This window comes from Leptidea sinapis, chromosome 44, assembly GCF_905404315.1.
Source record: "Leptidea sinapis chromosome 44, ilLepSina1.1, whole genome shotgun sequence".
Lineage (NCBI taxonomy): Eukaryota > Metazoa > Arthropoda > Insecta > Lepidoptera > Pieridae > Leptidea > Leptidea sinapis.
In genome coordinates, this window is record NC_066308.1 from 2048891 (window position 1) to 2193069 (window position 144179).

Genomic DNA, 144179 nt, shown 5'->3' on the forward strand with positions numbered 1-144179 from the left:
TATTACAATATATCGCTCTTTCTATTTGTAATGAAGTTACCGACGCTACTTCTGTGGTGTCAATATTCTAAGGAGCCTTAAAATTAATATAATATTCTATTTTATGAAGTGCCATTTATATTTTGGCCACATCCGTGGTCGGTCTAGTCAGTAATCTCTTAGTAGTCTGTGGAGTAAATATATTCCTTGGTTCATTCACCCAGTGACACTTCAAGTTCAGTAATAGTGTTCTGTGGTTCGCACTTCGCACTCAAGAAGAGTCAAGCTCCAAGTCTTAACTCAAATTTTTGTGTGCCGGCTTTGCACGTGAACGTGTTGGAAAAATCTCAATTTATATAATAAATCACTATGTCGGACGAATATTTCTATGGTGAGTTACCATATTCAAAGTGTACGGTTTGTAATGGTTGTATTATTTTGTTGTGGGGTATTATACTTCTCAGGTAATGTATAAGTGCATTTCGTAATAAATTGACACCCGGCAATTCGCCATTTTTTGTGCAAAAAAAAGTTTAAATGTTTGTTCTTCTGTGATACGTTCTTCTATGAGGCGGTTAGAATGCATAATGCAGATTTAGTTGAGATTATGATAAGTTTTGCTTTTCAGGTTTTTTAATTGCCGCCATTTTTATATAGCGCTGCCCTGAACAGACTACCATAAACTTACCGTTGGTAACTGATTAGCAAAGCATGAGGATTAAATTAACAATTTTTTGGTAAATTAATATGATGAAACGGCATAAATTTCGTTGTACAGAATAAGGGCGCGTAATTCAAAAATTCAATGGCGCCCACGCCATTAGCGTCTCGACCATTCTTTTTACTCTAAATGTTATAGTTTGTTAGAACACTACTTATACACTCTGTTTTGTGAACCTATATTCGGGGCTACAACTATAAATTTGGAGCCTTTTGACTGAATTACTCTATACTTTGCAGGAGTCACACTCTCATCATCTCACCAGTCAGAGACATGGGACCCCGAGGCGAAAGCGGAGTACCCAAGAAGCAACAAGCTTCTCATCCGCACAGCTCTACTAGGACCAGACGCAAAGCCTGATGAACTCAATGTTGTGCAGGTGAATAATGTGTATCTCATATTTGAGGTTATTACTGTTAATTAAGTTAAATACTTTATTAGCTCATATTGTGTTTTGTACTTATTTCAGGTTGAAACAATGTGCTTACAAGACTCAATTAAGATACCAGTGACGATCTTAAAGGTTGGAGAGACCAGACAAGCGCGGCTTGATATTGAGTTCCCTGATGCACCAGTTACATTCACACTAACTCAGGTATTCACTTGATTGTTTTTTTTTTCTATAACAGACCCATTTATTTTAAATGATGATATAAATAACCATTGGTTTACATTGATGGAATGTGTGGCATCGTTTTGATGCTACATATTTCTTTTATGATTTCTTGAGGCATTTGTCTGATATTCAAATTTCATTCAACATTACAGATTTTCGTTTGTCCTATGTAACTCATTCTTAATATTGTGCAGGGATCAGGACCTGTGCATTTAATTGGTCAACATCTACTAGGTGCACTGGTTGAGGAGTTTGAAGATATGGAAGAAATGGAAGAAGAGATGCTAGATGAGGAAGAGGGTGATGACTCCCAGTTCAAGGTTAGTGTGATGTCTTTTCTTATCATGTATTTTTAATGTTGGATAGCCATGAGCCAACTACTAGATAGTCTAATCTAGAAATGTCTGTTAATGAAAAGATAAACAATCAAGCAACTGATACAACATAAATTTGCAGGAAGATGAGAATAAAAGGAAATCCTCGGCGGGAAAACGCAAGACGAATGAGGTACTGAAAACCTTCAACTAATAGTAAATATGAATATATAGCAAACAGAGGGAAAAGGGCCAAAGGCCCAACTCTTGCTGTGTGAAAGTCATTCCCACCTGTCACACTGGTATTATTTGATATTTTTGCTCTCGGTGAATTAATTATATAACTATCAGTTTGGATATTTCATGATTAATTAACAATGTAAATTATATTGTTGGCAAATCATTTTATTTCATGGAGAGTAGGCACTCTATACCATAGGCAGTAACTATCCCATGGCATAATAAATTTCTATGGGCTCATACATCAAAAGTTGCATTAAATAATTATTGGCTGTCGGTTTTCTGTACTCATTCTTTGATCCCTTATCCTTCTGATGGCTTATTTTTTATTTATAATATTTCAGTGTTATTTTGCACTTGATATGTGTAATTTGGAAGGAAAATGTGCTGAATCTTATTTAGAATTTTTATTTTATAGGATGAGGATGACGATGAAGGGGAGCCAAAGGGCAAGAAGTCAAAAGTGTCAAACAATGCCAAAGGAAAGGCTCCATCACCGAAGAAAAATGCCAAGAAGTAAACCGCCTCCTACTGTTTATATTGACTTCACCACACTGTCTACTGCCAGTTACATGCAATATGCTGAGTTTCTTATCTGTTTTGCATGGCTGGTTTGACATTTCTCAATTTATATGTCTATAACTGGTTGTGAAGACGTTGTATAATTAAATGATACTTGACATAACTTTTCATATATGTATATGACATAATGTTTGTGTATCCAACATTAATCAGTGATTCACTTTGGCATGTATATCTATTCATAGACTGATGATAATTTACTAAAGTATTACCGGTATGTTAACTAGAATCTAGTTCGTATTTGCAGATGCATAATGGGGCTAGACTGGTAGTGCACAGTGTGTGCCAAGTAGAGAATAGATGTAACAACATAGTTTGGTAATTGTTTAGGGTATAAACACTGTATGAGAAATGACGAGAGTGCTTGAGTGAGTGTTGTGATGTTGCTGGCTTCGAGATTTTCATTTCACAGAGTTCACAGAAGCTGGCACATGTTCATATAGTGTTAGTAGTAAATCTAATTTAACTGTCTTTGTGGAATGGAAGTCTATATTTTGATACCAGTGACCTTGTGTGACGTTTTGTGAAACTTAATTATTTCATTCCTTACTGTGGTATAAGTGATTTTAGTCAAAATTCATACAGATGTATTTGATATAAGTTAATGTAAGCATAATCAGTGTATGGACGAAGTGTATTGGAATTGCTAACAATTTTCTGAATTCAGAAAGAAAACTGATCTATAATAGTTTGTTTGTACATATACATTTTACTTAAGAATGGTAATAAAATAAACCTTAACTGCATATAATTCTTAACTTTTTTGCTCCCCTATCCTAATCTTTCTCCTAAGACTGGTAAACAGAGTTCTGCAAATAATTATATTATTTAAGCAGAGGTACAGGCATTTTAAAAGAAGCTGTCAGCACAGCAGTTATAGGAATAAATTGTTTCCTGATTTCGATTGTTTTTATATTTTATTTGCGTTAATTAATAATCCTGCTCGGCGATAGACACAGCTTAGGTTTGCTCGTTGACACATCCATCGCTTAAAGGAGCGTGCTGTTTGTTAGCATGTAGTCTTAATGGAAGCAATGGGCGCAGAAAAGTACCTATATCAAAAAAATAAGAGTGGTTTGCACAGGCCAAGTTATACTCTGATGTACTGCATTCAAGAACTAGTGGTATTTCTTTAAAAGCAATACCACTTGTTTATGTCCATGCATCATCTGGTCGTTGACTGCCTCACAATGTACCTATGAGATACTGGAATAGTATGGCACTAGCTCGCTAGAAAGATCTATATAATAAAAATGAATAAATTTTATGTCCTTTATAGAATTGTAAACTATGCATTTGATCTCGTGATGATCTTCAGCAGTGTTGTACATGACCCCACTCCGGTCGAGTTGATACGTCCAATCTTCGACAGATGGTGCCACTATCATTCGAATGAATTTCATATTATACCTATTATCATTTATTTTAGTTAGTGGCGTAGCAGCCATGCTACGGTAGGTATTAGGTATAAAAGAATATTCATTTTTTCACTGAATCTAACGCCATCTGTATGCCGTTATAGAAAGGGGAGTTTGAAAATTTGACAAACTTTTAAAAAACAATATTTTATTAATTGCAAATGGCGTCTGCTTGAGAACAGCTACTGCTTTCCAATGATATAGTATTTTAAGAGGTAGATATGTCACTAGTGTGCCGATAGTGCATCACCAAATGGTAAATGGAGACAATTGGTCCCTTTGGTCGTAGTCGCTCTCTCGATACGAAAACGGTACACACGCGTTTGTTGACAGAATTGCTTACAATTTGATATAGGTACAACCATAGAATAATAACGCTTAGAACGTGAGTAGGCCCCAGCGAAATACCTTCTTATAATAAAAATTTAAAACACATTTCACACCTAAGTACTATTTCACAACTTTTAATTTAAGCTAAAACGTTCGTCAAAACAGCAAAATATTTTCTAAACAAAACAGACTTCATTAAAAAATATGTTGCTAGCTTTGAAAGTACTATTTAACCCCAGTTCCTCCGCTGGGATAGCTTTTTGTGTTTATTGGTAGATATTGAAAGGAGGCTATAATGTACGACGCCACATGATGTTATAAGTATTCAAAGTCAAATAATCTTAATTCAATTAGGCTTAAACTAAGCGCTTTGAATAGACACTATAAATATTTATTTTAAATTACTGAATTCACCATACGTTCGGAAAAAGTAGAGCTCGTGAGAACGTACATTACCGGCCACTCTTTTTAACCGACTTAAAAAAAGGAGGAGGTTCTCAATACGTCGGCATGTTTTTAAAGTGAAACTTCTTTATTGACGTATGAGAGAAATTTTATAGCAAATCGTCATGATTTTCGGTTTCGCGCCATTTTCTTTTTTTTTAATCCAAGGTGGCCGCCGCACAAACGACGATGATTACGATACAATGAAACGATGACGATATGATTTCAACAATATTGATATCGAATCCGCGGTTCGCGAGGGTGCAGAGAACGAATTTGGCATCATTTTTGAAATCCAAGATGGCCGCCGCGCGAATTTACGATTTCAACGATTTTAGTTCCACGAGTAGTGTGGCACAACAATTTCTGAAAGATGCCTATAATGGAAAGGGTTATCATTATAACCACCACGCATACGTATAGCCCCAAAAATAATTTTTCACCGCAGCCATCTTGGATTGAAAAGTTCAAACAGTTCTTTGTTTTTACTTTGCCAAGGTACGTTACGCCATTGATGGTTTAATAATAATAAATTATCTCGGTACGAACAATAGACTATTGTCTGTGTTATGGAAATAAAATTTAATAAGAGTATATAATTTATTTACAGTAAACTGCCTAATAATACCTGGACTTACGGTAAAAATCATAAATTCGTTATTTGCCTACATTACTAACTACCTACACTTATAATCTACTTTGATTCTTAGATCACTGATACATATATACAATATTTTTTCTGCTATTATTAGTGTCTTTTTTAATCCGAGAATCCATCCGTACCCGAAAACATCTTCTCATGTCTCCATGCCTCAAGGATCACCAACGAGGTCACCCGGAGTTCGTACTAATAACTAGACTCCATAGTTTGTTTTCGGGCTGTGTCTCATAAAAGCGACTTAACTGGTAGATAGTCTCGGTACTTCACCGACCAAAGACATTGTCATCCACCTTATAAATTATAATTATAGTCCTCTTTTAATACTATAATATCATTGGTTAGTAAAGCAAAAAAATACGCATTTAAACTGCTTTTGTTTGAAAGTCTGTAAAAACAATTCATTGACTCTCCTTATCATTAATGTTAATCCTTACTTTTTTGACTAGCAGAAGGTATATTTTTACTGTTTCAATTATCGAAAATTCGGAAACGGCTCCAACGATTTTCATAAAATTTACTTCGAAATCGATCTAGCTAGATTTCAATGTAAAACATGTAGTTTTATCCGTGTGGTATTAAGAAACAGCTACAATAACATTACAATACAAAGGTAAATTTCGCCACTATATACAAGATAGTAATAGCTCAGAACATTGGGTGATGTGGAAAGTAGAAGACCGGGGTCTTCTGCTTTTCGATTATACCTATTACTTTTTTTTTGTACATGTTTTGTACATTCTTAAAAATCCGAGCAAGGCTCGGTCGTCTGGATATTATTTATCTAAGAGGCACCTGATGCACTGTGAAAAACAGCGAACATGCCAGTAGTCATTGAGGCGAGAGGCACCAATTCCACTCCGCGTGTTCTTGCGGTCAGACTTCCGAGTACTGCGAGCGGTCCGGACTCCGGGTTAGTTTGGAGTTCAGTTTCAGTATGCAATCTTTGTCACTAGTTAGGTGAAGCGACTCATGCTTTTTTTAAAATTAAAATGTTATTCTCAATACTAGTACACCATTTTTCGTTAGACGGCGGAATTGATAAGTTCAGTAAGGCTATGTGGTCAGAGATACCAATTATTTCGCCGATGTTGTATTTAAGCTACTTCGATATTAAAAAGCCAACGCAATAGTGTCCAGCTTTTTCAACTTTATAGTACCTAGTTACCTAAAAAATGAAATATCCTAGTTCTAATAGTCTATAACCTTCTATTTTTCTTCGAAACAGCGCACTCCTGCCAGGCTGATTATATACTACTACTAGCTATTTTTCATGTCTAGTAAAAGTTCGTCTAGGCTTTCATCCCTTTTCAAGGACAGTGCATTGAATGTTGCGATTGATATTATGTCGTTGTTTATGTTTATCTATGGTATTTGTCTTATTTTTTTCTGTTGGAGGGTTATTGGTCATTATAATTTATAATCCTCGGTATCTCGCTTGGAGAGGTAAAGCATTTCGTCATCATCATTTCAGCCGGATGACGTCCACTGCTGGACAAAGGTCTCCTCCAAAGATCGCTATGACGATCGGTCCTGCGCTGCCCTCATCCAACCTATTCCGGCGATCTTGACCAGATTAGGGAAAAATATTACGATTATTGGACCACGTAAAGCATTTAAGGGATATTAATTATTACGCTTTTCATTATGTTCTTTGTCGTTTAATTTAACCAATCTACTAAATTATATCGTCATGCTACCTCCATGTGCAAAAAACTAACAAAATTTAGCTAGCTGTTATTATTATGACCAAGTAGGTATGGAATCCTGTTTTGAACTAGGGTCTGCTTGGCTTACATGTTTTCCGACAGTAATAAGAGCCCTCACCACATGGCAATAAAAATTTATAATCACATCGCAAACGAAATTAAAAATAAAGAGAAGCCTGCTCTATTTAAAAGAAATCTTAAAAATTTCTTAGCTTCAAAATGCTTCTACGATTTACCCGATTTTTTTAATTACACTAAGTCTGAGAATTAGTTATCATATAGAAATAGTTATACTAAAAATAATAGTGGTATTGTCTGTATTTTAAATATATTAAGAATGTATAAAATGTGTAAGACTTTTTTATTTCATGTAAAACATTGCTGTGCCCTTGCAGGGCGTCACATATTGTCTACGCATTTAATGTACCTCCCTATTGTAAAATGTGACTTGCAATAAAATATTTTGATTTGATCCAAATATTGGATAGTTTTAAACATGGCCTGTTGTTATGAAGAAAACAAAAGCCAGTAATAATATTATGATAAACCTTGAAAATACGAACTAACAAGTTTGGTTATATCAACCCATATGTTTACAACCCATATATTTGTGTATATCAACCCATTCTATTACATACCTACTTATTATATTATTTTTGGATATTGGCTAGTCCTCAAAAGGGGTCATACTATCTTCACTTGGGACATGAAATACCACACAAATTACTATAATTAGGCATTTAAACAAATTTTATTTCTTAATAGTAAATAGGTACATGTCTTTTTAGGGGTCCGTAGCGGGTAGCCAAATGGCAAAAATCGGAACCCTTATGGCACATCATGTCTGTCTGTCCGTCCGTATGCCACAGCCACTTTTTTCCGAAATTATATTTTTAAATCAAAACCATACATACATGGATAGGTCTTCAAAAATGTTTTTTTTCTAAAGTGAATAGTTTGCGCAAGAGACACTTCCAAATTAGAATGTGTGTCCATAAGAGAATGATGAAAATATATGACGTACATTACCATGCAAATTTCCACCGAAAATTAGTTTGAATGAGATCTAACAAGTAATATTTTTTAATACACTATTATTAAAACATCGATCAAAGTTAGAATGAACTACAAGAACTTTTATTTTATGTTATTTGCTGCTACGGAACCTATCTTCTAGGTAATACCATCAAATAAGAGATGTATGTATCACCCATTGACATACTATAAAGAACTAGAATAAAAAAATGTCTGAAGCAAGTCTAATCCAGTGAAATGTGTGTTTTTTTTAATGAAAATGAGGGATGAGACAAGCAGGACATTCGGCTGATGGAAATTGATACGGCTTGCCCATTACAATGCAGTGCCACTCAGGATTCTTGAAAATCCGAAAAAATTCTGAGTGGCACTACAACTGAACCGTGAAGAGCGCTTCACATTGAGGCATAAGATGTTAAGTCTCATTTGCCCAGCAATTTCTATGGTGCCCTTCAGACCAAAACACAGTAATGTTCACACATTACTGCTGCACGTCAGAAATATGCGCCGTTGTGGTACTCATAATCTAGCTGGCATCCTGTGCAAAGAAGAGTCCTACTGGTAAAGGTAAAAGGACGGACACCTCTTTCACAATTTTTTTTGGATAAGTTAATGTATATGTGTATACAATGCTGCTCTGACATATTTGACAACCTTTTAATAGGCGATTGGGAGTCTAGTTATTCATAGTTTGTCAATGCATGGTCAATGGTATCACCTATATAAAGGTATAATAATAATAAAGCCTTTTTATTCAACAATAAAAATTACAATTTCTTCCATCTATATAAAATCGAGGTAGTCTTCTGCAGATTGTAGATAGATATATAGATAAGCCTCCTCCAACCTTTGCACTCACTTCTATCTTTGGTGACTCTGCTCCAGGTAGCTCCTGTAAATTTGGCCAGGTCGTCCTCCAATCATTGATGGGTCTTCCCCTGATTCTTATGCCATTTCTGGGGTACCATTCTGTGACCTTTATGTTATACTTTTCCCTTCCTCTACCCATAGACCCAGCCCATTTCCATTTTAAATTCATGATATTTGTTCCTAAGTACCTTTGCGCTTTTTTTCTTTATCCCAAAGTGAGATATAAAGGTACCTATTTTAAAATGTCAGGACTATTATAACAATCAAATGACTCATTAGTAGGATATATAACCCTCATCTATCCAGTAGAGCTTGTAATATTTTATTCCGTTCCCTTTGTATGTTGTTAGATTCCTCTATGGCCTTTACCAGCCTATTAAATTTATCTTGCTCTTTAATTTCATGAGCTTCACGTATAATACTTCTGATACCTTCAACATTCATATCAATATTACAGCTGTTTATGTGAGCGTGTTCTTTTTTAGGTATATGTTCCCCATAAATTTGTTCGAAATAAGGATAATATGGCCAACTGTTAGGCTTGTCACCTGTTTGTTGTTTCTTAACCAGCCTCATATAAGTTTGCTTCATGTTTCTGAATTTTTTATCACATTCTACTGGAGTCAAACCAACTTTTGCACCTATTATTCTCCAGAGGTTCTTTTTCTTAACAAGTGGATCATTAAACTTATCTTTATTTTCAATATAAAAATTGAGCAACTGCATAATATAATCTTGTTCCTGATTTTTATAAACAACATCAATGTCATCAATTAGAAGAGAATATGATTTATTCTCATATATGGATAGAAAGTCTTTATAATACCTCCATTTAGTTATTGATTTCCCGGCATCTTCTCTCATCTTCAATCTAACAAAGGTTTGTTTCAAGTTCCTAAATTTTCTGTCGCAGTGGCTGGGACTCTCGCCAACTTTTCTAGATATTTCTCTCCACAATTCTTTTTTCTGGTATTTTGGGTCTCTGAACTTATGGGCTATCTCAGCATAAGATTTTATAAGTTGTAGAATCTTGTGTTTGTCCCAAGGCCCCATGTCAGGTGTATAGTTGTAGTATATTCTCTCAAAGTAATTATGATATCTCCATTTTATTATCTTTCCAGTATCTCGACTTTTTTCTAAACAGTTAAAATAAGTTCTTTTCAAGTTTTTAAATTTGTGATAGCAATTATGTTCACTTGTGTTTAGTTGAGCTGCAATCTCTCTCCAAGTGTCCTTTTGTGAATAATTTGTGTCTCTAAATTTACAAATATTTTCTAGGTAAAGTGTCAAAAGTCTCCTAACCTTAGCATCTTCCCAAGGTTCTATAGATTCAACTGTGGTATCCAAGTCTTTGAAGATTTTTTCACATAAGTTATAATGTATCCATTTGATTTCTTTTCCCATTTGTTTCTTCTTCATTAATCTAATATATGTTCGTCTGAGGTTTCTAAACTTTTGTTCACATAATTCTGGAGTTGTTCCCACTAGCAGTGCAACCTCATCCCATATCATGGTTGAGTTTTCAGACATATACCTGTTATCTAAGCATAAGTTAAGAAGTATTTTTATTTTATTTCTGTCCCAAAACTTAACATCTTCTTTTGACTCTACAGCCGCACAAGTATCTTTATTTGGTTCTTCAGGAATTGTCTGAAGGCCACACACTTGAAGATACTGTCGATTTTCAGAAGTATCGACGATAAATCTTGTTTCTTGGGCTGCAACTAATAAAATTAATTAAACCATTATGAGAGGATTACAATCACCAGAATCTATAGCACGAAAATAGTCTTACTCGGTGGGTTTTGAATAGTAAAGTTGTTACTGCTAAATATAACATTGCTTTGGTCTTCTCGAACTACAAACCAGTAACTCTGATTTTGATGTGTGTTTAAATCCATATTGAAATGTTTATATAAATTATAATAAAAAAGAATTATTCATAGTCGTCGTGAATCTAATGGTTTGATTTATTGATCGGAAAATATAAGTTATGAATACAACTGTTCGTATCAGAAAATATATTTAGCACCTATTTACTTCAACTAGGCTCTACATCGAAATTCAAAAAAATATATTTACTACTGTTCAAATCGCATTTCAATACTATTATTTTGATTTTCAATTTCTTGTTTCTACTTATTATTAATATTTTTTTTTGATTTTATGAACGGGTACCTCAAAGAGTATAATAATATTATATACTATTCTATTCTATTCTTCCTACTATGGCTCCTGTGGAAGGTATACCACAAGTTTGCCAATGTCACGTTAAGGTAGACCACCAAGCTTGGAGTATTCTTTTACTAATTTTAATGGTAGTGATCGGTGCTTAAGATTGAAACAAGTTTTATTTTCTTATACCTGAAACAAATATACATGCTGTTAGGACTATAAGGGACATACACAAATATAATTACTTAAATTATTTGATATACGTACTTAGTGCTATTTACAACTTAATCTTATTTATTTTAATATATTTACACAAAATATACACAAAAGGAGTGAAAACTAGGGATAGGAGACATTTAAAGGAAGTTGGGCGGGGAATTTCAGGAGGTATAAAATTGTATAAAGAAGGTTGCGTTAAAGGGCAATTGAAGAATAAATGATCCACGTTTCCCTCATCTAGACTACATTCACACAAGGAATCGTCCCTAATTCTTATTTTAGCCAAAAATACTGGGGTACAAGCATGATTAAAACGTAAACGACAAATAGTTGAAATCACTGACTTGTTGGGAATTTTAAATTTGGAGAACCAAGGTTTCTGAGGAATTACGGGTTGTAGATCTCCATAAAATTTGCCTTTAGAGATTTTGGAAACTTGCCTTGGTTTCAGGATGGTGCGCAAGTCATGGGAGAAAATTTTTGAATATTGGAGGGAACCTGTTGCAATAGCTGTCTTCGCACAGGCATCTGCACTTTCGTTACCAAGAATGCCTGAATGACCTGGAATCCATGCTAAAACGATGTTAATATTGAGGTCATAGCATTCTTTCAAAGATTCCCTTATTTTAAATATAATTGGAAAATTACTTTTAGACCTAAATGGATTTGACAGTATTGATTGAAGGCAACTTTTGGAGCCTGAAAGAATAATAGAATTGTTCATGCCATGAGACTTAACAAATAAAATTGCTTCAAGAATGGCAATTGATTCCCCCGTGAAAACACAAGTGATAGATGGGCAGCTGTAACTGAGTATAATTCTTGTTGAAGGAATCCATGCTGCAGCACCAACAGGGCTCATGTCTGTTTTTGAAGCATCAGTGTAGATTTTATGCCAATTTTGAAAATCAGAGTACATTATCTGAGAAAAAGTTTTATTGGCTTCTATGGAAAACTTATCTATACCTCAGTTTAAAATTACAGATGGTTGGAAAGTGAATGCACTAAAAGGCAAAGTAAATAGAGGCAATTTAGAATATTGGAAGAGGGTGAGAGAATAATAAGCAACTGTGGAGAATGCAGGGTCTTTTGTCTTCAGGAATATTATTATTTGTGTATAAAGCAAATAGTTGGTCTAATTTTGGAAGCAAGGGATGTCCACAATAATATTATATAGGGAACCTCAATAGAGTAAAAGTGTTCTGTGGTCATCTGTGACGGATACACACTACTCACTATTACAAAGAATAAGGAATTACACAGAACACAATGGTAATTTTCCTATTACTCTACTAAAGCTTTGAATTATCAATACAGGGGTGAAATCTCCTAAGGGGGTGAAAGAGGGGGTCCAAGTTTGTATGAAAGTTCTATGTTTTTTAAGTTAGAGACGAAAATCGACATTTAGGTTATTAGCTTTAAATAATATACATCTGTAAAAGTCATTTTGGAAAATCCTCCTTTAAGGGTGGTAAAATAGGAGGAAGAAGTTTGTATAAAAAAGCTTTAATTATAGTTATTTCATCTTGAAATTTGAAATGTAGATTTTTTCCAAGGGGCAAATGTAAGAAGAAAGGATCCTATGAAAATCTTCTACCCCAAACGGAGTGAAATGAGGGTTAGAAGGTTATAGGAAAGTCCAATGTTTTTTAAGTTAGTGACGTAAAAATCATAATTTCGTTTACTCGCTATAAGTAATGAAAATTTGTACCTATACGCTATTTTGGTAAATCTTCCCTTAAGGGTAGTTACATAGGGGATAAAATTTTGTATGGGAAAGTTTTAATTATTGTTAAATTGTAGTTTGGTACTTAGGTCTTTTTAGGGAGTAGTTATCAGCTAAGAAAAGATTTTACGAAAACTCACCTAAGGGGGTGAAATTGGGTTTGAAATGTTGGATGAAAGTCTTATGAAGTTCGGCCGTAGTGGTAAATTTTGTACAGGTACCTATTTAATTAAAATACCTTTGACACCTACGCCTATGATAAAATTATTAAATAAAAAAATTGCTATACTTAATCATTTAGGAGAGGGAGAAATATTGTCATTGCTGTTGCCTCCTAAGGCATTGCAGTTACCTTGCTTGATGGAGGCAAAATGGCTCATTCGGCTTTCAATTTAACTTTGAACCTGAATTATTCTGAAACTACACTGTGTAATAGACCGAAATAGAGTGACACGGCACAAGTGTTTCGAGAAGCCAAAATTATTTTATGGAATGGGTATACTAAGGCTCCTTAAGAAAGACATTGAAGCTCTTAATAGGATTCTCCAAGATATAAGGAATTGTAACCGACTTATGGGCGGAGTCACGGTACTATTGGCTGTTAACTTCAGATAGACGTTGCCTGTCTCACGAGGGACACGTGCAGAAGAAGTGACGCTTGCCTTCAGTCATCAGTTCTATGGCATAAAGTTAATACTTAGTCCTTAAAAGTATATTTTTTATCTTCAACATGCTTCAAAGGAGGAGGAGTTCTCCAATTTGTTGCTAGACATCGGTCATGGAAAAATTTTAGAGGAGGAAGCTAAAATAAACATTTCCAGTAATCTTGGTGATGTTGTCAGAGATCTGACTAGCGTATCAGACAGAATCTATCCCAATATTGTCCAATCTGGAGATGGCTGAGAGAAAGAGCTATTCTTTCCTCCAAGAAGCGACTCAGCCAACAGAATCTATTATCGAAACAGAATTATCGTGTAGAGTTTCTTCATACTCTTGAGCCAATTGGAATGCCACACATAATATACCTCTAAGTTGGTGCTCCAATTATTTTAATGCGCAATTTTAACCCTCCAAAACTTTGCTCTGATTCCATTAACCAGACTTCAGGTTGCATAAACATGTGATCTAAACGTCTGCAATTTCCGGTTAAACTATGCTACTCGATGACAATTAATTAAGCACAGCGCCAAACTTTGAAAGTAGCCGATATAGTTCTCAGAAATGATTGTTTCTCGTATGGCCAGTCGTATGTGGCGTGCTCCAGAGTCAGTTCACCAGATTGTTTAGCTATTCTTCAACCCGAAAGAAGAACTAGAAATGTTCTTAATATAAAGCCAGAATCAAACTTTGAAAATAGCCGGTATATCTCAGAAATTGTTTCTTTCACGACCAGTTGTACCTACGTAGAATGTATGGTATGGCTTTTATTGGTTCGTGTTGAAAATTGAGCGAAAATAAAATCTTATTGTTTAAGTGTATATCGCAGTTTGGAGCTATTTCCACGTTATTTTCACCATCATCCGTATCATTTTTGTTGTACACTTTGGTTTTACTTTTAAATAAAATATCTATGCCCGACGCAGTGTCTCGTTCCTGCCATATTCTTCTTTCGAGATCATTACGATTAACTTGTCCTAATACTTTAAGTCAATAAATAAATAATAAAAACTAATCTAGAGAGTATTAATGTGATCCACGTCCCGAGCATTAAAGAATTTCGTATTGATATGAGTATATAACTACTTCCTCTGATCACAATATAATTCCTGTAACAGACTCGTCAGACGAAAGAGATGACCACTATGGTGCTTTTGCGTTTCAAAGATTTTACTTTATGTTCAACTTTGGAGCGTCGTTCTTTTTTCTTCTTCAAAACCTTGGATTGCTTCTTCTCCAGACGTAAACATCGTAGGCCTTCTGTATTTCTTTTTTTTCAGGGGGGTCCGTAAGGACGTTCCTTTTCTTTCCGCCTCTGGTTTAGTGGCGAAAGTTTTTCCCAGATGATTGATAATTTTGAGCTACATATAGCTTCTGAATGAAGAGTCCATTAACCACTATATCCAATGTTTGCATCCGGTGGGTGCAATGTGGAGGAAACGTTACCACAAGCATTCCAATTTCACGGCAATAGTTAATTGCTTCTAGAGTACAGTGCTTGCATGATTGTCCATGAAAATTAAAAAAGGGTCCTCTTTGGAGAATATGAGTCACTTTTATTATGTTCAAGAACCTTTATGAATAACGGTTCAGTCACCCAACCACTAGTGGGATTGTTGGCATATCCGACTGAGCCAGGTGGGCCTTATGATTCTAAGCATAGAATCGTGAAACCGCGCTCTCGGAAATGTAAAACCGCTGGATGTGAATTCCCAATGGCATTCCTATACCACACATGGTAATTAGCTGCCCTCGTTCAGCTGACACACTTTAATCAACTCGCTACATTCCTGTTTGATCTATAAAATTCACCGCCTGTATGTGTACAGTAGTGACAGCACTATGTTGGTCTCATCAAGGTTGATAATTCGATCAGGTGTATAGTTATATTTTCTTAAAACTTTCTCATAGTTGTCGTAGAATGCCATAACATTGTGTTTGAGCTTGTTTAACGTGACAACCTTGTATTTTCAGGTCTTCGAAGTGACAAGTCTTTGTTGCACTCTAAGCCATTCTATACCCGACTCACGATTTGATATCACGATATGATACGATTTGACTCTCTATTTATATATAAAATATGAATATCTTATATTCTCACTATAAAAAAGAATAGCTATAAATTTCTAATTTGTTAACACGTATTATAATTTTTATAAAAAATATAATACTAGTGGGTAATTTTAAATCACCATCGCAACAAAAACATACCGACGCGGGACGGTGGACGGCAACAGTTGACGCGAGCCACGGTTACTACTCACTACACAAGATTACATACATTCATAGATAACGAGCATATAGATTTAACAACAGAAAATATTATTTTTGATAAAACACTTAACAATTAATTTCAAGAGTTCTATTTATGTTCAAGTTTTATAGCTAAAACAGCCCTTTGAGAGTTTTTTAAAAATGTATATACTTTTGCACTCTTTAATATTTTTAGGAAGTTTGTTATAACCATTCAGCACTTTTAAAAGTTATATTTCGTTGACCATAATTAGTTCTTGGTGGGCGTAAGATTATATTGTTGGCACTTCTTAATCGTTGTAATTGAGGATATTTATTTTTTATTGTAAAGGTTCTGTTTGAATGTATTTCTTCACTGCATGGTATAAAACAGCTCAGCTGTCTCTGTCCGTATATCCCTATGTATGCTTAAAACTACGCAGGGGATATTGATGCGGTTTTTTTAATAGATAGAGTGATTGAAGAGGAAAGTTTATATGTATAAAAACATCCATAAATAGTGGAGAAATACTGTTATTTTTGAGGTTTCTAATGTTACAAATTAATTACATTTTTTCCGCTTACATTGCAAACGCAGGCTGAACCCTACGAAATTGATCAAAATAATGTACTAAGTTTTGTACACATTAAAAAGGTCTACAGAAAACTCCGCTATGGTATATACCTCTTATAGATATCCCACAATAACATTTTCTTTCTTTCATTTACTTTTTACGACAAATAATGGCTTATTTTCGAAGCAATTTTAACTAATACAGCATTAATCCTTATCTAATTAAATAGCTTAAATACATTGTTGATTTAATATAGATCTATATGGCGCTTTACAGCATATGATTTCAATGAATATTTTCGAAGATATTACAGATTTAAAAATTGCGGGACGTAGCGTTTGCGGCGGTTCCGGACGGCTGGTGCGGCGGGAGCGTGCCTATAAATAGCGCGTTGGAGGCCGCGGTTCTCCCTCTCCTTCCAATATCGAGTAGAGGGCACCCTATCCTCACCCAGACCCATCAGGTCTGGTGTGCCACAGGGTTCAGTCCTCTCCCCCACTCTATTCTCCCTCTTCACGAGCTACATTCCCAAGTTTCCGAGTGTCCAGCTTGCTTAGTAAGCTGACGATACGGCACTCTACTTTGGCTCCAACCGCTCAACCTTGAGCAAGAACATCGAAGTGCTTCAAGCCGCCGTCGATGAAGTAGGCAACTGGTTCAGAAAATGGCGGATTGAAGTGAATCCCACCAAGAGTGCAGCGGTACTCTTCGGTAACGCGAATAGCATCCGCGCTAAAAAACAACCGACCGACATTATTAAATTGTATGAAACACCCAACCCGTGGGTGAAGGATTACAAATACTTAGGAATCACGTTCAACAGCAATATGAACTTGAAGAAACATATCGATACGGTATGCAATAGAGCCCGATTTGTCCTCAGTCGCCTTTATCCACTTGTGTGTGGGCGAAGCAAACTTCCGCTAAAACACAAAGTGACACTGTACAAAATCTTCGTACGTCAAATCTTCTTCCTATGCTGTCATACGCAGGCGTCGTATTTGCACATACCCGACCCAGCTACTTACACCTTTTGCAAGTAGTTATAAAGCAAAATAATTTCACGCGCACGATAACCAGAGCCCCGTGGATCCGAAACGTGGACCTTCACCGCAATCTTGAGCGTCCGACGATAGCTCAACACTTTATAGAGATCTCGCGACGCTTCTTTGACAAGGCGCCTAACCATCCCAACATCTTGATTAGGAAGGCATGTGGGTACACCACTCAACCCACTAAGACGTCCCCGGCACGTTACGGTAGACCCTGATGGCGACATCACCATCGCGAACGCGACACACACACAAACACCGACACAGACGCGCACACGCCGCCTTCGCAGGCGTAGGTGCGGTCATCCGCCGCAAACCACTGGCACTCGTCACTCCGACGATGGCCAGCGTCCCACAACCTAGATACACTACACAATCTTTTGATACCCGAAGAGACGTTAGTACTCGTCCTGTAATCGTTTCACTCCACTCACACTCACACACGGACTGACTGACGGACTAACATACACCAGCTACACAATCACAAACACACATGCATACAAACATTTACTCTACTTACATACATACTTACATACATTCATAAACACATTCATACATTACACAAAAGATCACCACACTCGCCGGCGAGTGTGTTCTTTTTTCATCTTCATTTTCATTCTCTCTCCTTCCCACAAGCACACAGCCGGTCCGAGGTTCGAGTCTCCTTAGGAGACACCCCGCGACTGTTGTTGCGTAGTCTTTGCGGCCTCCACGGCCCGCGTCCTATGTCGCTGTAAAAGCCTTCAGGGCTAACAGCATAGAGGAGGTTTTTAGTCGGTATGGGGTGTCCGCTTGCGCGCACACTCGAGTCCGACTTATTGGGCCCCGGAAAATAACAATACGTAATAAAAAGGTGCTGATATTCCAAAGATAGCAGAAAATCTACATGGTTTAGGGAAAGAAGAATTGTTTTACTCTAAAATTAACGCGTGCGGGCCACGGGCAGTAGGAATGAATAAATCAAAACTACTGGATCGATTTTAATCATTTTTACAGTGAATGACATAGGCTTTTTTACTTTATACCCGTGCGAAGCCGGAGCGAGCCGCTAGTTTCATAATGTTAGCGACACAGTCGCTGTGTTAAGCGGCCGAATTAAGATGGTCGCGCGGACAGACCGGTTTTGGATACGATACGGTCGCGTAGCAGAGAGCCTCGCGAGTCGCGACCGTCACTTTTGCTACGAATGGAGTGTCGTGTTAACGTAACCTTATATTATCTTGGGTCAATTGTATTTCACGAATTAAATTAATATATTACGGTCTTCTTTTTAATTGGACGCCAAGATTTCCCTTTAATCAAGACCAGGGCACTGAGCGCCTCCACAGATAATAATTATCGGATTAAGATACAAGTGCAATATTTATAGATATTAGTTATATTACTTAATTTCGTTTCTTTATATTTTTTTTTCTATTACTGATTATTTTATTTTAATATTTTTAATGTGTGGTTTCCATGTCAGCTTATTATCTAAAGTTAGTCGATACATGGTCGAGCAGGGTTTTTTTTGTGCTGTTTCACGAGTAGAGTTCAGTATTGATATTGTTGATAATTTTGAAACCATTTAACCTTATAATCTTCTACTAAGTTTTCGGGGGCCAATAAAACAAAATTAAAGTCACCAAATACTACTGCTCTTTTATTGCTACTTGTTCCATTGAGAGAGTGTCTAGAAAGTTTTTGACGTTTGTTCGACCAGGTTTATATATAGCGCTAATATCCACGGATAGTTTTTCCAAATGTATCCATTAGTTATGGTTATCATCGTGCGAATGTTCTTCAATTAGATTATATTTCGATTCGTTGTTAGCAAAAACCAACTTTTATAATTTTCATAATTTTTATAATTTTCATCACTTTGTCTTTTTCTGTCGGTCTCTAAAGTCAATGGTTTGTGATTCCAGTATGCCAGTTATTATAAATTTTTTTTATCAGGGTCTGATATTTGATAGTTATTTCTGCTAATATGGATATATTAATAAATATTGCTAATATATATGTATGGAGATCCATGTGAATCTTCAGGAGGCGAATACATTTCATTCGGTTATATTTTTAATTTCTGCCAATCACACTCCAATGAGACTATTTTCGTTTTTTGTAAGGGTAACACTATTAATATTTTCCATATCAACATTAATTTTTTCGTGTTCTGTCGCTTTAGTTAATTATTTCTGCTCTGTCTTGCCTTACATTTGATTTCTGACATCTTTCATATTTGCCATATCATTCGCTAATTTACAGGAGCTTTCCTTTTGTGTGCTTATAGATGATGTCAATAATGCCATCATCTTAACCTTTTGTTTTTGTATATCTGTTAACTGATCAAGACAATGTTTTCGCTTATTGCGGATTATATTGATAGACAAATCCGAAAAGGGCATACCTTGAATGACTATGTTTGAGAAATTCGGTGGAGAACGACTACGCTCAATGTTTTTTCCACTTCCAGTAGGTAAGTGCTCTTGAGCCATGTCTTAGACAGCTAATCTTTGCGTGTGCTTGCGTTTATATTATAACCATGCGTGGGTGCGGGACAAAAAATCAGAGCATGTCTCCTTTCCCCGCTGGGGTGAGGTAAGCTAGCTAGTGCGCCAACTCATCAGTCATCACACGTAGAACATAAGCGTAACTGACACAGCACTGTACATTTGCGTTTATGATTATGGCATTTGTTATTAGGATGAAATTAGAATGACACTATTAAAAAAATAAAAAGTTGTTTTCAGGACAAAAGCAATCGAATCCCGATTTTATAAGGTGAAATATCGATTCACTGGATAGATTCATATAATAATTATGTTGGGTTAGACCGTTAGGGTAAGTTAGTTGTTAGAGTAATAGTGTTCTGTGTCGATCACGGTCTTTAGTCTTTACTCTTTGATTGAGGCGCGCGCGGGCTTGCGGCCATTTGCAATTTAAACAAACGCCAAGATTCAAGAATCAAGATTGATCGTAATTGTGAATGTTTTGTTGTTCCTATTTTTCTAAATTGTTTTGGCAGAGTTTATGATTGTGTAAATGACTTTTGTGATGTGAAATTTTATTTGAATATATATTTTTGTATCCGTCCATGACGTATACCATGTTATTGAATGCAGTGATGGATTGTACACGCCATCCCACCGGCATTGATTACTGACGCAATTATTTTTAGCAAATACATATTAAGAATAATCCATAAAACATTCTACTTGATAGGTAAGTTATTGTAAAAGTTTTGATGAGGAATAGCTGTAGTTACTTTTCTATAAACTTTCGTTGATAGTTGTTTGTTTTGTCAACACCAAGTTATAGTATTCTTATTTAGGTAAATGGCGGGAAAACATTACTTGTGTTTAAAATCATAGTAATAATTATAAATATAAATAATTTTTGCTGTTTCATTCTTACAAAATTTTAAGAACCTACTTGTTTTTAAGATAACAGATAACTATGTTGTCAATTTGTCAATCCAGTATCTCTGCATTCATCTAAGTTTATTTAATTATTAGGGCAACTAACAAATTACACTCTTTACATCCTCAAACATAAATATAGATAGTAATAATATGGATAAGAGTTACTCACTCATAAGCTACCACACCATTCATAATTTCTACTACGTTTTTTTGACAGTAATTTTAACAATTTAAAAACTAAAATATTTTTATGTTAAAAATTTGAAAACAAGGTTTCTAAATCACTTGTGTAAATTTAGTATTTTCGAAGTTCAATAAAATGTGGCTATCTATCTAAAATAGAGCATTGAAATGTTTATTGAAGTTTATCCAGTGAATACTGTCCTAACCATCATAATTTTTTGTGCAACAGAACATTATACATAAAGGTTTGAATGTAGATTATGGGAATATGAAAGGATTTATGTCTTCAGGATTGTGGTACTAGAATGTCGGGCGCCGGTGGGCGTCTGGTTGTTCTGGACAGAGGTGGCAGGGCTGTGAAGTCATATTCACTGCCAGAAGGAAATGCTATCCTTGGCAATGATGAAGGGGCCCATGTCCGGTTGCTTATGGCAGGTGTTGATCCTCATCATGCTACTGTTATCATACATGCTAATCAGGTGAATGTCTTTGCTTTGTAAATACCAGCTTTATACTGTCTTTGGACACCATTATTTTATAATTACTGTAAAACTGGTTTATTCATTACCATTACTCAACACATTTTGGAGAATGAACTATAGAAATAGACTATCCCACAAATAAAGCAAATCATTCATCAATTTATTTTAATTCACAATATCATTATTATTGTGCTAGTTCATTGTCTCACATTACTCATTGTAATTAAACTAGAGTGAATCTTTAAAGAAATTAATGTATTAAGTCATTTTAAAAGTATATACTCTATTTATGTATATCTTGCACAATCCATAATTTTATTTTATATTAATAACACCTTACATTAAATATGTTATGTGTGCAAAATACATTATCATTCTTGTGGTTTAATAATGCAAAAAAAACACTTGTTTTCATCATACAATTTATATGAAAATTTTCAAAACAATCCTAATGCCTCAAAAAACAGTAGAACAAATTGGTTGTGGTTCAGTACATTATTAGGTGTTATGTTTTAATTTACAGGCGGTAATACGCAGTGTATCTACAGGGGAAACATTTGTAAATGGTCAGCCTATAAGTGTAGCAGCTTTGAGGCACAATGACATTATATCAGTTGGAGGTAGGAACATCCGTTGGGAATACTTCAACTCTAGTAAGGGATCACATGCACCAGAACCAAGTAAGTATGCTTTATATACAGGTGTCCCAAAGTTATGGGACATGAAGGCAAAGTACCTTAAAACTTACTTACTGAAAGAAGACTTTATGTTATTTTTAAAGGTTATTATATCTGCATTCAAAGATTTTCTAAAAATAACTTGCCTCGTCTGGGAATCGAACCGACTTAAATGTAAAAAAAACACCCCTACTCTTATGATGCCAATCGAAAGAATGGCCAAAAACTAATAACTCTTCTTAAGTAACATAGTATTTTAAAAGAAAGTAGTCAATTAAGTGGGTATTTTTTTGTAAATTAATTAAATGCTCAAAATGTGATCCCTCTTGTCTTACGCAAATCACCAATCTTTTAATGAGTCCGCTGCCTGTTGATTTTCTTATCATTGTATGATGAATACTCGATATGATATGGCACAATTCTGTTTGTAACTCGCCCACATTGTCGTATCGCTTTTTGTAGAGCATATCTTTCACATATCCCCAAAAGAAGAAATGTAATGGTGTAAGGTCTGGGGATCTGGCCGGCCATCTAATCGGTCCATTCGTACCAATTCAAGTAGGAAATATTCATTTTATGTTGTTCCTTTCTTTTAAATTACTTTGTTACTTTAGAAGAGTTATTAGTTTTTGGCCATTCTTTCATTGGGCATCATAAAAGTAGGGGTATTTTTTTTACATTTAAGTTGGTTCGATTCCCCGATGAGGCAAGTAATTTTTAGAAAATTATTGAATGCAGAAGTACTAACTTTTAAAAATAACATAAAGTCTTCTTTCAGTAAAACAGCCTATCTTCGATATTTAAGGTACTTTCCCTTCATGTCCCATAACTTTGGGACACCCTGTATATATAGATATAAACTTTTAAATAAAAGTTTTTGTTGTCACGCTTCATCACACTGTTGCTGGAGCCATGGCACCTCTGCCGCATTCTTTGGCATCTTTCAATGCGCTCTTGGACAAGAATGCTCAATGGGATCCATTCAATTATGGGTGGACTTCCTAGTTTCTGAAATACGATACATGGAGAGCATTGAAATAATTAATTCAATTATTCTTTAATATTCCTTTTTTCTTGGTAATTCTTCCTATTAGTGTTTCATCTAATTAGTGTAAGTAGCACTGCCAATCTAATTAGACACTAAATAAATATATATTTGTTGTTCTATTTGATTGAAAATATTATATACTATATGTAGTATGTAATGTACTAGCAAACTCGTACTAATCTGTAGTTCAGATTTTATGCTAACATCGACGTGCAGCGAAACACATACTCAATATTATATTTCTAACATTCAGTAGTTGCAATACCGCACTCCGCACGATCTATCATGCAGTTAGTTGCTGCACATCAAATTGTAAATCTTCTTCTTAGTTAATTGTACATATTTATTATATCAGTTTATCATTTAACTATCATACAAAACCGTACAAATTTGTTCAATACATAGTAACTTGAAACAAAAGAGACATTTTTTTTAGAGTTTATGGCCTGGTATCTAGACCTTTCGGCGAAGTCAAAAGAAACTCAATATTTTTATACAGTTTATTATAATTTCCCAAACGTATTTTTGATGAATTTATATATATATATATATATATATATATATATATATATATGTAAGAGGATCTATTTTTCAACATATCACTCAAGTGGACACAAGAGGCATTGCTACATGAGAGTTACCAGCTATTTGGTGCCATCTCTGTTACCAATAGAAAAATAACTACTGGGATCTAGACCCGATTATTTAGATAGATATTAATTTATTTATATTTACAGCTTTAGTGTGCAAGCGACGTGGAGCTTCAGCTAGCAAACTTAGGCGAAGGACTGTGCCTGCAAAGCAGTTGGTATTGACCAATACCCACACCAATAGAGCTTCAATGCCAGGTACCACTACTTAAATGATTAAATATTGTTATATTTACAACTTAATCCTATTATTTTTAACATATTATTACACAAAATATTTACAAAAGATAAATAAGACATTACATATTGGCTATCACATGGTGTTGTGAGAGATATCACTTAATTGTGTGTTTTCTACCACATTTATCATGGGGAGTGTTCCAAATGACACACAACAAAGAGTATCATCCCCACCATCTGGATGTGTAGCATTCCTCCACAGTGCAGTTTTTAAGGAACTTTCTTCAACATACAACAAAGCTGTGGAATGAGCTTCCTTGTGTGGTGTTTCCAGAATGATATGACATGGGTACCTTCAAAAAAGCTCTATTAGGATCTGAATAGCATATCTTTAAAAGCTTTTTGATACAAACTTTAACATTTTAAAATCTTTCCATCATAGACAGAAATTGTTTCATCATGTGCGCGCAATCCAAAATAATTCTGCTCCGAAGCTTATTTCACATACTTTTGCGAAAACATATCTTATTAAATGTATGTATTCATTCAACTGCGCTATTATGTTTTAAAAATTTGCTTTCATAGGATCTGGTATATTGCTACCGGATCTAAGGAAATGTTTAATGATGCCGGGTCCGGCGTGTTATCTATATATATATATTAATATCTAATGTTATATTGCAGCGTCTACTAGTATAAAGCAAGTGGCCATTGTTCAGCCACAGAGAAGAGATACAGTGACTACAAATGGTGAGATATGAAACTAGTTATTTCTAATTTATTAAAAAAGATAATTTAGATATATATATATACATACATATATATTATACTAATATAAAAATATACTTTATTGAATCTATGATAAAGTCTATGGTTTAATAAAGCACTGTTTATCGTACTATTATGTCGCCAAAAAAGCACTGTTGTTTTGGTGCCACAGACAACTAAATCTAGGTTAGGTATGGTAGGTGCATAGAAATTAGTTCATACATAGTACATACTATAATATAACAAACGTAATAAGATTTACATGTTTATCCATTTCCATAGTTAGAGCAAACATTTTAATGTCAACTTAGAAAAAACTTTTTTAATATAATTTGCGAAAAGTTTGGTAGGTTTAAATTTAAGTAGGTAGTAATTTCGTAGGTTTTATTTACAATTAAATTTTCTGTCATTTTCACATTTCCCTTTTTTGCTGTATGGGTGTACCTTTGGCATTCAATGAAGCAATTAAAACCACTCACCATTGATAAATATTTTATATACAATACATTTCTCGTACATTTAAGTGGCAACTAGAAGACTTGTGGTATTGTTTATTGTTTTATTTAAAATAACCAAGGCGTAGAAAAAATATTGTATGCGAGATGTTGTATATCTAGGTCAAGAAACGGTCGTGAAACGCAATCCACCCTTATACAACTGTTGCAATAAAATACTAATTTGATAGATGAACATATCAATTCACAGATAATAGGCATTTAAAATGGCCATCGTTAACCTTTTTTCTCAATGAAACGAGCATGATGTTCTTCTGAATGTGTCTAATTGAAACGGCCTGCACATTATAGTGAAGTTTTTCAGGATTCTAGATAATTATTCATCCAAAGCTGTACCACCGTTCCCTTATTGGACACCTTAATTAATTAGACTTAAGTCTTAGTAGGCCAGAAAATCCTATACCCTACCAATAATAAGTCTCACTGAGCAACAAATTCAAGAAATATATTAAAGCTTCTTTGACAAAGAAGGCTTACTGTAGTATAGTTGATTATATGAGGATAATGATGCATGGTTCTTGTCTGGTTCTACGCAGGCCTCCTAGAATTGTATAAAAGTACTAGCTGACCCAGCAAACGTTGTATTGCCGATATTAAAATCGCGATACAAAAGTAACTGTTGATCGTAGATGAGTTTGTTCTATGTATTTTTTAATGCTGACTCATAATCAAACAAATTTAAAAAAAAATGTCAAATAATTAAAAAAAAAAAACGTGTGGACCACCCGTGACATTTAGGGGGATGAAAAATAGATGTTGTCCGATTCTCAGATATACGCAATATGCACTCAAAATTTCATAAGAATCGTTCAAGCTGTTTCGGAGGAGTTCAATGTTTAATACCATGACACGAGAATTTTATATATTAGATATTAAGTAGGCTAAGTTATTATATGTTTTAAAAGATGACTTGTAGTTTCTTATCAGTTCTTCTCTCCATGTCAAAGCCCCTTTACGCACTGATTTAGCTTCATGACATTTACCAAGTGTTGTTGCAATATACTATGTTATTGTCACTCCCAATGGTTAATAAATATATTTCTATTTCTATTGGTGCCCTTCGAATTGCAGTACAAATATGTAGTACTGCTTGGTAACAATCGGTTGACACCTCTTTTAGCTGGCACAAATAACACAGCTGTTTGCATTCAAATTCAAATTAGCAATAGGATTGAAAGACAAAAACCCATTCGAAAAAGTATGCCTCAGACCTGAGAAAAACAGGTGCAAGAAACTCTGAGAGCTTCTTTTTTTTTATAAAAAATATAGTTACAATATAATATTGTACAATTAAACTTATTATTCAATAGCCTGAGGGTGGTCGCTCCATTTCCAATCTGTGGTATCATTAAGAAAGTCATTTATGTTATAGTAACCTTTACCACACAAACACTAACTCGACTTAGCTGTGTAGTAGGCATTATAAGTTTATGCTTGTTCCTTGTGTTAACATTATAACCGTTTGTAGCAAACTCGCTTATGGTCTTATCTTAACATTATCAAGAATATATTGAGAAGCAACAGTCAAGATGTTTAAATTTTTTAATTTTTCTCTCAATGATTCTTTAGGTTATAAATAGCGCGTATAGTCCTCTTCTGCAGCACAAATATTGTATTAATATCAACAGCATTCTGCTGAAAATTTATTGAAGTAGGCGTTACTTTGTGGAAATCCATAATTATCCAAATGTTTTGAGTTTTCTTTAGTGTTAATTCCGCCAATATTTGTTTTTAAACAATTCGAAACGTGTTTCGCCTCTACACGAGGCATCCTCAGGACATGTTGACTCGCCAAACTCAAACTTTTCAATCTCGTGCCAGAGTTTGGAGTTGGCGAGTTTTAACACGAAAGAAAACTCAAAATATTTGGAGCATTCTACTGGCAAACTGGTTTCCCATCAACTGAACGATTTTAATCAACACAATTTAACTTTGAATGCTTAGAGGAAGAGAGTGGAGCCAATCGCAGCCAGCAAGTGAGCTCACCGCGCCGATCGGGAGCCCCCGCGCATGTTAACCAAGATGTTAACATCAGTCACAGGTAATAATCTTGTAACAATAGAATAATCTTGGATAATTTATACGTCTAGATAGAGTCTCTTAATCTCGTTAGACAACCGATGAAAGCAGGCCAGGTTTATTACTTTGTATATCACTTCAAATCAAATCAAAATTGCCTTCTATTCTATTCTACCTCCTATGGCTCCTGTGGAAGGTATACCACAAGTTTACCAATGTCATGTTAAAGTAGACCACCAAGCTTAGAGTATTTTTGTATTCTAATTTTAATGGTAGTGGTCGTTGCTGTGTGTTCGTAAAGGGTCGAGCTAATGAGAAGAAGTAGCAAGAAACTTTGTGTTAGTGTGTGTGCATTGCTCAAAATGGAGATACTGTCAACTTCATTTTTTTTTGTCTCACTCCGCAAAATCAATTAAAGAACATAGGGACTTTTGCGGTCATACAATAAGGTGTAATAGGTGCACACTACTTGCACTATTATAACGTACATCTTTATTGACATAGAAGTTGCCTCTCTTTCTATCGCGTAAGTCCTACCTCTTCTGACGACGTTAGGGTTGACTTCTGTACCTACCAAGTGTAAGGCCCTCCCTTTAAAATAGCTCAGTTATTTTTATAATATAAATAGGTTTCTAATCGTTATTTTAAATCAATATTCTTTCGTTGTCAAACCTACTTAAGTTGCAGATAGTAATGTATGCGTTGAAAGATTACAATATATTCAAACCTACTTAGTATATACCAGTGGGTGGCTTCTTTGCACAGGATGCCGGCTAGATTATGGGTACCAGATCGGTGCCTATATCTGTCGTGAAGCACTAATGTGTAAACATTACTGTGTTTCGGTCAGAAGGGCGCCGTACCTAGTGAAATTACTGTGCAAATGAGACTTAACATCTTATGTCTCAAGGTGACGAGCGCAATTGTATTGCCGTTCAGAATTTTTGGGTATTTCAAGAACCCTGAGCGGCACTGCATTGTAATGGGCAGGGCGTATCAATTACCATCGTCCTGCTTGTCTCGACCCTTATTTTTGTAAAATAAAAATAGACATCCGATGAAACTAGGTTTATTACTTTAGTGTGCGTGACAAGCTACATCTTTCGCTCGCGATTTGTATGTCACTTTGTGTTAGGGTGTGTGCATTGCTCAAAATAGAGATCAACAGTCAACCTCAATTTTTTTCGACGTATACAGCTGTCGCAGGCTATCTAGACGTATAGATGATCTAAGAGAATAATACATATTAAATTCTAATAAACTTGATTCAATTAGGCTTAAGTAAGCGCTTTTGAATCGTCATTAAAAATGTTAGTAAAGCCGTTATTATAAATAACATAGTGGAAGTTTGCATTTGCCCTCCACGCAGTACTTTTGTAATATTGAATGATTGTAGACGGAAACCCCAATTTGTAAAACGTGTTCGGTCAATGTTAAGTCTGTGATATTGATCAGGAAATCGTACCGCAGCGCCCAGCCGACGACGAAGGCCGCGCAATGGATGGAGTCTCGTGCGAGGGCCCGGGGCTCCCAGCGCCGGGCCCCGCGCGACCTGCCGGCCAAGATACAGCCGCCGCTGGCGATAGGTGAGTAACAGGCAGTAGACCAAGAGCCCGTGAACCCCAGACCTACGTTTTTATAAAAGATGCATGGAGCGCATGCTCCCAACACACGTAAGAACGATGGACCATTATGGAGTTTGGGTTACAAGGGGCCTATCAAAAGAGCCTGGCTAATGAGGAAACATCATCTACTTATTACCCAAGTATTATATATAAAAATCAGCTTTTATACCATGACTGATGTGTATTTCAAACTTATGTCAAATCATGGCATGTTTCATACTAAACTAAATTTTTAATTTTTCTTACGCAGTCTCGCCTCTTATTACGTAGTATTTACATCCTTCTTTAAATCGCACCGCAGAATCGTTCTGTGAGATGCCATGCTGTGCGCAATAAGCCATTCTTTGGTTATTCAAAATACCTATATTCAAAAATAATCGTAAAAATAATTCCACTTACGTCTAAGAAAAAATGTTTTAAATAAATAGTCGCGTGAAAAATGGAGTCGCCCTGATTTTGACGTCTTAATAACATAAACAAAGAATCGTCGTATGTGCAGTGCAATCCAAATTATTTTTATAAATATAAAAATGACCATAGCCCGTATCGATGGTGAGTTGCTAAAAATATATTACTGTTTCTGCAATACTGACGTCACAGAAAGGTGGAAGGCATTTTCGGTCAAATGACATACAGATAATAAAACTATGATTTTAATTTTGCAAAATATAAATAATTAAATAAATTTTTATAACAAATTAGTATTGAATTCGTATCTGTTATGGTAAAAACTCTAATAAACTTTCATAATTTAATTTTGATAGATGAATCTGACATTTTGACGTGACACGAGTGGCAAGTTAAACGGACCAGACACGCGGCTTCACCTGACATATTCGCCTGTAAAAAAACCGGAGAGTGTATATTCGTCTTCACAAACACGAATAATCCGATCTTATTTTCAGATAAACGAGTTCGTTAAAAGTCTATTTCGAATAGAGTAATGCGTCACTACGAAGTAGGGCTGGTAATTCAAAATAGGACGTGACATTTAAAACTTATCAATCGAATGACATCACTGCTAGGCTCTACCACTAGAAAGCTCTTTGTGTAACTACTTCTCAGTTGCCAGAGTCATCCTGAACTAACTGACATGGATGCAGAGCAAAAAATGAGTTTTGCCTTTAGATACTTGTGTACACATTATATTAGCTTGACCTTCGGTAATATTCATAAAGTTGTACACGTATCAAGGACAAAAGTGACAGGGAAAAGCTTTTTTGGTATTAGTTTAATAGTATTAATTCCTACACTGGGACTTGTTTAAATCACATACAATCATCCAAATGTTTTATGTTTTCTTGAGTGCTAATTTCGCCAAAATTTGCCTTCAATCACTCCGACACATGTTCGGCTCTACGCCAGGCATCCTCAGGTGATGTTACTCCCGGAAGAGATACGCAACAATGGCGAAGAGACCATATTTGTTCATTCAACAATGTAAACATGTTATTTTTGTGTTTTATTATTTCTAATTATTGTTCTAACACATTTAAGCGGAATTCTTATTATTATGACGTATGTAAAATATTAAAATTATTATTGTTTCCGAGTGAGTGACCGGTGTCAATTAAATGTTTCGCGAAGTGTGTTTCGTCGAAAAGACGTGACGAATTGTTTGGAGACAAATATTGGCGGAATTAACACTCAAAAAACCTCAAGACATTTGGATGATTATGGATTTCCGCAAAATAACGCCTACTTCAATAAACATAAAGTCAAATCACAACCTCAAAGAACCTGGAAAGCAAATTTTTTTTTGTTGTTTTTAATATATTGGATTGCGGTCATTGACAGCCCTTGTTAGATTCAGCGAGTGAGCAGTATGGAGAACGTTATGCTATCGAGTTGAATGTCCTTCGTGTACGCTTGCAAATTGCAATCCATTAGGCCGGATCTACACGCGGTTTAGCTATATTAATATTTTTTAAGTCTTACTGTTTTATCGCTCATATTAATCTTGTATGTTTCTATAAATATTATTCAATGTATATTATAGGATATAATTTTATATTATTCACCTAACGCCATAGGTACGCGTGGATTACCTGATACAACCAGAACCAATGGCATCGTTTGTCATTATTAGTTTTAATAAGAAGGACAACTTGTCATTGGCCGCTTTTTAACAGTTATTTTTTAAATTTTTTATTTATGACCCGTTGTCTGTTCTCCTATTTCATAAAAAATCAATCGTGCAATAACGGCGCCATAAAATCAAATACGATGTAGAAGGCTTTGGAACTCAGTTCCTTTTTTCAAGGATTTTTTTTCGCGCAGGAACAATCTTTTGGCGATGTTTAAAATGGCCGCTTTAAGTATCCGATATCCATGTTTTAATTTTGATACACGTTCATATACCAATCTCATACCTACCAACAGTACGTCACCCATAGATTGAAAAAGAGATCACCAAAATTATATACATGGATTAAATTCAAGATTAAAATGTTTCAATTTAAAATATGATTTAAAAATGCTTATTTGACGACAAAAGCACTCATTCCAAAAAGTGTGACTCAGACCTAAAAAGAACCGGTGCAAAAAACTCAGTGGGCTTTTTTTTTTCATGTGCATTGCATGTTACATGTTGATCGATGTAGAAACTTGGGTTCGCTAACGTAATTGAAAAAAGCTACTGGATTCAAAAGACTTGTTAAAAACGTTTGTGTGGTAAAGGTTACTATAACATAAATGACTTTCTTAACGATAAGTACCACAGATTGGGAATGGAGTGACCGCCCTCAGGTTATTAAATATTAAGTTTAATTGTACAATATTACATTGTAAACATATTTTTTGGTCGAAGAAAAAAGCGCGCTGTTTTGGTTGCGCCAATTCTTCTCAGGTCTGAGGCATTCTTTTTGGAATGGGTGGTAGTTTTTGACTTTCAATAAGTGATGTCACATCCTATTTTGAATAAAAATATTTGAATTTGGATATGATATACCCCAGATCATAGCATAATCAAAACAAATAAAAAAAAGCGATATTCTGTAACAAGATACATTTTTGCTTCGTAGCGCGTATACCAACTTCGACTGTGCAAGGCAGGCCTTACTGTCGCTTCATGGCGTCATTATGCGATAACGTTAATATATTCACTAAAACAAAATTATACATTTAAAGAAAGTGATCAACAAAGCATGCCTGCTATCGAAACCGAACTCTAGTGGCTTCGTCGGCTTCCGGCTGGGAATCTATTTATTATATTTTATATACATCGACTCGATATAACATCGAGAAGCGAACGAGATTTGAAATAAATCATCGAATCGAAAATTATATATAATTAGTATAAGAAGGTTTTTAAGTATTAAATAAGATCATGTTTCGAAGAGCGTTTACAAAAATAAAGGATTACTTATTTTCCTCGATAGATCAAACAAAGCGAGCTGCCATTATGTTGATGACAAGACACACCAAATCAACATCGCCAGATATGAGGCACGGGCCAACTTTACTCGTAAAAAGGCCTAGCCCAGTCAAGAAGCAGAGTCCACAGAAAAGGGCCACACCTAAGAAGACGCCAAAGAAAATGGCGAGAAAAACGCCGAGTAAAACGCCGAAGAAGACCCCTAAAACCACTAATGTTCGGAACACACCCAAAAGAATCTCTATAAACACATCACAGCTGTCTGTTGGTGCGACCGAAGTAACTGATGTAAGTATTTTCGAGGTTATTTTATTTATACACAGAAATAATTAGTTAACATCTTTCTTACAAAACATTATTACACATAGGAATGGGAATACATTCTAAACCCTAATAACATATTTCCAAAATGTTTTGTTATATGGGGTTGATTGTAATGTGATAACTTTTTATCTACAAAATATATTACAATGTGTTTCTTATATTATGTACACTATAATAATTCAAGGCAATATGCGAGCATGATATATTAACTATCGTTTGTGCAACTTGTGGTCAACATCGATTCCGTTTTTCTAATTAGATAGCCTCATCTACTTGCAGTCTTAAACAATTTCCCTACCGTTCTGGCATGATATTCTGATTGAACTTGAACTACTCTGTTGTTAACACAACAGAGTAGTTCTTTATCAAATCAAAATCAAATCCTAAGGTAAGATGGGGGAGGGGCTAACCAGCGTCTTATGCTCTGGGGTTATGTATTTCATGTTATATTTATTTATACACTTATGGAATTATTACTAAGATAAATTTCACGTAGTAGGGTTCTGATGGTACGATCCTGATGACTTGGTTATAAAGACAGATGTCGTTCTCAGTGGGTTTTACATGTTTATGCGAGTTGCTGTCAGGATATTTTGCCCTTGGGGCCCAGAGCCATGGACATCTTACGAAGTACTATCCTAACAAAAGGTTAACCTAGGGTTGGTTATTTATGCCAGTGTTCTTCGTAAATTTGTAATAATTAAAATATATTATATTATATTTTGTCAGCTACGAGATGACTACGAGATGTATGCAACAATAAATTTAATAGTAAAATATTATTATTTCAGGTGCCAGAAGTGGAGATTAGTGAGGGTCGACTATCCGTTCGTAGAAGTAATCCACGTCGGTCGGGAAATTTGAACGTACTCAAGTCCCCCAAATTGGCAAGTCCAAAAAAATCGGCCCTTAAAGATCCCTCAAAACGGCTTGTTAGGAAAACTGAGTCAATTAAATTTGATCTTAGTAATCTAGATCAAACCGATAGACATGATGAAACCAATGAAACACTATCTGATGATGACCTTATTCTCAGGTATTCGGATAGTAGCGATTCTTCACAAATAATAACAATGCAATCGCGTGGCAGCCGAATTTTAGAGAAGTCTCTCGGATCTCCGATGAGTATCCTATCTCGTTCATCCGAAAAAGAAGAAAAGAGACAACTGCACGATGTTAAATCTCCAACAGCAAAATCACCGCGGTTCTCTAGAAGCTCTATCATAGTGGACCGCGCTCTCAAAAGAAGTTCGCGCAATTTAACATCATCACAGCTAGAATCCTACTCTATTGTGGACCTTGTCTCTGTTAATTCTACTTCATCTCCCTCGGTGTATGACTCTGTGCCGTCTTCTCCATACGGTACTCCTAACAACGCCAATAGAACGTCACGTTCGTTCCATACTTTGACCTCCAGCACTCCCTACAGGGCTAATATAACCTTGGTTGACCAATCTATGACAACACCGGAGAATTCTGAATTACCTCAGCCTGAAAGGGTGTCACGTTTAAGCAGGACCAGGTCTCGGCTTAATGAAAGCGAGCTAATGGATGATGATGATTCGCCAAAATCATCGAGGCGATGTCAAAGTGCGCCTAGTCCTGAACGAACTATTTCTAGCCCTCAGAGTCGAATTTCGCCTAGGTCTGCAAGTCAGATCCTGTATTTAAGTGCAAAGAAACCAAAAAATATTAGTCGCAACACTTTAAGAACCACTGGTCATGACTCACCTAGCACCTCCAAGCTAAATACGTCCAAAACAGTTGGGCTAAGCTTATCCAGACCAAGTCAAAGCCCGCGTAGTCCAATCAGGAAAAACTTATCTAGATCAACGAATTTGACGGCTACTAACCTGGACAACACAAATTCACTAACAAGAGATAATGAAAGTTCAGGAAGACGCAGCAGGCGAGAATCGCCAAACAAAACAAATAAGATTTTGTCCGAAACGACTGGCCTAAGCTTATCCATATCAAGTCATAGCCCGCGTAGTCCATCCAGGAAAAATATATCTGAAGTAATAAGCTTGACTGCTTCCACACTGGACAACACAGGTTCAATGATATCAGATACTGAAAGTTCGGCAATCCGCAGCAGGCGAAGGACACCAAAAAAAGCATATGAGAGCTTGTCTAAAACAGGTGGCCTAAGCCCGCGTAGTCCAATCAAGCAAAAATTATCTAGATCAATGAATTCGACTATTACTAATCTGGACAACACAGATTCATTAGTATTAAATTGTGAAAGTTTGCTAATCAGCAGCAGGCGACTATCACCTAGAAATGCAAATGATAGTTTGTCTAAAACAGTTGGCCTTAGATCAAGTCAGAGCCCGCGTAGTCCAAATAGGAAGACCTTATCTGGATCCATGAATTTGACAGCTACCAACCTGGAAAACACAAATTCACTAATAACAGATGGTAATAATTCAGCAATACGCAGCAGGCGAGAATCGCCAAACAAAACAAATAGGATTTTGCCTGAAGCAATTGGCCTTAGCTCATCCATATCTAGACAGAGCCCGCGTAGTCCATCCAAGAAAAAAATATCTGAAGTAATAAATTTGACTGCTTCAACGCTGGACAACACAGCTTCACTATCGGGTTATGAAACTTCGGCTATTCGCAGCACGCGAGGATCACCCACAAAAGCAAACGAGAGTTTGTCTAAGACAGTATGCCTAAGCTTATCCAGATCAAGTCAGAGCCCGCGTAGTCCCATGAGGAAGAAAGCATCTGGATCAATGAATTTGACAGCTACCAATCTGGATAAGACAGATTCAATGATATCAGAAAATGAAAGCTCGCTTACCCGCAGCAAGCGAGGTATATCCAAGAAAGCCAATGAGAGTTTGTCTGTATTAGTCACCGGGTCATCAAACAGAAAGAGTATTTCCAGATCGAATAAAAGAAAAACGCGTGGAACAGTCGACAGAGAGTCACTCAAAAAATTCAATCATAAGTCATCCATAACCAATGAAATCTTAAAAGGTCCCGATGATATTGACGATGGCACTACCACCCCCGACCAACAGCCAAATAACGAAGAAGTTACCACCCCAGTACTTAGTATCCAGAGTTTGCTGGATCAAAGTCATAGTTTTACACCTACTCAGAGTTTTTCATTTCAAAAGATCAAAAGAAGTTCGAAAAGAAAAACTTTAGGTTCAATTGGAAGAAGCAAGAGGGTTAAGTCCGATACGCTTCAAAACAGCGGTGACGTAACACCAACTAGTGCGGTCAAATTACAAGTACCAGGTGTGAAAAATAAACATTCCACGGCAAAAAAAACAACCTCGAAAAGAACGCTTATCGATGACCTGAACGAATCAGATCTCGTCAAGCAGCTTTTCAATAGTCCAGTCAAACGTAATTTATCACGTAGCATGGTGGAGTTTACAGCACGTGAAAACGATCAGCCCAGGAAGAGAACTCGTGCCACTATTGCGATGCACGAAACTCCAGATCATTCCGTTTCATTCCAAGATGAAGCATTTACACCTGAATTATTCGTCAGCCCACTATCCACGCCTCGCCATAGTCCGAACCTTGAAGGTGTTCAACGGTTACTGAGTGGCAATGAAAATGAATACGCCAAAGCTAGTTCTTCGCGAACCTCTTTAAGAAATACTAACAAAAAGGAAAACGTGTACAACATCAAAGGCTTATTCGCAAAGTCACCAAATCGGCTCAGTGATGTCAGAGTCAAAAAATTATTTGCAAAATCACCTCACAACGATCTTCGAAAAGTTACCGGAGTTAAATCTCTGTTCTTAAGGAACACGCGAAAATCACCCAGAAATAATTTAGAAGACGTGCGCGGCGTGAAAAGACTATTCGGGAGAAGTCCACGGGACGATTTACGTAATGTTTCGGGCGTAAAAAAAGTTTTTCGTCGGGGACCGAAAAATAACTTGAGTGATGTCAGAGGTGTGAAACGCTTGTCACAAAAGATTGGCCGAATTTCGCCTGAACTGAGCGGTGTAGAATTATTGTTTCAAGAGACTGATATGAACAGTACATTTGATCAACTAATGGATCGACCTGCAATACGAGCATATCCAGCTAGTGCTCGCAAACCTGTTGTCAAAAAGAATAAGGTACGCGAAACGAAATCTCTCCATGATTCCATAGACTCGATTACCAATAACGTCGAAGAATGGTTGGATTCAGAACTTAAACGACGCTTGAACAAACCTTCCATTGAAACAAATAAAACAAGAGAATTACAGAAACTCAGTACTAACACTGTAGAAGGCCAAACGCCTCTGATACTATCGAGAACTAGAAATAACACTGCAACTTATAGCGATAGCACCTTGCCGATCAAGAAGAGGTCGCTTGTAAACAAAAGCAACAAGAGCGACGAGAGTCGGGCGTTACTTCCGCTTAAAAAGCGGCTTGTAGTGCATTCAACTCCCATGAAAGGGCGATATGAAACAATGAACGCGTCTGAACTTGGTCGCGTTTCGCCTATCGCTGTGCAGGAGAAAACTGTTGTAGATAATATTGCGAGGTGAGTTTATTCTTAATATTTTATAATAATACTTGACAAGGGTTAATGCATCAACAAACAGCACAAAGAAGTTATAAGATAAGTTAATATTTTCATCCAACTGAATCAAGTGAAAAATTTCAACAACACTTGCGAAATTTACCGAAAATTGCCAAAGTGTTTAAATGATAAAAATATATAAATTCTTATTAAAAACTCTGTTTGTACACCAAAAATCATATAGATACCTAAAATTTAAAAGTTAATTTGCATCTTATAATAATGAACTAATTCAAACCTATTGAAATGAACTAAATAAAATAAATAAGATAATGTCCTTATCGATATGTATCTTATCATAAAGTACCTATTTAGTTTTGTAAAGTATACAGCAGGCGTGTTCAATATCTTTATTAGCTAGGTTTTTTTTATGGACATATAAAAGACAAAATTATGAGCGTTTTGTGATAAGATCCATGAATATCTTACATACAAAATATTAGGCAAACTTACGTTTGGTACAGGTGAAAGGGTTATATTATGATACGGCATATGATCAATCCCACAAAGCTCAATAAACATAATCAAATCAAACCAAAATCAGTTTAGTCGCGTAGGTCACGGAAATGACACTTATGAATGTCAAAAAAAAATAAAAATAATTTTCTTATTGAATCTACCGCTACTTCGTAAACGGTTGACCTAATGAGAAGAAGTAAGAAACTTACATTTACATCGATTTACAAACCATTTCAATTACAATATAATATGAAAAATGTAAAATGATGCAACAAACACACTCAAACGTCAAATAGTCAATGTCTTACACGAGTAAGTCAAAAAAATAAATGTAAATTAATACAAAAGTTATTGAGTAGAGTAGCTGCAGTATCGACATACACCATAAATAAATAAATCTATAAATAAAAAATTAACATCTATTTTATTTACAGGAATTTACAAGATAAAGAAGCTTCAACTTACGTTTTAAATAAAAATGGAAAGGACCAATCAACAGGGACGCAAACTAGCATTATTGACAAATTTCCGTCTCCAAAAAGGAAAAGTGTCGTTAGAGGCCGAAAGAGTGCTGCTACACAATATAGTCCAAAAGAAATTACAGAAAACAATAGTCCCAAGAAAGTCAGCAATCTGAAAACAAGTCCGAATACAACGAGTACGGTTAAACCGAAACCTCGAATTACAAGAAATACAAAAAGACTAAAAGCGTCTATTGCTATTTTGAAGAAGTCACCAGTCTTTCCTAAATCAACAACACGAAGAAAGAAAACGGAAATATCCAAATTAATATCCCCTAACGAAACATCAGACCCAAAACCAAAACGAGGACACAAAAGTTCAATTAAAGATATAGAGCAAGCTGTCCCAAATGAACCAATTCGAATGAATCGTAAGCAGCCTAGTAAAGTCATATCGCAGCCAACAACTAGCGATGATACAGCGGAAAGAAAATCAAAAAGGGGACGCGGAGGTCCAACTAAGGATATAGAGCAAGTTAAAGCAACTGAAGCAATTCGAATAAATCTCAAGCAGCCCAGTAAGGAAATTTCACAATCAACAACACATGATGATACAGAAGAACTTAAACCAAAAAGAGGACGCAAGGGGCAATCTAAAGATAAAGACCAATCTGCAACAAATGAACCAGTTCGAAACAAACGCAAGCAGCCTGCTAAGGAAATATCACAATCCACCACTAGCGTCCATACAGCAGAAGTTAAATCAAAAAGAGGTCGCAGAGGTCCAAATAAAGATGAAGAGCAAGCTGAAACAAATAAACCAATTCAAAACAATCGCAAGCAGTCTAGTAAAGAACAATCGCATCCAACCGCCACCAATACATCAGAAATTAAAGCAAAAAAAGGACGCAAAGGTCAAAATAAAGAAATTGAGCAAACTGAGACAAATGAAACAATTGAAACCGATCGCAAGCAGCCTAGTAAAGAAAAATCACAACCAATAACTAGTGATGATACTACAGAACTACAACCAAAAAGGGGACGCAAAGCTCCAAATAAAGATACAAAAGAAGCTGAAATGGATAAACCAATTCGTACCACTAGAAGGCAGCTAAATAAAGAAATACATGAACCAACTGCCAACGATGATACAGCGGCTTTAAAACCAAAACAAGGGCGCAGGGGTCCAACTAAAGTTATAGAGCAAGCTGAAATAAATGAACCAATAAGAGTAAATCGCAAGCAGCCTAGTAAAGAATTATTGCAGCCAACAGCTAGCGATGATACAACAGAACTTAAACCAAAGAAAGGACGCAAAGGTCTACCTAAAGATATAAACCAAGCTGAAGCAACGATAACCACTCGCAAGCAGCTTAGTAAGGAAATGTCTCAACCAACTGCCGACGATGCTACTGCCGAACTAAAACCAAAACGAGGACGTAATGCTCCGACTAAAGATATTCAGCAACCTGAACCACAAACTAAATCAACACGCAACAATCGCCGGCTTCAAAATATAGTTCAAGTCCCAGAACCAAATTCAGCGGACGAAACACTACCAACAGAAAAATCTATAATCGAAGCGAAGCCGAAACGTGGAAAACTAATTGGAATTGCAGAAGATCCTAAGCGCGGGGATAAACTAAAGGAAACGGAGGAAGCCGTTCCGAAAAATACCAAAAAACGAGGTGACACAGCAAAATCAACGCCAAGTCCAAAAGTGAAACGGTTACGCGCCAATGAAAATACCACTGTTGTAGTGGCACGTATGAATAAAAAACAATTGGCTGAAATTGCAGATGCAAAATTGGGGCAAAAAGCAGACACTAAAGCTGAACAGACTGGCATTAGTAGAACGCGCAAGCAAAATGAAAATACAGTTGCAATCAAGGTAATTTTTTTGTTTGAAATTTGAATAAATTTCGTATTTGAATCATTTCAAAAACAATAGTGAAACTATAAGCACTTAGTTTATTCCTTTACAGAGATAAGAAATACAATGCTACTTTGAGGATCATTTAGTGGAAAGTTTTCAACACCGATTTAAATAAATCCATCGCTTGAAATTACATTTAGAGCCGTTTCTGATCCCTCACAGGGAAAATGTTTTTTATATTAGTCCCCATGTGAATTAAACTTTCCTTATTAAAATACTCTTAATTAATATCTTAATATATATAAATCCAGTGTCCTGATGTTTGTTTCCAGCGACCTCTTAAACTAATGAACAGATGTTTATGTATATCTAGACTAGATTGTGATTATTTTATAGCGACTGTACAATATTGTATATTTTTATTGAAAAGAGCGCAGAAAAAAGAATGCTGGGAGATTTTCTTGCGCCGCTTCTTCTCTCTCAGAGCGCTATTTGTTTCCGAAGCGGTAGTAGTATCTAGTAGTATAAGAAATGACATCAAAAAGAATTCTAAAGGAATCAATTTTGAGAAAATAAATGCCTTTTATGGGGATTACTTCATGGAGTGCAGTTTAGTCCAACATGAGAGATAGGATAGTTTTTATTTCGATTTGGGACCCATAATTATTATTATTTCCAATATTTTTTTGTATGAACATAATATTCTCTGAGAGATAATTTATTGACGCATGGTTTGACAGTTCTGCTGTGAAACAATTTCATTATAACAACAGGGAGCATATTTTACGAAATAATTCTTGATGCTATGAAATATTATTGAAAAATTCATAAAAAAACAGTATTTTATTTTTTATGTACAGAACAACGTCAGCTGGTACTTAATATTTAATTCAATATTAAATTCTAGTTTTACATTGTTTTCGCTACTCTGGAAATCTATCGTTATTTTGTTCCTTTCATTATTTTATGTTTTTTAGGTGACGACTGCAGGAAGTCGTAAGCGCAAACCTGACACCGTTCCCGAACTAGATGACAACAATCGTAAGTATTACATCATAGTTACATCAAATTTGTGGGAGGCCACACAGGATACCAGTGGGAGGCTCCTTTGCACAGGAAGCCGGCTAGATTATGGGTACCAACGGCGCCTATTTATGCCGTGACGCAGTAATGTGTAAACATTACTGTGTTTCGGACTGAAGCGCGCCGTAGATAGTGAAATTACTGGCCAAATGAGAACATCTTATGACTCAAGGTGACGAGCGAACCTATAGTGCCCAGAATGTGCTCAGAATTTTTGGGTTTTTCAAGAATACTGAGCGGCACTGCATTGTAATGGGTAGGGCGTATCATATATATATTACCATCACCTGAACGTCCTGCTCGTTTCGTCCCTTTAGGTCTTCTCTAATTCAACGAAAAATTGAAGTTTCGGATGTTTCCTACTACGGTTCCATTCGTTCGAAGTTTCGTCCCGAACGTCATTGCTTGACATTTCGAATTTATAAACCCACTCTAATTCATTGACTAATATGAAGATGACAGCTGTTTGTTCGGAATTTTAACGTCAATTTGACGAAACCAAAGATGTTCTTCAAGAATGATTTTCGAATGATTGTGTGTATTTTGTTGCAAATTGGCTTGAAATGGTTTCAAGAAGAACATTAAGAACATAGTAGAAACCGACGCCGCTTATGCAATCAATTTAATATTAGTGAAATTCCCTACTTAAGAGTTAGTAGGAAATTACTGAATAAAATTAATGTTACATAAGTTAAGTATCAGGGGTGGTATTGATATTCCCGAGTTCACAGAGTAGGAACTCCAATGTGAAAGAAGCAGGCAGTTTCCCTATTAATCAGCTCCATCTTCACGTCAAGCTCTACAGGCAGGTCCACGGCCATGAACTACATTAGTACAACTGTTAGAAAGGATATAGGTGGAACTTTATCTTAGTTATTCCTTTCTAACAGAGTGGTATTCCTATCTTTAGTGATATTTTAAAATAAGTTTCATTTTTGTTATTAATAAAAGAACAAAATTTATTTTCTATTTTATTATAAAAGGAAAACTAACTTACTGCTAATTCAGAGTAGGTACTCAGGCATATAAATTAAAAGGTTCATCATTGTATGTCCACCCATTTGAAAAGAGTTATCTTTAAAAGGATGGCCTACTCAGACATATAAAATAAAAAGTATAGCTTCATCATCATATGTGCAGCAGCAAAAGATGTACCTATAAAAGGATGGGTAACATGTAGAGGGAAACAAATAAATATATAACTGATATTTACTTGAAACTTTCTGATAGAATGAGTACGTTTGATTGCGAGGTGTGATACCTCGCAATCGCGATACCTACTACTATCAAAGCACTATAAAAGATCATTTGTTAGCACCATAATTGAGAACTCTTTTTAGAAAACTTTTTAAAGAATTCTAACAAAAAAACATAATTAAGTACTAATTTGACATGTTTACATTGCGTCTGTAATACAGACATTTTTCGTTGTCTTATGTTACTACCCAAGTTGGCATGAAATAGAACTATTCAAATTAGTTGGATTAAAATAATGTTCATTCCAATCGTTCACCATTCGTTAACGAATATTGGCTATAGTTCCGAACTTCGTGGATGTGTCCGAACATAAAATAGAGTACTACCGAAGCTTCGTTTAAATTTCGTTCGTTTACGAAGTTTTCATTCGGACAAAGAGAGTAGACCCCCTTATACTCATAAAAAAAATTGTGTCCCGTCGCTAACTCTAACTCTATATTTAATGCAATACATTCGAATCAGCCATAGGTAGGAGAAAAACTTAAAATTTCTGATTTAATAAAGAACATTATTACATACACAACTTGAGCGAAGTGGCATTCCGCTGTCTATCCATGTATTATCCGCTAACTCTGTTTATTTATTTTACAAATTTCTATACGGTTTTTATCATCAATTAGATTTATATTTCTTGGAAGATATATAAATATGACTGAAAGGGATTTTTATAACAAATTTGAATACCAGATGGTACAGCCAAAAATTCACAAACAAGCTAACATCTACATAATTAACTGTAAAATTAAATGGAAAAATTTTACAATACTAAAATAAATCAATTTTGCTGAGCTTCTAAGAATAAATTACGAAAAATGACTAATTTACAAACTTCGAATTGATTGAAATTTTGCTATTAAAGTTTTATTGACACACATATTTGTAAAAGTAGATTTATTTTGATGATATCTTAAAATGCACCCCACGATTTTATGAATAAAATATTAAAAAAGATTAAACCCATATTTTCTGATAATGCTACTATATATATTACAAAAAGCATGCATGCATGTTGGAATCGCTATATTTTTTGATATAGAAGTTTAAGTTCACGCAGTAAGGAGTCGTGATAAATAAATAAGAAAACCCTGTCTTAGATGATAATCAATTTAATCGTATTATTGTACAGTCCGCGGCAACAAGAAACTGCGAACGACAAATACGCCCCCGGCCTCGCCTCAGACGAAGACAAGGGCGACAAGAGCGGCAACGGCGCTTACTAATACTACAGCAGCGACTACCGCCAGAGGAACAAGTGGGACTCGTCAGGCAAAAGCGACCAGGGGGACCCAACAGATTACAGTGCAAGGTATAAATAAGATTTTGTTAATTTAAATGCAATACTTTTTAGGGTTCCGTAGCCAAATGGCAAATAACGTAACTCTTATAGATTCGTCATGTGTGTCTGTCCATCCGTATGTCACAGCCACTTTTTTCCGAAACTATAAGAACTATTACTTTTGAAAAAAAGGCATCTACTTATAGTTCTAAATAATAATATTCGTTGTAATACTTTAAAAAGTTACCTAAGTTTATCAAAAAAAAAACTTACAAAAGTACTTTTCCATTTTCAACAAAAAAAACGGTAATCGATATTTTTTTTCTTTCGTATCGTAATCGTAAATATCAACCAGCATCTTTTGTGTCAATTCAACGCCACGCTTGTTACACCTGTGAGTGATTTCTAGATGTTGTCTAAATATAATTGTATTTTTTTTTAATTATGAGATAATAATGAGAGAGAGAGAGGTGAGACCAAATAAGCTTTCAAAGCTATAAAAAATAAAATATAAGACTATGAATATGGACAACAGCTTAAATAAAAGTCTATATTTATGTACTTACTTATGTATATTGTTCCGCTCATTATGGGCACCAACATCGGCGCCTATTTCTGCCGTGAAGCAGTAATGTGTAAACATTGTTGTGTTTCGGTCTGAAGGGCGCCGTAGCTAGTGAAATTAATCGGTATATAAGACTTAACATCTTATGTCTCGAGGTGGCGAGCGCAATTGTTGTGCCGCTCAGAATTTTTGGTTGGTGTTTCAAAAATCCTACATTGTAATGGGTAGTGCGTATCAATTAGCATCGTTAATTTATTAATATGAAGTCACAATACTTACAGAAACCCAGCTAAAGGGTCGCACGCGCAGGAGATGAAGTACACCAACGTCGGTTGCATTATGATTGATACACACGCAGTACAAACTAATCTTAGGTAAGACATATTTTGTTTGGTTTTAGGGAGAGATACCTATGTGGTAAACCGTAATGTTTAACAGCAATACGTAATTTAAAGAAATAAACAAGATAACTGTTGCTTCTCACTATATTCTTGATAATGTAATGTATGTACATGAGAACTTTGCTTGAAACTGTCATAGCCATAATGTTAAAAACTTGGAACAGACATAAACTTATAATGCCTACTACTCGGCTAAGTAACTAGCTAACTCGAGTTTGTCTTTTGTAAGGCGATGTATATGCTTTTACAACATGATCACAGAAAATGTTCAAAACAAATGTATTACGCAGTGCAAAAGAATTGTTAAAAAACTTTTGTGTGGTAAAGGTTACTATAACATAAATGACTATTAATGAAACCACAGATTGGGAATGGAGCGACCAGCCCCAGATTATAAAATAATAAATTTTGTTGTACAATATTACATTGTTAGTAGTATGAATTAGTTAAAAATTTCATAGCCACGGCCGTGTCACAGATAATCCTGAGTCGGTGACCCATTTCCTGCACTGCACAGGAACTCTCTAATTTTAAATCAATTACTATTTAATTACGTTCTTTTTTGGTTTCTTTTGTACTTTCATCTTTTTATATTAAGTATAACCTGTGAGTGTTTTGGGAAATAAAGGTTTTTCCTTCTTTCTTTCTTTCATATTTTGGTTAAAAATAAAATTTTTCTTTGATTAATCATTAAATAATTGTTTTTATTTACAGGTGCAACATAAGGACAATATTAACGTTAGTTTATTGTGCTAGTGAGGTTTTTAGATAAGTGTTTGTGTGTGCCTTTGAGAGGCCTTCTATCTATAGTATCATGTCTCGATTAATTAATGCTTAATCTTTGTTTTTCTCAATTATGTACAATAGTGACTTAATTTTGAAGTATTTGGGTGCTTTGTTGGTCATCTGTTAATAATAACGGTGATCTATCTTTAAATGGGTGCCTTGTTGATTATATTCAGTAGTCGAATAATAGTTATTTATGCAACTGTTGTGTAATAAGGGGTATTAAAACTCGAATGTGGGTGGTAATAGTTTCACATGGTGTTTTAATACCTAATTATCAACAGTTGCATACAAGACTTTATCTACATCCATAATATTAATCCTCTATAAAAGATTCTGAAACAATTAGCTTACTGCTAACATTAAAAAAGCCAGTCCCAGTAACCATAACATCATCCAAATGAGTGTTGTAATGTTGTACTGAATTTCATTACAACACTCGTTTGGATGATGTAATGGTTATTAGGACATTGGGTGTTTAAATGTTGGCAATAAGCTATCTGTTTTAGAACCTTTAATAGATGATATAAAGGATGGTTGTAGATAAAGTCATTTACAAAACGTGACTTAGTGTTTATTAACTTTGGGTGCCTTGTAATGATAAGTAACGGTTTTACAATATAGAGAGAGTCACCTATAAGATAACGGTTATTAAGTTATCTTACAGTTTATCAAATATTGAGAAGTATTTAAAATATAGATTAGCAATAATTTCCCTCTAGAAGACCATGTGTATCAAAAAATTATGTAAAACACGAATTTATATGGTAAATATTGCCCAAAATGATATTTAATAGATTTCAGATCAGATACTTTTTCAACCACCAATATACAATATTTATCGAACGGGTTTTATAGTATTTTCTGTGTTTAAGGCCTATTGTGATATATTGTGTCAAATGTGGTTGAATTTACTGGCTATTTCGTTTTTATACTAACAATTAATTATTAACTATATATATTATAGTATTTTCATTAATTAGCTGTGTCGAGCGCTTAGATTTTGATAAGTTTATTATATTGATAGTTTTAATGAAGAGTGGATCCAAAATGTAAATAGTCTACAGACAGTTTTAAAACAAATTTTCGCTCGGTGCTTACTTAAACTACTTATTAGCTTGGAATTTTCAAATTAACACAAAAAAGTCGGTGATGTTGAATGTTACACTATTAATTTCATAATAAAAATATTTTAAATTATTTCGTGTCAACCCGAGAGGTCGCGGGTTCGAGTCTCGAATCGTTCATAAATTTTAGTTACAACTTTAATATACCTACCTATTTTACACTGATATCTATTGTCCATTTGTTGAGACTTGCATAAATAACTGTGTTAAAATAAGACCTCCCCAGGATTATTCATCAGTTGGACTGTGAACGTATAAAATGTATACGATTGTCGATTTCTCATTGTCTAACCACTGCGATTACGACTTGAGAGACAAGCCGCGACCGGTCGCCATTTTGGATCCTATTCTTTATCGTATGTGAATTATTTTAGACATAGGCTTGCTTTAGTTTTAGTTTTGGTATTTTTTATATTATTTAGCATGTATCGAATTAATATTATCATACCTAGCATATCAAAGAAAATATGGTTTCTATTTTACTCTTGAACTAAAGGAGAACTTAACCAATTTGTACGGGGCATAGGTACAAACCTTACCTTTTTTTTAGTATACTAACTAGTTTTTATTTGACTTTGCTAGCTAGCGGGGTTCATGAGATATCCTGGTTTTTATATTTCATGAAAGCCGCTTTATTCACACTTGTAAAACTTTTACAATATAAGCTGTATTTTGTAATTAATTGGTTTGATTGATTTTGTAAGGTTAAGACCACATATCTAAAAGCGATGAAACCACAATATTCTTTGAATAAACATGTTGGAACAGTCTACCCCCCAGAGTAGAATTGATAACCATAAAAAAACCTTTATAAATAAAAAAAATACTAGAATATCGTTCATATGGATACATTATATTAAATATATTTATGTATTTATTTATTTTTGTAATGATTAAATCTATTTATCGATTAATAGTAACTCAGTTCTCTCTCAAACTATTTAATAACTTATAAAATATTTTTAACTTTCTCCCCTTAGGAGTAGACTCCCCCGTAGACTCCTGATTTTATCTCATTTTGCTCGTAATAAATCCTACAATAATCTATGTAATATTGATAAATGTACAAGCCAGTACCAATTTGGTGGTTCTCCTTTCGTGTCTTGTTATCAACTGAAGAAGTGATGCTATTTGGTTTTAACAAACTTACATTTTTAGTAATATGGTATTGAATCAATTAATACATTTTAATGTAATATAAACAAACATTGTTTAACTATGACAATTATTGATTTGGCCAAACACATTTACAAATATTGTAACGAACAATAATTGTTAATATTTGAACTATTTCGTTCTTTTTAATGTATTGCTGCGGTGACCTTATAAATACCAACATATCACGTTGCAAGTTACATTTACTTACGTGCACTGTTGCTCTTCAGTATAGATTTTGTCTGCATAATTCATAATTTCTTCAAATTTGCTGTTAAAAAAATAGTTTTTAGCCATTGTGTAGAAACTGGGATTGGTTTTCTACAATATGTATCTAATTTAATTTTATATAGCTTTGTTGACCTTTCAATGGCAACAAACGATTTGGCAATACATTCGTGTTTTTGGTCCGCACATTCATGTAATCAATCCTCTGTTAATTTACTGGACATAGTTAAGAATTGCCAGTCGATTTGATGGACTTTTAGGGCTAGATTTCACTGGGACACCACGGTAGCGCAACCAGTCGCCGCTACCAACTATATGTATCCATCTACCTATCAGTAAGCTCTATAGAGACTCACCTGCGGGCCATGGTAATGAACTGAATGTATTAATTTCTACGTAAAAAAATCTTCTTAAACCAACCATTTTAGGTTTCGAAACGCAACACATATGGTTCGAGTAAGAGTGACAGACTTATGCAACGACTGTATAGCGTCATCTCTTTCTAAAACCGCGGACCACAGACAAATTTCTTTCAATTATTCTTCCATAAGCGATTCAAACGCCATTCAGTTATAGCCACTTCATGGTAAGAATCTTAGCAGTTCAGTTTAGGTAGTACCTAAACTGCTACGGAATTGAATCGCTAATTATGATAAGCCTTCTGGTGTCTGTTTGGTTGCGCTACCAAATTGGTATCGCGACCAGCTCGGACGCGTCATGACTGGTGTCTAGCTTGGTAGCTTAAGGACACCATGTTGGATGCGTCACCATGATGGTGTCCCGGTGAAATCTAGCCCTTACTACAAAGAATAGGGACTGAACGTATGACACATCAAAAAACTATATTGCGATAGAACATTAATCAAGACTAATATAGTTGACTTGTAAATTTTACTGACCAAAAACACTTATTAATCTTATTATTTCTTGTTGACACTTTGTAGACCATTAGCACCGGCTCAATATTACTGGTTATATTAGTAAAGAGGACCAAGATTATGTAAATGAATAATTTTAAACAAATGTTTATATTTATAACGAATTGTGTAATTCAATTGTTAGAATTCGAATTTAATGATTTTAATAATATTTAATGATTGGAATTAATAATTTGAATAAATAAATCTTGTAAGTAATTTATATGTTTTTTAATTTATATAGTAATTAACAAAAGTTATGTACAATAATTCTTATATAATACAGATCATTCAATAATATTCTTATCTACGTGAAAATATATTGTGAATTTATAAGTAATTACGTGTCGAAATATAAAGATCAGTCGCAAATGTCAATAGCAAATGACCCTTTTAATAAATAAAAAATATTTTTGCATTGCGACCGCATTTAGGAAGTATAGTGACACAGTAACGAAAGTAGAATAAATTTCTGGTATATTCATCAATTTAAATAATTTAATAGTATGACTAGTTAAATTAAATTTTTCTTAAATCTGTTCTCTTATTTTTATGGAGACAAACAATTAAACATACGGGTCTCAGGATAATAATTATAGTGAACATTAAAATTATAAAAAATATTCCTGAGGCGCTAATGGTACGGGTGTTAATGAGAGAATCCTTGTCACTCTATGGAGACCCCCCTCCCTGTGACGTAATTTATGGATGGTCGAACATGAGCGAACTCTGCATATACACGGACACAATTCTACTGCGCAGTGGCAGAGATATAAATAGATAAGAATGAACTCATGCCATATGTATGCTGTAAAGCTGAATCTAGTATATATCTGATCAAAGATGTACACAAAGAAGATGAAGACAGCAAAGTACAACGTAGGAGGACTCCACCCCTTCCCTTGCATGCCAAATGCTCAGCATCATCACACCACCTTCACCAACTTGAGTGGGTGGCGTTGTCCAGAGTGCGGTCTTGAAGGAACTTTAAGTCACCAACGTGAAATTAGATCTTAAAGTGAGGTTGCTCAATTTTATAATTGATCAAATTACTTAGGCAGTTAGACGGCCCATTCTTCATTGTCTTTTTCCAGCAAACCAAAACCCCAACAATAATGCTCCTGGAGTTCCCAACTCCTTTAACAATTGTGTATTTGCACTATGACTTCTACTTCAGCTGCTTTTTTAGGTTAAGATATTGGGCTCCAATTTTCTGTATTAAGGTACTTTAACCCTCAATTTTATGTGAAAGTTTAGCTATATTACTTCCAACTCCAACTGAACGGGGTCATCAAAGCATTCGATATAGGGTTCCCAAAGAATACTGGGCTTATTCCGGTTTTTCCTCCTCATTTCAGCCGGAAGACGTCCACTGATGGACAAAGGTCTCCCCCCAAAGATCGCCATGTCGATCGGTCCTGCGCTGCCCTCATCCAACTCATTCCGGCGATCCCAAACAGATCTTTGGTCACTACCATCACTTGTGGTCGCCATTCGAAGATTTCTGCCCAACGGCCATTTGTCCGTCGCCTATTGTGCCTTGCACACTTCTACACCCCTGGTTTCTCTTCGTATTACTTTAATAGACATCATACAGACTTCTTTAGGAATCAGTTTTTACAAATAAATCCATTCATTTTATCCCAATGTGTTTTACCCTGATGGTTTCTACCAACTCTGCTCTGCTGTCAGCTGGCCATGTTCTGTGCGCGGTGCTATCAGTGGTGGCGCACGGGCGAGGCCAGCCGGAAGATGGAGGTGAGGAGCTGGCCGCTGGCCTGGAACAGCTGCGGCGCGGCAGCCGGCAGCAGCACGGTGAGAGTGCAGGTCGGTGCTATCAGTGGTGGCGCACGGGCGAGGCCAGCCGGAAGATGGAGGTGAGGAGCTGGCCGCTGGCCTGGAACAGCTGCGGCGCGGCAGCCGGCAGCAGCACGGTGAGAGTGCAGGTCGGTGCTATCAGTGGTGGCGCACGGGCGAGGCCAGCCGGAAGATGGAGGTGAGGAGCTGGCCGCTGGCCTGGAACAGCTGCGGCGCGGCAGCCGGCAGCAGCACGGTGAGAGTGCAGGTCGGTGCTATCAGTGGTGGCGCACGGGCGAGGCCAGCCGGAAGATGGAGGTGAGGAGCTGGCCGCTGGCCTGGAACAGCTGCGGCGCGGCAGCCGGCAGCAGCACGGTGAGAGTGCAGGTCGGTGCTATCAGTGGTGGCGCACGGGCGAGGCCAGCCGGAAGATGGAGGTGAGGAGCTGGCCGCTGGCCTGGAACAGCTGCGGCGCGGCAGCCGGCAGCAGCACGGTGAGAGTGCAGGTCGGTGCTATCAGTGGTGGCGCACGGGCGAGGCCAGCCGGAAGATGGAGGTGAGGAGCTGGCCGCTGGCCTGGAACAGCTGCGGCGCGGCAGCCGGCAGCAGCACGGTGAGAGTGCAGGTCGGTGCTATCAGTGGTGGCGCACGGGCGAGGCCAGCCGGAAGATGGAGGTGAGGAGCTGGCCGCTGGCCTGGAACAGCTGCGGCGCGGCAGCCGGCAGCAGCACGGTGAGAGTGCAGGTCGGTGCTATCAGTGGTGGCGCACGGGCGAGGCCAGCCGGAAGATGGAGGTGAGGAGCTGGCCGCTGGCCTGGAACAGCTGCGGCGCGGCAGCCGGCAGCAGCACGGTGAGAGTGCAGGTCGGTGCTATCAGTGGTGGCGCACGGGCGAGGCCAGCCGGAAGATGGAGGTGAGGAGCTGGCCGCTGGCCTGGAACAGCTGCGGCGCGGCAGCCGGCAGCAGCACGGTGAGAGTGCGCAGGTCGGTGCCGCCCGCCGCGCTGGTCTCCAACATGAACCCCTTCACACACTTGAGCACCAGCTCGGCGCGCCGCAGGCACCACGACATTGTCATCTCCTGGAAAAATGGCATTTGAACATTGTACATTAAATTTATAATATAAGTAGTATGCAAATAAAATTTAATGATGCTGTGCGGGATTCGAACCCGCGACCTTCACGTTCCGTCCGAGTGCTCTTCCAACTAACTGCCAACCACGGAACAGAAAAAACTAGTGGAAGTGGCTTGTGGGCGTTACTCTGTCGCCACTATTGTGTACAAATGTACCTACTCGAGGCTCAAGTGAGACCAGTCATTTGATGTCAAATGAAGCATAATTATCTTTAAAAAAAAATACAAATATGCCTTATTGTGCCATTTTGGACTGAGAAATCATAGCCGCCATAAAAATATGTCCAGCGAAAGGACTTGCTATCATCGGTAATCGTAGTTTTCCGATTTAAATTCAATTACTTTTATGTGTTGTGCAAAAAATACAACTAAAAATGAATATGAACATAAAATTACGACGTATGGTTAATTTACCTTTACGTATAGATATAACTTATGTTACTGACACGGGAGTTGGTCAGGGATTGGAAATAATACTCCGCTTATAAGAACGAGTCTTTATTTGGGTTCACTTTTTCTGAACATGCACTTCGCCGGTCTGCCGCTGTTCCTCTTGTGGGCGGCGGTACCTTCTTCTATCTTCTTCTTCATCTGGATCACTTTCCACTTTTCACTACTTCTTCTTTTCTTCTTCCTTTACATTTTCGAGTCGGAACTAAAACTGCCGTAGACCACGCTTAGAACGGCTTATATACCCCCGGATCTGTTCTATTTTCACAATGATGAGGATGATATCGCGTAGTTATGGTCTTATGGATTTCCAAGATCTTGCAAACTTCTTGAAATACTTGTAACTCGAAGTTCCGCCCTTGATCACTGTGCATCTCCATAGGCACACCGAATCTGCAGAAAACTTCATTCACCAGCTTCGTCGCAACGGTGACCGCTTCTCAATTCGGTAGAGCAAATGCTTCCGGCCACTTCGTGAAATAATCCATCACCACCATTTTGTAACGGTTTCCAGCTTTGGTGACTGGAAACGGTCAGGCTATATCCAGAGCTACTCTCTTGCTAGCTAGCGCCTTTGCTCTGGGTCTGAGGTCCTTTGACAGCTGCACAACTCTTGCATTTACGGCACCAGTCTTCCACATCATCACGGCAATGCAAACAGTAAAATCGTTCTTTAATTTTTGTGAGAGTTCTTCTTATTCCCAAATGTCTACCTAAAGAACCATCGCGATAAGCTCTCAGGATCTCGTTCACCTTCTACCTGGGAACGACCAGTTGCAGATGGCAATCCTTTCCTTCCGTCATGCATCACCAAACTGTTCCACTGTGCCCTGAGACTCTTGGTAGCCGTACTGTGTCTAGCCACTTCAGACTATTTTGGTTTAAGTGAACCACTTGCTAGCCAATGTAAAAGTGGTTGAAGATCTTTATCATTTTCCTGAGCTCTCCTCATTGCATCGTTGCTCCAATTCTCGTCGATCGACCGGATGATAAAATTTTCTTTCTCCTCCTCACGAATGCCGTGTTTGCATTCCGTCGGACAAGGTCTTCTATATAAAGTATCTGCGTTTCCATGACTTTTTTCTCCTCGATGCTCGATTTTAAAGTCATACTCTTGAAGTTGCTCAATCCATCTGGCCACTTGTCGTTCCGGATTCTTGAATTCTAGTAACCACTTCAAGGCGGCATGATCAGTCCTTACTAGGAATTTGCGAAACAAACAAGTACTTTTTGAAATGTTATAATGTCTTAACCACGGCCAGTAACTCCCTACGAGTTACTGGCCTACACAGTAGTTTATCTCCGGCTTCGATAGGGATTTGCTAAAGTTTGCAATTACAACTTCTTGATCTCCCCTCTTCTGAGATAGCACTCCACCAATTGCAGTGTTGCTAGCATCAGCATCCACTATGAATCTTCCCTCCGTGTCAGGATATCAAATCAAATCAAATCAAAATATCTTATTGCAAGTCACATTTTACAGTAGGATGGTTGGTACATTAATGGGTAGACAATATGTGACGCCCTGCAAGGGCACAGCAACGTTATACATAAAATAATATCCGAGGATAGGTGATTCACATAGTCGATTCTTCAACTCTAAGAAAGATTGTTCACATTCCTCATCCCAGGAAAAGGCTCTTTTTCTCCTCCGTCAGTCGATGTAACGGCTTAGCAACATCGGAAAACCCTTTCACAAAGCGTCGATAATAAGAGCATAGTCCTAGTAATGCTCTCACATGTGTCTTTTCCGTCGGCGTCGGCCAGTCCTTGACAGCATAAGTGCTTATAGTCCTTGACAGCACTTATGCTGTCAAGGACTGGCCGACGCTAAGATAAGTCTTCGCAGGATCCGTCGCAACGCCTTGCTCCGAGATAACGTGCCCCAAGTAATTCACCTGTCGTTGAAAGAACGAACATTTCTTTGGACTCAACTTCAAGTTCTCAGTTTTGTGAAGACCTTTTCTAGCTTCTTAAGATGATCTTCAAAACTTCGTCCCATAATGATTATGTCATCCAACTAGACAAGGCAGGTTTCTCCCAACATACCTGCCAGCAAATGCTCCATCAACCTTTCGAAAGTAGCTGGGGCGTTGCATAATCCGAAGAGCATTGTTTTGAACTGCCATAACCCTTTTCCGGTTGAAAAAGCCGTCTTCTCCTTGTCTTTAGGGTCCAGTTCGACTTGCCAGTAGCCACTTTTTAAATCCAGAGTAGAGAACCACGTCATGTCACAAAGTGAATCTAAGGTGTCATCGATTCTTGGCAGTGGATAACTGTCCTTCTTAGTTACATCGTTCGAACGCCGATAGTCCACAAAAAATCTAGTTGATCCATCCTTCTTCTTCACCAGAACCACTAGAGAACACCATGGTCTCGACGATGGTTCTATCACCCTATTTTCTTTCATATCCCGAATCATGTCTTCTACTTCTTGCTCGCGTGCAAACTGTATGCGTCTTGGTCTCTGCCGTATCGGAACGGTGTCTCCTGTGTCGATCATGTGTTTTCACCAAACCAGTTCTTCCGATGAATTCCGTCGTTCTTCGAGAACATCCCGGCGTAGCGTAGCAGGAAATCTCGCTTTTATTAACTGTACCTTGGTAAAATTGTCTTTACAGCCATCCAGAAGTTTCTGTATGTTCACATCCTGGCTTGCAGCTACGGTCTTCCTCCCTTCTTCACACTTTTTTAACCAACCCATCTCCCCACAAGCTCCGATCACTGTTACCTTCCTAACGATTTGCTTGTCTTTGAATTTGGGAGTTTCCCACAACAGTCCTGGCTGGGATCCATGTCGTGTCCGATGTTTCTCTTTCAATCATAGCGCATTTACAGGGTCTTCCTCTGTCATCCCTTGCCAGGACTACCGGGACTAAAGTCTGCGATCTAGGATTTAAGGTCGTGTCTCTCAAGCAAGTCGAGGCTCCCGTATCCAAAGTGAAACGGCAAGATTTTCCAATTATCATTCCTTCTATAACCAAAGTGTTTCCGTCACATGTTTGCTTCACGAAGATCCTTGGGGCTTTGCTTTTACCTTAATTAATTACCCAATTGCGTATTTATTTACAATCTAATTAATTAATCTAATTCTAATTACGATTATTGTTAATTTTTCAGTCGGTGTCAATCAGGACAGGTTTGTTGTACATACATTCAAAGTTATAGGTGAGATGTGCTTGAGTCGCACGTGAGATGTGAGGAGGCGAGAGATATATTTGACATTATTTAAACACCATTCATAATATATTGGATGCAGCATCTTACAAACAAATTTTTGTATTGTATTTGTTTGTATTAGTGTATAATTTGTTGGCGGATTTTTTTAAATAAATAAATAAAAAGACATCCGGGTACGGTGTGTCTGGCAGTGTTATCGTACCTCTGTGAAATCGTGTCGAAGAAGCAGCGGTATGGCGAGCGAGGTCACGTCGTTACAACTCGCGGACTTGAGAATGTTCCGCAGGCCGAGTATAGCCGGGTGGCGAGATGTTATATCACCTGTTAACATATACCTGGATTTTAATAATAATAATAATTTATAATTCATTTCATGATACATTGCAGCGTGTGTATGATGAATTCTTTCAGCATACATTTTTTATGTTACGTTTCTCAAATTCAATTATTTTTATTCAAAATAGGATGTGACATCACTTATTGAAAGTCAAAAACTACCACCCATTCACTAATGCCTCAGACCTGAGAAGAATGGGCGCAACAAACTCAGCGGGCTTTTTTTTCATAAAAAAAAATGTTTACAAAGTTTACTGTACATTTTTATAATGGTACAATATTACAATTAAACTTATTATTTAATAGCCTGATAGCGGTCGCTCCATTCCCAATTTGGGGTATCATTAAGAAAGTCTATGTTATAGTAACCTTTACCACACAAACGTTTTTTAACAATTGTCTTGAATTAATAACATTATCTGGGATCTTGTTGTAAAAGGATATACATCGCCCCACAAAAAAAGTTTGTTCCTAGTGTTAACATTAATATTGTTATGACAGTTTCTAGCAAATTCACTTATGTGCCTATGAACATACATTACATTATCAACAATATATTGAGACGCAACAGTCAAGATATTTTTTTCTTTGAATTTTGCTCTCAATGATAAATCTGTACGCACCATTAAGCTGAACAACTACAAATTTTTTAAGAACTCTGTTACACAAATAAATAATTTTCTTTCATTACTTTGAGCCTGTTTACCCGAGTTTATATTGTCATCATCGACCAGTAGATGGTAGACCACGTGGGCGTCCATCAGGTTGGAGTGGCGGCTGATGAACACGTCGCCAGGCTGAAGCGCTCGGGAGCGAGAACTACCGCGTGCCTTGTTCCGCGCCTCCGCCTTAAAAACATATATTATATATATTATCTTACTGACGTTCTTAGATCAAGGATTGGTCTCCGCTGCGCTCCAACTAGATACCGCAGGCGTAGTCGCAAATGGCGGCAACTAATACTACGCCCAAGTGGGCGTACTCGAGTTGTTACATGTTCTGTTAAACTTTGCTAATAGTTGAAACTAAAATACCGGATTGCGTAAAATACCTTTGAAAAAATAATACTACAAGATATAAGAAAGACACTGGTATCGCATATCATCAGTAAGTAAAATACTTACAGAACATGTGGCACATCAACGTCACAGATTGTTCGAGGCTGGCTGGAGTACGCCCACTTCGGCGTAGTATTAGTTGCCGCCCTTTGCGACTACGCCTGCGGTATCTAGTTGAAGCGCAGCGGAGACCAATCCTTGACCGAAGCTGACGTTAGTAGACTGGCAATGCGAGACCAAAATCTGATTGCTTGTGTTATGTGTGAAATGTCTATGAATGCATTATAAGTGTTGGGTAACAATTGCTAGAAATGTATCGACACCGATCAAAATAAACGACACATATTATAAATATCTTCATAAGTTTGTTCACTAAGTGACGTGAAGATATTTTAACTACTATTGATTTAATATACTATTGATGCAGACCAGCAATAAATGGAGAAGTCCAAAAATGAAAAACCTATGCGCATTTCTGGCGCAATGCCAAAGAGGATGTAAATACTACGTAATGAGAAGCGGGACTGCCTAAGTAAAAATTGAAATTTACTTTACTATGAAACGTGCAATGATTTGACAGAAGTTTGAAATAGTAGTAATTACACTATGGCGATTGACGACAAAGTATAATCCGGCTTAGTTTAAAGCGAACAGTTGTTTAAAACATAGTGGATTTCGCCTACCTCCGTTTTTTTACAATATTATAGCCGTCATATGTCAATCTATCAATGACTGCTCGTTTTATACAATCGAGTGAATCGCTTTTTTCTAAGAGAGTTTCGCTAGGCTGTGAAATTAATACCTTATAGATTGGAATTTACTGAATAATCGTTTACGGGAAGGGTTTCGTCAGTCTATCTCGCTCTAACACACTCTTATACTATATGCTGACTCTTTCGCATTGCCAATCTTTTACTTCAATATAATGCCGCTTCTTCACAATCGGTGATTAAAGGCCCAGCCCCTTAGCTAAAGCTCAGCCCCTCGATCAAGGGGTTGAGGAAGCTGTTTTCGGTCTGTGAGCATTTGGAAATGCGCACGGACTGAAATACAACGTTTCTAAAACTCAAATGATGGTGTTTAAGGCAAGACAGCCTCCGGAGAGAGTGCCGAGTGTGTTTTTGTAGGGCACGGTGGTTGGTGTAGTTAAGCAGTTCAGGTACCTAGGATATTTGTTGACGGAACGGTTCTATGACGATGATGACATTGAGCGCGAGCGGAGGGCCCTTGCAGTCAGAGGCAACATGCTCGCTCGACGATTTGCAAAATGCAGCAAGGATGTAAAAACCACATTATTCAAGGCATACTGTTTAGGCATGTACACCTGCCAGCTGTGGATAACGTTTTCTCAGAAAGTTATGAGCAGAATAAGAGTCCAGTACAATGATGCGTTCCTGGCTCTTATGCGGCTCCCGCGGTGCTGCAGCGCGTCGGCCATGTTCGCAGACGCTGGGGTCCCCGACTTTTTCGCCATAATCCGGTCTCGCGTTGCCTCTTTCTGGCGGAGACTGCAACGTTCCGACAACAAAATACTCATGGCTGTCTCTGACGACATCAGGAATCCAGTGTTTAAGCGCTGGATCTCTGTTCACATGGACAAGAACAAAAAATGACTGCACAAATTTGTGCAATATTTATATAGTTTTAGTTAGTCTAATTTTACTTTTTACTTGGCACCCCAGTGTCCAAAATTTTTTGTAACTATGGGTTTTATTATGCCTGAAATAAATACCTTTTATTTATTTTATTTTTATTAATTTTTAAAGGCGATTACACGCGAACACAATCGCGTGGAGGGTTTATTCGTTTCTAATCGCCGATCATCGTCTATAATGGTCATAATCGCGGCGATCGGTGACTCGTCGGTTTTTCCGCCACACATCAAATTTAATTCGCGTGTATTTGCGTGCGCGTGCCCACAAGTTCGCCGGTCATTCATTCACTGGAGGACACTTGGACAGTGAGCGATGCTTGTCATTAGTATGACATCATAAGTTAAATTTACTTATATAGTTTATTTACTTTGTTCTATTAAGATGAATGCTCAAACACCACCATCTTCTCTTCTTACATTTTTTTTCAAAACTTTTCGTTCAACTAAATTGACAGAATGATTGTATACTAAAATTAAATTACTGCTAGCAGCAGCTATAAACTCCACGTCCATCTTGAAGGACTGCCGCTCAGTAAATGATCACGGACGATCGTGTGGATGCTTACACGGTGATCAACGATTAACTTGCCGATGACCGACGATCATACAAGTAGCGATCATCGCCAATAGTGGAAATGAGGCTTAATACATCCATGATTGAAACGGATTGGGCGTCGCTTACCTGCGCTTCCCTTTCAACCCAACACGAGTAAAAGAGGTAGCAAGTGCGCAAAAACAATTAACGTAAGCTGCACCAAAGAATATGTAATAGTACGCTGCACCATGATTGTGATAATATTTACACCGGCAACACTTCAGTGATTCCTCTGGTTTTACAAGAGAATGTGGGCGGCGGTGATTACTAAACATCGGGGGGCCATTCGTTAGTCCTCGTTATATATAAAAAGGATGTCACTGTCGAAGCTACTAAAATTATATTACAACAATAAGAGACGAGACGAGCAGAATGTTCAGCTGGTGGTACGTAGATTCGCGCTACCCTAAATAGGCGCCGTTGTGGCACCCATAATCTAGCCGGCGTCCTGTGCAAAGGACTCTCCCACTGGTAAACAGTTTGTTATTTTTAAGTGGTATCCTTAACTTCTGGGATTAAATATACAAATTTGTATTACATATAACAAACTGTTTTGATTTGAAAGAGCGACATCTCAAGTCAGTTTCCTAATATTAAGTTATTGAGCAGGTTATCAACTGTAAAGTAGATACTGTAGATTGAGCCACGACCTGAGAGTTGAACGAGACAGACCATGATTTACGATCGATACGTCACTCGGACGGTTGGCTCGGTTAGTAAGCAGCTCTGACGGAACTGGCGTGGGTTCCAGTACCGTATGGTTCATAAATTTTGGTATAAATTAAATTTGTATAATCGAAACTACATAAAATACCATTATTCGTATGTCCTACTATTGTTTTATTATCCCCTTTGTGGTGGCCATAATTTAGACGACATCCTGTGCAATGGAGCCATCCACTGGTAAAATGTATGATTGATTAATATATTTTTTTTTATGGAATAGGAGGACAACCGAGCGTACGGGTCACCTGGTGCTAAGTGATCACCGCCGCCCACATTCTCTTGCAACACCAGAGGAATCACAAGATCGTTGCCGGCCTTTAAGGAAGGTACGCGCTTTTTTTGAAGGTATTCATGTCGTATCGTCCCGGAAACACCGCACAAGGAAGCTCATTCCACAGCTTTGTAGTACGAGGAAGAAAGCTCCTTGAAATTGTAGGTATCTTCGTACCGGCTCTTTAACTTTGTCAGCGATGTCTCTCAGCTGCAGGTGTACGTCGGGGAAGTGGTGTTCTGTGGCTCGGCGAGCACGCTCGGCGAGCGGCGAACGTTCGGGAGCATGCTCGGCGAGCAGCACCACGCCGCTCAGCTCGCTCGAGTACAAGGCCAGGGCCGGCTGGACTCTACTCCACGTCCCACTGCAAATATAAACAATCACTTTTAAACTGAAAACTTTATTATAATCGGCTTTACTTACGATACATAGGTATCTATCACAATAATTATAATAATTGTGCGGACAGGACAAGTGGAAAGGACAAGCGAGCATATATATATTTTTTTTTATGGAATAGGAGGACAAACGAGCGTACGGGTCACCTGTTGTTAAGTGATCACCGCCGCCCACACTCTCTTGTAACACCAGAGGAATCACAGGAGCGTTGCCGGCCTTTAAGGAAGGTGTACGCACTTTTTTTGAAGGGACCCATGTCGTATCGTCCCGGAAACACCGCACAAGGAAGTTCATTCCACAGCTTTGTAGTACGTGGAAGAAAGCTCCTTGTAAACCGCACTGTGGAATTCGGCGGCAGGAATTAGGTTAAACAGCTCTTCGGAACACTCCCCTATATATATATATACATACAGGTCAGCTTTATAAACGCACATACTAATTGTTCGCGCGCTAATAACCGGCTGTGGTCTCATCGCCTCACACCCCCCACCCGCGGCGGATCTAAGCGCATTCCGTTAATGACATCAGAGAGTGTCACATGTTGTCAATGCATTAACCTTATTATACTTTGTCGTTATTAAACTAGTGAATCAGTACAACCAAATCTTTAATTTTCAAAATCGGAACACCTTGCTTGTGAACCTTCCCTAACACTAATATTAAATCGAAAACACATTAGTACGTGGCGGGCAAGGACTGAACTAGGGTCATCAGAGGTGAGAGACAACGGTTCTGCGTATTGCGCAACAGACGCTTTTATATTCAACACCTTTTGAATTAAAGGAGCATTCTTCAAAACAACTTTATGAATGTTAAAAATACTAGTGTTCGCACCAATTAACTAATATTCCTATCCATGTATATTCCATTCCCCGCAAGCGCGCTATATATATATCGATTAATATCGAAGATAGAAGGTAGCGCGTATACATTTATCGAAGCGATATATGTTAACATTATTTATTATTTACGACATATATTAACTCTGCCGTGAAACAATTTTATTATAACAACAGGGAGCATATTTTATAAAATAATTCTTGATGTTATGAAATATTATTGCCAGTTCATAAAAAAATAACAGTATTTTATTTATTGTGTACAGAACAACGTCTGTCGAGTCAGCTAGTAAGATATAATAAGACACAATATTATATATATATTAATATGATATATATGGATTAATATCAAAGATCAAAGGTGGCGTGATCGCTACTAAGCCAGTTACCACCCGGCAGTCGTTAAAGACGCAATCATTCGCTGACCGCACCGTTGACCACTCGCTCGCCGAACCGCAAATTAACGATCGACAACCGCATGGTTATTTCGCTGCATCCCGCATTTACTAGTGATTTTATGAGTTTATAGTAGTAGTGATTCGACTAACATTAAAGCGGACAGGTCACTATAATCGGCCAAGAAAAAGTACGCCGCGTGGTGATCGATTAAAACAACTAAAACTGTATAAAACAAGTGAGGCCAAGAGACTGGTAGTGGAACTATGTGGCGGCAGCGACGGTATCTACACTATCGACACACATCGTAAAAAACAAGTAACTGACCGCATCTGCACATCTTTTAAATGCTTTCTAAATAACATTTAGCGGACTGTAAACTATGACACAAACAATAATTGATGTTAAGACGGCCAATTTTTAATATTTCCTACTTTCTACTAATAATAAAAACTATACACTAAATACCCGACGATCCCTTTCACCTGTACAGTAAGAGCCTTGGAACGTAACTATTACTGTATCCTGTACACATATAAAGGTAGTATTCTAAAGTGTAATGAAAGATCAGTTCCTGGACAAGATACGATTGAAGCTGCATCTGCGCACGAGCATACAATCTGCAACAACAGGTTAGTGCACTTGTTCCTGTAATCCTTTCTTTTGTTCACGCCTTAACTTAATACCGAAACTTACAGTACATTATAAATACCACAAATCATTAAACCAGGTTAACTACCTACTAGCTAGTAAGTTGGATAAATTCATTCACTTATATTACACTGAAGAAATTTTTATCGCAGACATATTAATACATACGTACATACATATAATCACGCCTCTTTCCCGTAGGGTTAGGCAGAGACCACTTCTTTCCACTTGCTACGATCCTTACTTGTTTCGCTTCGTCCACTTTCATTATTCCTTTCATACATGCTCTTCGGTTTAGGGTACTCTTGACCTGGCCTTTTTCCAAGACGTCCCTGATTTGATCTTGAAACGTCCGCCTAGGTCTTCTCCTTCTAACACTTTCACTCACACTGGCCTTATACACTTTCTTCGTCAATCGTTCTTCATTCATTCTCTCGACATGCCCAAACCATCTCAGCATGCCTTTCTCAATTTTTGTCACAACATCTTCTTTCAGACCACAACGTTTCCTTATCTCACTATTTCTTATCCTGTCACTCAGTTTAACTCCTATCATACTTCTCAACGCTCTCATCTCAACTGCATTTATTCTGCTTTCATGTTTCTTCTGCCATACCCAACTTTCACTTCCGTACATGAGTGTTGGAACCAACACCCCCTCATGGACTTATTAATATTGCAGTATTAACACAAACATTTTATTATACACACACATATAAAAGATTCATTCATTTGATACACAAGGACACACACACACACCTCTCACACCTTACTTATCACTAACACACACCCAAAGCACACATACGTACCTACAACTTATTTCTTAATACACATACTTCTTAGTAATGTTTATGATTGTCTGTAAATAATTTTATGAAGAGCGGAGTCTTCTAACACTTTAGTGGTTAAAAGGAGGCTCCAATCATGAATATTGTGTGTATTTCACATTTTGTATTATATAATTCTTCTGTACGTGTGTTGACAGTGAGGTCCTCCTAAACGGATGGACCGATTTGAATGTATTTTTTTGTGTGTTCCAGTGAATTTGAGAATGATTTAGATTATCAATTCAGTCTATATATAATTCTCCTGCCCATGTGTATGTTAGTGAAATACTCTTAACGGCTGGACCGATTTTTCAAATTTAATAAGTGTGTACTAGACGTCTGTCGGGTTCGTTAGTATTTTGTATATTTATGTACATACTTGGTAAAGAGAATAAACATTTTTGAATTTTGTATTGTTCAGCGTAGCATAAAATAATCTGTTACCTGTCGCCACGGTTGACGGAGCACAAATCCAATATGTCTGCCGCAAGCAGTCGAATGTTGTGCGTTTGTTTGAGTTGTGACCCCAGGTGGATGGTGAAACTCTCCTCCAGGCGAGGGGGCGCGGGGACGGCCGGGGGGAGTTCCGGGGGCAGCGTGCACAGGGGGGAGTTGCTGCGAAATACATCGACTTCAATAATACATAACAAGATTTACGAACCATACGTCACTCGAACGGTTGGATTAGTGGAAGAGCGCTCCAACTGAACCCGAGAGGTCGCGGGTTTGACTCACGCACGCATCGTTCGTAAATTTTTGTTACAAATTTAATATATATAAAATATAAATTTTAAAATTAAATTTGTGACCAAAAATGAACGATACGGAACTGAGAATTTACTTAAGATTAAGATTTACTAAATATTACGACCGATGCGTATTCGAACTGTTTGCTGAGTTGTTAAGAGCGCTCGGACGGAACCCGAGTGGTCGCGGGTACGAGTCACGCATCGTTCATAAATTTTGGTCACAAAATTTAATTGTACATTAACATATAGTAAGTCGGGTCATTGCCCCTTCTACTGCTTTTATCACGGAGAGTGTTCCTAAGAGCAATCTGAATACCGCCGAAATATATCCGTTCTATCTAATATAAAAATTCTCAAGTCGCGGTGCTTGCAGTTAAACTCCTTCGAAACGGCTTGACCGATTCTCATGAAATTTTTAGTGCATATTTGGTACGTCTGAGAATCGGACAACATCTATTTTTCATCCCCCTAAATGTTAAGGACGTGGACCACCCACGCCAATGTTTTTTTAATTTTTTTGTTTTTTTTTTTAAATATGTTTGATTATGAGACAGCATTAAAAAATACATACAACTTCAAATTTTCACCCATCTACGATCAACAAGCAATACAATTTGCTGGGTCAGCTAGTATTTAATATGTATAACCTACATGTGAAATCTTTACATCTCTAAACTTTCTTTGACACAATAAATAAACATTTAGTATATGTATTAGTATTAAATATCACTTAAAAATAACAAACTGTACGAGTGGGAGGCTCCTTTGTACAGGATGCCGGCCAGATTATGGGTACCACAACGGCGCCTATTTCTGCCGTGAAGCAGTAATGTGTACGCATTTTTGTATTTCGGTCAGAACGGCGCCGTAACTAGTAAAATTACTGGGCAAATATGACATAGCATCTTATGTCTCAAGGTGACGAGCGCCATTGAAAAGCAAAGAATGTTTAGGTTTTTCAAGAATCAAAAAGAATGAGAAGGGCGTATCAATTACCATCAGCTGAACGTCCTGCTCGTCTCGTCCTTATTGTAATCAAAAAAATAAAATGTATGGATTTGTTTAATAAGTCTTACCTAGGTGTAGCGTTTTCGTTAAGCTGGTAATCATCAATGGCGGACATGATCCAGGCTCTATGCTCCGCTCTTTGGGCATGCCGCAGGGCATCGAGTTGGGACTCCCATCGGCCTGAAGTCACACTCTGTTCCTCAAAATGTTTCGCCGCTAGAGCATTTATGTCGTCTTCCGTGGTAGACGTGTTTAGGAGACGCATTTTCTCCTCCATTTCTTCGGTTTGTCTGCGAAATTATCCCTTTAAGTGAAGGAAGTTTAAGATTTTTTTTATGGAAAAGGAGGAAAAACGAGCATTCTGTTGCAACACCAGAGGAATCACAGGAGGGTTGCCGGCCTTTATGGATGGTGTACACGTTTTTTTTGAAGGTGGGTACCTTTAGATAGTAGATTTTCCTATATATTAAATTGTAAATTATAGTATTACTAGCTGCCTCGACAGACGTTGTTCTGTAGATAATAAAAAAAATACTGTTTTATAGGAATTTGCCAATAATATTTCAAAACATCAAGAATTATTTCGTAAAAAATGCTCCCGGTTGTTATAATGAAATTGTTTCACAGCGGAACTGTCAAACCGTGCGTCACTAAATTCTCTCATAGAAAATATATCCATATAAAACAAATATTGAAAATAAAAAATAATTATGGGTCCCAAAACGAAATTAAAACTATCCTATCTCTCAAGTTGGACCAAACTGCACTCGATGAAGTAATCCCCATTAAAATCTGTTCATTAGTTTAGGAGTCCATCGTGGACAAACAACGTGTCACGTAATTTATAAATATTAAGATAATATGGGACTAGGCTTGTTTGCACAAACGTACGCGTAGAATAAATGTGTACAAGCACTGCTTTTGTTACATTCTTTTTATTCCGTTTTTTGCGGAAGGGCCACCACGATTTAGCCTATGTCAGGCCGTGGTGTGCCACCAAGTATAGACTATGTAAAAGGTGATGATGTATTTCATGTTTCTGCAATTATCGAGATACTAGACTACTAACACATAAAAAGGCATAAAAGTCATTTATTTTCTTAAAATAGATTCCTTTAGAATTCTTTTTGATGTCATTTTTAACGAAGCGGCGCAAGAAACTCTCCCAGCATTCATGTCTTGCGCTCCTTTTAATAAAATATACGATATTGTACTGTCATTGTTATTGATATAAAAAAAACATTTAAATTTATTTATAGATAATGCCTAAACAGTGGCTGGGACTTATTATAAAAGTGTATACATTTACCCTTAAAGCTATTATGTGTCTTATGAAGCCTACTTGCATTAGTTACAAGCAATATTTGTAGTGTTATAATAATGAAAATCACTATTTAGAGCAAAAAGATGACATTTGTTGTAAACGTATATTAAATTTTCATAAATGTACTGACAATGAACAGTCATAATATATCTTTGAGTGACTGTCTATAACCAAGCTGATATATAACACGATCAGCTCTCTTCAATAACACTATACCAATGTCAGCATCATGACCCCACAGTCAAATACCGTACGTCATGATACTGTGAAAATAACTGAAGTACACTAATTTAGCGTTCGCAACATTCGTGTACTCTCTAATCTTTCTAACGGCGTGTGCCGCAGAGCTGAGTCTATCTACTAGTTAGCCGATATGTTAACCCCACTGAAGCTTTTTATCTACCGTGATGCCCACGAAGACCTTTGGTCATTAATAAGTACGTTTTTTCGTCCGTTATGTTTGGTGTAATGAACAGTAAACACTTTGCTTTTTTACTGTTTGAGTGCAGATTATTCTTTTTTTTTATGGAATAGGAGGACAAACGAGCGTACGGGTCACCTGTTGTTAAGTGATCACCGCCGCCCACAATCTCTTGCAACACCAGAGGAATCACAGGAGCGTTGCCGGCCTTTAAGGAAGGTGTACGCGCTTTTTTTGAAGGTACCCATGTCATATCGTCCCGGAAACACCGCACAAGGAAGCTCATTCCACAGCTTTGTAGTACGTGGAAGAAAGCTCCTTGAAAACCGCACTGTGGAGGACCGCCACACATCCAGATGGTGAGGATGATATCCTTACTTGTGGCGTGTCGTGCGAAGGTGGAATTCGGCGGCAGGAATCAGGTTAAACAGCTCTTCGGAACACTCCCCGTGATAAATGCGGTAGAAGACACACAATGAAGCGACGTCTCTACGCAACGCCAAGTGATCCAGCCGTTCACAGATTTCACACACAGTTCACAGATATTCGTATCAAGCCCTATCTTTGAGAGTGCATTGGTTACCTCGTCATCAATATCAGCACGTCGCTTCACTTTAAAAATAAGTGAAGTAATATCAGCAAACAATTCAATATCATGGCTACCATCTGCCACCAAAGCTAAATCGTTAATATATATAAGAAACAAGAAAGAACCGTGAATAGAACCCTGCGGAACACCTATTCCTATAGGTTTAAACGAAGACCATTTGCCGTTTACGTCAACTATCTGAACTGTTTCGCTTAAATGTGATTTTAACAGATTTAGGGATGTATTTTTCATTTTATATTACTCCATAATGCTTTAATTTTCGGAGTAAAGTTTCATGGTGGATGCAATCAAATGCTTTGGAAAAATCACAAAAAACGCCAATTGCATACTATGACTCTTCCCAGGCATCAAAGACGTGTTCAATGAGCAGCCTAATACCTGCATTAATTATTGACAAGCCCTACAAGCCTGTGATTCCAATTGGGTAAGGGTTTTAAATAATCCTTAGCAGCTGCTAAGGATTATTGACATTATAGTATGACCTGCGCACACAGCTGTGTGCGCAGGTCATACGTATCCAGTTATCCACAAACTGGTATTTTATAACTTTAGTTTAATTTGTAGCATTAACTCAGTTCGATTAAATTTTCCCACCTAAGTTATGCTATTTATAGTATGTTTCAGCATTGACATATTATAATAGACCAATAAATATTACATTGTCACAGGACAGACTTGTTTCTATGAAAGTTTCCGACTTTTGCAAGTATTTACTTGCGAGGCATTTTGCTGTGCTTTTAAGGTTTTAATCAATATCATTGTTCAGCCGAACCTATCTGATGACAGAAAGATTACGGATGTCATCAATTCTATCAACTTTTCAAATTAGTTTTCAATTGTGCTTGCAATCATCATTTTGTCGCTTGTAGTTTCGTTGTTATATTACGCATGAAATCAATGAAATACAATGATTTCATAGGGTTGATGGTCATAAGTAGCAACCATGACAATAGCGAACGCTTTCGCGCTAATAAATCTTAGTATATTGATTAAAATACTCAACTACCAAAGAAACATTTTTGTTATAATGTTTTTTTTCGCAACGAGTAGACGATGAATCCAAAATCTATTTACTCATAACATGCACCAAAAGCAGGCCTGTCTCACTCCCCGTGTATGTATCGAAATCGTAAATACGCGCGGCGGTCCCTACACCGTGGGCCAGCCAGTAAGGACTCAACAACTTTTAAAAATGGAGAAACATAAAAAAAGCAAAGCATATTAAGGGTCCTAAAGACCCTGCAACAATCTAATTTATAGTTATATTATTATTATAATGAAATTACCATTCATGATAGCAAGGTGAGTAGCAATTTATTTCCTATGCTAACTAGGTGTTATTTGGCTCAATTACATACCTATTTATATTATAGAAAAAACTAAGCAATTTTTAAAGGTTTTCTTATACTAGGTAGGTACAGTATTGGGCAAAGAAGACAACGAAGGCAAAGAAGAGGCAATTTCCAGGTTAATTAAAATGTATGTTAATAGTGTTGTGCGATCTGAATTACACCTTATTGTATGACCGCAAGAGTCCCTATTTCTTTTATTGATTTTGCAGAGTGAGATTTCTGTACATGTACTATTATATATTCTTTGCCAAAAGTCAATATTTCGAAATACCTTTGTGTGAGTTTCTTGGTATCATCATCTCTGCTGTCAATCATACTCATAACAGTATTGGCGTATGAGCTCTCAACTTGCATTATTGTGTCCAGAGCTGGTGAATGTACAAGCTTGTGATACGCCGCAGCAAACACCTCTTCATCCGAGGACCCCTTCTGTTCAGCATACTCTAACACATTGTCTTTGAAGCTTTTCTCCCAGTTTTTGATGATACCTGAAATTAATTTTATATTAAACCTGGTTTTGATAATATATTTTGAAACTTTCTTAAATTGAGAATGATCATATTATATATACATGAGTGAGAGCATCTCAACGAGTCCCTGCTTTATCGCCACTGTCAGGTAATCTCCACGAGACAAGTGGCTGGACAATTGCCACTCTTGCCACTGCCCTAAAGCCAAATGCGTTCATGGATACACTTCATCATCAACAATTCTCATTAACTTTTTTATGGAAAAGGAGAACAAACGAGCAACGGGTCACCTGGTGTTAAATGATCACCACCGCCCACATTCTCTTGCAACACCTGAGGAATCACAGTAGTGTTGCCAGCCTTTAAGGAAGGTGTACTCGCTTCTTTCAAAGGTGTTTCAAACCCATGTTGTATCGTCTTGGAAACACCGCACAAAGAAGCTCATTCCACAGCTTTGTAGTATGTGGACGAAAGTTCCTTGAAAACTGCACAAACATAATACCCGATGACTAAATGTATCAAGCTGTAGACAGTCTAAAGAAGCGAAACCTGCACTATCGCCCAAAATAAGATGTCGACTGATCAGCAACAACAGACACAATATCCAAATCATAGTGGGCACCATGACTGGTCACATATCATTAAATAAGCACCTTTTCACAATCGGCGTAATGGAGTCTCAGTCTGGCTGAAGACAAAACGGTCACTCACGTAATCCTGGAATCTGCAGGGGTGGCAAAGGTTAACAACTGGCAAAAATCTTTAATAAGTAAAAGGATGCTCCAAAAAGCTTGGGGTGATTCCCCAGGAGTGTTCTGAATTTCTGGAAGGAGATGGTAAGAGTAACTGTGCATTTCTTGTTACTTCAACCAGTTGGCCGGTTGGTTACTAAGTGGCTTAATTGCGGAATGATCACATGAGTAATGTGTATTGATTTTCTATGGAAGAGAAGTAAATCAGTCAGTAATTTATTTTTTCTGAGTAATGTTAGTATATCTAAGCAAGAAGAGAAATTACTTAGATACCCTTCAATGTGTCTTAAACTTAGTGCCTATAAAGATTAACACTGTACCTTCTAAGTTAAGCTCTCCATTTTTTAATTGGTTTATAAGTTTCTCATCTCGGTCATTGTGGAATGTTTTGGTTTCTTCAGATATAAAATGTGACAGCTTTTCATTTAACTCTGAAATAAACACAAACTATACCAGCTCAAATAAGTTTTTTATTATTATGAAAACACAGGATGAGACGAGCAGGATGTTCAGCTGATGGTAATTGATACACCTTGCCCATTACAATGCAGATGCCGCTCAGGAGTCTTAAAAAACCCAACAATTATGAACGGCACTACAATTGCACTCGTCACCTTGAGACATAAGATGTTAAGTTTCGTTGGCCCAGTAATTTCACTAGCTACGGCAGAAATAGGCGCCGTTGTGGTACCCATAATCTAGCCGGCATCCTGTGCATAGGAGCCTCCCACTGGTCACATAAGGTTGAGAGAATTAAAACCTTTGGATACATTTAATGTTGTAATCCCAATCTCAATCTGATCGTCATCAAACATGACAGTATGATGGTTTTTCAACCGTGGTTTTAACAAAGTACTGCTTATAATTCAGGAACTGATGTTATCAAAATTGTAATTATAATATAGAAAACTAATAAGCCATTTAAAATTTATTTAAACATTTTCAGGTGCAGGACATCATCATAAGAGTGTTGCAGAAGCTCTATAAATGACATAATTTTGAGATCTCATGTTTTGATTTTCAGATTGATTATAAAAAAACAGTTCCTTATGATTAATAAAGTTATTTTTATAATTAAAATACAAGATAGTTTTATCATCTGTTTGTAATATGTAATAACAATCTACATAATTCTACAGTTTAATTAATTCTGGCAAACTGATGAAACTGCCTTTTCCCTCCAAAAAGAGAGCCATAATAAACCACCAACTTTTGGCATTCCTAGACAGTACTTTATTATGTCTTTATCAAAGTAAAGTGTCTTACAGACAAATTACCAGAACACAGTGAGACTTACAAAGTTGCAAACAGTTTTTTAAAAGTGTCATTTACTGTGAGCCACCATGAAGAATATTAGTTCTTACATTATATTAAAAAACTTCAGCACATGAATATGCAATAGATTGCAAAATCAATAATAGGTATTTGTTGTAATAAAGTAGTGATATCACCATTGTCACAGAAAGACAAGTCTTCTTAGAAACAAGATATAGTGTAACCTTTTCAGATATTATTGTCTTACAAGAGTAATTTGGTTTTTCTATATATATATATATTTTGAGACTCATAAGTTATATTTTTGTTCAACGGATTCGATATACTCTATCCAATTAGAACATATTCGATGCACTTCAATCACTTACATTATACAATGGATATAAATATGACTTAACAAGAAATTACCATCTTCTAAGAATACAGGAATCCGGAACATTTTGATAATCCTTTGGACCAGTTCCCCTGAAGAGCCATCGTAGGGAATATCCACCGGGACTTCTAACTTGAAGAAAACATCCTTGTTTGTGCACGTCGGAAACGAATAATTAAATGTTTTCGTTACTTTTTGGGCAGATTCCGTTGTCATTGCAAAAATTAATAACACTAACAAATTATGGGGCAAATTCTTGGAGAATAAAGCACCGCCTCTTTTCTATGATTAATACTTAATATTATTAAAGCTCTAAAGTTATTACTTCACACATTACAACAAGTCAACAAAACAAACAACTGTGTCTACCGTATGTTTAGAAATTAGAACTAAGTAAGTACTGTCAAGTGTCAATCACTCATTGACCATTGGTTAGTAATGGTTTCACATTGGCCAATGCCATCCATTGCTCAATAGTCAGCTGTTTGCTGTCATAAATTAAAATGAAGGCATATTATGTAGCAAAATCAAGTGTAAATTTATTTCATTACTTGTTTGTTGTTTGTTTTATTTATTGAGAGCATTGGACATTGGTAACAAGACCATCAGCTAAAACCAAAATACAATAAAATAATATTTAAATAATTTTTAAATATTATTTAGACCAAGTACTTATAGTAACTAGACTAATAATTGATAGCTTCCGTCTAACTCACACAACACGAGAAAAAGAAAAACTTATGCGAATTTTATCTAAAGAAATGAGATAGAGTGATTAGATTTTTTGTTTCGCCATGCGTGCCGGTTTTTTCAAGGTCAGCACACCCGGTGTGCTAAACAAACTTGACAGCGCTGCACAGAAAAGTTGTAAAACGTGTGAAATATCCACTATTTATTATTAACATCAGTGACAATTTTAAGTAGAATCGAAGGAAATATGGTGTGATGTTTTGTTTTATGATGTAAAAGTGATAGTGAAAGAATACTTGTGTTATATTATGTACCTATTGTACCTATATATATAGGATATTATCTGTCTCATGTTGGCCACGCTAAACCGATGTCTAGTTACTATACTTGGTCTATGAGAAAAACCATCGTTAGTTTTATGGGCAATAAGTTCTTAAACTAACGTAGCCAGGTTAGACTGGGGTAGACCCCCATTTGATCACTTTAAAAAAAACTTATTTCATTAGTGATTTTTTTTATTGTATTTTATTAATTTCAATGTAAAATAACACGAAGCGTAGGTATGTTACAAAATTTAAAAGATGCCATTGAGTGTCATGATGCCACCCATACAAGTATATCCATATAGTATCCTTCATCAAAAGAAATCGCGTAGGTAGGTATATAATTTTTCTCCGGTGTTGCAAGAGAGGAACCTTGTTTTGGAACCTACTTTTAAAAGCCTTTAATAAACATATGCCGAGCGAAAAACGTGAATCAAAAAGTTTAATTGCTGCTTACGTACAACTGATGCTAATACATTTCTCTCTAAGTAGAGTTTAGTTTTAGTTTACCCTGCTACACGAAAATCCATCCTTCATCTTATTCTATATGAAAATCTGCTTTAATAGCTATTATTATTTTTCTTAAATTGTACGCTCTTGACAGAGCTGTCGTGGGTCATCATTTGAGTGCACTGCCAATGCACCTAGCGAAACTCAAAAAAAAAGGGATACACTCGATTGTTTGAAACGTGCAGTCATTGAAAGATTGACAGATGACGGCTTTAATACATGTAAAAAAAACAGATATTGCCGAAATTCACTACGTTTTAAGCAACTGTCCGCTATCAAACTTAGCCGGATTATACTTCGTCGCCCAATATTGTAATTACAATTTCGAACTTATGTCAAATTACTGCACGTTTCATACTCAACTAAATTTAAATTTTTACTTAGGCAGTCCCGCCTCGTATTACGTAGTATTTACATCCTCTTTGGTGCACTCATACACTAAAACTGCCCACGGCAGACTTGATTTGGTCGATCCATCGCATATCCTTCCGCACGGTCTAGACTCTAGACCAAGTGTCGGCTACAGGCGGACCGCGATAGGTCGAACCTGTGACTAGCAAATATTGTAATGTTTGTATTAATTGTATACCAGGTACTAATTAATAATAAACTATAAAAACTGGCTCAAGACCGTCGGTGCAGTTTCTCACATTAAATTTACGTCTTGTGTTTTTCTTGCCTTCTAAATTTTATTTAAGACCATACAATAAATAGGTAGCACGTAATTATTATCAGTTGTTTTTCCGGACCTCGTTAGAATTTTCCCGCATATCTGGTCTCCACCTTACCCTACTTGCCGACCCCTGGTCTAGACTCTAGTGCGATCCACTTTATACACAAGAAGGAACATATAAAACCTTAGAACTTGCATAAAATGTAACAAATATTTCTGCCATTCATTCTGTGTACACACAAAGTAGAGTGCCTATCTTGTATTTAGCTGATGATTTACAATTTTTTATTGTAATTCTGTTGTGTGAATAACTTTGACTTTGACTACATAACAAGGCTGTTTTTCACGCGCATAAGTTTCTAGACACAGTATGTTGGGTTTAGAAACTTATGCCCGAGAAATAATACTAATTTTATTACTTAAGTTCCCGTATCCCCTAGCTGAGAGGGCATCCACAGTGCATCTCCATCGCGATCGGTCGTGAGCAACTCTCTTAATAATTTCACTCAAATCTTTCCGATGTCTTTCGCTGCGTCAATGACAGTCCGCCGCCCGGTTTCCTTGGACGGACACGTTTGCGTTTTCCTTGACGGTTCTAGTCTAGGGCTTGCCTCGGTATACGGTTAGGGTCCTTCCGGCGTGTGTGGCCTACGTGGATCCAGCTCTAATTGCGGCATTTTATCTGTTGGTCGATTGGGACTTCATGACAGCGTTGCCAAAGGGGATGGTTCCAAATTTTATCGGGCCAGTGAATACCGAGGATATTTCGAAGGCATCGGTTAACAAAAACCTGAAGTTGATGAGGGGGCTTGGTGACCTTCCACGTCTCACACCCATACATCAATACGGTCTTCACGTGGGACCGGAATATTTTGAGCTTAACTCTCCGTGTCAGTTTCCGTACGGATCAGAGCCGTGCAAAGGTTGCTCATGCGCACTCGTTGCGCAAGCCACTATTTTTATTAGATGCATGAAAATATAGTCATATAATCCGCATGTTCATTTACCCTGATATCTGAACTCGTGAAAAGTAGTTTTTTTAATCTGAGAAAAAGAACAAATCAGAGGTTATCTTGTCATTTTTCTATTTTGATGACCAGCCTGAATGGAGAGCTCTCCATTGTTGCTAGTAAACTATACCAACGAGCTCGTTGGTATAGTTTACTAGCAACAATTCATGGGATCGATAAGTTTCTAATAACAATTTGCAACGGTATTATGCGTGACAATTACAAATGTAAAGGACCCGACGTTTGTTTGGCATATTAAAGCATTTAATTGTCATTCAATGCTCTCGGTTATTTTTTTTATGACAATAAGGGACGAGACGAGCGTCCTGCCATTACAATGCAATGCCGCTCAGGATTCGTGAAAATCCCAAAAATCCTGAGCGGACTACAATTGCGCTTGTCACCTTGAGAAAAAAAATGTTAAATCTTATTTGCCCAGTAATTTCACTAGCTGCAGCGCCCTTCATACCGAGACACAATATTGCATACACATTACTGCTTCACAACAGAAAAAGGCGCCGTTGAGGTACCCATAATCTAGCTGCATCCTATGCAAAGGAGCCTCCCATTGTTAAATGCCCTTACTCGCCTCTTACGACACCTTTGGGCACTGCAACTTTGATTAAATAGGCAGGGGCAATAACTGACTCGAGACAGACAAACCTATTTCTGCTAAAAACCTGCTGTGCGCTGTCGTGTTCCAGTAGTGTGTCAATGTAATTACAACCAGGAAAGACATTCCATCTCATGTAGAAAGATGAGGGAAGAATGGCGTTACGCCGTGAGTAATTTTGTTTTGCGTTACGACTCGGATCGTATTGACACTGCTATGGGTAGATGATCCAGCTGCTTAACATCAGAAGTATTTTCTCGTTCTATCACTTATCAGCTCATAAAAAGTGAGATTTTACTTTAAAGATATACAAAAATATCGTATTTTCTCATAAAAGCCCCATTCCCATTAGTTTAATTATTATTATATTTATTATTATTATTATTTATTAATGTAGTGAACATTGGGAGAAGTTAATGCTTTTAGGATTTTGTTATGTCAAGCAGATTGCAGACTTACAGTGTGTACCTAATTGTGTTAAGTGGGTGTGTAATGATAAAGTCCAGATAACATAACATGGCGCAACGCCTTAATTTACTCAGACTTGTTAAAATCTTTATTACAAACAGAACAATAACGAATACATAGTATTCCTCTCATCCCCTAGCCTCCGCCGTTTGATCCAACAAACACCCGAACCAGGGATAGTTGACACGACATTGTTATATAGTAGAACTATATTTTCATTAAATATAAATTAAAAAATGGAAACAAATTACATTGAGATTTAAATAAAAAATAATCAGATTCACGAGGCGTTTAATCCTGGAACCTTGGGCCGGGTGGAAGCCACTTCACTTGATGCTCTTCAATGGTTGGAATTAGATTACGCGGCCTCGCCGCCTTCCTCCTCCTCAGCGCTGGCTGTTAACATGGTGATGAGCTTCGTGGTATCGATGAAGCCTTTGTCGTCGATCTCCATTTGGTCATAGGCCTCGTCGACCTCGTCCGCGGAGAACTTGTCACCCCAGGTCATTAGTGCGTGCCTTAGCTTTTCTGAGTCGATCTTGCCGTCTTTGTCGAAGGTCTTGAAGGCGTTGATGACAACATCGTCGTCATCAGAGCCACCGGACATGCGGTTGGCGAAGAGGGTGAGGAGCTGTGTGAAGTTGATTGGGCCAGAGGCTTCGCCAACCATCTCGTCGAGTTCCTTCTCGGAAGCGAGCTTGCCGAGGGAGTCGAAGGTGGCGCGAAGGTCGTTCTTGCCGATGATACCGTCCTTGTCGTGGTCGATCAGCTGGAAGGCCTGCAGAAAGATATCTTTTTTAGTAACAAGAATTTAGCTTAGCTATAAATATCAAAATAACAATCAGAATACCATAGACAAACATAAAACAGAAAAACCATATTGTTATTATCCTAGTTGCTAAAATATTAATTAAAGTCCTAACAATGTTTTACGAAAAGTTCACCTGTTGCACAATTGCTGGCCTACCATTCTGTCGTAATGTTTCAATTATATTGGACCTATGAATAACCTTTAAGTTTGAATGAAATAAATAAAGTCCAATAAAGTTCTTTAATTTCAAATTCAAATATACATATTCAAAATTAGATTTAAATCATTGAAGGACAAAAACTACCCATCCGAACATTTATGCCTCAGACCTGAGAAGAATTGGTGGAAATTAATAGCCTGAGGGCTGTCGCTCCACTCCCAATCTATGGTTTCAGTAATCATAACCTATTGTTTGGACTGTAATTAAGACTACTTCCGGACATAAAGGACGTAGTTCAGATATCTAGCAAACATTTGCTAAATATGTGGGAAATATTTCCAAGAAAGTGAATAATATTGTAAACAATGCAATTGTCCTAATTATGACGATCGCTCATCTTGTTTGGCTTGTGCCTGCGTCCATGTTTTATAAACAAATCTCCGCATTGCCTTTGTGTTGATAAGAGAAGAATTATTAGACATTAACACATAAGATGTCTATGTTTATAATAAAACTATATTTTATGTTCCTTAATTTATTACAAGTTCCTAATTTCGATGGAGATGTTGAGAACGGTCAATCTAGACATATGTTCCAGTAGCAGATCAGGGACGTATCGAAAACAGGCTAGGTCAATTGTAACAAGCATGATGTACGAGAGATTAGCTTGAAAAGTAGGTGCCTGTCTCAGGATCATGGTAAATTGTTGTCATTATCCCTAGCTCCTGTGAAGAATAGGAGTTACTACGTAAAATTTCCGCTCAATATGATTTTGTGGAGGCAACAAAACAAAACAAAATTGAAGATCTGATGTTGTTTATGGGATTGGGAATGTAAACGAACGTACGAGCTATGTTAAGTGATCGTCCACATTCTCTTGGAACATCAAAGGAAATATAAGATGTTTAATATCACAGGAATTACCAGCCTTTTAAAAATGTGTATTTTTAAGGTATCCAAGTCGAATTATTGTCCTGTTTGCTTGTGGTTTTATGAAAACCATTCTGTTAAGAATCGCCATGTGTATCTCAATGATGATATTTCTTTTGTTGATATAATACCACTTACAATTGATCAGTTTTTTCTAGTATTTGACTAATACCACGGTGGTACCAACCTCTTTGAATTCAGCGACCTGCTTCTGTGTGAACATGGAGAAGACGTTGGATCCAGTGCGTTTGGCCTTGCGGCTTCCGCGGGAAGATTGCCTTTCTGGGGCGGCAGCTGCTGGCTCTTCAGCCGGTGCATCTTCCTTTACCTTCTTCTTCTTGATCTTCTTTTCCTTATCCGCCTAGAATTTTGAAGAGTGTTAAAATATATGCATTATTTATTTAATATTAAAGTTGCTTTCTAAAAAATAGGTCAGTTCGAATTCGAAACCGATTCATTTACTGCAGATTCAATGTTCTAGCAATGTACCTACTATATAATAGCTGTGAAGTATGCTAGCTAAATAGTTGAGACTAATCAGATTCAGCTGTTATTTTTTCTAATTCCATTCTTCAAGTGTTTCAAGTTTTTTTTGGGATTTTATGGCCTGGTAGTGTTTCAAGTTCACTTTACTACAAAGAGTATCGCCGGTCCTATGTTTACAATAAAACCTATAGAGTTGGTAATATGACGACGTCGTACGATTATTTGCCTCCATGAACAAAAAAACCTTTCGTTGACATTGCATATTAGCGATGAAGTCGCCTTGCTGGCTCAGGCCTTGCCTTTTTATTTTATTTGTATTTCTTAGAATTTTTGTTTCATTAACATATAGTATTAAATTAATCTTTGATGATTTATACGTATAGAAAGAGTCTCTTGCTGTTAGACAACCGATAAAATCAGGCCTATCAAATTTATTTATTAAATCTATAGGTGATAATTACATTAATATAAGTATCAATACAATAATTATAAATGCATTATCTTTTAAGACAGCAAGCAATTATTATTAAGCTTACAGATATTTATATGGTCCTAGCGGACCCGACAGACGTTGTCCTGTACACACGTGTTAAATTTGAAAAATCGGTACAGACGTTAGGCCGAGATCACTAACATACGTAGTAGAATTATATGTGGACTGTATTGAGAATCTAAACCAATCTCATATTCACTGGAACACTCTAAGAATCATCAAAATCAGTTCAGCCATTTAGGAGGTAGTTCAATTGTGAATCTAAACCATCCTCAAACCCACTTGAACACACAGAAAATTTAATTCAAATCGGTCCAGCCGTTTAGGAGGAGTTCACTGTCAACACACCTACAGAAGAATTATAAATATAAACTAGCTGGCCCAGCAAACGTTGTATTGCCGATATTAAAATCGCGATACAAAAATAACCGTTGATCGTAGATGGGTGAAAATTTGAAGGTGTATGTATTCTTTAATGCTGACTCATAATCAAACAAATTAAAAAAAAATGTAAAAAAAAATACTTAAAAAAAATTTGGACCACCCTTAACATTTAGGGGGATGAAAAATAGATGTTGTCCGATTCTCAGACCTACCCAATATGCACTCAAAATTTCATGAGAGTTTCGAAGAAGTTTAACTACAAACACCGCGACATGAGAATTTTATATATTATATATATTTGATTATCTTTTATATATAATTCTTCTTTTATAATAATTATTTTATTTATACTTCATTTGAATGAAGTATGCATAAATTAAATTATATACTTTTGTGTGAGTGACAAGCTTCGTCTTACACTCGCGATTTGTGTGAAACTTTGTGTTAGTGTGCGTGCATTGCTCGAAATAGAGGTTAACTCTAAACTCAATTTTTTTCGACCTTTTCGCATCTGTCATTGTCTAGCTACACGTATAAATAAGAAGGAAAAATCCAAGAAATCTAATAAATATAAATACACCACGAAAATATTTTAATTAAATAAAAAAAAAAAACTAATGAAGTAAAAAAGAAAGAAAAAACTATAGCGGAACACAAAACTATAGTTATCCGCGAAGATTATAAATCTTTTTCTTAATTGTACACAGAGAATGATTTCTTCTCCTGTAGCAAATTAAGTTATTTTTTCATCATAAACTGTTATAAAATTTTAATACGCAGTAGGTTAAGCCTTATTCGGATTGAAAAAAAAAAATTATAGTAATTTCTAGAACGCTTTTCGTTTCCCTAACCAATTTCCGGATTTCGTTTCTGTGGAGCCTAATTCTTATCTGTAAATAAACAATTTTGCTCTAACCAAGAATACAGTGATTAACAAAAGTCCGAATAGATTCTATGATATATTTAAAACTATTTAGTTGTTCCTATTTGGCGTAGCATCTGGCGCCCGCGATGTTTCTATATTTAGTTCTCAATCGGCGTCAGATTTCATTCGTCCCGAAAGCAACTGTGTCGAGCTAACCAAAATAGAATAAAAAAAGATGGCGCTGCATTCATAACTTATCATTAAAAAAGTTATGCATTATTAAAAATATCTCCAATTACATCAATATTAAATATCCCTGTCAATTTGTAAACTTTACTATCATAACGTAATGACTGGATTAATTGCATCTATGTGAAGACGAAACATGTGCCTTGTAGTAAATTTATAACAACTTTAGCTGTAAGTATATGTTTCTTGCAAATAAAAACTTTGACTTTGAAAAAAAAATCGTAGTAATAAAAATTAAAACGATAAAGTTCTGTTAAATGTTTTAGTATACATTCTCATAAAAAAGGGACCCAAAATTATTTAAGACTATTTCTTTTCAAAACCATATTCAGTTTCCGCTAAAATTATGATTTAGTGATTTAGTTAGTGAAAACGTGAGTTTCGAACTAACCTCTATTTTGAGAAATTCACGCACACTAACACAAAGTGTCATACACGGAGTGTAAGACGTATCATGTCACGCATACCAAACTAATATTCCTGGCCTGTTTTTAATCGGTTGTCTAACATCGAGAGACTCTATCTAAATCTATCTAATATATGAGATATCTTTATCTTAGATTTGTATCGATGCTTCACTGTTAAATACGGTTTGATATAGAAGACCTAATCCAAAATTAATATTACTCGATCATGACTTCAATGACGGTGATGCCTGCTTCAGCACATTTTGAAAAAGTTCTCTGTCGTAGTTGAGAATGAACAACAAAGTCTTAAAAAAAGTTGTTGGTGATATCTTCAGTATTAAATTAATTCTTTACACCGATCTAAATGAAAATACGAAGCTATTGTTGAGTGTAAAGTAGTTTGGATATTCTTTTATTTCAATACGTTTTGAGCTTATTAGAGTATTGTATGTTTTTTAAGCCTTAAATTAAAACTATTACACATGACTATGACCTTTGATTTTTAAAGTTTCTCGGGATCAATTAATCAATATATTTTTTTAAACAATTGCAATTCGCAATTCGAAAATTTAAATGAAGACTCAGAGAGCTCTTGTATTTTTTTTACTAAAGGGCTTCTATTAGTCCTAAAGATACTACTACAGTTATTAATTCTATTCAGTTATTCCATATTCGCTTCAGCCATTTTCTGGCATATAATATAACGATTTGCTTTCATTGAACCGATGGAAAACTTTATAAAACTAATAAATAATTAAACTCTAACACTCAGATAAATATCATCAACCAACTCGTTAATTAAACCGTTTGAGATGAACGCCCTAAAGGTTTAGAAAATCCACTTCACTTCAAGTGCACATCACTTCACCGTGTCACTAAACTTCACTTACCATTGCTATGCTTGTTGGTTCGACGGAAGAGAGACTGTACCGTTCGGCAGTCCCACCCTGACTCCGAGATCTTGCTCCCGTTGGATACACCAAGAGTCCCCCCTCCCTTCCCATCCAATCCCCGTCTTCAGCAACACGTTACACCATTCCATATATAGCTCGCGGTGCTATTAATGCTGGGCAACACAGAACCATTTCGTTCGCTGAGCGATTCGGCCGGTTGCTTTAAAAATATATAAACCCCGGGATGAATGTATGGTACAATCTATTTTACGACTTAAGATTACAATAGAAAATTATATTTGCCCTTACAGTGTCCAAACTCATGGTCTCAAATTTGAAATATCACACGCTGTTTTAAAAAGTACTTTAGTAAAATTAGAGAAATTTGCGTTAGTAAAAGAAATATAAGTAAGGAATCCATGCATCACTTTATATTATAAAATAAAGTCCTTCGCTGTCTCTCTGTCTGTCTGTTCGTGATAAACACAAAAACTACATCACGGATTTTCGTGCTGCTTAGACCAATAGATAGCGTAGTTCTCGAGAAAGGTTTTTCTATATAATTTGCTAAGTTTTTTGAATCCATTTTTGTATATATTAACGATATTTGTTTGGAGGTTTCGGAAAAAAATAAGCCGTCTGGGAGCTTTCAATGAAAACGCTGTCTAAACCCTTTGAGATATAACAAAATAATGTATGGTGGAATTGTGTATCTTACATAGGTCTACAGAAAAGTCCGCGATGGCATATGTCTATCTCTTAAGGGTAACATACTATATCCATTTTAATACTTTAATAAATTGTCAATACAAAGCGGTTATGTAAAAGCTGTTTACACAAATACATTATTAATCCTTATCATTTTCTTACAACAGAACAGCGTCTGTCGGGTCAGCTAGTTGTTAATATATTAAAGGTGCTTCTAAAAAATATTGTAAGAATAATAATATATCAAATTAATAATAAATAGAATAAAAATATAATAAGTAGTAATTTATACAAATTGTTTACAATCTTTAAGTTTATTTCTGCAGTAGGCTTGAAGGCCACCCCCCCCCCCTTCCCCAACAAAGATTATGAAAGCGGTGCAACGCTCCTGTGATTCCTCTGGTGTTGCAAGAGAGTGTGGGCGGCGGTGATCACTTAAAAACAGGTGACCCGTCAGCTCGTTTGTCCTCCTATTCCATAAAAAAAAGAAGTATTTGAAAACAAAATTTTATGAACGATGCGGGATTCGAACCCACGACCTCTGGCATTCCGTACCAGTGCTCTGCCAACTGAGCTAACCGTTCCAGTGACGTATCGTCATAAAATTTTGTTTTTAAATTTTATTTGTGTATTAATCCTAGAAGTGAGGGTTATCACTTTAAAAACAACAAATTGTTTAGATTTCCAAGAGCGACATGTCATGTCAATTTCCTCATATGCAATTATTGGGTTATTGAGCAGGTTATCAACTGTAAAGTAGATACTGTAGATGAAGCCACAACCCGAGAGTTGAACAAAGCATACAAGATTTTATCACGAGACGTCACTCGAACGGTTAGCTTAGTTGGAAAAGCACTTGCACGGAACGCAAGAGGTCGTGGGTTCGAGTCCCGCATCGTTCATAAAGTTTTGTTTTCAAATTTTATTTGCGTATTAATACTAAAAGTGAGGGTTACCACATTAAAAACATAACAAATTGAAGCGTTTGTTTTTGCAATTGTTGAGTTTGTAAGAGTTGTATTGTAGGAACAATAAATCTATTTATACATATTAAAAAATAAACATTAAAATTATACTATGGAAGAGAATGACGCAATTTTTCGGAGTCGGTGTTTGTTACACAATAAGGTCTATTTTTGTTTGCATGAGTAATTGTTCTGAAATAGAGTCGCCGCCTTCGCCATCAGAGTATTAATAGCGCTGTTACAAATGGAAAGTTACAGGTACTATTGAAGCGACTGTGGCACAATCGGTTAAAGTTGTTGCCTTTGATCCAAGAGTCGTTGGTTCGATTCCCATTCCCACGTACCAGCGTGTTTATGGTTTTCCGCATTCATAAGAGGAAAATAGATGCTCCAAGTCCACCTAATAATTCTTTATATTAAGATTATATAATTGAATGTAACATGAATATAATATATTCTAATGGATTATATGGAATCCACTGTTATCTTAATATATATAAATTACGTGACACGTTGTTTATCCGCGATGGACTCCCTAAACTAATGAACGGATTTTACTTTATACGGGGATTACTTTATGTAGTACTTTACAGTTTGGCCCAACTTGAGAGATAGGATAGTTTATATTTAGATTTGGGACCCATAATTATTTTTATTTTCAATATTTCTTTTGTATGGACATTATTTCCATAAGAGAATTTAGTGACACATGGTTTGACAGTTCTTCTGTGAAACAATTTCATTATAACAACAGGGAGCATTCTTTACGAAATAATTCTTGATGTTTTGAAATATTATTGTCAAATTCCTATAAAACAGTATATTTCTTTATCATCTACAGAACAACTTGTGTCGGGTCAGCTAGTTGCATTATATAGAATCATTTGTGGGTTTGCTTTGTGAGCATTAAATTTGTAATTTTTGAAAATTTATTGAAGTAGACGTTACTTTGTGGAAATCCATAATTATCCAAATGTTTTGAGTTTTATTTAGTTTTAATTCCGCCAATCTTTTCTTGTCTTTAAACAATTCGACACGTGTTTCGCCTCTACACGAAGCATCCTCAGGCTCCTTGACTCGCCAAACACTGGCACGAGAATGACACTATCGTATATCAGCTCGTCATGCTCACTGAATGGCATTGCTTGCGGCGGCGTTGTGTGCCGGGTCGTCTCATTCCCTCAAATATGTGCGAGGGAACAATGGCTGGTCCATGCGTCAACTCGTGAACGTGTGCTGCGTGTGGTGCCAGATCGACCTGTTATAGTCAATCATGGTATTTGTTGGATGCAATTACTATTTGTGACAGTAATTATAGCCATCATATTCACGAAGCATCCTTACACAAACAATGAATTCAAGCTATAAAGGTTGATGCATCCAATATACGATAATTTATATTTATACATTTAATTATTTATTACTTTTTATGAAATAGTTTATATCATTTAAAGAGGACTCGTATATTGGATGCAGCACCTTACAAACTAATTTGTTATGTATATTACAAGCCAATGTAAAATAATATATTTGATTTAGAAGAGTGGCCGTTAAGTTTCTTGTATGTTCTTCTCACGAGCTCTACTTTTTCCGAAAATATAATCACGATTCAAAGGCGTTCTTTTTGATTTTTAACCCTAGATGAAAAATATTTTCAAATAAGATCAATACCATTACCATTCTGTCGGTGTTTCTCTGTTATGCTTTTAATATAATTCCTAGAGTACTTCAAAAAGTGCTTAATCATATAGGCTTGCAGCTTATACAGGGTGGTTTTTTGAGAAGGGCGGTGATGACCAAGTCGGAGACTACGAACTACTAATTTTTGTAAGTCATTCGGGTCGACCCATGTGGACCCATCTGGAAGATGGCCTTCAGACTGGCCTAAGTCGATCATATTACCACTCCATAAAATGGGATGCACTTCTAAGTGCGATAATTATAGAACCCTTGCATTGAGATCACATGCCAGAAAGTGATGTTACATATCATAAATAACAGTATTCGACACTTTCTGCACTGGGAAATTCCACAGGAACAGGCGTGTTTTGTAGTGGGCAAAGGAACCCGTGAGCAAATTCTAAACATTCGCCAACTGGTCGAAAAGGCCTACGAGTTCAACACACCCACTATCTTTTGCTTTACCGACTAAAGTAGGCCTTACTTTGACTGTGTTGTATGGTCAGACCTATGGAAGGTATTTTTTTTATGGAATAGGAGGACAAACTAGCGTACGGGTCACCTGGTATTAAGTGATCACCGCCGCCCACATTCTCTTGCAACACCGGAGGAATCACAAGAGCGTTGCCGGCCTTTAAGGAAGGTGTACGCGCTTTTTTTGAAGGTACCCATGTCGTATCGTCCCGGAAACACCGCAAAAGGAAGCTCATTCCACAGCTTTGTAGTACGAGGGAGAAAGCTCCTTGAAAACCGCACTATGGAGGACCACCACACATCCAGATGGTGGGGATGATATCCTAACTTGTGTCGTGTCGTGCGAAGGTGGAATTCGGCGGGAGGAATCAGATTAAACAGCTCTTCAGAACACTCCCCGTGATAAATTCGGTAGAAGACACATAATGAAGCGACGTCTCTACCGAACGCCAAGTGATCCAGCCGTTCACAGAGGACCAGGTCCCCGACAATTCGAGCTGCTCTGCGTTGCACGCGATCGAATGGATCGAGCTGATACTGGGGTGCGCCAGACTAGAGATGACAGCAATACTCCATGTGTGGCCGGACCTGCGCTTTGTAGAGCGCTAGAATGTGGGCTGGCTTGAAGTATAGCCGTGCTCTATTAATGACGCTCAGCTTCTTCGAAGGCAATTTGGCTTTGCCCTCCAGATGGCCAAGGAATTGGCAATCGCTCGAGATTTCGAGACCCAGTATTCCGATACTAGGCGAGGCTTTAAGGGAAGTGTTGTCGAAGAGCGGTAATACGGCAAATGGGGTTTTTTTTAAGGGTAAACGCGCAAACTTGAGTCTTCTGGGGGATAAATTGGACAAGGTTTAACTTACCCCATTCCGCGACCTTCTCGAGAGAGTACTCGATAGAAGACACAAGTTAATGATTTTGGAGAGTAGGGAGGTAATAGCAATAGGCCTGTAGTTTGCCGGATCCGAACTGTCTCCTTTTTTTGGATCGGATGGACAAGGGCTGACTTCCATGAGTCAGGGACTACGCCTATTGAATAAGAGTGCCGGAATAAACGCGTTAGCACCGGCGTTAACTCAGGGGCACATGTTCTAAGCACGATTGGAGAAATGCCATTCCGGCCCGCTCGACTTCCTGACGTCCAACGAAAACAGAGCTCGTCGAACAGTTTTCTGTCTGAACTGTACTTCAGGCATGGAGCTCTGACACAGCGGGATGGTCGGCGGTGTTTTTCGTCGAGTCGAGTTGGAGGCAAAAAGAGTGCCCAGGAGATCGGTTTTCTCTTTTGCCGTATGTGCCGGGGTGTCATTCCTCATGTGCAACGGCGGCATGGACGGCTGATTGAATACGATAACGACCAGAACTTGCGTTTTCCGGTCGGGTAACTGGAAAGCTGCTCGCCAATTTTGACGACGTGGTTCTATTTCGCACGGGCGATTTGCCGCTTAAAAAATTTGGAGGCACGGTTATATTTCCTCTTCAGAACTTTGCAGTTCGGATCCTTTGAGCGCCGCAACCCAAGATCGATACGCCTGTTTTATGTAGTCAGATGCTGCTTTAACTGACGCATCGAACGAGGACTGTGATCTGCCACCGATCGGTACTACAGAGCTTGGTATAAAAATATCCATGCCCTGCAGTATCACATCGGCTACTGCAACGGCGCAGGCACTAGGATCATCCGAAGGGAAACAAATCCTGCCCCCAAGGGTAGGATACAAAAAAGGAACGCATCCTATCCCAATCTGCTGACTTGTAGTGCCAAACGCGGCGGGTCGCTATTGGTCTGCGACACTACACTTCTGACCAGGCAATGGTCGGACGTTCCGAGAGGGGCATCGACAGAGACCTGGTAACTATTGGGATGTGTAGTCAGCAGAAGATCTAATAAGGACGGCATGTGGCTATCCACATCCGGGAGCCGAGTTGGCGACTGGACAGACCATACGCCAATGTAAAATTATGCACAGATCGCCCTGCGTATTCTGTAGTACGTGATCCAAGCCATTCGGCATTGTGCCCGTTGAAATCACCCAAGACTACGATTTTAACGGAGGGGATCTGAGCAAGCACGTCATCAAATGCCGCTTGAAGCTCTTTTTTATTTTCTGTACTCTTCTTCTACGTCTACTTCTTCTAGAAAGGATTGGCAACCCTATCTCAGATGCCGTCTCAATTTTAATGTGAAGCGCACTTACGAAAGGATTCAACGAGCAACCAACACACCGGGTTTAAAATTCCAAAACTCTAATGCAAACCTTCAACAAGAAGGCGGCGGTCACTAGGGATAAACAACAAAAAAAACTTACGCATTCAAACCAGGACACTAACGGGGCCCTGCAGATTAAACAAACACCTCTCAATCTTAGGTCTCAGAGATTGCAGACCGTGTAGATTCTGTAATAGAGCAGATGAAACCCCGTTACACATTCTCTCCGAATGTGGTCCTTTAATGTGTTAACGTAGCGTCCAAGTCCAATTCTTCAACCATATGAGATACGTCTGCTCACTGCGAAAGGTATAATAAGATTCATGAAAAGAATCTGTATAGCAGTCGCAGGTACGGCGGGTTGTCTCCTTCCCTCAAATATGTGCGAAGGGAACGATGGCTGGTGAAATTCAAATATTTTTATTCAAAATATGATTCAAAATCACTTATTGAACGTCTAAAACTACCACCCATTCAAAATAGACTGCCTCAGACCTGAGAAGAACGGGCGCAAGAAACTCAGCGCCCTTTTTTTATAGAAAAAAAAAACTACTACTAATTTAAAAAAACTGACTTCAAAAACTGAAAATTATCAAATAACTATAAATTTAACTTTATACACCTTTACCTTTAATATTAATAAAATACTATTATTTTTATGTGCTCACTCACATTGATAGGTTTTAAGTCAGTGCCAAGCCCTAAACAAAATAAAACTTAATATTAAAAACAGCTTACTTACTGTAATTATTTAGGTTGTCTGGCCACGCGTGTCTGTCCGCTTGGGTTGTTTTGTTCTAGACGAAGCTATCCCGCTCAAAGTCACGCGTAGCGAGTATAGCTACTTACTATTTACATTTGGCTTGGCACCGACTTCAAAGCTATCAATATATAGCACATACAAATAATAGTATTTTATTAATATTAAAGGTAAAGGTGTATTAAATTTAAGTTTTTAGTTATTTGATACTGTTCAGTTTTTGAAGTCGGTTTTTTAAATGCGTTTTTTTATATTTTTTACTTTTTACGTTTCAGTTAATAATTATAATATATACTCAACCAGAATGAAAACTCCTAAAAAGCCGTACACAAAAAACAATAAACATCGAGGTAAACAAGAATTTTCATAAAAAATGTTCATAAAATGAAAACTACTGGGCAGAGTATATAATTATTTAATATAGGCTATTTTATGGGACCAAATGGCATCTATTCTGCATCGAACTAAAGAAAAATTACATAAATCGGGTCATAAATCTCAGAGTAATACATAAAAAAAATACCGATCGAATTGATAACCTCCTCCCTTTTGAAGTCGGTTAAAAATATGGATTACAATGTGAAATCGTACAATAAACATTTATAAAAAAAGAGCCTGAGGTTGCAACTTCTTTTGCACAGGATGCCGGCTAGATTATGTGTACCACAACGTTGCCTATTTCTGCCGTGAACCAGTAATGTGATGAAGGGCGGCGTAGCTAGTGAAATTACTGGGCAAATGAGACTTAACATCTTATGATTCAAGGTGACGAGCGCAGTTGTAGTGCCGCTCAGAATTCATGGGGTTTTTCAAGAATCCCGAGCGGCGCTGCATTGTAATGGGCAGGCCGTATCAATGACCATCAGCTGAACGTCCTGCTCATCTCGTCCCTTATTGTCATAAAAAAAAAGTTTATGTTTGTTCCTCGTGCTAACACTATGAATGTCACAGTTTCTAGCAAATTCTTCAGTGTGCTTATGAACATATAGAACATTATCAAGAATATATTGAGAAGCAACAGTAGAAATGTTTATTTGTTTAATTTTTTCTCTGAATCCATTCCGTCCATACTTCAACTTGTGAACGGGTGCTGCTTGTGGTATCAGGGCGACCTGTTATAGTTAGAAAATAATTGTATTTGTTGGATGCAATTACTAATTGTGACAGTAATCACGACCATCATGTTCACGAAGCATCCTTACACTAACAATGAATTCAAGCTATAAAGGTTGATGCATCCAATATGCGATAATTTATATTTATACATTTCATTCCTTTAAACTTTTCAATCCGGCCTCATATATTGGATGCAGCACCTTACAAACTTATTTGTCGTGTATAATACAGCCATTATAAAATACTCTATTTGATTGAAAAGAGTGGCTGTTGAGTTTCTTGTATGTTCTTGTCACGGGCTCAACTTTTTACGAACACATTATGGTAAATTCAGTAATTTAAAAGAAATATTTGTAGTGACGATTCAAAAGCGCTTAGTTTAAGCCTATTTGACTACGCCGCAAAGGCCGCTTTACAAACCCTAACCATACCAAAATATAAAAATAAAATGCTGTTCGTTAGTCTCGCTAAAACTCGAGAACGCCTGGACCGATTTGGCTAATTTTGGCCTTGAATTATTTGTGGAAGTCCAGGGAAGGTTTAGAAGGTGAATAAATAGGAAAATGCTGCTAAATTAAATAAAAACAACAAATTTGTTTTGTTTTGATATGTCCATACATAATTTCTATGAGAGAATTGATTGACGCACTGTTTGACAGTTCTGCTGTGAAACAATTTCATTACGACAGCAGGGTGCATATTTTAATAATAATAATAATAATTTTTGATGTTATGATATATTATTGACAAATTCATATAAAAACATTATTTTATTTATTATATACAGAACAACGTCTGTCGGGTCAGCTAGTCTTATATATATAAAAGTGTCTAGGTGTTTGTTAATCTCAGCGGATACTCTTTAGGGAGTGCCGCTTGCGCCTGTCTCTCCGCAAGAGAAGGTCGCCTTCGATGAATGCTTAGGCCTTAGAGGGCACCTGCCCAAAGCCAACCTCAGGTCGTGTTTAGTGGAACCTGGGACCTAGGTTTTACGTGAGTCCCACATACCCAACGCAGACTTAGGCTGCGGTAGCCCTATCCCTTTGTTTGGGCGCAAAAAAAAAATAAGGGTCACCCACCCAATGATTATCAATAATTGACAATGTTTTTTATTTTTATTTTATTATGATTCAGCATTGAAAAATACATACAACTTAAAATTTGATCGCGATCAAGATGGCGATCACATATTATGATTATTGTAGTACGATAAATTTTATGTACGATATATTTGGTAGGTCTGAGAATCGGTCGTCATCTATTTTTTGTACCCTAAAAATTTTAATTATTGAATTTTTTTATTACTTTATATGCCAATACAACGTTAAAAGGCATAAAAGACGTTTATTTTCTCAAAATTGATTCCTTTAGAATTATTTTTGATGTCATTTCTAATAACTACTAGATACTACTGCCGCTTCGTTTGCTGTGTCTATGGTCTTCTATAAAAATCACTACTTACGCTTACACATTCCATTCATCAAACCAAGCTGTAAATACGGTGCTACAAGTTACAACTACTACGATGACGTCACATCCTCTGTCTCTTTCTAAATACACCCGTCTCATTCTCAGCGTAACTTGTGCTTAACCCGGACTTTCACTTAAGTGTACAAGTAAGACGCATGTGTCATGAAATGTTATAGAAAATAAAATGTGCTATCGTCAGTGTCTTAATAAGTGTTTGTGTGTCTGTTTATTGTTAATAACCGGTAAGTTACGGAAAGTGAACGACCTTCAACTTAAGGCTACTTAAGGCTTTCGCTTTCTTGTGTCTTTATTTGTCAAAATATATTTATCTATACTAATATTATAAAGAGGAAACATTTGTGTTTTTGTACGTATGTTTGTAATGTTTTCACACAAAAACTATTGGACCGATTTCAATAATTCTTTCACCATTGGAAAGCTGCATATTTACTGAGCCATATAGGCTATATTACATTTAAAAAAATGGGGATCCCTAATAAAAATGCCATTAAATAACCCGAAGTGTGCAAATTTGTCATCAAAAATCTGCCATCGCGTACGCTGCGGAAACTATTGATGATAGATCAAAAATATATTCTACAGTATTATGGAACGTATCAATATCTACAAAAAAGTCCGCGATACCATATGTACAACTACTGTAGTTATGACACTATAACTAGTTTTTTATATTTGTAAAGTTCATACAAGTGCCGACAATAATCAAACCATATTATAAATTATTCACTCCTTTATATTTATCCTTATCCTATTAATTATTATATATTATTATGATATTTTAAAAGAACGTTTTAATACGTGTAAAATACTTTTTAAATTATTAAAATCGGACATTCCATTCAAAAGATATAGCGACTTCAAAAATGTCAATCTAATGAAAATAATGCAATAATAAAATAATAACTAAGTGAAATCAAACTTTTATGTCAACAAAAATAAATCTATAGTCCGACTTAGTAGACTTTCCACTACCACGAGATTGGTATCTAAGCGAGTGAAACCGAAGGGCATTGCTAGTAAAATATCAGTATTGAATAACTTAAGGCCGTGTTGGTTTTAGTTATATACATAAATAATATTTGTAATACTTTAGCCTTGATTTCTACTACTTTCCATTTTTTTTTTGCAAAAATTACTTAAAATTAACTTAGACATTAACTAAATTAACTATAAATTGAATATTAATAAGAACTAAATTTACTATAATAATGTAATTAAATTAGGTAGGAGTTGCCTCTACGGCTAAGGACTCTCCTAAACCTTTCCAATACACTCTATATCTGGCTCTTCTCATCCAAGTCCAATTTGGACTGGACTTAAATAATATTTGTACTTAATTTAATAAAAAATTTAAGTGTTTGTAATATAGAATAAACGGTTTTGTATAAAATGCATATAAATATAAACACAGATTATATTTTTATGATTTTTATTAGTCTGCTTGTGTTCGGTTATCTCAAAAACGGCTGAACCGATTTTGACGGGACTTACAGTGGCGCATTTATTACAATTAAGTATTCTACTTTTAATCTGGGAACCATCTTCCGCCGTCCCAAGAGATAGACTGAATATTGTGACGTCCGCCGTCCCAATATTCAGTCTATCTCTTACTTGAGATAAAAATCGTAACGATCGTTGACTTTTCTGTCCCAATAAACTTATCGACGGTAACTCACCGTATCCGTACACGCTGTCTGTCATTGTGAGGACGATAGCTTACCAGCGATAGAAGTTTGTATGGAAATTGCAATTCACGCGTCCCAATATAAGGCGATAAGAATCACTTATCAGGTATATTGGGACAGCTTCAGATTATTGACAGCTAATTACTGACAGTGGAAGGTGGTAATTTATCTCTATCTGTAAATAGGATATTGGGAATGGCTATTACACAATACTACGATGGATATCCATAACAAATCCAATTCAAAGGATATATATATATATATATATATATCCTTTGATATAGATATAATACAAATGATTTAAGTCTTCTTTAGTGTTAATTCCGCCAATATTTGTTTTTAAGACAATTCGACACGTTCTGAATATGAATTTCAGTCTCGTGCCAGATTTTGGCGAGACAACACGTCCTGACGATGCCTCGTGTAGAGGAGAAACACGTGTCGAATTGTTTTAAAAACAAATATTGGCGGAATTAACACTAAAGAAGACTTAAATCATTTGTATAATTATGGATTTCCGCAAAGTAACGCCTAATTCAATATTTTTTTTTATTGCACTTTATATATTAATATATAATAAGTAAATTTTGTAATTAGTGTGGAAAAGAATCAAATTTAACAAACCACCAACCTTCTCAGTAATTATTATTAATTACTTCATTATTTAATTGGTACCCCGGTTTGAAAGTTGTGTATATATTTCTGTGAATTATGGGTTTTTATGGACATAAGTACAATCGTCAATAAAAATAATACGTCACTTGAACGGTTAGCTCAGTTGGCTAGAGCACTGGCACGGAACGCCAGAGGTCGTGGGTTCGAGTCCCGCATCGTTAATATTTTTTTGTGTTTCAAATTTTATTTGTGTATTAATCCTAGAAGTGAGGTTATCACTTTAAAAACATAACAAATTGTTTAGATTTACAAGAGCGACATCTCAAGTCAATTTCCTAATATGCAAATATTGGGTTTGAGCAGGTTATCAACTGTAAAGTAGATCCTGTAGATAAAGCCACAACCTGAGAGTTTAACAAAGCATACAAGATTTGATAACGATACGTCACTCGAATGGTTAGCTCAGTTGGTTAGAGCACTGGCACCGAACGCCATAGGTCGTGGGTTCGAGTCCCGCATCGTTCATAAAATTTTGTTTTTCAAATTTTATTTATGTAAGTACAATCGAATTCTTTGTTATCTCAAATTTCAAGCTTTATTCAAATAGGCTTTAACTAAGCGGTTTTGAATCGTCATTATAAATATTGAATTTAAATTACTGAACTCACCATATGTCCGGAAAAAGTAGAGCTCGTGAGAAGAACATACAAGAAGTGGCACTCATTTAAATTTTAAAAGAGTATTTAAAAATGGCTGTAATATACATTACAAATTAGTAAGGCGCTGCATCCAATATATGAATGCTGCCAGTATCCTTGGTACCCTTCCACGTAATGATAGTTTTAATTTTATGAAGTCATAGTATTGTAAATATAGTTATAAGATTTGTTTTGTTTGAATAAATATAGAATTTGTTCAAAGTTAAAACATGTTTTAAAGATGAAATATTTCATAAACAGTCATAAAAAATGAACTGTATTAATATCATATAAATATGTAGTAAGTATATAATAAAACAAAATCCTCCGCCGCGTCTGTCTGTTTCGTCGCGATAAACTCAATAGCTTAGGCATATATTTTGTTAAGTTTTTGTTTACAACGTAAACCAATTTATTGATGTATTACTCAAATTCAAATATTTTTATTCAAAATAGGATGTGAAATCACTTATTGAAAGTCAAAAAACTACCACCCATTCCAAAATGAATGCCTCAGGCCTGAGAAGAATGGGCGCAATAAACTCAGCGGGCTTTTTTTTTCATCAAAAATATGTTTTTCAATTAAAGTAACATTTACAAAGTAACATTGTACAATTTTATTTAATAGCCTGAGGGCGGTCGCTCCATTCCCAATCTGTGGTATCATTAAGTAAGTCATTTATGTTATAGTAACCTTTACCACACAAACGTTTTTTAACAATCCTTTTGAATAACGTATTACTTTTGTTTTGAACATTTGTTTATTTGTTTATAAATATATTCGTAAAATTACCATATTAAAAATTAGCTAATTACAGAAATATAGACAGTATTTATCTAATGCATCATAATAATAAAATTGTAAAAAATCTCCAAAACATAATTGTATTATTTTCAGTAAGCAAGGCGTTAGTCCTGCGCGCATACATCTCACAGTATGGACTTCACGGTGAGATTGAGTTCTCCCAGAAGAACGAATCTCTCATTAGCATCAGAACAAATCTGAAACCAACTCTCGAATTCCCTGACGGTGTCTGGAGATGGACCATTCACGAATACCCAGTTGACTATAGAGACATCTCCAGCGAAAGATGTTCTGAAAAGAGTCTTGGTGGAGAAGTAATTGATCTTACAGAAGAATTAGGATTCCTAGTCATACCAGGAAAGGATCATGCCGAGTTTGAAAGTAAAAACTATCTAACTGGCCCTATTGGAATATGGGGAAAAAGTATAGTTTTAGAAACAGCTGAAAGGGACAGAGTCATATGTGCGTCTATAGTTTCAGTAGAGAAGATGTATGAACAGCATGCGATAGCAAAATTTTCTTCACCAATTGCAGGAACATTGCATTTTAGATGGATATTCGATAAGGAATTTGATGAAATGGATTCGTATGTTCAGTCAGATTTATATCATACGAATGCTGTTCTTGAAAAGGGGTATACTGAGCATAAATGGAAACTTTTCGTGACTGATATTTTCGATGCTGATAAAGGGAACTATGAGGATAATTGCAATGTACTACAAGTTGTCTTTGATCCGGAGAATAGTGGAGATGGGATGAGTGTGGGTGATCTTGATAGTCGGCTGGGGCTTATAAAGGTAGCCGCTGATCCAAATATCCAGAAAACTAGAAAGCTATATAAGGACGAGGTTCTAAATATACTTAGGAATGATATGGACGTGACTAAGAGAAGTCTCTACGTTGTTATTTATGATAATAGGCACACAGATAGCTTTCTTGCATGTGCTAAATTACGAAAGGCACCACCCAAAAGTTACAAGTAAGTTAATTAGAATAAGGTCCTCTTTCACAACTTTCAAGTAACACTAATCATATAATTACTTCTACACCGCGTTTTCTGCCAATTAGCGCGGCTACTTGACCATTGACAGTCACACATACTATCATTAGTTGTCCTTTTGTGTATCATTCAGCGATGTCAAGTGACTAACATATAACTAAATAATTATTAAATATAATATTTTTGGTTGCGAAAAAAGTTTCTAGTTTCTTAGCATTTTATATGAAAACTCAAGACATTTTAATTTCAATATTCATTTACATTTAATTACAGCCTAGTTTACTTACACTTTATTGCCATTTTGTTCGACGTCTTTTTGCTATCTTTTATCTAAAAAACCCTAACAAGTAGTTTTGGCAATCCTCTCATGATATTTTCCTTCTGAATTCTCAACAAACCGAAACAGATGGAATGACGCCGGATGCATTACCACTTCCCAGCCGAAATCTCTCGGCATGAGTGGCTGAAGATGTGTGTGGCGTCATTGTGATGACGGTCATACACTTTTTAATAAAAAATGTGAATTAAAAATATATGTATTATTCATATAAGAATATTGATTATTATAGATCTATTGAAGCCGCGTTATCTCAACTTCTAGCTTTATCTCATCAGTTATTTGCTGTAGGAATCCGAAAAGATGGGTCTCCTCCTAATACCACAATGCACACGGCATTACCATATTGCGAGCTAACGCGGTTTTACAGTATGTTAAGCCTGACCTGAACGTGACGTGTGATAGATTCATAATTCACTTAACCAATAAGTAGTTCCTCGAAACTTAATTTTGAAATTGTTAAAATCATATTTACTCATTAACGTTAATTGGCAATTAATTAATCAAAACTTTACTGTATAATGAACCCATAATGCCCTGAGTAAGTTATTTAATTTTTACAAGGCATGAAACATAGTGAATGCCATCACAAATTTAAAGTGCGAGAAATTAAAAAAAGCTTACTCAGCGCCGTAAAATAATATACGGAAGTGATCAAAAAATATCAGTTAGGCCTATGCTAGTCCGATGGTTAAGTTTATCAACAGCTCTAAGGAGCGCATAGAACTCTAAGCGCATTTGTTCCACTTCATTGTCAACACTGACAAATAGCATGTTTACAAAAACAGCGCTTATCATTTATCTTTTAAAATTATTAGCATCAAATTAAAATCATCCCCTAATAATAGACTAGTCTATATTCATTCGGGCAGGTCTTCGATCATATAAATTGTAGTGGCCCTAAAGTATTGCCTTGACTTGGCTAATTGAAATAATAGCGGCAGAGTGAGATGATCCTTGTATTGTATGTACTACTCACAATTACGCTAATGAAACCTAAAAAATGAAGCCGTAGTAGAGTGAAGACGGCTTTCGACAGCTTCTCCAAAAGTTAAGCATTGTCGACATCATCAAATGCCTAGCAAAAATCAAAATGTACTACATCGACTTGGCAAACGCAGCATTGCGTCTACAGTATTTCATAAAAAGAATAAGAGTGTGTGAAATATCGTGAAATCGAACACAGAACTACGCTCCACTCACTTTTAATTCATTACATATTTATTAAAGCTAGATTTCTTCATGCGCTCTTTATGTGAGAGACGAATAAACGGACAACGAGTGATCCAACTAATATTATTATATCTTTTATAGCTATAGACCCTACTGAAAAGGTAACCCAATTGGGCATTAAAAATTGCTTATCCATTTAAGCGATCTATTATGTTAATTGATTTAAATTTCAGGGCTTTGATAAACCAAGATGGTATTCGTGGTACCGTAGAGTTCACCCAGCGTTCCCCATACGATCCAACCTGGATCAACTTCCAGCTTGCAGCATCGGACCAGGAGTACGAGTCGAACCTGAGGTTTGTGAGCTCGGTAACCCAGTACAGCATCAGAGAACTTCCGCCCAAACTGTACGAAGCCAGGATGTGGGACAGCAGATGCAATACGACCGGAGGAATATATAACCCACTTGGAATTGAACTGAAATCTGTGCCTCCACCAGGTAGGTTGATTTTTTAACATTTGTGTTGTAAGCGAAAGCGTTACTTTATGGTAAACCAACAGCGCCACCCAAAGGAATCATAAGAGTGTTGCCTGCATTAAGGTCTATTTTGAAGGTCTCCATGTCAAAATGTCTTTGAAACTTCGCGAAATACAGAATCAGTTCCAACTGTCAGGAATACTAAATACAAATTTAATTTGTACCAAAAAATATGGACGATGAGGTATTCGAACCCGTAGCTGTCGCGTTACGCCCAAGCACTCTCACAAACTAAGCTGTTACAAATTAAATTAGTATAATTAGTGAGTATAGTGAGGGATATTTCACTTAAAAATAACAAACTGTCTAGGAATACAGTATTTAATGATAGTCTCGCCCGCTAAGCTTATGGAACTTTCGCAGACATCTCTGAATACCTATTATGTCTTCTACCGCATTTATTACGCGGAGTGTTTGAGCTATTTTTCGAGGCCGCATCCGTTTGCCATTCAGTTTGATAACGACTCTGTGATAAAGTTTAAAAATACTTGAGTAATAGGTCGTTTGGTAAACTAGACAAAGTAAAAAACACCTTGATATTATATCTAATACTTGCCTAGAGCGTGTGTGATAAATGAGTAATGTCCTGTCTTATAAGAGTTGAACAAAGCAAACAGAATTTTATAACGAGGCGGTACTCGAACGGTTAGCTCAGTTGGTTAGAGTACCGGCACGGAACGCCGGAGGTCGTGGGTTCGAATCCCGCATCGTTCATAAAATTTTGTTTTACAAATTTACTTTAAAAACATAACATATTGTTCAGATTTACAAGAGCGACATCAGAAGTCAATTTCCTAATATACAAATATTGGGGTTGAGCAGGTTATCAACTGTAAAGTAGATCCTGTAAATGAAGCCACAACCTGAGAGTTGAACAAAGCAAACAGAATTTTATTACGAGGCGGTACTCGAACGGTTAGCTGAGTTAGTTAGAGCACCGGCACGGAACGCCGGAGGTCGTGGGTTCGAATCCCGCATCGTTCATAAAATTTTGTTTTTCAAATTTTATTTGTGTGCTGTCTTATTTTTTCGAAGCGTGAGCTTGTCTTTGTATTTTTATTATATTCGTGTACAGTTTCTTAACATTAGGTACTAGTAATATAACCCGTTGTTACGTTAGTCCTCCAGAGGCTAACGTAACTAGAGATTAAACTAAAAAAAGCGGCCAAGTGCGAGTCGGATTCGCCCATGAAGGGTTCCAAAGCAGAAAGTAACATAATATAAAAGTTTTTGTACTTCGTTCTAGAGCTCGTTCAGACCAATTTTCGGTGGAAGTTTCCATGGTAATGTACATCATGTATTTTTTTTGTTTTATCATTCTCTTAGAAGTAACAAGTGGGGGGGGGACACATTTTACCAATTTGAAAGTGTCTCTCGGGCAAACTATTCCAATTTTGAAAAAAAATATCCATCTACAGAACCCTAAAAAGAGTGTGTGTGTGTAACTATTTACGCACGTAAGAAGTTTTACTTATTTGGCTATATGTAATTCTTCGTGCTATTTTACGTTCGTAGAAAAAACAAAATTGTAATAGAGTAGATATTAAATACAATATAAAATATTTTTATACGGCATTATTTAGTTAAATAACGTGTAATTAAAATATCATTATATTATTTTTATACAATTAGAGAGAAAGTATTTCTTTTATTTTATAACTTGTATGTAAATTGAAATTTATTTGGTAGCTGAAGTATGATACAAACACGGACTACTAAAAAAAGAAGGACTCCGCGCCGTGATATAGGCAGGTGAAGCACCGTTATGCTAGTGTGTGTGCGGTTACGGGGGAAAATCTCATAGTGGCCGCCTATCGGCCTGTAGTTGTGTAAGTGTGTGCGTGGGGCTATGTATTTACACGTTAATCGGCTTGTTTTGGTGCTACACTGTTATGTAAGGTGACATGGAGTCCTTATTTTTTTACTAATCCGTGGATACAAATGGTCTAGTTGACCAGCTAACTCCAGGGTGTCAAATTTGCTTATGCGCGCGCATCGAAAAAATCTACTCCTATATTTGTTCCCTAACGCGCCAAAAGAAGTATAGCTTCAAAAATAAGTTATCTAAATTTATAATATTCGCAAACAGACATATTGTTCTCTGTGTAATTGTATTGATTTCAGACTCATTATCTTGAGACCGAAACATCCGAATTCCTTTCTCAATGACGTATTCGCTTGGCATAGCACCAAACCGAATTGACCGACATAGCTACGTAAATAAATATACACAGATCGGTGTTATTGTCTCCCGGTACCAGAGGCGGTTTAACAGCTAGTAGAGTTGTCGTATTTTTAGTAAGAATTACTCTAGGTATGCATTTACGGCCGTTTTCAATAACGTATCTCTAGTTACGGATACATTGCTATCACCGTTTAATGACAAGATCTTATCTATCCAAAGTTATGTACAATATGACGACCTGTATAGCCGAGTGGTTAGCGATCCTACCTACTAAGCTAGAGGTCCCGGGTTCGAATCCCGGTAGGTGCAAGCATTTAAACGACGTTAAACGGCCGTTAGTCAGTTCTAGTATATGACCCGGCTAACGTTGTATGAATTGTCTATGAATTGTCATATGTAATGAAATGTTATTGACTGAATTATTTGAATTGCGAATATATAGGTATTTCTAAGTCAAAAAATATAGGTTTAGGATAAGTCATCATCATAAATGATATACTTAATTCTTCTACAAAACACGCTGCATCTTATGGTATAAGTATTATTCCGATCGGTTCAGTAGTTTTCGCTGTATAAGGAAAAATGGTCTCTCCATTTGTTAGTACAGATAATCTTCTGACGTAGTGACCGACACGCGATTTTTAACTATGTCGGTGACAACGAGCTTCCTCATAAGGCCCATAGTTCTGCCGTCATAACGAAAAAGGGCACAACTAACATTTTGCTACTTTGGAGAAAATCGAGTTTAAAATATTTCTTAGTTTTTGGCGAATAAAAACGATAATATTTTATAAGATGTTTGAATGAAACTATTAGCAACTACATGATTTTTATAAGAATAATCAATTAAAAGTTTTTATGTTATTGAACAATTAACATTTTCTTTTTTAACGTTACAAAAAAAAAATGGAGTACAAACGAGAACTTTACGTATAAACGGCATAATTAACCAAATGTGACAAAAATGTGTGTGTTTAAAAATAATAAAATTTTCTCTCGCTCATGCGTGCTAAATGGTTTGCATTATGAGAGAATTAGACTAGAAATGTCAAGGTTGTAGTTTTTGCTACAACTTTCGAGCAATTCACACTCAAACACAAATAATAATTATATTTGTAAGATATATTTCAAAAGTTCAGAGCATTAGGCCCGGTATCCACCAAAGTGGAGAGGAGATGTATTTTGATAACCAAACATATTTCGTTATTTCTACATGTCCTCTCCAGCTTTGGTGGAAATAGATGAAGCGAAGAGGAGATATCTCACATGTATATAGAATTTTGTGCCGCGTGATGTGAATCCCCCAAAAACCACGTGTATTGCTGCAATACAGGAATCCTTGGTTTGAAGCTTATGTCGTATCGATCTTCTCCAATAATCTTAGCTCTTATATTGGGAGGCTCATTAAAATTTCTTTTCAATTCAGGCGAATCGTATGGATAATGTGGATCTTTGCAATCCGCTCCAATGTCAGGCAGCTTAGGATAATCACCATAGCCCATTTCATCCGGATAGGGCTGATATTCTTCTATGAGCATACCATATTTTTTTGCTGCACCAGCCCTTTGTAACTTAATTAAATATTTACATACTGTAACACAAGTTATCTTGCCTCAAACTAGGCGTTGTCTGTGCTATGGGTGGAAGACAACGATATATTTAATACAATATACATATAAACATCCATGACTCGGAAACAAACATCCATATTCATAATGTTAATGTTTGCACCGGCCGGGATTCGACTACAATCCACTGAGCCATACGGGTCGCCGTAAACTTATCTTTTACATTGTTTTTATGGAAGCGAAAGATAAACGAGCGTATATAATCCGCCTATATTTTCTTGCAACACCAAAGGTATCACAGGAGCGTTGCCGGCCTTAAAGGAAGGTGCACGCGATGTCGTATTGTCCTGGAAATATCATCCCCACCATATAGATGTGTGGCGTTCCTCCGCAGTGCGGGGGTCAAGGTACTTTCGTCCAGGTCCAACCAAGCTGTGGAATGAGTTTCCTTGTGCGGTGTTTTCAGGACGATACGACATGGGTACCTTCAAAAATAGCACGTATACCTAAAAGGTTGGCAACCCTCCTGTAAAAAATGAGAAATTCACGACAAACGCAATGCCAGTCTCCTATAAGATAGCGAATCTACTTTCATCAATCTACGGCTACATGCCCTCCTCAATAATCACTACTATATTTATTTTATCTGTTACAGGTTTGGGCACACAGAATCAGTATGCAATAGGCGATCTTCTCGGCAAGTATAAAGGCAGAACTGAATACTTGAACCACAAATATCTGCTCCCTGGACTTGCGAATGAGCTGAGCGGTTCCTATTGGGACGTGTTCCTGCCTCTGACTGGACTGTACAGCATCATGCATAGAGCTCTCGTTGTAACTAGGTAAATTAGACTTTAGTGTGGCCTAATAGCCGTCGCTTTATTGTGTGTCTTCTACCGCCATTCGAGGACTTTACGGCCCCAACGGCCATCTGTCCGTCGAGCTATGTGCCGTGAACACTGCCACTCCAGTTTCGCAATGATTTTTTTTTTTCAATCATTTCAATCAATCATGTGCCATACGTACATCTAATACTATTATTATTCGATAGGTAATATTTTATTTGGACATTTCGCAATTTCATGTTCTTCTTCCAGACGTCCACCAAAGCAAGAGATTTGCGCCACAGTTCTCTCGTACGAGCCCGGAACTCAGTACCAGACGCCCATGAGTTCTGCCATTGTCATCTACCGCTACCCCATCGTCGGTACAGTTATCTTTAGACAACCCCTAGGCAGACCTTGGGAGGACACTACCATCATTATCGAGAATATGGTACGAACACTTAATTCTAGATTCAAAACATTATAATATTTTTGTATTTGAATTACAATTTGGATGCATGTTTTTTTTTGTGCGGCCAGTGGGAGGCTCCTTTGCACATGATGCCGGCTAGATTATGGGTACCATAACGGCGCCTATTTCCGTGAAGCAGTAATGTGTGAGAATTATTGTATTTCGGTCTGAAGGGCGCCGGAGCTAGTGAGACTTAACATCTTATGTCTCAAGGCGACGAGCGCAGTTGTAGTGTCGCCCAGAATTTTTGGATATTTCAAGAATCCTGAGCGGAATAAGATGTTAAGTCTCATTTTCCCAGTAATTTCACTATGCCCTTCACACCGAAACACAATAATGTTAACATTAGTGCTTCACGGCAGAAATAGGCGCCGTTGTGGTACCCATAATCTAGCCGGCATCATGTGCAAAGGAGCCTCCTTTACGCAAATTAAGAATTAAAAAAATAAGAATTGATCAATTGATTGATTGACTTTTCTTCAGATACATTCTGACGGTGCAAACATCAACAATACGGTTGAGCACCGCTGGGCTATCCACGAGAACCCGCCAGGGTCTGACTACTACAACTGGACCGGACGATGTCTCAGCACGGGCCGCGTGTACGATCCCCACAAGATAGACACGGACACCAGACACCCAGAGCAGTACTGCAGACCTGGCATGGAAGGACTTTGTAGAGTTGGCGATTTTACCACCAGGTAAGTACAAGTTTTATGATGAACTAAAAAATATGTTGGACTCAGTGAGTCATATTTCTGCGCTTTGGTGTCGAGACACTTGGCCCGTGGGACCCAGAGGCGCGGAGAATGTACAAAGTTTTATCAACACGCCTCAGTAGGGCTACTGGAAACCCAAGCGCTGGCAGCTACTTCGGTCAACGGATCAGCCTTGCTATCAACGCGGAAATGCTGCCAGTATTTTTGGTACACATTCTTAGTATTGTAAACATCTTTTTTGAGAATAATATTGTACGCTAATCTATATCTATAAAGGTAAGAGGTTAGAGGTAAGATACACAGTCCAAGGCTCCTGGAGTCAGTACTGCTGTGTGTCCCTGACGAGTACGTAGGACGGCGGTGGCGACCACCACCTCTGGTGGTGCCTCGTTCACGCACCAACCTTCTGCAGCGCGCACAGCACACGCGTGCGCTGTGGGTGCTCAACGCGATGTCCGAACACTTAGACCTGTTCTCTTGTTCGATGAGTGAACTCACTAGAGCTGCGTATTGTATAGTTTGTATTCAATTAGAGTAATATTATCTAGTTAATTAAGTTTTTCCTTTACGAAATATGTTTTTCAATGATAGTATTGTTATAACTTTATTTGTTCATTACGCATTAGGTTAAACCTGTAATGATGGATGTAGTGTGGTTATATAAATAAATTAATATAAAAAAAATAACAATGGCTAGCTGCTATAAATGTCTAAATACGCCTCCAACAATTCATGTAGGTGGTTTTAAGTCTTGCAGAGAGCTCATGCTGTTCATAGATCTCGAAGGCGATTTTTAGGGTTCCGTAGCCAAATGGCAAAAAACGGAACCCTCAAAAATTCATCATGTCTGCCTATCTGTACGTGTATGTCACAGCCACTTTTTTCCAAAACTATAAGAATATACTCTTGACGTATTATGTGAACCGCATTAACATTTTCACACAAAAATAGAAAAAAAAAACACAATATATTTTTGGGTTGCCCATACTTACAACTGAAACTCAAAATATTTATTACAATGGATAGGTCTTCAAAAATGATATTGAGGTTTCTAGCATCAAATTTTTTCTAAACTGAATAGTTTGCGCGAGAGACACTTCCAAAGTGTTAAAATGAGTCCCCCCCCTGTAACTTCTAAAATAAGAGAATGATAAAACTAAAAGAAATATATGATGTACATTACCATGCAAACTTCCAACGAAAATTGGTTTGATCTTATATCTTTGTCTCCTAGCTAGTAGCTATGCAACGCAGAAATGCTGCCAGTATTCTTGGTATATTTCCCCGTGATTATAGTTGTTCCTATATTAAGTATTATTTAAATATTATGAATAAATATCTTAAGTGTTCATTCAACAGTCCACACGGCCAAGATTAGGGGTCAAACACGGGGTGGTCCACCGGACAATCGGATCCATCTAAACTCCGACTGTACGACCGATTTTGTCGGTAATGTGATACCTTACTGATACCTGTTAAAAAAGAAGTTAGAATCTCTACAAATGTTTCGCGTTTACACGAGGCATCCTCAAGGGCTGTTGACTCGCTGAACCCTGAAACGTCACCGTTGTAAGCATTATTTTGAAATACAAGTAGATTAAATACAAATCTTGATTTCCAATAATTACAGACATGGGATGCTTAATGTAGCGGGGAAGAAAAAAGATGGGCCGAGACTAACCCGACGCCTGTTTACTGATACAGTGGTGGGGCTGGCTGGGAAGTACTCCATCATGAGGAGGTCTCTACTCATCTATGATGACCACGGACCCGTGGCGAGGGGAGAAAGGATGGCTTGTTCAATGTATGTATTTTTGAAATAAAAGAAGCTAACTAAATTCAGCATATGATTAACTTCCAGAGTCGTTTTAGACTTTCAGGTCTAGACAATTTATACGTCCAGATCGAGTCTCTTGCTGTTAGACAACCGGTATAAACAGGCCAGGAGTATAAGTTTAGTGTGCGTGACAAGGTAAGTCTTACACTTACGATTTGTATGACACTTTGTGTTAGTGTGAGTGAATTGCTCAAAATAGAGGTTAGTTCAAAACTCAATTCTTTCGAAGTTTTCACAGCTGTCATAGTCTATCTAAACGTGTAAATAATCTAATCATGCGGAAATTTTAATTTAAGGGGGCAAATGGTTAACAGCCTCACGTGATGGGAAGGGGTAAGGCAATCCTATGGCCACCCCAGGCCCATGGACATCCGCAACATCAGGGCTCGAGAGATTTTTAATTTAGGAGCATGCTCTGAGCTTGTATGTCCTTAAGTCGTATTGGTTCGGGAAAACTATTATTAATTTCATAAAGTGGCTGTGCCAGGTAAGAAGGTTCTCGCAAACCACGCGTCTGCCAGACGACAACATGGTGAGTGGTTGGAATTTTGCATTTGGGCGTAATATATGGCCAAATTGAAATGAAAAAAAAAAAACTCCAAATAGGTTATGAAATCACTTATTGAAAGTCAAAATCTATTCTTCTTCTTCATCGTGACACTCTTGGCAGAGCGGTCGTGGTCATCACGAAGTGACATCTTTTGGGGCAGATGTGATTCGCCCCACGAGAATTCGCCACTTTTCCCTGCTGGCCGACAGTCTGGTACACTCGTTCAATGGACCGCCCACAGCAGACTTAATTTGTACGGTCCATCGCATGGGCGATCTTCCTTGCCCTCTGGTGCCCTCCACTTTGCCCTGAACGACAAGGCCATCGATGGATTTACGCAAAGTCTATTACACATTCGGAGACTGAGTAGAACGGGCGCAAGAAACTTTGATATACATGTAATATCTATTTGATATTACATGTATATCAAAGTTTGTATTCGTATCACCGCACTTCGATAACACCTCCCTTAAAGCCTCGCATAGTATAGTAACTGGGTCTCGAAATTTCGAACGTTCGCCAGTTCCGTGGTCATCTGGAGTCATCATTTGTCACTGTGTCTTCCGAAGAGCTGTTACACCTGATTCACACACAACACGCCAGAAATTAGGAAATTTTCTTCCACGTACAAAAAGGTTCGGAATGAAGTTTCTTGTATTTCCAGGACGATACGACGATAAGGTACCTACCCTTACCTTCAAGAAAAGCGCGTACACTTTCTTTAAAGGTTTCTGGAAACGCTCCTGTGATTCCTCTGTTGGTGACCTGTACGCTCGTTTGTCATCCTCTTCCATTAAAAAAACACATAGTTTGTCCGAACAGGTTATAATCTCTTTTTAATTATCAGGTTAAATGGCCTCCATCGTCGCAAGGCAGTGATCCGTGACTGGTTCGGTAACGGCGAAGGCATTTCCCTCAGCGGAAAGTTCGAGATGATTCAACAGACTGAGTATGACGTTACCAACGTAGAAGTCACGCTTGATGGCCTGCCTGGTGACGTCAGCAACTATAAAATACATGTCGTAAGTTAAGCTTTGGTTTATATTAAATCTTTTTTATACAGGCTAGCTTAAAGGACGGCAACACTCCTGTGATTCCTCTGGTGTCGCAAAAGAAACTGGGTGGCGGTGATGTGGTTTGTGGTGGTGGAAACACACCAGGTGGTTTGTCCTCCTTTTCCATAAAAAAAGCGGCCGAGTGTGAATCGGACTCGCCCATGAAGGGTTTCGTAGCAGCAAGTAACATAATATAAAAAATGTATAGAAAGGGAAATGATATTAAATTATTTAAATGGAAATCTCAAAATCATTGTCCAAATGAACTGTCTTCATTGATACGTATTTAAAAAAACTACTTAGTAGATCTCGTTCAAAGTAATTTTCGGTAGAAGTTTGCATGGTAATGTATATCATATATTTTTTTAGTTTTATCATTCTCGTATGTACTCGTAGAAGTTACAGGAGGGACCACATTTTACCACTTTGGAAGTGTCTCTTCAAACTATTCAATTAGCGACAAAATGATAATAGAAACCTCAATATTATATTTGAGACCACTCCATAAATACCCAAGATGAGTTTCAGTTCTAAATATGGAGAACCCCCAAAATTTATTGTTTTTTTTTTTCTATTTATGTGTGAAAATCTTAATGCGGTTCACAGAATACATCTACTTACCAAGTTTCAACAGTATAGTTCTGATAGTTTAGGAAAAAAAGTGTCTGCGACATACTCGGACAGACGCGCATTAAGTCATATAATTTATACTTTTTTTCAGACGCCAATTGAACGAGAATTGGAGTTTCCTTGCGAAAAGACGACCATCTATGACACATACAATCCTTTTAATGTTAGCAAGGCTTTGAGCCCGCCTCCTACGAAAGGTAGGTAAACTTATAACTGTATTAACATAGATTAAGGATTGGTCTCCGCTGCGCTCCAACTAGATACCGCAGGCGTAGTCGCAAAGTGAGGCAACTAATGAGATTTATTCTACAAACGTATCTAGTACCCTGCTTCGACCAACCAAAAATTTTGGCAAAAGAGAATAGATATCTTCCAGGTACGTGAAGCCGTTAAAATTAAATAACATCATATTTTAATTGAAATGATTTGTAAATTTAATTCAAAATGAGAACTTATAATATCATTCTATTTTGAAAAGAACAACCTTAGAGATTCTCGCTCGTTCTTCTCTAAGGAAATCTTTCTTCCGGATAAGCTGTATGATGTAAATACATAATATTTCGCATGACCAAGGACAAACGAGGCAGTAACACCACGGCACCCCGCTCCACACTCAACGTGGACTTTTGCAATATCAGGGGAATTCGATCATCTCATGGGCTGCGTTCAAGCGGCAATTGACGACGTGCTTGCACAGATCCCATCCGCTGAAAGCGTAGTCTTGGGTGATTTCAACGGGCACAATGCCGAATGGCTTGGATCACGTACCACAGACTAAGCAGGGCGATCTGTGCATAATTTTGCATTGGCGTATGGTCTGTCCCAATTGGTTGAGTCGCCAACGCGGCTCCCGGATGTGGATAGCCACATGCCGTCCTTATTAGATCTTCTGCTGACTACACATCCCGATGGTTACCAGGTCTTTGTCGACTCCCCTCTCGGAACGTCAGACCATTGCCTGGTCAGGAGCCTATCCGACGCCCACGTCGCAGACCACCAGCGTTTGGCACTACAAGTCAGCAGATTGCGATAAGATGCGTTCTTTTTTTGCATCCTACCCTTGGAGCAGGGTTTGTTTCCCTTCGGATGATCCTAGTGCCTGCGCCGTTGCAGTAGCCGATGTGATACTACAGGGCATGGATATTTATACTCTGTAGTACCGATCGGTGGCAGATCACAGCCCTGGTTCGATGCGTCAGTTAAAGCAGCATCTGACTGCAAAAAACAGGCGTATCGAACTTGGATTGCGGCGATGGGCACAAAGGATCCGAACTGCATAGTTCTTAAGGGGAAATACAACCGTGCTTCCAGATTTTTTAAGCGGCAAATCGCCCGTGCAAAGTCAAAACACGTCGTCAAAATCGGCGAGCAGCTTTCCAGTTGCCCGACCGGAACACGCAAGTTCTGGTCACTGTCGAAAGCTGCTCTTGTTAACTTCAGCCAGCCGTCCATGCCGCCGTTGCACATGAGAAATGACACCCTGGCCCATACGGCAAAAGAGAAAGCCGATCTCCTGTGCGCTCTTTTCGCCTCCAACTCAACTCTTGACGACAACGGAAAAACACCGCCGACCATCCCGCGGTGTCAGAGCTCTATGCCTGAAGTACAGTTCAGACAGAAAACTGTTAGGCGAGCTCTGTTTTCGTTGGACATCAGGTAGTCGTACGGGCCGGATGGCATTTCTCCAATCGTGCTTAGAACGTGTGCCCCTGAGTTGACGCCGGTGCTAACGCGTTTATTCCGGCACTCTTATTCAAAAAGCGTAGTCCCTGACTCATGGAAGTCAGTCCTTGTCCATCCGATCCAAAAAAAAGGAGACAGTTCGGATCCGGCAAACTACAGGCCTATTGCTATTACCTCCCTGCTCTCCAAAATCATGGAGAGCATAATTAGCCGTCAGCTCTTGGAGGGTCACCAGTTGATCAACGACCGACAATACGGCTTTCGCCATGGTCGGTCGGCAGGTGATCTTCTGGTATACCTAACACATAGATGGGCTGCGGCTATAAAAAGCAAGGGGGAAGGCCTGGCAGTTAGCCTGGATATAGCGAAGGCCTTTGATCTTGTATGGAACAAGGCGCTCCTCTCTAAACTTCCATCATTTGGGCTTCCCGAGAGCTTGTGCAAGTGGACCTCCAGCTTCCTCACTAGGCGCAGCAGGACGTTGTCGACGGACATTGCTCGAACCCGAAGCCCGTGAATGCTGGAGTGCCCCAAGGTGTGTGCTATCTCCTACGCTGTTTCTTCTGCATATCAATGATATGTTGGACACCTCCAACATTCATTGCTATGCAGATGACAGCACTGGTGATGCCGTATACACGGGCCATGCAGGTTCTCTCGGGAAATCGTCGACCAGTGCCGGGAGAAACTTGTGTCTTCTATCGAGTCCTCTCTTGAGAAGGTCGCGGAATGGGGTAAATTGAACCTTGTCCAATTTAACCCCCAGAAGACTCAAGTTTGCGCGTTTACCACTAAAAAAACCCCATTTGTCGTATCACCGCTCTTCGACAACACTTCTCTAAAAGCCTCGCCTAGTATCGGAATACTGGGTCTCGAAATCTCGAGCGATTGCCATTTCCGTGGCGATCTGGAGGGCAAAGCCAAATTGGCTTCAAAGGATCTGGGCGTCATTAATAGAGCACGGCAATACTTCAAGCTGGCCCACATTCAAGCGCTGTACAAAGCGCAGGTCCGGCCACACATGGAGTATTGCTGTCATCTCTGGTCTGGCGCACCCCAGTATCAACTCGATCCATTTGACCGCGTGCAACGCAGAGCAGCTCGAATTGTCGGGGACCCAGTGCTCTGTGAACGGCTGGATAACTTGGCGTTGCGTAGAGACGTCGCTTCATTGTGTGTCTTCTACCGCATTTATCACGGGGAGTGTTCCGAAGAGCTGTTTAACCTAATCCCTGCCGCCGAATTCCACCTTCGCACGACACGCCACAAGTTAGGATATCATCCTCACCATCTGGATGTGTGACGGTTCTCCACAGTGCGGTTTACAAGGAGCTTTCTTCCACGTACTACAAAGCTGTGGAATGAACTTCCGTGTGCGGTGTTTCCGGGACGATACGACATGGGCACCTTCAAAAAAAGCGCGTACACCTTCCTTAAAGGCCGGCAACGCTCCTGTGATTCCTCTGGTGTTGCAAGAGAGTGTGGGCGGCGGTGATCACTTAACAACAGGTGACCCGTACGCTCGTTTGTCCTCCTATTCCATACAAAAAAAAAATTCATGTGTTAGCAATTTACCTACGAAATAAAATATTTTTGATTTGATTTGATTCCCGTATTGTAATAAAATCAAATAGATTGTCTGCTTTAAAATCTTAATCTATGACGCCAGGTACAGCAGACCAATATGAGCTGGGAGACCTGGGCAGTAAGTACGGCCTGCTGGAACAGAAGAAAAAATTTATGGATGTTTACAACGAGACGCAACTGTCATTGTTTGGGCCTTACAGTATCCTCGGGAGATCTGTCGCCATTCACAAAACGGTAAGAGAAACATTATCAATTGTCTCGTCGTGACCACTATGAGGTCAATTAATTAAATAAAACAACTTTTATATTGTTATCCAGTTGACCTGGATAGTCTAATCTCGACACTAAGTACGGATATATTATGACAGAGAGTAACAACATTTTACATTACAAAAATTATGATTACCACAGAGTATCTAAGTAAGTATATGTGACTTTGACAGGTGTTAACATTAATGTCATCAATCAATCTCATTATCTTATAGTACGGGTGCTGCTTGTGGTGCACGCTCGTCCTGTTATACTAAAAAAATCAGTATAAATTACTTAATCTCGACCAACATGTTCACGAAGCATACTTACACTCTACAGCTTAGACTAAGGATTGGTCTCCACTGCACTCCAACTAGATACCGCAGGCGCAGTCGCAAAGTGCGGCAACTGATACTACGCCCAAGTGGGCGTACTCGAGCCAGTTTCGAACAATATGTGACGTTGACATGTTCTGTTAAACTTTGCTAATAATTGAAACTAAAATGGCGGGTTGCGTAGTAAAACTTTGTAAAAATAATACTACTACTACTAATATATCATTTGGACTATGTCGGTAACTTTGGTTCTCCTACGGATCTCCTCATTTCTGATTCGATCTCGCAGGAAAACTCCGAGCATAGCCCTCTCCATTGCCCTCTGAGCGACCACGAACTTTCTCATAAGGCCTCGACCACGTCTGCGTGTGTGTGCTGTGTTCGTGTGTGAGTTCCTTAAAATAAGGGCTAACAGTTCACCAATCCTTAATCTAAGGCTCAGTATAATAATGCTAAGCTTACACTCAGCTAAGTTTTACGTGACTAAAGTCTGAGCAAGATCCAAGTACGACATTATATTCAAATTCAAATCCAAATATTTTTATTCAAAATTGGATTTAAAATCACTTATTGAACGTCAAAAACTACCACCCATTCAAAAGAGACTGCCTCAGACCTGAGAAGAATAGGCGCAAGAAACTCAGCGGGCTTTTTTTTTTAATATAAAATATGGATTACAATGTAATATCGTACAATAAACATTTATAATTAAAGAGTCTGAGGGTGTTCGCTTTATTCCCAGTCCGTGGTGTCATTAAGAAAATCGTTTATGCTATAATAACCTTTCCTACACAAACGTTTTTTAACAATTCTTTTAAATTTCGTAACACATTTGTTTTGTACATTTTCTGGGATCATATTGTAGAAGCATATACATCGCCCAACAAAAAACTTACTAACTCGACCCAACCGAGTAGTAGGCATAACAAGTTTATGTTTGTTCCTCGTGTAAACATTATGAATGTCACAGTTTCTAGAAAATTCCTCAATGTGCTTATGAACATACAGAACATTATCAAAAATGTATTGAGAAGCAACAGTCAAAATGTTTATTTCTTTAAATTTTTCTCTTAATGATTCTTTAGGACCTAGGTTATAAATCGCGCGAATAGCCCTCTTCTGCACCACAAAGAGAGTATTAATATCAGCCGCACTGCCCCATAACAATATACAATAGGACATAATACTATGAAAATAACTAAAGTATACTAATCTCGCCGTATCTATGTCAGTTAACCGTCTAATTTTCTTAACCGCATATGCTGCAGAACTAAGCCTATTCGCCAATCCTTCAATATGGGGGCCCCACTGCAATTTGGAATATAGATCTCAACCTCAATCCTGTCTGCTGTATTATGCAAATTATTATTATTTTAGAGTCGCGACCGGCGCTGGGCTTGTTCTTCGGTAGAGCGAGGGTATAGTCCATCGGAAGCGAGGGAGATCAGAGGCATAGCGTCATTTCATCACCCGGGGGGATTCGCGTATGGGTACATCCGGATGACCCAGCTGGTGCACAATGATGGTAGCACTAGTGATACCATCATTGAAGCGAAGCTAAGGCACCCGGGCCAGTATGACAGGAATTTGGTAAGTTGTTTCTTTATTAGTCATTTCTAATTCAAATAATTTTATTCAAAACTAGCTGACCCCTCAGCTGTTCTGTCAATAGAAAATAAAATAAGATGTAAGTATTTTTTTTAAATGAGGGACGAGACGAGCAGGACGTTTAGCTGATGGTAATTGATACGCCCTGCCCATAATGCAGTGCCCCTCATGATTATTGAAAAGCCCAAAAATTCTGAGCGGCACTACACTGCGCTCGTCACCTTGAGACATAAGTTGTCAAGTCTCATTTGCCCCGTAATTTCACTAGCTACGGCGCCCTTCAGACCGATACACAGTAATGCTCACACATTACGGCTTCACGGCAGTAAATAGGCGCCGTTGTGGTACCCATAATCTAGCCGGCATCCTGTGCAAAGGAGCCTCCCACTGGTATTTGGTATTAGTATTCGGGAATAATGCAGTCTAAAACAATTGCTTTGTTAAATGTGTAATCATAATTTAATTAATTAAAAATTACACAATGGATATAGTATGTTATCCTTAAGAGATAGTCATATGCCATCGCGGACTTTTCTGTAGATCTTTATAAGATACACAATTCCACCATACATTATTTTTTCTCAAAAGTCTTTGACACGTTTTCGTTGAAATCTCCCAGACGGCTTATATTTTTCCGACGCCTCCAATAAATACCGTTAATGTATACAAAAACTTAACAAATTATATACTAAAACCTTCCTCGAGAACAACTCTATCCATTTGTGGAAGCAGCATGAAAATCAGTGCAGTGGTTTTTGAATTTATCCCGAAGAGACAGACAGACGCGGCAGAGGACTTTGTTTTATAACATGTTGTGATAGGATTTAAAATCACTTATTGAACGTCAAAAACTACCACCCATTCGAAATAGTATGCTTCAGACCTGAGAAGAACGGGCGCAAGATATTCATCGGGCTTTTTTTTTCAAAATATGGTTGTAATGTAATATCGTACAATTAATATTTATAATTAACTAGCCTGAGGGTGTTCGCTCTATTCCCAGTCTGTGGTATCATTAAGAAAATGATTTATGACATAGTAACCTTTACCACACAAACGTTTTTTAACAATTCGTTTAAATTGCGTTACACATTTTTTTGTACGTCTTCTAGGATCATATTGTAAAAGCATATACATCGCCCAATAAAAGACTTAGTTACTCGACTTAACCGAGTAGTAGGCATAACAAGTTTATGTTTATTCCTCATGCTAACATGATTGTCACAGTTTCTATCAAATTCCTTAATGTGCTTATGAACGCACAGATCAGAAGAATATATTGAGATGCAACAGTCAAAATGTTTATTTCCTTAAATTTTGGAACGAAGTTCCTTACGGCAGGCTTGGAGGGGATAGGGATTTTGCTGCGCGACCGAACTGAAAAAAATGTGATAGTAAAACCGTAAGAAAAAATCCGTGGAAAAAAGTGCGTGGAATAAAACCGTTAAATGAGACGTGCGCAGGCGCGACAGTCGCATACACAAGCGAGTAGTGTATATATTATCAATATTATTATATTAATATATGATAACGATTATAGCAATATTAGAACGATTATTTTTGCAATTTGTGTCGATTCTACATTAGCCGAAGGAACTTCGTTCCTACCTGGTGTCCCACGATACATAATTTTTTTATTTCTCTCAATGAATCTTTAGGACCTAGGTTATAAATAGCGCGAATAGCCCTCTTCTGCAGCACAATAAATATAGGCAACACTGCCGCATAGCATAAGAATTAAAAAAAAAAATAGATAAATATCCTAGGAAAATATCTGATGGTAGATGATCACATCCACACGGTGATGATATAATTTAATCATCGAACGTAACCAAACGTAAGTCAAGTCTTTTTTAATTGATTTTAGCGCCTTTTATTCAATTTCGTGCCAGCAACAATTTTGACAGAAATAAACACAGTAATGTGTTATTCTTAATATTGTCTGATCATATCATATTTTAAGTCTTAATATATATATATATATATAAATCCAGTGTCCTGATGTATGTTTCCAGTGAACTCCAAAACTAATAAACGGATTTTAATAGAGATTACTTTATGGAGTGCAGTTTAGTCCAACTTGAGAGATAGGATAGATTTTTTGGGACCCATAATTATTTTTATCTCCAATATTTGTTTCGTATGGACATAATTTCTATGAGAGAATTTATTGACGCACGGTTTGACAGTTCGGCTATGAAACAATTTCATTATGACAACGGGGAGCATATTTTATGAAATATTATTGAAACATTCATAAAATACAGTATATTATTTATTATGTACAGAACAACGTCTGTCGGGTGAGCTAGTTAGTTATACAAATTCGAAATGTCTCCTTCTCATGTCCAAGTTACGTCAGTTGGTGCTGGGGCTGCTGCTTCGACTGTCGAAGACAGCAAGCGTCGCAAATTTGTCACAGTCGAATAACAGATCGACTCTTTCCATAAATAAACTAATCTTTCAGACTCTTAATCACCGGTGGGAGATATTCGTGAACCCCGTAGGAGTGGACGCGGCTGTGAAGGTAACGAACACCAGGTGTGTAGCCGGAGGTTACAGGTGGAACCCCTACTTCACACAGTTGGCTGATCCACTTAATGTGAGTATACTAGTAGAAAATTGTATTTTTTAGTTTTTTTTTATGAAAATAAGGGACGAGACGAGCAGGATGTTCAGCTCAGATGGTAATTGATGCGCCTTACCCATAACAATGCAGTGCCGCTCAGGATTCTTGAAAAACCCAAAAATTCTGAGCGGCACTATAATTGCGCTTGTCACCTTGAGACATAAATAGTTAAGTCTCATTTGCCCAGTAATTTCACTAGCTACGGCGCCCTTCAGACCGAAACACAGTAATGTTTACACATATCTGCTTCACGGCAGAAATGGCGCCGTTGTGGTACCCATAATCTAGCCGGCATCCTGTGTAAAGGAGCCTCCCACTGTCCTACTAGTGTCATTAATCAGATAAACTAAAAGATTTCGTTGCTTTTTACTGTCATATATTAAATCTTAATTTTTTAAGTAGTTATTGGTAGGCCTACGAAAGGTTCCGCGTGCCTTAAACAATATAGATCCCATATTTCACGCTCTTGTGAGACACTGAAATATCGTGAAGAATGTTTGTTAGCTATGAATGACACGTAGCCTGAGACCCACTTATCAGCAAACGGGTTAATAATAATAATATATAAAAAAATAAATGGAAACTGCTGAAAAAGCAGTATACAATCTATAATAACATTATCCACGTAAACAAAAATATTCATAAAATGAAAACTACTGGGGCAAACTATGTCAATTTGGGACCAAATGGCAAACGTTCCACATCAAACTAAAGAAGAATCACGAAAATACATATATAAAAAATACCAATCGAATTAAGAACCTCCTCCTTTTCGAAGTCGGTTAAAAATTTATTGAACAAGGCGTTATTTGCGGAGATCCATACTAATCTAAATATTATGAGGTGTATTAAGTGAAATTCCTCTAAGATTTGCTAGCCTCTAAGATATGCAGAAAGCGCATAGCAAGGCCTAGAGTTATTATAATAATATTAACACACTTTTTACACAAATTATCGTGCCCCAAGTTAAGCATATATAGCCTGTGTTATGGGTTACAAGACAACGATATATTTAATACAATATACTTACTTAAACACACATAAATTCATATAAACATACATAAATACATTTAAACATCCATGACTGGGAAACAAACATCCATATTCGGTTCGGGATTCGAACCGGGGACCTCTAGCTTAGCTTAGCGTAGGTAGGATCGCTAACCACTCGGCTATACAGGTCGTCATAGTTATGGGTTATGTATGAATGAATAAATGAAAACACTTTATTACACTTAATAATAAAAATTATGGAAGGACAATTAGGCGATCTTATCGCTATTCAGCTATCTCTTCCAGGTAACCTAAAGGTGTAGCAGATTTTATTGAGCGAAGCGAAGTGAAGCTGAGCGGAGCTCCCACCGGGTGACTCCAATTGATTTCTGTGTTAAATTGTTTCTCAGCTATTCCTGGACCGATTAAAAAAAAATGAACTCATAGAAAGCTTAGCTAGGATAACCTAAATAATTTATTTAATTTAATTAATGTTGAGACTGAATTTTGAATTTCGACTTGATTCAATTATTATAATTAAAAACAAATATGATTTACAAATTATTCTAAATTAGCACGCGCTATTTATATTTATTAAAAAATTGGGTTGATTGATCAAATCACAATAAGTTTTAATTGTTTTGTTTTAGTACACACACTTAGTTTACCTCGCTTCGCTCAAATATATACGCCGCAATGAGGCGGTACGACGAGCGACTGCGGCTTCCTAGTTTGCCTATAACTTGACAAATAGGAATAAGAAAATTTATTGAATTAGGCGTTACTTTGCGGAAAACAATAAGATACAAATGATTTAAGTTTTCTTTAGTGTTAATTGCGCCAATATTTGTCTTTAAAACAAGAGTCTCGTGCCAGATTTTGGCGAGACAACACGTCCTGAGGATGCCTCGTGTAGAGGCGAAACACGTGTCGAATTGTTTTAAAGAATAATATTGGCAGAATTAACACTAAAGAAAACTTAAATCATTTGTATAAATAGGAATAAATTAAACCACTTAATGATGAACCTTCACAAATTCACACATTTAAATGCACATACAACTTACATTTATAATGTTAGATATACGCACACAAGTGGAGGAAATAAAATAGATTTAACAAATGCAAAAATAATTAATTAATAAAGACAATATGTTATGTTTTTAAAGTGATAACCTTCACTTCTAGGATTAATACACAAATAAAATTTGGTTAGAGCACCGGCACGGAACGGCGGTATAACTTTTTTCCTCTCGGGAACATAATAATGTTGCCCCACTTGCATTACAATTTAGACTTAAACTTAGAGTAATAAGTAATTTTACTTTAACTTAAACTGCTAGATAGATTAAACTAAGAATTTGTCCATTAACACATTTCTTAATGTCTCTATTAAGGGGAAGTCACTTTATTCATGTATCTTTTATAATATCACTATTTTCATACTGTATTACACAATTCACTAGCACTACACTAGCTCAAATGGTTTTGTTCGTTTAAGTCTTCTTACTATATCAGTGTTGTCAAGCTGGATTGCCTCGACGTACACGTGATGAAAGTATAAAATGATAAAATAATTATACTCAGGGCCGGATTTAAACTTAACGCCGCCCCTGGGCACCGGAAAAAAATCCGCCCAATAATTTTACTAAAACTTATAGTTTATATATATTTTATTTTTCAAAACTAAAATACCTAATTTGTTGCAGATAACAAATACTAATTATTTTTTTTGTAATTCCAGTAAATAAAAATATAGATTATTATTTTAAATCTCCAAGGGAATAAATTGATTAAATCGTTTTTATTTTTAATTTTTACTAAACGTGCCAAAATTATAATTTACGAATAATGGATAAATTGAATTTCTTGAATTATCAATTGAAACAGAAATTATTAATTAAGAGAATTAATTAATTATATTGAGCAACATTGATAAGACTAAAAAAAACTTATTTCACTTTCAAAATTTTGCCGCCCTAAAAAATTTGCCGCCCTGCGCACTTGCCCCAACTGCCCCTAGTGTAAATCCACCGCTGGTTATACTATAGGTACATTGTCACTAGACGACTTGTTTTAAGAATAGTAATACGCGTCCTTCAACGAATAATCGGCAGCCTGAACCCTCGACCAAAAGAATATAATTTAATTTTTGATTTGCAGCACAACTTGTACGATCAAGAGTGTGGAGCCGATAACCCTCTTCGCTGCGACGTTGGTGATCTTACAGCCAGACTTGGGACTATTAGTATGTTGCATTGTTGTTTAAATCTACTGTTATTTTTTTACTATCATAGAAGAATGCGAGAGATCCAACATGTCTCTTTGAACAGCCAGTACATATGTGAAGCTAAATAACAGCTACTAATAAAATAAATGTTTGTCTTAATTTCTTTTATGACGAGAATGAGACCATGTGTTTAAGCAAATATACTTCGAATCAAGATACTCGTAGAACTACAAATTAAATATGTACCAAAATTTATCGACGATGTGGGACTCGAACCCACACCTCTCAGATTCCGTCCAAACGCCCTTACCAACTGAGCCAAACGTCCAATTGATGCATCAACCGAAAATCTTGGTGTAGTCGATGCATCACTCGGACGGTTGGTTGACCTGAGGGCCTACCATCAACTTTGATTAAGGGATGCGATTCCGATGCAGTTCAGTTTAGGTACCTAAGCTGAATCACTAAAATTCGTAGCATGAAGTGCCTTTTACTGAATGGAGTTTGGAACCTAATTGTTTCGAAACCTAAAATGATATAATGATTTTAGGTTTCGAAACAATTAGGAAACGGTTTTTTGCGTTGAAAATACTAAAAATAGAGATTTAATCAGTTGATTTGACGTCAACCTAAATTAGATAGCTCTTGGTAATCACGTCGTGGTACGAAATTGCAAAGCAGTTCATTTTAGGTTGTCAATTGAATCGCAATAAGAGTTCAGGTAGGCCCGCTGTAAAGCCGACCGCACTGCCTCGAAATATGCAGAGTATCCGGCAGTCTGCCAAACTGCTCCATCTCATCTATCTCTCTAGTCTCCATCATCAACTATCCGACCCATCTCTGATGATTCTATACATCCCGGGATGAGCGCCGGTTTGAAGCCCAAATGCCACCAACTCGTACTGAGCTTAAAAGGGCTTGAAGTTCAAGGATGCTCACTCGAAATTGGCGTACAATAGTCGCACAATGATGTCGTCGTCAAAATAACGCTTTAAATTTCTCATACATCCCGCATATTTATACATAGTAAATGACACACTTTCAGCCAAGTTGTCACATCAATACCTAGAAGCTGACCTATTCATAACATAACAAATTGTTTAGATTTACAAGAGCGACATTTCAAGTCAATTTCCTAATATACCAATATTGGAGTTGAGCAGGTTATCAACTGTAAAGTAGATCCTGTAGATGAAGCCACAACCTGAGATTTAAACAAAGCATACAAGATTTTATCAACGATAAAACTCGAATGGTTGGCTCAGTTGGAAAGAGGGCTATTTGTGTAATCAATCCCAGAAGTGAGGGTTATCACTTTAAAACGTAACAAATTGTTTATATTATAAATATTATTTTTCAGACCTCGGCGGTGAACGTCAGATATTTGTGGACAGTAGCTTCCCGCTAGAGGGCACTGTGTCCGCCGTGGGACGTTCGATAGTATTATTTGGACCAGAGAGAAGTGGGGAGAAGTTCGCCTGTGCCAACATCCTGCCAGACAAAGATATCATCAAGTTCGTGAACATTATGAAACCACCTAGATTTGTATTGTAAGTATTCCATATATTCGATAGCTCCTTACTTAGGATCATTTGTAACTGCTATCTATTTGTTTGACCGTCTACCTAATTCTATCAGAAATGAAAGTAATCTATGTCATAACTAGCTGGCGCGACAGACGCTGTTCTTTCGATAGAACTCAGGAATAATGTAGTCTAAAGCCATCGGAAATGTGTAATCTTATTTAATTAGAGACAAATGAAACGAAAACGTATTTCTGAATTATTCCTATCAACCTTCCTTCAACTATCGCACCTTGTTTGTAGTGGGCAAGACTGTGCGAGGGTCGTGTGTAAAATATCTAACTTATTTAAAATGATAAGTATTAATATTGTCTTTGTGAAAACAGGTTTTACATTACCGCTTTTTAATTGCCATTTTTTTATTATTAAAATGGATATAGTATGTTATCCTTAAGAGATAAGCATATGCTTACGGACATTTCTGTAGACCCATAAAAGATACACAATTCCGTCATACATTATGTTGTGATATCTCAAAGACCTTAGATAGTGTTTCCGTTGAAAGACCCTAAGCGGCTTAATTTTTTCGACACCTCCAATAAATATCGTTAATGTGTTCAAAAATGTATGTCAACACCTAACAAATTATATAATATACTTAAACCTTCCCCGAGAATCACGCATTGGTGGAGGAGTTTTTGAGTTTCTCGCGAACAGAGAAACAGATAGCCTTGGCGAAAATCACCGTTTTGTAATATGTAGTGAAATAATAAAACTATAAATAAATAATATTAAAAAATTTAGGGATGAATTCCGTTTACGGCTACGTCACTGGATTTCGGAGAGACTTAGATTGGGAGCATACGGCTAATCGGTGGATATTTTATATAGATTACGAATTTATAAATGGCGTCCGAATATCAAATGATGAATTTAAAATACTACAATCCATTTGGTTAAGTTCAGAGGAATGAATTTGAATTACAGTTGACATTCCACAACTGAGCTGAAGCATAAAAGAAGATAAAAGTTCAAAGAAACATCATGAGGATTTAATTTTTGTCGCATCGATTTTGTTGAAAGATTTCGCTTGAAAAGTCCGAAATAGATCGCCACAGCATATATTATCTATCTTTTATGTGTAACCCATTAGTATCGCCAAAGCTGTGAAACGGCACAGCAGACGAAGAAGCAGGCAGAACATAGCAAACCTGGTGTCGCGGTCTAACTATCTACACTTCAATAGCAAATTACTTTCAATCTACATATTTTAAATGTGTAAATCATCATCATATCATCCTTTTTATTTCAGCAGGTAGACATCCACTGCTGGACAAAAGCCTCTCACAAAGATCGTCCTGCGCTGCACTCATCCAATCTATTCCGGCGATCTTGACCAGATCGTCGGTCCATCTTGTGAAGGGCCTAACTGCACTACGTCTTCCGGTATGCGGTCGCCTTACGAGGACTCCACTGCTCCAACTACAGTTTCGCAACCATCTGGGCTATGTCTCATTTCTGATTCGATCTCTGAGGGACCATAAGCTTCCTCATTAGGTCCATAGTTCGCAGCGACCACGTCTGCGTTCCGTATAAATTTTATATTCTTTTTCAGTATATATTTTCATGTCTATACTTAAGGGTGTTTTTATTACCAATTTTGATGTGATTTCATCGAGATGGGGTCTCACGCTTTTAATCAGTACCTACATACAACAGTACATTACTATTTTGCGACAGACCCACAGCTGCAGACGAGTACTAAGCATGCAAATAGTTCAAATGCTTCTATACATGAGTATGTTTCAGGGGCATGTTCCTACAAGAAGTGCGGAAAGTGATGGGCGTCCCAGAATGGATGGTCGGTGTGGACTCACGCCGCACTAGAGTCCTGCACGCTGGGGCCTGTATCCAGATCTTGTTGCACTTCCAGGGTCCTGATGCAAGTCAACTCGAACTAGATTTCACCAGGTAAATTAAATTCCTTAATAAGATGAACGAGATCGTATATGAAATATTTCTGGGGGATTCAGTATACAAGGTCTCACTGAGAGAACAAATTACGCAATAAATTTGCCCAGATTATTTTTGGATAGCAACCCAATTATATGAAAGAAAATAAAATAAATATTTTGAAAACCTTCCAAAAGCAGTTTGCAAAGAATTAACATTCACGCAATTTCCATTAAATATTCGCTGCATTATGTGCAGTTGATCTGATTTCAACCATCTTCTCGCATGACCAAACTACCTTTTCATTTCATTCTCAATTTTCTTTAACTCCATCCATCGTCTCTGATCTTTCGAATGAAATTATATATTTGCTGCTCAAATTTCATACTTGCATTATACAAATGATTTAATTTATTATTAGATTGCTGGCGTCAGGAAGGCTGGACTCTCCAAGTATATTTATACCAGGCTTCGTGAACACGAAGAGAAAGAAAACGATTTCCTACAGACAGTGTGGAGTTACGGATCCTAATGAAAAGAAAAGTAAGTTGATACCAGAAAGTTTTATGTTCCAGAATATTTAATAAATAAGTATTTATGGGTCATTAGACCAGACCACCAGTCATTTGCTGCGCACGCTTAAAAAAAATAAGACAAATGGCGAATTTGTAACGTAAACATGTTTTACAATAAAATGGACGTTTCGATATGTAACGAAGCATCTCAACTCAGCTGAACTCGTCCTAACTCAGCATGAGTGCTGCTTTTTGGACCCATTTGGTAACAATGTGATAATATCAAGTACGGTTAACATTTTAATGCACTCAACATCATCATCAACATTCTGGGACATCTCAGTCGATATGAAAATGGGATGACTTTAAGAACTAGGCAACTTAATCTGTCTAATCTGTCATCTCAAACGATGAGACGTATAAGTGTCAGTATGAAGTTTATTATTATTTTTATTTAGAACTTTTTTGCCAATACTACTTCGCTTGAGAATTGCCTTTTTAATTACTTTTACAAGCAATGACGTTCTATACATCGTCATTGTTTACAAGGCTTCAGCTCATTCTTATTGCAGGTGTTTAAAGTCTGTGAATCAATTTTGTTTATGATTATTCTCAGGTTTTGAGAAGAATTTAAGAATATTTAATTAATAATCTCAAATTTGAGGAACTATGTTACAATTAGTTGTTGTTAGTTGCTAACCTAAAGTTGGGCAAACCTCCTCTCAAGTAAAAGTATATTCTCCTTTTGAGCACAACGAAACCTGGGACAAATTTTCTTCGCCAGACTTACCAGATTGATATTACATAGGTACTTGCCAAAACCACGTGCTTTGTTGCACCGCATGGAGCCGATACGTAATTTTGGTCTATTGTGGTAAAATTTAGTCGAGTTCACTTATTCGTGCTTTCTATTCACTCACGCTTGGTTGTAGTGCAGTTTTAGGTAGCTTCATACATAAAGTATACTTGATGCAAAGATATCAGCACCACTTACTTTACCTTTCCGCTCCGGGAAACATTGATCGCGCGGTATGCCTCAGATCGGCGCGACATTGGCGCTCACGCAGCGTTCTGTCAATGAGTATTATTTTACGTGTAGCAATAGATTGCTTATATTAAGGATGATTTGATACATTCATATCAGAAAGCTATTGAAACAAGCTATAAGATGCAAAATAAACCATCTTAAAAACAAAATAAGGTTCAGAACTTGGTGAGGGAGTTGGGTGCCGTACGTAAAACTCGGTTTTGGTGTATCTGCAATATCTATTGCCCTGGGGCACTGCCGATTTGGGAAGGTTTATCATACTCTTTGGTAAAGTTGTGTAAAGGGCGCGCCTTTGTGTCTTCTATCGTATCTATCAAGATTTAATCGCCATCACTTTTGACCCACTGGCATCTGAATCGAATTGATGACAAGAGATATCTTGTTAATAGTTTAGCCTCAATCTATGATGAGTTTTGTTTGGCTTCACACTCATAGCTGTTATTACTCTTAGCGTCATGAAAATAATCATCATAATAACTGGCGTTACGAACATAATGTCATGTTCTTGGGGGTATATGTTTAAACTCAATACACAAATATTATCAAACGAAGTGGTAACTGGCACCAATCGTATTCTTAACATTTTTTTTATTGTTTTACTACATTCTCTATTAACATTTTATTAATAATTGTAACTGTATATTGTAGGGTCTTCTAGGCATACCTAGACCATAGTCTTACGTTGGTGAACTTGAATGTACCAGTAATTATTGATTTATCTTAGCTTACCAGTGGTAGGCTCCTTTGCACAGGATGCCAGCTAGATTATGGGTACCAACGGCGCCTATTTCTACCGTGAAGCAGTAATGTCTAAGCATTACTGTGTTTCGGTCTGAAGGACGCCGTAGCTAGTGAAGTTACTGGGCAAATGAGACTTAACATCTTATGCAGTTCCGATTATTATCAGCTGAACGTCCTGCTCGTCTCGTTCCTTATTTTCACAAAAAAAAAAGTTTTTAATAATAAATATAAAATGTAACCACTGGAATATTTTTCATGTCTGTCAAGACGAAACATGCGCCTACTCTTTAATTTATAACAACTTCAGCTGTAAATGTTTCTAGCAAATAAAGAACTTTGACTTTGATCCCCCAATCTTGAGAGGAAAAACTCAAATCGAATAATTCCCGTCAAATTTCTACTTTAGTTCTTCTCCATCTTTGCATATTTCGATGATGATTGACACGATGTCTCACCCTTTTTTCACTATAAGTTGAAGACGGTCATAACTCTCATGACGTAACGTATTCTACTTTTCTACCAGGTCTGCTACTTTTCTCCCTTTGACGGTCTTCAGGAGTTGTTGTTTTCTTTCCACGGTAATGTTACGTTGTCTATCCGTCCATGTGTCTGTCAGCAGGCTGTAATTCATAAACCACATCAGGGGTATAGCTGAAAAATAAAATAAGGTGTTTTTCAAATTTCCAAAAAAAAAATATTTACATATTTAAAAAAACTTATGAATCTCGGGAGGCCCGACATAAGTGATAACTTAAAGTAATATAAGTTGACCTATTTAATATTGAAATTGCTTAAGTTGAGAAAAGCTTAAGTTATTACTTAAATTTTATCTATATTAATATGATAATGGAAGGAAAGGTTATTTATTATTAAAATCTTTTATTGATTATAAAACATATTTTATTCTTAGTTACATAAATACTTGAATATGTACATTAGACTTTTGTGTTTGTGTCTAGTGTTTATTTAATCCTATAAAATTGGTTAGAGTGAGAGAGAAGCCAGACAGATTGGCGCTTTACGCCGCGTGTAACGCGTTACGTTACGAAGCGGCTTACCCTCCCATAAGAAGTTATCACTTCAAAAATACATAATATCATCTTGAAGGATGATACAGTACACAATGACTCTTGATAATTTAATTTTTTTGTTTCAGAAAACACGTTTTTCTTCTCAAGGCCATCGTCAGCATGTCGAGCGTGGAGTAACGCTGTAGTTAATATTATAATTGTGATCTCTGTTTACTGTTTAATATAGTTTGATTGTATTTATTGATTTGTAAATATAGTTTTATGAATTTATATTGCGTTTTAATAATGAGCTACTTATTACAATAAGGTTTGATTCTTTCCCGTTGGTTTTCTTTATGATCAATAGTTACTAAACGAAAAAAAGTAAAAATGAACACTAAACATGAAAGATTAAGTAATGTATGAAAAAATAGTCTGTGTGGAACCCTTCTTGTGTACAAGTTAGTAACTTTATCTATTATTTTGTGATATAATAATATTTTAAAGTACCTAAACAAAAAGTGTCAATTTTTTATAACACATTTTTTTCTTTTTAATTATTAACAATTGCAATTTATTATGTGCTCGAATTTACTTTCGATACATTTTTCTAGACGTCATTCCGAATCGAATGAGTAGTTGCTCATACTTTTAGGAGCTCTATCAAGAATAAAAACGTTTCTGAACTTGGTGACTGTTACCGAGCATCGAGCCACAATACATTAATAGATTAGTACTTTAACTTCATACTAGAACGTCCGAATCGACGAACGCACACAAACACACGATATACTCGGCCGCTAAGCAATCTTCGGAACACAAAACTATTGAGTGCCACGCCGTACAGAGCTGAGACTTTTTAACCGACTTCCAAAAGGAGGAGTTTCTCAATTCGATTGTTATTTTTTATGTAATTTAGTAATTATAATAAGATTTTATATTATAAAACAATTACGTGGTTTCGATAACGAATAACATTTACGCATTACGTTCATCCAGTCTGATTTGGTTCTGCTTTCGCTACGAGTGCGCTCGTCACCTTGAAATATAAGATGTTAAGTCTCATTTGCCCAGTAATTTCACTAGCTACGGCGCCTGCCCATTGTAATGGGCAGGGCGTATCAATTACCATCAGCTGAACGTCCTGCTCGTCTCGTCCCTTATTTCTATAAAAAAACAGTACCTACATTTTAATGAGCTATTATCTGTTCTGGGAAAAAAACATTTTTTTTGATATTTGATCATTTATTATATACTTATATCAATGACGTTCTAAACATATAGACAATGCCTCATACAAAATCAAAGCCGGAATATGGCTCATGCCACAAATGACGCGATAATAACCTTCGACTGCTATGTCTATACATTTCTGCGTTTACTCCAGTTGCTTGAAATATTATTGGTCAATAGGCAGCAATGTAAACACTATTTCAGTTTCAGCTGCATATTTTGAATTTAGAATCCGATTTGGACAGTGACATTAGTGGAGTAGCAGTTAGGTAGGTATTTTTATAAACCCAGACGAAAAAGGGGGTTGCTATAAGTTTTACGTTCATCAGTCTGTCCCTATTTTCCGATGAAGATCTGTTCAGTCGTAGGCTTTTTACGTTTTTAATAAAAAAGTCACACTCATATTATAAGGGGGAAAGTTTTTTTATGTTTATTTATTGGCTTGTTTACATTTGTTACTTCTTTACATTCTAAAGGGATTTGAATTTAATAAATCAAGGTAACCTTTATTGAGAGAAACTAATACTAAAATATAATCTCAGTAACCTCCTTTTTTTAAGTCGGTTAAAAAGAGCGACTCTATTGTTTTCATTTCTGACTGTGTCCTTTCATCTGTCCCATTCTGGCGAGTCTTGTCTGTGGCCTGTCAATAATATTGTATCATATTTAATGAAAAATATTCCTTTTTATTAAATTACTTCCACTTTTCGCATATTAATCTTATAAAAAAAAAATAACCTTACCTATGGTAAGACACACCATGTTTGTTTTGAGTCGATCATGTATTATTTCAGCACTTTTTATAGCACACTTAGGCTTGTGGATTGACACACGTCTAAGGAGAAAAGTGTGCTTACATTGTCTTTAAGCTTTACACTTTTGCCGTTCCGTTATCAGACTGCGAATGATATGTGCATATGTATAGAACGTCATTGGGGGCCGTTCATAAAATACGTTCGCATACAAAGGGGGGGGGGTCTGGCTGAGTGTGACAAGGGGGGGCGGGGGGTATACGGCAACGTGACGTTCAGTTGTTGAAGATGGAAGATATATATTAATTTATTTAAATTATATTATAATAACTAAATAAATATTTTTAATTTTCAGAATTTGTGTACTATCATTTGTAATTTATCATACACACGAGAGGGGGGGCGGGGTGGGGGAGCACAGAAAGTGTGACACAGCGTGACAATAGGGAGGGAGGGGGTCAAAAAAAAAAGCTGATTTTAGTGTGACGTATTTTATAAACAGCCCCTTGGCTACATGGGATATAATAAAGAAAAAAGGTAGTCATAATATTAATATGATAGCTAAAAATTATATTGACCTAATTCATTATAGTGACGTTGATATAACAAAACCATTAGACATTGCAAAAACATTTAATAATTATTTTAGTGATTTGACTAAAAATTGGAATAATCAGTATAAATACAAAATAAATTCAGTAATTATAATAGTATACTTCTCTCTCCATGTTCCGAGAACGAAGTAATAAAGATAATAAATTCTATTAAAAATACAAAGGCAACAGGTTATGAGTATGATTTCATATCTACACATATACTCAAACACTGCAAGCACAATATCTCTCATATATTGACTCACTTAATTAAAATATACTTTTCACAGGGTGTCTTTCCAGAAAGCTTAAAGTTATCTGTTTTAAGCCATTAATTAAAAAAGGTAGGTAATAAAACCGATATCAATAATTATCGCCCAACTCTTATGTCTATTTTCTAGATATATAGATAATGGAAAAAGCAATGTATGTAAGAATAATACATTTTCTAAATATACATAATCTATCTATATATATAAAAATGAATTGCTGTTCCTTAGTCTCGCTAAAACTCGAGAACGTCTGGACCGATTTGGCTAATTTTGGTCTTGAAATATTTGTGGAAGTCCAGGGAAGGTTTAAAAGGTTAATAAATATGAAAGTGTTTTGAAAAAAACAATTTTGTTTTTCCTTTAGGTATGTGTCCCCCGTCGTCCGATATTTGTTTTGTATGGGCATATTTTCTAGAGAATTTATTGACGCACGGTTTGACAGTTCTGCTGTGAAACAATTTCATTACAACAATAGGGTGCATATTTTACGAAATAATTCTTGATGATATGAAATATTACTGACAAATTAATAAAAAACATTATTTTATTTATTATGTACAGAACAACGTCTGTCGGGTCAACTAGTATTATATATATATGATCTAAATAAAAAAAAGCGCAACAGAAAAACCATCGTATAATTGTGGAAATGACCACAGCTTAAAAAAAAGGTTTAGCAATTCAACATAAAGAATAAAATCAAACTTATGGGCAAGGGACCTTGATTTAAAGACTCAAGTGGATACTCCTATTGACACATATCCATAATTATTCCTAACGAGCATAAATCGATAATTTATAATATGACTATTAATAAAAATTTAGAAACTATATTGACATGGTTCAAAGAGAACAATTTATTCACTAATATGACAAAAACTAAATATATACAATTCTCTAATTATAAAACAATACATAAATCTCTAAATATAACACACAGTGACCAAACAATTAAAGAAACAGACAGAATAAAACTTTTAGGCCTTATATTAGACATGTGATACAGTGGCAGACAAAATAAATTAGTGCGTTTTCGCTTTGAGAAGGCTCAGACAAACTGTATCCTTTAATGCTGCATTTACTGCATACCATGGTTATATTGTGTCAGTTTTACGGTATGGGTTAATACTATGGGGAAACTCCACTAATATTTCACATGTTTTTCTGGCACAAAAAAAATGTATAAGAGTTTTATGCAATGTCAGTCCTCTAGAATTGTGTAGACCATCATTCAAACAATTGTTAACGCTTACTGGTCTATATATATTAGAAATTTGTATATTCATTAAAAAAATGGTGAACTTTTAAAACCAGCAAAGGACTATTCCATATTAGGATTAAGAGATCCAACTCGCCTTTTGATGCCATACTGTAGAACAGCGCTTCATCAAAATAATGCAAATGTTATGTATATTAGGGTCTTTAACCAACTTCCAAAGAATGTTAGAGAGATGCCTAAAACATGAATGCATAAAAAATTTAAATTATGGCTAATAGATAATTGCTTTTATAGTTTAAATGAATTCTTTAGCCAAAAATAATAGTATTTAAATGTTATTTTTTGAGAGGTACCTACAAACTAATGTTTATTTTATATTATACTCATATTATTGAATTATAGCTATGTAATTTGTATTAATGACGTATAAATATAAAAATTGCAATATTGACAATCAAATATTTGTATGCCGATATATTGGCGAATGGTGCTGTACACCTATCAATTGTTAACAACTATGTTACCACGATTTATACAAATAAATCATTTCATTTGATCAAATTGAATTATGATATAAAATGGATGAGAATCCATCTTCAAATCTACAAAACCAAAACACTCAAACAAAAAAACACCAAGTAATATTATATATCAATATAATAAAATAATAGAGGGTTTAATTTGTGTGCACATCATGGATATATATTTTAATAATTAAGTCTTCTAAGTTTTATTCCTTAGACACTTGGCCCTAATCTAGAAAAAAAAAATCGATATCTTCATTTAATATAAAGTTTTAAGAAACAAAGATTTTTATAGTAGTATGTGCTTAGTCATGTGTGTATGCTGACGAAGTCACGGGTATCAGCTAGTGTAACTTAAAATTAATAAAATATACATATGTATAAAATTAACACAAAAAGTACCATCCAATGCCACATAGCTCACAAGTAGATATGTTTCTCAGAAAATATATGAACTATTTTATTTCAGCTACTTGTAAAATTATATTTTATTCAAAACATTACATTATATACACATTATCCTATATACTTAATTATGAAATAACACTTAATCATAAAATTAGCTCAGTATTTACATAGAGCTCTAATTACTATTAGCAGCGGAATTTTGTAATTGCTGGATTTCTAATTCTAGTTTTAAATTTTCAAGCCTAATTTTTTCAGTTTTCGCTTGAAAATATGATGCCATAGCCAATTCCTTAGATAATTGTGCTTTATGGAGATCAGATAGTCTTCGTCGTTTGTTCACTAAAACAAATTAAACTTATTAGTTCATAAAGTAAATTATATTTTATTTTTAATGTTACAATCACATCAAAGGTATATCTAGTAGTAATACTAAGTCAAATACCACATTTTTACTAAAGAAAATTGAAAACTATAATTGATTTGAAGAAATTCCTGTGTGAATTAGTACAAATTAGTGAGTAAATAAGAAAACAACTTACAGGAATTGTTAGGGGTGTTAAAAACAATTCGCTTGGCAGTGAAGTTTTTGCAATCAGTTTTGATTGCATCATTTTCACTTTCCACCTCCACAGTATCATCATCTCTGCTAGTACATTCAGTCTTCACATCCACAATAACACATGTATCATCTAGCATAGAAGCTACTCTGTCTAGGGCTTCATCTGGGGGGATGTACATCTTACCACCACGAGTCTGGAAATAAGAAAATGAATTACCGATTTGGAAAAGAAGTAAGTAAGTAAATAGTGTGATTGTGATTGGTTATAAAATATAATATATTTGAACCTTGAATTTGTTTTGTCGTATCATTGCGTTTCGTTTTCTTGCTGCCTTCTTAAGATTCTCCCACTTTAAACGTAATTGCTCGGGACGCCGTATTTCTCCCGCGATCTCACTAAATTCATACGCTAAGGATTTCCAAGCTTCCTCCTTCATCCGATTGTTAGTAGCATCTGTCTTCTTGGATGTTATAACTTCATGCTTATCAATCAAATCAAGCAAGCAAATAACGTCGTCTTTCGACAGAGGCCTTCCTTTAATCTGAAATAAGTATTTGGCGCCAATTATTAATCAAGCTTAAATATTCAAATTAGTTCATCATAATACTCACGCTGCAATTTTGAGCCATTTTTCTGTATCGTTAAAATTAATTCACAATAATAAATTTAAAAGCAACAACTGAAGGCTATATTCTGAAAAGTAGGTACACAATGTCCGTTTGTATTTAGTATTTACTGTTTATGTGTTTACAAAAGAGACGCTGGCTGGACGCACGTTTGACTAGAATGTCACCGTAAACGATACGTCAAAGTCAAAAATCCAGTTTCGTTACAAGCATGACACTAAACGACACCAAATCAATGATAGAAAAATATAAACATTTATTTTATTATATATATAAACAAAGAATATTCATGCTTTTAATATTATAACATGTGAAATATTTATTAATATTTAATAATTTCTGTGAGTCATCGATAAAATATATTATTTTGGTGACGCAATGATATCAGCCAAAGTTCTAAAACGAAACGTTTCAGAGGGACGCTTAACAAGCGATAAGCAGTTTTATCTATATAAGTACCAATGATCCGAGATAGGCGAACCCATGGCGAATAATGATATTTAAAAGTATAGATAGGTTACGTAGACAACATTCGGTGTTTGAAAATGATACACTAACGCACACATGAATAATTTAACATTGCAATAGCACACTACATTACTATTACACGTCAAAGAAGGATAGTAAATGCAATTATCGCAAGCAAAAAGATATAAATCTAATTTGCTAATTCCTTCGTATTTGTATAGAAAACATACAGTTAATTCATCAGTGATTTATGCCTAAATTACGATTCATTCATGAGTTTATGTAGTAAAAGCTATAAAGTAGTAAAATGCATTGAAATTAGGTAGATGTGTCATTGATTTTATAAGAAAATAATTTAATATTGATTATAATATATCTCCACATTGATGATATTAATTATTTACACATAAAATAATAAAAAATATACAGACACCAAAACAAGACCGAAAGGTATCAACAGTAAGGGTCCCATTTTTAAAATTTTTCTAACGACGGCTCCCAAAAAGTTTTAAGATTACAATTATTATTTTTTGTATTTTATATTATTTATGGATGTCTTTTTGTTGAGGTTTTATTACAATAAGGTAATGGGAGAAGAAGAAAATGATCCATTGATTCTTCTGCAGTTAGCAAGGGATATACTGAAAAGGACAGTGTTACTGAAAAATCTCCTACGTAAACAAATAGCACTCACTGTCTACATCCGCTACCTACCCTAAAACTTGTTTTAGTAGTTTGATAGTTCAGCTACCTATATACGCACTTGTTTATTAAAAATTATTACATTTAGTATTACATTCACTGCAACAACGACTTTTTTACATCATTTCCTAAAATATTCTTACCTCGATCATCCCGCAACAGACAGCATCAATATTTCGTCATCTCTGTGCCTACGTTAATCTATGATCGGATAGGCGGCGATCAGCGTTGTCATGGCGACATATTTATTTTGTTAGATAAATAATGAAATCAAATAAAATGTTATTATTTATGATTTCTTAAGTGTGGTATGTAATTCTATGATTTTTTTTTACTTTCGTAATTAGTGCATCTTCCCATAACAGAAGACGGCATTTTAATGTTGTACCTATATCAAATTGTAAGCAATTCTGTCAGCTACAAACGCGTGCGTACCGTTTCCTTATCGAGAGAGTGACTATGACCAAAGGAACCAATTGACTCCATTTAGGCGATTGATTTTCGGCGCGCTAGTGACATAATATCTACCTCTTTTAATACTATAATATCATTGATGGCGAACCAATATAAATTTATTGAGAAGGCGCTTTAAGGAAATCACACAAGTAATCGCATTGAGTCACATCTGACCCCAAAGCTATGAATAAAAAGGGAGTAGAAGGAACTCATACAATAAAATATGTTATATTAAAATAATTAAATGGCTTATAGAAATCATAATAAAAATATAAAACCATAAATTTCACTCTTGTAATTTTTTTTATTTAACTGACAATGTAACTGTTTTCTTTGAGAATTCGAAGAAGATAATATAATATTACCTATGGCTCTCTTTTAGTCCTTCTCGTGACTTTAGTCCTTAGCGCATAGTTGATCATAGCAGTCGACACCTTTGGTATTATTTGGTACTTTAGATCATTTCACTTTTGGTCCATTTCCTTGAGTATGTCTAGACTCTAGATAGAAAATAGTTACCCTCCGATGATCCAGAAACATTTTGGCTATTTTCGGACTCTTGGATCTCAGTTACCGATTAATGGACACTATGTACAGGATATAATTTCCAATTTTATCTTACGAGATAGAACCCGCGACATCTCGCTCTACATCCAACAACTCTTACAGCCATTGCCGTATTTGTCTTTCTTGATTCATAATGACAACTAAAAGAGAAAAATTACATAAATTAAATTATGTAAGACAAATTTACACTATAATAAGTCAAAATGTTATGTAATTGGTCGCATGGTCAGAACCCAAGAGAACAGCGACGTGTGCATAGGGGTAGGTAGTCTGTTCGCAGCTGATTTGCGTACGCCGTGGGGAGGTAGGAAGCTAGAAAGAGCTCTGTCGCCGTCTAAGCACTCAAACATATTTATTTTTCGATTAGAAATTGTTTTGACCCCATGCGCCTAATTAAGGGTTAAACCCCCTTTTTCATAATAGTCTGCTAACTTAAAGCATTGCTAATTCTCACTCTGTCTTCTTCTATTGACCTAAGTAAGAATGAGAAAAAACACTCCTAAGCGGCTGTTTAAAGTTAGCGGACCATTATGAATAAGGGGGAAAGAGATTACACTTAACAGTGTGTCTTGGACAGCTATCTGCGTTTTACTGTAAGTTATTGAGACCGGTCGTGAGTTATTTTAAATTAAATAATACAATTTAGTTTTACTCCTTAAGTGATATTTTATTCTTACTAAACAGTAATTAAACCTTAGATTAAGGATTCGTCTCCACTGAGCTCCAAATAGATACCGCACTACCTAAGAACAATAGCTTTTTTGTGGGTGTGGCATCTTGACACTCAATGGCATCTTTCAAATTTTAAGATACCCTTCGTGCTATTTTACATTGAAATTATTAAAATACAAAATACTTACTGATGATATGTGATCCCAGTGTCTTTGTTATTTCTTGTAGTATTATTTTTACAAAGTTTAACCTACTAATCAAAGTTTTTCCCTCCAAGCTTACGCGTATTACCCGTCCAACGATTTAAAAATGACCTTTTTACATGGCTTATAGATAAATGTTTGTATTCCATAAATGAAATGTTGACACTTTAGATTAAATTAAATTGACTTTAAAATATAATATATTAATACTAGTCTTTAAATAATGACATTTAAAAATAATAATTATAATTTAAATAGACCTAAGTGCTTAAAATATAGAGTTTGTTAATGTTAAATCAATTATAATAATAACTAGAATTTTGTTAATAATAATTTTGCATGCCAGAAATGGCCGATAACATTGATACATTAAAACTATTTACACCCATTGTTACATGTTTTCTAGCAAAATAAAGGATTTATTATTTATTTATTTATAACTCGGCATTTTAGTTCCAAATATTAGAAATGTTTAACAGAACATATTGCACATTTTTCGAGACTGGCTCGAGTATACTTAGGCGTAGTATTAGTTGGCGAACTTTGCGACTACGCCTGCGGTATCTAGTTGGAGAGGAGCGGAGACCAATCCTTATTCTAAGAATTAAACAGTATAGTCTAATAATATAGTCTAAAACTAGTATACCAGTACAGCGCATGCGCTAAATACCTATCGATTTACACAAAACTCCCCTCAATCACATTCAGTTGCAAAGATGCTTCCTCAAATAATACTTCTCTTATCTATCAGCTTGTGCAGTGCAAATCTAGAGGGACCATTTCTCTTCTTCGGCCCAAAGTCCCTCCATAAATACAAAAGACCAGCGCTAAAGTCCTTGGACCAAGATGAATTGATGAAGATATACAGTGAACCGTCAGCAATTGTTGTTTTTAATAACCAGGATTCAGTGCCACTTTCCAGTGGTAACTTTCCGAGGTTGAGGAAGATGCTGGAAGGACAGACGGTATTGGTTCTTCCACAAGATTTCCTGGATGTGCATCCAGATTATATCAGTAACGAGACTCAGGTGAATATTTAATAATTTTATGAATTTAAGTGTTTAATTAAAAAAAATGGCTCTATCGTAAATCCTACTACTCCACAGTTGAATATCTATGTGATCGGACAACCTGGGACTAGATTATGATTATCTTATAGCAATAGCAATGAGAGTAGAGGTAGGTCTCTACTCTTAGAGGGAGAGTTTCTTGCGGCACTTCTTCTCTCTCAGAGCGCCATTTGTTTCCGAAGTGGTACTTGATAATAGATAGTATATTAGAAATGACAACAAAAAGAATTCTAAAGGAATCAGTTTTGAGAAAATAAATGCTCTTTATAAACTACTTATGCTACTGTCATTAGGTACTTTCTCTACTAGTTAATCTTACGTTCACGAATGGCGACCACGTACCGGAAGACGTAGTGTTGGAAGGCGTCAAGATGGTCCGACGATCTGGTCAAGATCGCCGAAATACGTTGGATGAGGGCAGCGCAGGACCGATCGACGTAGAGATCTTTGGGGGAGGCCTTTGCGTTTATCTAAAATATGTTATGAGTTGTCATTCCGCTATGATTTATCTTTAACCAATACGACACGTGTAATCAAAGCCGGCTATTTAGTTGAGTTAAAGCGTTTTTGAAGGTTTTATACCAATTTCATTTAATTAATATTTTTATATATATATCCAGATGCTGACTCTTCAAGGTCCATGGTCTGAACGCGATGCCCAGATGACGGAAACTTTCGACAGGTTACAAGATATTTATGGCAGAGGAAAAGTGTTAGGAATTCTCGGTATGAAATATTTAACGCCTGATTAATTTATTATAGCAATGTTTAACACAGCATCTTAGGAAATTTATTATCATTACCAAAAACTGGGTAGAATAATATTTGTGAGTTGATCTTCCTTCAGAGCTATTCCGATATTTTGATGAGTCACTAAATAGCATGGTGTTCTACTGTTAGTTGAGTTTGATAGGAGCCAAGATACAAAGTGCCCATATTGTTAGATAAACGTTTAGCGCCATCTGTTATCTAGGAGGTGGTTCTTTCTTTCGATGTTTATTTACTCTAGTGTCTCTTAGTCCTTATTTAGTATGTTCAATTTAAGGTTCTAATTTGGCAATTATTAGGCTGGATTTCATCAAATTCGCTTTTATAGGTAAGGTTTAAGTTAAATTTAACATTAACAGTTACGCTGTCTTTAACATAGACTGCTAAAAAGTGAAATATGAAGTCAATAACGAATATTTATTTAAAACAATTGACAGGTCACTATTTAGCTATTTAATATTAACAATAGGTTTAACTTCAATCCCCCCGATTGGACGGATACGCTTAACAGCAAAAGTTATGACGTCATCTAAAAATTATTATATGTGGCAACAAATTTTTTGCTTAACCGGACCTTTAACATGTTTGTTACTGTTAAAGTTAGTTGATGCAACTCAGCCAAGACTTCAAGTGTTAATTATACGTATATATTTACCCCCTTATTCATAATAGTCTGCTAACTTAAAGCATTGCTAATTCTCACTCTGTCTTCGTCTATAGACCTAAGTCAGAATGAGAAACAACAGCCTAAGCGGCTGTTTAAAGTTAGCGGACCATTATGAATAAGGGGGTTAATATTTATTTTCCTTCTAGGTAACTCGGTATCTCAATCACAGTCAGTTGACTACGATGGAGAGTGGTCGCGGGTTCGACGTCAGGCCGAGGATGGTACTACCACCGTCACCACCACCACCGAGGAGGAGAAACCAGCTCGTGTATTGCCGAAATATGCTTTATATAATGCAACAGGTACCAATCCACTTATGGTTCTGGTAGGTAGTAGATATTTATCAAATACTTTTACTAAAAAGGCCAGTAACGCTCCTGTGATTCCTCTTGTGTTACAGGAGGATAGGGTGGTGGTGATTACTTAACATCAGGTGACCTCCTGATGAAAAAATTTCATAAATTACCAAAGTTCTTATTTTGCAAATTAAAAAATGGAATATTTTTATCAAATTAATGTATTATCATCGGTCCTCGATAAATCTACGAAGTTTGAACGAAATCTGGCTGTTTAAAGTGGGTCAGAATCGCTCCCAAACGAGTCGGTTAGAAACAAACATACATACAGGTGAAGCTAATAAAAAGCGTGCTATAACAGGAATAGAACCTTGTTTAATTTGACATCTACGTAAAATGAAGAAAGAAATGTGAAAGGTGCAGTGCAATCCTTAACGAAATTAAAGAAAGCGCCCATGAAGGGTTTCGTAGCAGCAAGAAACACAATAAAGAAAGGAAAATCATATTAAATGATTTAAATGGAAAAGACAGAAAATCTACAGAGCAAATGAGCTCTCATCATTTATACGTATTAAAAAAAAACTACTTACTTGATCTCATTGAAACCAATTCAAGTTTGCATGGTAATGTACATCATATATTTTTTTTAGTTTTATCATTCTCTTATTTTAGAAGTTACAGGGGGGGACCTTTCCTGACATGACCTTACCTTTCATGTCCGGATCATTGTTGTATTGGTAAAAACAAATTGTTGGTCGACGTTTTCAGTCAAGTGAAATACAGACAATAAAACTATGATTCTAATTTTAATATATAAGTCAATCTCAAGTTTTTTATTGCAAATTAGTATTGAATTCGTATTTGTTATAGTAAAAACTCTATAAATACCAAACTTTCATAATTTAATTTTGATAGGTGAAACTGAAATATTCTAGGACCAGCGGGAAAGGCTGCGTTACTGTACTCCACCGGTTGGCCAGAACTTCGGTGGGAGGATGGTACGACTACCGTATTGGACACTCCCGTGGGAGAACCCACCGTCAAACCCACAAGGCTGTATACCATCTTGGTCGTGAGGTTTGCTGATGGAGACAATACAAGGGACAAGGTATTAACAATTTTACTGTAGTACTCTATTTTTGAATTATATATGTGTTTGGAATATATGGGCTAATAATAACCGTTGTATAGTTATAATGTCCTTGCAGTGGCTGCTTTCTTTTTCTGTGGAGCCACCATATTTTTTTCTGGACTAGCAGAAGATCTAACCGTATGTGCAGTTGTAGCCCCAGGCAGTTTTGCCACCACACCTATTTATGCAGTAGCAGTAGAACTAACAGTATTTGTAGTGTTAGTCCGGGGCAGTTCTGCCACCACACTTATTTCTGCAGTAGTGGTAGAACTAACAGGATTTGCAGTGTTAGTCCGGGGCAGTTCTGCCACCACACTTATTACTGCAGTAGTGGTAGAACTAACAGTATTTGCAGTGTTAGTCCGGGGCATTTCTGCCACGACACTTACTTCTGCAGTAGTGGTAGAACTAAAAGTATTTGCAGTGTTAGCCCGGGGCAGCTCTTCCAGTACATTTAGTTCTGTAATAGAAGTAGAAATAACTTCATGTGAAGTGTTCGTTTGTGGATTGCGCTTGAACACAAAAGTTCCACAAACGCATTCCAACTTAAGAGCGCATTCGCACTACGTCCGATCAGAGTCCGATCCGTATCCGTTATAACACGGTCCAAAGTAGTCGTAGAACTATTTCTTTGGTTAACGCACTAGTTAAGATCATACTGCTGCTTGGATTGCGTATTTCATATGCGCGTTATTTATAAACAAAAAAAGGTAAAGATCAACCCTTTTGAGGATCATCTAAGTATTTTTTTGTGTTTTGGGTTACTATTTATCATTGTTGATTTAGTCACTATATGGCTTATCTTATATTTTTAAACGAGCAATTCTTGTATATAATCTGAATCAGGGAAAATGCTCAAATGATTTTCATAAAATTTAGTATACAGGGGATTTCGTGGGCGATAAATCGATCTAGCTAGGTTTCAATTTTAATTTTTTCAAGGTTTCAAATTTAATTAAAGTTTTATCCGTGCTTTAATGAGAAACAGCTCAATATAATAGCTCATATGGGACATTGGGTGATCCGGAAAGCAGAAGACCCCGGTTCGAATCCAGATGTCGTATTAGTTTTTTTGACGTGACAACGTCTTATAATTCGATAGAGCCGGCTGCACGCACGAAAAAACATGACTCATGCGGCGTTACCTCGCTCTGAGGCGTTCCATGTAAGGCTTGAAGTGCAAGCGAGAGCGCGGAACGAGCGACAAAGAAGCACAATCGGCCTTTGCGTTCGGCAGCGTTCGACATCAGAATAACACAGATTGTAAGAAATTAAATATTACACATATTTAAAAGTTATAAAACAATTGCTCAACGCACAGTAAAACTTACTGTATACTTGTAAAAACTATTAAATTGTAAAAAAAATGACATAATTGTATTTATGCGTACAAATAAATCTAACTTGATCAATTTCATTGTGATTTCCAATTACCTCCTTCTCTATATACATATTTTGTTCAAGTTTTGTACATTCTTAAAAATAATCCGGAGATTTTAATTTAAACTTGAATTCTGTTTCAGATAACCCTGGAGTTCAGCTTTAAGCAGTCAGGTGGCTGGTGGACTGCTGTGGGTGTTGAAGTAAAGCGAGGATTGGCCACGGCTGGCCTGAACATGCAAGCTCCTGCTCCTCCGAACGCACCTTCTGCAGTACTTGGGAAGGCGTACCACTGTTCCCTGCCCCTCGTCTACGCTTCCGACGAGGCATCGCTGACATTTCCAAACATTAGAGTGAGTTCAAAAAATGCAACAAGTTTATTTTCATTATTTTTTACCGTGAAGAGATGTTATGAATTGTCAAATTTCTTCCAGTATATAATATGAACTACTAATCTACAGCTACATCATCATTAAATGTTTGAATGGGTTTTTGTAAATTTTAATCTCTAAAGAAATTTTATTTTTAAAATTATAACTACGGCCTATTTCAATTACATACAACCAAGTGAGCTCTCTTGATTTTAATCTATTCGTCAATAGTTTTCAAATTTTGAACTGTAACCTTTCGGAATAGCGACTGTCGCTTGATTATCGCAATGTGTATGAAGTCGCTTTTCGCCTTGCGCATTATTTTGTGGTAGCGATCGGTGAAGCTGTTGTTCGGTAAAAACCAGGCTACAATCGGCTCGAACAGGTTCACCATGTCGAAATGGACAATTTGTGACTTGCGTGAAACTCCTGCGTCGCAAAGTTAGTTTATGGAATTAACTGCCAACAAACTGATATGACTTAGGGATCTTTAAGCTCAGAGCATACACTTGATTTATTTGACACCTACTCTCAACGGTACGCGAATGAAGCCCTAAAATTGAACAGGAAAAATCTATGCATACTTACCAGGATACTTACTGGGCACTGTCACCTAAACAGACACCTCAGTGTGGTCGGAATCAAAGACGACAAAACTTGCAGATTTTGACATGAGGCTGATGAAACGCCTCTTCATCTCCATTGCAATTGCAGCCCACTAATGCATAAGCGTAACACCATCCTTGGTGACTACAACTTGATCCCAGATACTGTGGGAGGCTCCTTTGCACGGATGCCGGCTAGATTATGGGTACCACAACGGTGCCTATTCCTGCCGTGAAGCATTAATGTGAAAGCATTATTGTTTCGGCTTGAAGGGCGCCGTAGCTAGTGAAATTACTGGGCAAATGAGACTTAACATCGTGTGTCTCAAGGTGACGAGCGGAATTGTAGTGCTGCTCAGAATTCTCGTCGTCTCGTCCCTTACTGTCATAAAAAAACTGTTGGTAATACTCGCGTCAAGAAGATACTGCGGTTCGTAAAGGCGACAGGGCTTGATGACGGGCTATAAGTATGAGTGGCGAACAGAATAGTTCAATTCTGGGCGCTTAGTAACACTAGGACTCATTAGGACGAGACACATAGCCACCCTCTCCAAATAAATAAAACATAATCTCAACCAACTAAGGTCTGTTCGTCCCCATTTACTCGGTTCTATATTATCTACTTGGATTTAAAATAAAACAATGGATCATTAAATAAACTTTACTTGCCGGCAGATGCAACCGTTTATGGAAACGAGCGATACATTTGCGGACGCCTTCGATTGTATCGGGTTTACGACGGTGCCAATATGGTGAGTGTTCAATTGATGTCAGATGTCACCAAGCTATTTGCTCAAAAACATGCGATGATTGCGGGAAAGCGTTATTTACGATCTGGTTAGTTTTTGTGAATGGGTTTAATGTTATTACTTCCTTTTTGATCTCACTCATATAACAATAATTATCTCTAAGGGCGCAATTGTATCTACAACATGTTGTTCTATAGTTATGACTCCAGTTCGTCATGTACCTAAGCAAATTAGGATATCATCTGGACGTGTGGCGTTCCTCCACAGTGCGGTTTTCAAGGAGCGTTACTCCACGCACTACAAAGCGATGGAGTGAGCTTCCTTGTGCGGTGTTTCGTGACGATACCTACCTTCAAAAAAGTGCGTAAACCTTCCTTAAAGGCCGGAAACGCTCCTCCTAATTTTGTCGTTCGTCGTTCAGTTACTTTAAAGTAACCTGTTTATAACACTAAGATTTATTTTAGAAAATTTATTGAGGTAGGCGTTACTTTGCGCAAATCCATAATTATACAAATGATTTAAGTTTTCTTTAGTGTGAATTCCGCCAATATTTGTTTTATACAATTCGACACGTGTTTCGCCTCTACACGAGGCATCCTCAGGACGTGTTGTCTCGCCAAAATCTGGCACGAGACTCAAGATTTATTTTGTTTAGGGCTAGGCACTAACTTAAAAAATTTATCAATAGGTAGCACATATTAATAATAGTATTTTATTAATATTAAAGGTAAAGGTTTGCAGGTGTATTAATTTAAATTTTTAGTTATTGTATACTTTTTAGCTTTTAATGTCAGTTTTTTTAAACGTATTTTTTTTTATTAATGTTTATGTTGTATGATGTGATATAACATCTGTCTATGTCTGTTTCAGGTCAGGTCTGATGGTATCATTTATAATGCTGATAGCTCTGTCAATATCCATCACAATGATAATGGATATCAAGACCATGGATCGCTTCGAGACGAGTCGTAGTAAGCAGCTTACCATCACCGTCAATGAATAAGAATCTACAGACCAAATACCAACTTAATTTATAAAAACTTACAGTATTTAACTATTGGAGACGGCATACGGCCGCTTTCTAGAACCCACCTTTACTTTAGAATTATTTATAAATTATTTATCAAAAATTCTGAAACTGTATTTCAATATTTAAAAGTCATCCAAAAGAAAGTCGAAAAATTCTAATACGTTACTAAATGGCTTAGATTAAAGATTGGTCTCCGCTGCGCTCCAACTAGATACCGCAGGCGAACAAGCCCAAGTGGGCGTACTCGAGCTGGTCTCGAACTATGTGTGATGTTAACGTGCCACATGTTCTGTTAAACTTTGCAAATATTTGAAACTAAAATTTCGGGTGGCGGAATAATACTGCAAGAAATGGGAAAGACACTGGGATAAGACGCTATTATTCTATAGTGCGGTATATAGTTGGAGCGCGCAGCGGAGACCAATTCTTAATCTTAACTTTTGATATCCATAAGTCCAAAGTTAAAAAACATCACTTTATTCATCTAGACCAAGGAAATGACGCTTTATATGTAAAAAGTTTATTTTTCTTATTACATTTAACGATTTCTTATTACATTTGAAGTTTAATGCGAAGAAGTACCATGAAACTCATTGCCGCTCTTTTAAATTCAAGATTTACAGCATTCATCGTCTTACAAATTATTTATTTATACGGACAATCGTTTAAAGAGGACCTAAATTAGGTTACGAGGTAGTGAACTCCGGTAACACCAAATTCAAATTAAAATATTTTTATTCAAAATAGTATGTGAAATCACTTATTGTAAGTCAAAAAACTACCACCCATTCCAAAATGAATGCCTCAGGCCTGAGAAGAATGGGCGCAACAAACTCAGCGGGTTTTTTTTTTTCATCAAAAATATGTTTTACAATTAAAGTAACATTTAGGTACAAAGTAACAAAGTAACATTGTACAATTAAACTTATTATTTAATAGCCTGAGGGCGGTCGCTCCATTCCCAATCTGTGGCATCATTAAGAAAGTCATTTATGTTATAGTAACCTTTACCACACAACACCGGCCTTAAAGTCCAAGTACGGGCTTTTTTGAAGTCATTTAAATGTACGGAAGGCGGCTTAAAAATATTATT

General features: G+C 36.8%; 6 protein-coding genes, 1 long non-coding RNA gene and 1 other non-coding gene across 13 annotated transcripts; 4 read left to right on the forward strand and 4 right to left on the reverse strand.

The window, feature by feature from the left end:
• The first annotated feature begins 201 nt into the window (after nucleotides 1–201).
• On the forward strand, nucleotides 202–3203 carry LOC126977184 (nucleoplasmin-like protein). Of its 2 annotated transcripts, XM_050825904.1 has the most exons (6): nucleotides 202–370; nucleotides 940–1079; nucleotides 1170–1295; nucleotides 1511–1636; nucleotides 1773–1823; nucleotides 2289–3203. In XM_050825904.1, exons 1-6 carry the CDS (start codon nucleotides 349–351, stop codon nucleotides 2388–2390), a joined length of 567 nt encoding a protein of 188 aa, XP_050681861.1. In that variant the 5' UTR covers nucleotides 202–348; the 3' UTR covers nucleotides 2391–3203. The 2 variants fall into 2 exon arrangements, with proteins under 2 accessions (XP_050681861.1, XP_050681862.1); XM_050825905.1 differs by lacking the exon at nucleotides 1773–1823.
• A 4540-nt stretch (nucleotides 3204–7743) lies between these two features.
• Nucleotides 7744–11294, reverse strand: LOC126977173 (uncharacterized). Of its 3 annotated transcripts, none has more exons than XM_050825878.1 (2): nucleotides 11095–11294; nucleotides 7744–10640 (listed from the first exon to the last, which is right to left on the reverse strand). In XM_050825878.1, exon 2 carries the CDS (start codon nucleotides 10444–10446, stop codon nucleotides 9211–9213), a length of 1236 nt encoding a protein of 411 aa, XP_050681835.1. In that variant the 5' UTR covers nucleotides 10447–10640; nucleotides 11095–11294; the 3' UTR covers nucleotides 7744–9210. The 3 variants fall into 3 exon arrangements, with proteins under 3 accessions (XP_050681835.1, XP_050681833.1, XP_050681834.1); XM_050825876.1 differs by lacking the exon at nucleotides 11095–11294 and adding an exon at nucleotides 10712–11085; XM_050825877.1 differs by lacking the exon at nucleotides 11095–11294 and adding an exon at nucleotides 10712–11084 and having other exon boundaries at nucleotides 7744–10634.
• A 9162-nt stretch (nucleotides 11295–20456) lies between these two features.
• LOC126977164 (uncharacterized) lies at nucleotides 20457–49172 on the forward strand. 3 transcript variants are annotated; one of them, XM_050825855.1, is made up of 14 exons: nucleotides 20457–20756; nucleotides 21430–21618; nucleotides 22145–22301; nucleotides 24084–24194; nucleotides 24861–24926; nucleotides 27404–27500; nucleotides 28934–29064; nucleotides 32484–32767; nucleotides 33595–37319; nucleotides 38252–40169; nucleotides 41132–41195; nucleotides 43621–43800; nucleotides 44617–44709; nucleotides 45451–49172. In XM_050825855.1, exons 2-13 carry the CDS (start codon nucleotides 21445–21447, stop codon nucleotides 44649–44651), a joined length of 6942 nt encoding a protein of 2313 aa, XP_050681812.1. In that variant the 5' UTR covers nucleotides 20457–20756; nucleotides 21430–21444; the 3' UTR covers nucleotides 44652–44709; nucleotides 45451–49172. The 3 variants fall into 3 exon arrangements, with proteins under 3 accessions (XP_050681812.1, XP_050681813.1, XP_050681814.1); XM_050825856.1 differs by having other exon boundaries at nucleotides 28949–29064; XM_050825857.1 differs by lacking the exons at nucleotides 20457–20756; nucleotides 21430–21618; nucleotides 22145–22301; ... (2 more) ...; nucleotides 27404–27500; nucleotides 28934–29064 and having other exon boundaries at nucleotides 32260–32767.
• LOC126977172 (protein C12orf4 homolog) lies at nucleotides 49166–75784 on the reverse strand. The gene is made up of 9 exons (XM_050825875.1): nucleotides 71632–75784; nucleotides 70269–70379; nucleotides 68998–69214; nucleotides 65088–65309; nucleotides 63707–63877; nucleotides 60328–60514; nucleotides 56553–56694; nucleotides 55713–55831; nucleotides 49166–51826 (listed from the first exon to the last, which is right to left on the reverse strand). Exons 1-9 carry the CDS (start codon nucleotides 71810–71812, stop codon nucleotides 51620–51622), a joined length of 1557 nt encoding a protein of 518 aa, XP_050681832.1. The 5' UTR covers nucleotides 71813–75784; the 3' UTR covers nucleotides 49166–51619.
• Nucleotides 75785–76157: 373 nt separating this feature from the next.
• Nucleotides 76158–81726, reverse strand: LOC126977182 (myosin regulatory light chain 2). The gene is made up of 3 exons (XM_050825897.1): nucleotides 81559–81726; nucleotides 77972–78145; nucleotides 76158–76661 (listed from the first exon to the last, which is right to left on the reverse strand). Exons 1-3 carry the CDS (start codon nucleotides 81670–81672, stop codon nucleotides 76242–76244), a joined length of 708 nt encoding a protein of 235 aa, XP_050681854.1. The 5' UTR covers nucleotides 81673–81726; the 3' UTR covers nucleotides 76158–76241.
• A 9331-nt stretch (nucleotides 81727–91057) lies between these two features.
• On the forward strand, nucleotides 91058–126054 carry LOC126977165 (uncharacterized). Its single transcript, XM_050825858.1, has 17 exons — nucleotides 91058–91186; nucleotides 94862–95747; nucleotides 97512–97777; nucleotides 102225–102411; nucleotides 102667–102844; nucleotides 103349–103566; nucleotides 105215–105388; nucleotides 106819–106993; nucleotides 107748–107853; nucleotides 111009–111160; nucleotides 112891–113103; nucleotides 115589–115723; nucleotides 118907–118991; nucleotides 120334–120523; nucleotides 122306–122467; nucleotides 122871–122992; nucleotides 125910–126054. The coding sequence occupies exons 1-17, from the start codon at nucleotides 91129–91131 to the stop codon at nucleotides 126008–126010; spliced, it is 3408 nt and encodes a 1135-aa protein (XP_050681815.1). The 5' UTR covers nucleotides 91058–91128; the 3' UTR covers nucleotides 126011–126054.
• On the forward strand, nucleotides 93717–93790 carry Trnas-cga (transfer RNA serine (anticodon CGA)). The gene has a single exon. It is a non-coding gene; the product is annotated as a tRNA-Ser (tRNA).
• Nucleotides 126055–128297: 2243 nt separating the features above from the next.
• On the reverse strand, nucleotides 128298–132090 carry LOC126977187 (uncharacterized). The gene is made up of 4 exons (XR_007732160.1): nucleotides 131936–132090; nucleotides 131611–131865; nucleotides 131304–131517; nucleotides 128298–131103 (listed from the first exon to the last, which is right to left on the reverse strand). It is a non-coding gene; the product is annotated as an uncharacterized LOC126977187 (long non-coding RNA).
• Between the last annotated feature and the right edge of the window lie 12089 nt (nucleotides 132091–144179).

What these genes read in the sequence shown, in the direction of transcription:
- LOC126977184 (XM_050825904.1), top strand. Translation starts at nt 349, where the DNA reads ATGTCGGACGAATATTTCTATG. An exon ending in ATGAACTCAATGTTGTGCAG is followed by an intron (nt 1,080 to 1,169) that starts GTGAATAATGTG and finishes TACTTATTTCAG; the next exon opens with GTTGAAACAATGTGCTTACA. An exon ending in GTGATGACTCCCAGTTCAAG is followed by an intron (nt 1,637 to 1,772) that starts GTTAGTGTGATG and finishes ATAAATTTGCAG; the next exon opens with GAAGATGAGAATAAAAGGAA.
- LOC126977173 (XM_050825876.1), bottom strand. Translation starts at nt 10,817, where the DNA reads ATGGATTTAAACACACATCAAAATCAGAGTTACTGGTTTGTAGTTCGA. An exon ending in TACTATTCAAAACCCACCGA is followed by an intron (nt 10,641 to 10,711) that starts GTAAGACTATTT and finishes TAATTTTATTAG; the next exon opens with TTGCAGCCCAAGAAACAAGA.
- LOC126977164 (XM_050825855.1), top strand. Translation starts at nt 21,445, where the DNA reads ATGTCGGGCGCCGGTGGGCGTCTGGTTGTTCTGGACAGAGGTGGCAGG. An exon ending in TTATCATACATGCTAATCAG is followed by an intron (nt 21,619 to 22,144) that starts GTGAATGTCTTT and finishes TTTAATTTACAG; the next exon opens with GCGGTAATACGCAGTGTATC. An exon ending in AAAATACAGTTGCAATCAAG is followed by an intron (nt 40,170 to 41,131) that starts GTAATTTTTTTG and finishes TATGTTTTTTAG; the next exon opens with GTGACGACTGCAGGAAGTCG.
- LOC126977172 (XM_050825875.1), bottom strand. Translation starts at nt 71,812, where the DNA reads ATGACAACGGAATCTGCCCAAAAAGTAACGAAAACATTTAATTATTCG. An exon ending in CTGACAAAGTTAAAGAGCCG is followed by an intron (nt 56,695 to 60,327) that starts GTACGAAGATAC and finishes TATGTTTTTAAG; the next exon opens with GCGGAGGCGCGGAACAAGGC. An exon ending in TTCGACACGATTTCACAGAG is followed by an intron (nt 51,827 to 55,712) that starts GTACGATAACAC and finishes CCATTTTTCCAG; the next exon opens with GAGATGACAATGTCGTGGTG.
- LOC126977182 (XM_050825897.1), bottom strand. Translation starts at nt 81,672, where the DNA reads ATGGGAAGGGAGGGGGGACTCTTGGTGTATCCAACGGGAGCAAGATCT. An exon ending in AACCAACAAGCATAGCAATG is followed by an intron (nt 78,146 to 81,558) that starts GTAAGTGAAGTT and finishes TCAAAATTCTAG; the next exon opens with GCGGATAAGGAAAAGAAGAT. An exon ending in AGGTCGCTGAATTCAAAGAG is followed by an intron (nt 76,662 to 77,971) that starts GTTGGTACCACC and finishes ATCTTTCTGCAG; the next exon opens with GCCTTCCAGCTGATCGACCA.
- LOC126977165 (XM_050825858.1), top strand. Translation starts at nt 91,129, where the DNA reads ATGTGCTATCGTCAGTGTCTTAATAAGTGTTTGTGTGTCTGTTTATTG. An exon ending in GCACCACCCAAAAGTTACAA is followed by an intron (nt 95,748 to 97,511) that starts GTAAGTTAATTA and finishes TTTAAATTTCAG; the next exon opens with GGCTTTGATAAACCAAGATG. An exon ending in GAAAGGATGGCTTGTTCAAT is followed by an intron (nt 105,389 to 106,818) that starts GTATGTATTTTT and finishes TTTAATTATCAG; the next exon opens with GTTAAATGGCCTCCATCGTC.